Source organism: Melospiza melodia, chromosome 31, assembly GCF_035770615.1.
Source record: "Melospiza melodia melodia isolate bMelMel2 chromosome 31, bMelMel2.pri, whole genome shotgun sequence".
NCBI lineage: Eukaryota > Metazoa > Chordata > Aves > Passeriformes > Passerellidae > Melospiza > Melospiza melodia.
Genome location: NC_086224.1, coordinates 2,013,402 through 2,135,615, shown reverse-complemented (window position 1 = coordinate 2,135,615; position 122,214 = coordinate 2,013,402). Strand labels below are relative to the sequence as shown.

At 44.3% G+C, this 122,214-nt stretch overlaps 2 protein-coding genes across 2 annotated transcripts; one reads left to right on the top strand and one right to left on the bottom strand.

Annotated features, from left to right (window-relative positions):
- Nucleotides 1-639: 639 nt before the first annotated feature.
- On the bottom strand, nt 640-86,229 carry LOC134431188 (R3H domain-containing protein 2-like). The gene is given in 26 exon segments (XM_063179175.1): nt 640-901; nt 2,870-2,977; nt 2,979-3,040; nt 4,541-4,650; nt 6,823-6,848; nt 7,441-7,572; nt 10,035-10,270; nt 14,121-14,178; nt 14,180-14,248; nt 16,345-16,374; nt 16,376-16,591; nt 20,144-20,233; nt 26,008-26,142; nt 27,267-27,289; nt 31,097-31,329; nt 38,821-38,852; nt 44,004-44,099; nt 48,480-48,588; nt 50,580-50,720; nt 52,548-52,607; nt 53,059-53,137; nt 55,039-55,165; nt 55,358-55,444; nt 58,202-58,243; nt 60,116-60,314; nt 85,979-86,229. Coding segments are annotated over 25 exon segments (2,697 nt in total). The 5' UTR covers nt 60,284-60,314; nt 85,979-86,229; the 3' UTR covers nt 640-673.
- An 18,271-nt stretch (nt 86,230-104,500) lies between these two features.
- On the top strand, nt 104,501-111,283 carry LOC134431238 (inhibin beta C chain-like). The gene is made up of 3 exons (XM_063179223.1): nt 104,501-104,822; nt 107,013-107,505; nt 111,030-111,283. The coding sequence occupies exons 1-3, from the start codon at nt 104,501-104,503 to the stop codon at nt 111,271-111,273; spliced, it is 1,059 nt and encodes a 352-aa protein (XP_063035293.1). The 3' UTR covers nt 111,274-111,283.
- Nucleotides 111,284-122,214: the final 10,931 nt, after the last annotated feature.

The following is a 122,214-nucleotide window of genomic DNA, read 5'->3' as shown; positions in this document are numbered from 1 at the left end:
TACTTGTTTTATAAGTTTTTTTTTGACCAATCACACAAAGCAAAAGCACATTGACAGCAGTTCTGCCCAATCACCATGAGCCAACGTGCCTTTGGTTAAAACAATGCTGCTTATTTCCAACACAATACCTGCTTGTGAGCCTTAAAACACAACGCCACAAAGCTCCATTATTAAGCTTTAACTTTCCTGATATCTTGCTAGATAAACTTTCTGCAGCTTAGGGAGTTATTCTAGACAAGCATTAATACACAGACTATATATATATATTTATATATACATATATATTATATACGTAATATATATTTTATAGCTATATGATATCTAGAATATCTGTATATAAATATATATAAATATATATTTATCTGTATATTATATATATGAAATATATATTCTATAATATATATTTATAATATATAGATATAAATATATATAATGCTATATATAATATATTATATATATTATATATATAATATATATACATATAATATATATACTATATATAATGCTATATATATAATATATATTATATATAATATATATATTATATCTATACATATAATATATATATAGAATAATAGAGGATGCCTCCCCTATCATTCATATTTGCCTTTGCTTTTCTACAGTTTAAATACTTTTCCTGCTGACCACTCCCATGGCTGCTGCTTAGCTCTGCTCACAAGTTCTGCTGTCCCTGAGTCCTGCCTTTTGCAGCTCTCCCCAAAACCTCTGAATCTGCAGATTCCCAGAGCTTACCTTGTGCAGGGCCCATGGGCCTGGGGGGAACTGGGTGAGCAACGGGCAGGGGGCTCAGCCCCGGGCACACGCTGCCCAGGTTGGTGACGGGCGACGGCGTCGGCGACTGCGTGGGGGACGTGATGGGGCTGCTCAGCTGGGTGCTGGCCTGGGATGGAGGGGACAGGGTCAGACAGACAGCCCAGGGCTGGGGACAGCTCACACACCCACCCCGGGTCACAACCGACACAAAAAACAACCTCCTTTCTCTCACAATATACCATCCAATCCAATCCAATTCAATCCAATTCAATCCAATCCAATTCAATTCAATCCAATTCAATTCAATCCAATCCAATCCAATCCAATCAATCCAATCCAATCCAATCCAATCCAATCCAATCCAATCCAATTCATTTCAATCCAATCCAATCCAATCCAATCCAATCCAATCCAATCCAATTCAATTCAATCCAATCCAATTCAATCAATTCAATTCAATTCAATTCAATTCAATTCAATTCAATTCAATTCAATTCAATTCAATTCAATTCAATTCAATTCAATAATGTTCCAGATTGGCAAGGCAAGATGTGTTCTATTACCATCTGTATGTCAGCTGTATTTTGTCAGTGGGCAGTTTTTCCTTATCTCTTCCACAATCACTCCTCCCTCAGGAGGGGACATCTGCTGATAACAGCTATTGAATGTCACTGCATGGCTGATAAGAACTACATCTTCCCATTGGGAGATGTGAGCTCATGGGGAGGAGCCAAGCATTCCTACCTGGATACAATCTGAGATTTCAAACATTCCTGCCTGGATACAATCTGAGATTTCAAACATTCCTACCTGGATACAATCTGAGATTTCAACATTCCTGCCTGGATACAATCTGAGATTTCAAACATTCCCTACCCGGATACAATCTGAGATTTCAAACATTCCTACCTGGATACAATCTGAGATTTCAAACATTCCTACATGCCCACCCTGGGTCACAACTGACACAAAATAAAAGCTCCTTTCTCTCACAATACCATTCACCTCCCATGCCAAGGAGATAAATTGAAGCTTATAATAAAAAATCTACATTTCATATACTTTCATTCATCTACATTCACTCACTTTTATTTCTCATTCCCTCTCACAACACAAAAAGACAACAAGAAGGTACCTTTACTTTAAAATCTCACATTAAAATCTCAGATGTTATTGGCCGTTTCAAGGTGCTCTGGGATCCCACACTCCTGAGTCTCTTGAGTTTGCTACTCTCAGCCTAGAACCTTTAAACCTATGTGCCCGTTGAGTTTCCTACTCCCAGCCTAGCAGCTTCTAAGCCTAGGTGCTCTTGAGTTTGCTACTCTCAGCTCAGCAGGTTTAAGCCTGTGTGCTCTTGAGTTTGCTACTCGGCCTAGCAGCTTCTAAACCTCAGTGCTCTTGAGTTTGCTACTCTCAGCCTCGCATCCTTTAAGCCTGGCTGCTCCTGAGTTTGCTACTCTCAGCTTAGCAGCTCTTGAGTTTGCTACTCAGCCTAGCAGCTTCTAAGCCTCTGTGTTCTTGAGTTTGCTACTCTCAGCCTAGAACTTTAAACCTAGGTGCTCTTGAATTTCCTGCTCTCAGCCTAGCACATTCTAAGCTAGGTGCTCTTGAGCTTGCTACTCTCAGCCTAGCAGGTTTAAGCCTGGCTGCTCTTGAGATTGCTAATCTCAGCCTAGCAGCTTCTAAGCTCTTGAGTTTGCGCTCTCAGCCTAAAACCTTTAAACCTAGGTGCTCTTGAGTTTGCTACTCTCAGCCTAGCAGCTTTAAACCTAGGTGCTCTTGAGTTTGCTACTCTCAGCCTAGCAGCTTTTAAACCTAGGTGCTCTTGAGTTGCTGCTCTCAGCCTAAAACCTTTAAACCTAGGTGCTCTTGAGTTTGCTACTCTCAGCCTAGCAGCTTTTAAACCTAGGTGCTCTTGAGTTTGCTACTCTCAGCCTAGAACCTTTAAACCTAGGTGCTCTTGAGTTTGCTACTCTCAGCCTAGAAGCTTTTAAGCCTAGCCTCACCCAGCCCTTCCCCAAAGGCTGAGCTGCCTCCTCCCACTCCCTCCCAGTCCCTCCCAGTCCCTCCCAGTCCCTCCCAGTGCCCCCAGTACCTGAGCAGTGCTGTCGGGGTTGTAGAGGTCTCCAGGCTTCTGCCCCCTCTGCTCCAGGCTGTAGTACTTACAGTGGCTCCACTGCACCACGGGCGGGTTCTGGGGGGCCCTGGGGGCCGTTGGGGACATTCAGCTGCATCACCACCACGCCAGGGGCCTGATGGGGACACCCTGGGGACACACACGTGGCTGTGTGGCCCCAGTTCTGCTGCTGTGGGACACAGAGCGCCTCCCTGTCCCTGTCCCTGTCCCTGTCCCTGTCCCTGTCCCTGCTACTCTCACCCTTCCTTCCCCACAGTCCCACTCTGGGCTCTCTCTCCTCTGCCACTCGTGATTTTTCCATGTTGGAAAAGCCCCACCAGGACCCTCTGGGGATAGCAAAGGTTACACCTGGGAGTGATGGTGTTCAATGCAGGAGAAACGGGAGCCAAGCTGAGGGATGGCAGCTCAGTGAGAGCTCTGAGCATCTCCACAAAACTCCAGGCACAGATCCAGGTCCAAGATCTAGGTCCAGGATCAATCATCCCAGCTCAGATTCTGCACCAGACCCAGACCTCCATCATCCCAGCTCAGATCCAGGTCCAGATCCATCATCCCAGCTCAGATCCTGAAACCAGGCCCAGACCTCCATCATCTCAGCTCAGATCCATGTCTAGATCCATCATCCCAGCTCAAATCCTGCACCAGACCCAAATTTCCATTATCCCAGCCCAGATCCTGCACCAGGCCCAGATCTCCATCACCCCAGCTCAGATCCTGAACCAGGCCCAGATCTCCATCACCTCAGCTCAGATCCAGGCCCAGATTCATCATCCCAGCTCAAATCCTGCACCAGACCCAAATTTCCATTATCCCAGCTCAGATCCTGAACCAGGCCCAGATCTCCATCACCTCAGCTCAGATGCAGGCCCCAGATCCATCAGCCAGCTCAGATCCTGCACCAGGCCCAGACCTCCATCATCCCAGCTCAGATCCAGGTCCAGATCCATCATCCCAGCTCAGATTCTGCACTAGAGCCCAGACCTCCATCATCCCAGCTCAGATCCTGCAGCTCCCCATGCCCAGACCTCCATCATCTCAGCTCAGATCCATGTCTAGATCCATCATCCCAGCTCAGATCCTGCACCAAACCCAAATTTCCATTATCCCCAGCCCAGATCCTGCACCAGGCCCAGATCTCCATCACCCCAGCTCAGATCCTGAACCAGGCCCAGACCTCCATCATCCCAGCTCAGATCCTGCAGCTCCCCATGCCCAGATCTCCATCATCCCAGCTGAGATCCAGGCCCAGATCCATCATCCCAGCTCAGATCCTGCTCCAGTCCACCAGGCCCAGACCTCCATAATCCCAGCTCAGGCTCCTCCAGCCCACCAAGCCCAGAACTCCATCAGCCCAGCTCAGCTCCTGACCCAGCTCCCTCCCAGCAGCTGTGACAGCGAGCAGGACTCCCCAACCTCCCCATCTGCAGTCTTTTCCCCTCTCTCACCACCCCACATTTCCCCAGCTCCCTCCACCCTGTGCCCACCCTGGCAGGGAGATGCCAGCACCCCCCAGTGCCCCACCCCTGACCATTCCCAAGCTGAGCACAGCAGCTTGGCTGTGAAGTGGCACCTCCGGAGCCCAAAGGCTGGTGCCACCTCTGGAGGGGGGGTGCCAGCCTTGCCCAGTGCCCCCCTGGTACTGAATACTGCTGCTGCATCTGGGAGGGCTGCAGGGCGCCGGCGACTGCGGCATCTGGTACTGCTCGGAGCCAGGGGGCTGCAGGAACCCCACGGACGGGCTGGGGAGCACAGAGAGGGGGGTCAGCACTCAGGAGGGGTTTGGGAACCCTGGAAATCCCTCTGGATACCCTGGAGACCCTGCCCAGGGGGCTCAGAGACCTTGGCACAGAGCACAAGACACCCGGGACTGTGATTTAGCCCTTGGAAAAAAATAATTACCGACTTTTATATGAAGGATTACAAGTCAAGAAAGTTTGAGTAGAATGATAGGGAATTTATCACGGGGTGAAAAATGGATTTTTGGGGGTTTTTAGAATGGGGATTCAAGAGGCAAGATGGAGGGAATGTGGGCTTGTCCTGCCTTTCTCCTTCTTCTTGGCCTCCATTTTCTGCTGTGATGGTGGCATTTTGGGATTGGTTTAGAGTAGAGACAAACTGTCTAATATAGGTGATAGGTGTTGGAAAGTAATTGTAAATATGTTATATTTAGAATAGAAGCTCACTGTCTAACACAGGTGATGGGGTATTGGGAAATTATTGTAAATAAAGTACAGGTAGTTTTTAGTATAAAAACTAACAGCACCCCAAGGGCTGGAAACAATCGCCAGCTTTGTGTGAGGAGTTTACAGGCCACAAGAGTTTGAGTAAAATAATAGTGAATTAATCACTGGGTGAAAATGTAGAATTTTGGGGGTTTAGAATGGGGGTTCAGGAGGCAAAATGGAGGAATGTGGGCATGTCCAGCCTTTCTTCTTCTTCTTCTTGGCCTCCATCTTCTGCTGTGATGGTGGCATTTTGGGAGTGGTTTAGAGTAGAAGCTCACTGTCTAATATAGGTGATAGGTGTGGAAAGTAATTATAAATATGTTATATTTAGAATAGAAGCTCACTGTCTAACACAGGTGACTGGGTATTGGGAATTATTGTAAATAAAGTACAGGTAGTTTGTAGTATAAAAAACTAACAGCACCCCAAGGGCTGGAAAACCATTGCCAGCTTTGTGCGAGGAGTTACAGGCCACAAGAGTTTGAGTAAAATAATAGTGAATTAATCACTGGGTGAAAATGGATTTTGGGGTTTTAGAATGGGGGTTCAGGGGGCAAAATGGAGGAATGTGGGCTTGTCCTGTCCTTCTTCTTCTTCTTCTTCTTGGCCTCCATCTTCTGCTGTGATGCTGGCACTTTTGGGATTGGTTTAGAGTAGAAGCTCACTGTCTAACACAGGTGATAGGTATTGGGAAGTAACTGTAAATATTGTACACGTAGTTTTTAGTATAAAAAATTAACACCACCCCAAGGACTGGAAACAATCTCCAGCTGTTTGTGTGTTGCATTTTTACACCAATCCCAGCTTCTCCCAAGGCTGCAGAGCTCAAACCCTGCTGTGCCTGTGGAAGTTTCTCTTTTTCTCATTCCCACACCCAGCTCCCTCTTCTCTGGGATGGGTGGGCACATGGCAGCTTCACCCCCTGGAGCTCAGGAAGGGATCCAGGATGGACAAGCTCAGGGGAGGAGCAGAACTTGCGCACCCACTCACCTCCAGCCACAGGAGAGAACAGAATCACAGAAATCCCAAGATGAAAGAGACCCACAAGGATCCCTGACTCCTGCCCTTGACAGAACACCCCAAACCCCCCAAAACTGTGGGCACAGCTCCCTTTTCACCCCCTGGCAGCTGCCAGAGCTTTACCTGGTGCCATTCTGCTGAGTTGTTTCCTGTATTATAAACCCCTCACCACCTTATCAGGGAATTTTTCTACATTATAAAGCCCTCACCATCTTATCAATGCAGTTCCCTACATTATAAACCCCTCACCACCTTATCAATGAAGTTTCCTACATTATAAACCCCTCACCATCTTATCAATGCAGTTCCCTACATTATAAACCCCTCACCATCTTATCAATGAAGTTTCCTACATTATAAACCCCTCACCATCTTATCAATGCAGTTTCCTACATTATAAACCCCTGACCATTTTATCATACAGTTTCCTACATTACAAACCCTTCACCACCTTATCAAGGCAGTTTCTCACTTATAACTCACTTACAACTCTTACTTACAACTATAGAAACCTAAATTTACGATTTTTCTCCTCATCTCTGCATATTGTATTTTTACATCAATCCCAGCTCTTCCAAGGCTCCTGCCCTTGACAGAACACCCCAAACCCCCCAAAACTGTGGGCACAGCTCCGTGTTCACCCCCTGGCAGCTGCCACAGCTTTACCTGGTGCCATTCTGCTGAGTTGTTTCCTATATTACAAACCCTTCACCACCTTATCAATGCAGTTTCCTACATTATAAACCCCTCACCATTTTATCAATACAGTTTCCCACATTATAAACCCCTCACCATCTTATCAATGCATTTTTCTACATTATAAACCCGTCACCATTTTATCAATACAGTTTCCTACATTATAAACCCCTGACCATTTATCAATACAGTTTCCTACATTATAAACCCCTGACCATTTTAATCAATGCAGTTTCCTACATTATAAACCCCTGACCATTTTATCAATACAGTTTCCTACATTATAAACCCCTGACCATTTTATCAATACAGTTTCCTACATACAAACCCTTCACCACCTTATCAAGGCAGTTTCTCACTTATAACTCACTTACAACTCACTTACAACTCTTACTTACAACTATAGAAACCTAAATTTACGATTTTTCTCCTCAATCTCTGCGTATTGTATTTTTACATCAATCCCAGCTCTTCCCAAGGCTCCTGCCCTTGACAGAACACCCCCAAACCCCCCAAAACCGTGGGCACAGCTCCGTGTTCACCGCCTGGCAGCTGCCAGAGCTTTACCTGGTGCCATCTGCTGGGCACTGGGATGACGCTGTAGTAGATGGGCACCCCTCCAGCCTGGAGCCCGCCCTGCACAGACTGGCTGGCTGGCACCAGCACGGGCTGCTGGAAGGGCTGCTGGACCACGTTCTGGGACTCGCTGGCCATGGGCACCTGGGCAGGGAGGAGAGCAGCAGGTTACAGAAACAGAGCAGGGAAAACGGCCCCAAGACGCCCAGCAGGGTGAGGAGACTCCAGGTGGGTTTTTCTGACAGCCCACAGCAACCTCGCCCTGGCAGAGCCCGTCCCAGAGGTTCTCCCGGCTCCAGATGTGCCCCACAGATGCCCTGTGAGCAAATCCCCACTTTTGGGGGACCCCTTGGGCACATCCTACCCAGCCCTCCTGCCCGAGATGTGCCCCACACATGCCCACATGGAGGTGCCCTCCTCATCCCTGGGAGCAAATCCCCACCCTTGGGCACATCCCTGCCCAGCCAGAGCCCCCTGCCCATCCCTGTGAGCAAATCCCCAACTTTAGGGCATCCCTTGGGCACATCCTGCCCAGCCAGAGCCCCCTCCTCAGCCCCTCCTGCCCCAGATGTGCCCCACAGATCCCCACATGGACGTGCCCTCACCATCCCTATGAGGAACCCCCCAATTTTAGGGGATCCTTGGGCACATCCATCCCTTGGGCACATCCTGCCCAGCCTGAGCCCCCTCCTCAGCCCTCCTGCCCCAGATGTGCCCCACAGATCCCCTCATGGGCTGTGCCCTCACCATCCCTGCGAGCAAATCCCCACTTTTGGGGGACCCCTTGAGGCACATCCATCCCTTGGGCACATCCTGCCCATCTTGAGCCCCCTGTCCAGCCCCCCAGTGCCCACCTGGTACCAAGGCAGTGGTGTGTACTGGACACACCAGCAGGGTGAGGAGACTTCAGGTGGGTTTTTCTTGCACCCCACAGCAACCTCCCCCAGGAACAATCCCTCCCAGAGGTTCTCCCAGCTCCAGATGGCCCTGTGAGCAAATCCCACTTTTGGGGGATCCCTTGGGCACATCCTACCCAGCCCTCCTGCCCGAGATGTGCCCCACACATCCCTACATGGAGGTGCCCTCCTCATCCCTGGCAGCAAATCCCCACCCTTGGGCACATCCTGCCCAGCCAGAGCCCCCTCCTCAGCCCTCCTGCCCCAGATGTGCCCCACAGATCCCCTCATGGATGTGCCCTCCTCATCCCCTATGAGGAAACCCCCAACTTTAGGGGACCCCTTGAGGCACATCCATCCCTTGGGCACATCCTGCCCAGCCAGAGCCCCCTGCCCAGCGCCCCAGTGCCCACCTGGTACCAAGGCAGTGGTGTGTACTGGACACACCAGCACGGTGAGGAGACTTCAGGTGGGTTTTTCTGACAGCCCACAGCCCCCTCCCAGCCCTCCTGCCCGAGATGTGCCCCACACATGCCCACATGGAGGTGCCCTCCTCATCCCTGGCAGCAAATCCCCACCCTTGGGCACATCCTGCCCAGCCAGAGCCCCCTGCCCCCATCCCTGTGAGCAAATCCCCTCCTTTAGGGCATCCCTTGGGCACATCCTGCCCAGCCTGAGCCCCCTCCTCAGCCCTCCTGCCCCAGATGTGCCCCACAGAACTCCCCATGGATGTGCCCTCCTCATCCCTATGAAGAAAACCCCCAACTTTGGGGGATCCTTGGGCACATCCATCCCTTGGGCACATCCTGCCCAGCCGACTGACCCAGATGTGCCCCACAGATGCCCTGTGAGCAAATCCTCACCTTTGGGGCATCCCTTGGGCACATCCTGCCCAGCCTGAGCCCCCTCCCCAGCCCTCCTGCCCCAGATGTGCCCCACAGATCCCCACATGGATGTGCCCTCCTCATCTCTGTGAGCAAATCCCCTCCTTTGGGGCATCCCTTGTGCACATCCTGCCCAGCTCTCCTGCCACAGATGTGCCCCACAGATGCCCTACGAGCAAATCCCCACCTTTAGGGCATCCCTTGGGCACATCCTGGCCAACCAGAGCCCCCTCCTCAGCCCTCCAGCTCCAGATGTGCCCCCACAAATCCCCACATGGACGTGCCCTCCTCATCCCTGGGAGCAAATCCTCACCTTTAGAGGATCCCTTGGGCACATCCTGCCCAGCCCACAACCCCCTCCCCAGCTCTCCTGCCCCAGATGTGCCCCACAGATGCCACACGGACGTGCCCTCCTCATCCCTATGAGGAAACCCCCAACTTTAGGGGATCCTTGGCCACATCCTGCCCAGCCAGAGCCCCCTGCCCAGCAGCCCAGGCTGGGGAGGAGCAGGTGCCCAGCACGGTGAGGAGACTCCAGGTGGGTTTTTCTGACATCCCAGAGCCCCCTCCCAGCCCTCCTGCCCGAGATGTGCCCCACACATGCCCACATGGAGGTGCCCTCCTCATCCCTGTGAGCAAATCCCCACCCTTGGGCACATCCTGCCCAGCCAGAGCCCCCTCCTCAGCCTCCTGCCCGAGATGTGCCCCACAGATGCCCACACGGACGTGTCCTCCTCATCCCTATGAGGAAACCCCCAACTTTGGGGGATCCTTGGCCACATCCTGCCCAGCCAGAGCCCCCCTGCCCAGCCCCCCCGGTGCCCACCTGGTACGAGGGCAGGGCTGTGTACTGCACCATCAGCCCTTGCATCTGGCTGCCCATGCTGCTCCTCTGGGTGCTGAGCAGCCCGGGGGGCTGTGCCTGCTGCACCCCCAGCACGTTCTGCATCTGGCCCCCCAAATTGTTCCTCTGGCTGCCGAGGAGCCCGGGGGGCTGAGGCTGCTGCACCCCCACCACGCCCTGGTAACTCTGCTGCTGGTTGGACATCATGGGCTGTAAACCTGCCACGACAGGGAGGGAACGGGGTCACGTCACAGGGGGACAGGGGAAATGACAACGAATTTGAGGTTTGGGGAATGAATAACCTCAGATTTAAAATTTGGGGAATAAATAACCCCGGATTGGGGAATAAATAACCTCAGATTTAAGATTTAGGGAATAAATAACCCCATATTTAGGAATAAATAACCTCAGATTTAAAATCTTGGGAATAAATAACGCCGGATTTAGGGAATAAATAACCCCATATTTAGGGAATAAATAACCTCAGATTTAAAATTTGGGGAATAAATAACCCTGGATTTGGGAATAAATAACCTCAGATTAAGGGAATAAATAACCTCAGATTTAAAATTTGGGGAATAAATAACCCCGGATTTGGGAATAAATAACCTCAGATTTAAGATTTAGGAATAAATAACCTCAGATTTAAAATTTGGGGAATAAATAACCACAGATTTATGGAATACCAGATTTAGGGAATAAATAACCACAGATTTAGGGAATAAATAACCCCAGCTTTGGGGAATAAGTAACCTCAGATTTAAAATTTGGGGAATAAATAACCCCGGATTTGGGGAATAAATAGCCCCAGATTTGGGGAATAAATAACCACAGATTTAGGGAATAAATAACCTCAGATTTAAAATTTAGGGAATAAATAACCCCAGGTTTAGGGAATAAATAACCCCAGCTTTGGGGAATAAATAACCTCAGATTTAAAATTTGGGGAATAAATAACCTCAGATTTAGGGAAAAAATAACCTCAGATTTAAAATTTAGGGAATAAATAACTCCAAATTTAAGGAATAAATATCCTCAGATTTAAGATTTAGGGAAAAAATAACCTCAGATTTAAAATTTGGGGAATAAATAACCCGGATTTGGGGAATAAATAACCACAGATTTGGGGAATAAATAACCTCAGATTTGGGGAATAAATAACCCCATATTTAGGAATAAATTACCTCAGATTTAAGATTTAAGGAATAAATAACTCCAAATTTAAGGAATAAATAACCTCAGATTTAAGATTTAGGGAATAAATAACCCAGGATTTAGGGAATAAATAACCTCAGATTTGGGGAATAAATAACCTCAGATTTAAAATTTGGGGAATAAATAACCCTGAATTTGGGGAAAAAAATAACCTCAGATTTAAAATTTGGGGAATAAATAACCTCAGATTTGGGGAATAAATAACCTCAGATTTAGGGAATAAATAACCCCAGATTTGGGGAATAAATAACCACAGATTTGGGGAATAAATAAGCTCAGATTTAGTGAATAAATAACCTCAGATTTAAAATTTGGGGAATGAATAACCCCAGATTTAAGATTTAGGGAATAAATAACTCCAAATTTAAGATTAGGGAATAAATAACCTCAGATTTAAAATTTAGGGAATAAATAACCCCAGGTTTAGGGAATAAATAACCCCAGATTTGGGAATAAATAGTCTCAGATTTAAAATTGGGGGAATAAATAACCCCGGATTTGGGGAATAAATAACCACAGATTTAGGGAATAAATAACTCCAGATTTGGGGAATAAATAACTACAGATTTAGGAATAAATAACTCCAGATTTGGGGAATAAATAACCCCAGATTTAGGGAATAAATAACACCAGATTTGGAAAATAAATAACCTCAGATTTAAAATTTGGGGAAAAAATAACCCCGGATTTGGGGAATAAATAACCTCAGATTTAAGATTTAGGGAATAAATAATGAATAAAAAACCTCAGATTTAAAATTTGGGGAATAAATAACCCGCGGCTATTTGGGGAATAAATAACCTCAGATTTAGGGAATAAATAACCTCAGATTTAAATTTAGGCAATAAATAACCCCAAATTCTAGATTTAGGAATAAATAACCTCAGATTTAAAATTTAGGGAATAAATTACCTCAGATTTAAGATTTAGGGAATAAATAACTCTAAATTTAAGGAATAAATAACCTCAGATTTAAGATTTAGGGAATAAATAACCTCCAAATTTAAGGAATAAATTACCTCAGATTTAAGATTTAGGAATAAATAACCCCAGATTTAGGGAATAAAATGACCTCACAATTCAAGATTTAGGAATCAAATCCTGAGTCTGCTGAAGAATGGGGAAAGGGTTTCCCTTGGAGCTGATGTGAACACACCCAAGGGAACTCCTGACTTTATATTCCCCCTTTATATTTCAGTGCCAGAATAGGGTTTTAATGGAGTAACTTTGAGTTGGACACAGGGAAAAAATAACCCCAAATTTACGTTTTAGGGGGAAAATATCCCCAAATTTAAGATTTAGGGACTAAATAACCCCAAGATTTAAGATTTAGGGAAAAAAATAACCCCAAATTTATGTTTTAGGGGGAAAATATCCCCAAATTTAAGATTTAGGGAATTAATAAGCCCAAATTTAAAATTTAGGGAAAAAATAAGCCCAAATTTATGTTTTAGGGGGGAAAACATCCCCAAATTTAAGATTTAGGGAATTAATAACCCCAGATTTAAAATTTAGGGAAAAAATAACCCCAAATTTAAGTTTTAGGGGGAAAATATCCCCAAATTTAAGATTTAGGGAATAAATAACCCAAATTTAAGATTTAGGGAAAAAATAACCCCAAATTTATGTTTTAGGGGGAAAATATCCCCAAATTTAAGATTTAGGGAATTAATAACCCCAGATTTAAAATTTAGGGAAAAATAACCCCAAATTTACCTTTTAGGGGGGAAAATATCCCCAAATTAAAGATTTAGGGACTAAATAACCCCAGATTTAAGATTTAGGGAAAAAATAACCCCAAATTTATGTTTTAGGGGGAAAATATCCCCAAATTTAAGATTTAGGAATAAATAACCCCAAATTTAAGATTTAGGGAAAAAATAACCCCAAATTTACGTTTTAGGGGGAAAATATCCCCAAATTTAAGATTTAGGGACTAAATAACCCCAGATTTAAAATTTAGGGGAAAAATAACCCCAAATTTATGTTTTAGGGGGAAAATATCCCCAAATTTAAGATTTAGGGAAATTTAATAACCCCAGATTTAAGATTTAGGGAAAAAATAACCCCAAATTTACCTTTTAGGGGGAAAATATCCCCAAATTTAAGATTTAGGGAATAAATAACCCCAAATTTAAGATTTAGGGAAAAAATAACCCAAATTTACCTTTTAGGGGGAAAATATCCCCAAATTTAAGATTTAGGGAATAATAACCCCAGATTTAAAATTTAGGGGAAAAATAACCCCAAATTTATGTTTTAGGGGGGGAAAATATCCCCAAATTTAAGATTTAGGGAATTAATAACCCCAGATTAAAATTTAGGGAAAAAATAACCCCAAATTTACCTTTTAGGGGGAAAATATCCCCAAATTTAAGATTTAGGGACTAAATAACCCCAGATTTAAGATTTAGGGAAAAAATAACCCCAAATTTATGTTTTAGGGGAAAATATCCCCAAATTTAAGATTTAGGGAATTAATAACCCCAGATTTAAAATTTAGGGGAAAAATACCCCAAATTTAAGATTTAGGGAATCAAATCCTGCCTTTGCCCTCCCACCTCCTGCTGAAGAGACGGGAGAGCAGGAGCAGATGGAAACACACCCAAGGGAAGCTCCTGGCTCTAAATTCGCTCCAAATTCTAAATTCAGTGGGGTTTAAATCCACCTCACCCCCTCCCCGAGCAAGCTCAGAGGAGAGGGAGGGAAGGACACAACCCCTCTGCAGACAGACCAGACAGACAGACACCCATGAGCACCCAGCACAGGGGAGATCCCTGGGGCAAATAAAACCAGCAGGAATGGGAAAATGAACCCCTTTAACCCTTTTTAAACCCTTTTTTCAGCCCTTACCTGGCTGCTGGGACTGCTGGGGGAGCTGCTGGGGGCGCTGGGAGCTGTAGGCCACTGGGGTGACTGAGGGGTCGGTATTGCTGGCTGGAGTTGGGGTACTGCCCAGGGGGGTAGTAAGAAACCTGAATCTGCAAAAAAAAAATCACCAGCGGTGAGAGCACAGCAGGGATCAGGAGCAAGGAAACTGATTTTTTTAATATGTTTTATGGAAAATATAATTTATATATGTTTTATGGAAAATATATATATATTTTATGAAAAGTCCTTTTGCTATTTTTTTTTCTCTTGAGAAGCTTGAGAGGCCTCAGAAATGAAATGTAAATGTAAATAATGTAAATGATGTGTAAATAATTATTTTTTGGTTTGTTTCTCCTGTGTTTTGCTGCTCTGGAATTGTGGTTGGAGATTTTTTTATTTGGACTTCATGACCAGTCATGGTCAGGCTGTGTCAGGACTCAGGATAGGGGTCAAGAGCTTTTTCATGATCAATTCTTTTGTAGCCTTCTATCTGTATCCTATCTCTATTCTTTAGTGCATTTTTTATAATATAATATAATATAATATAATATAATAATATAATATAATATAATATAATATAATATAATATAATATAATATAATATAATATAATATAATATAATTTAATATAATATAATATAATATAATATAATATATAATATAATATAATAAAATATAATATAACATAACATAACATAATATAATATAATATAATATAATATAACATAATATAACATAATATAATACGATATTTCATATCATATCATATCACATCACATCATATCATATCTCATACCACGCAATGTAATGTAATGTAATATAAAACATAATATCATATAATATCGTATCATATCATATAATATTGTTTTGTATAATGCAATGTAATGTAATATAATGTAATATAATAATAAATTAGCCTTCTAAGAACATGAAGTCAGACCCTCAAACCCCCTCCTCAGCAACCTCAGGCCTGCCAGCTCTGGGGATATCCCAGACATATATATGTCAATATAATATAATATAATATAATATAATATAATATAATATAATATAATATAATATAATATAATATAATATAATATAATATAATATAATATAATATAATACTAATATAATATAATATAATATAATATAATATAATATAATATAATATGATATATAGTATAAATATAATATAGTATATGATAGTATATGATATGATAGAATATGATATGATATGATATGATAGAATATAATATTGTATAATATAATATAATATCATAAAGTATGATATGAGATGAGGTAAGGTAATGTAATGTAATGTAATATAATATCATATCATATCATATTATATCATATTGTATAATAACTTATTGTATAATAGAATATAATATTGTATAACATATTGTATAATAGAATATAATATTGTAATATAAATATCATATAGTATGATATGAGATAATGTAATGTAAAGTAATATAATATCATATCATATACAATATAATACAATGTAATACAATACAATATAGTAGAATTATATCATATAGTACAAATAACATATTGTGTAATAGAATATAATATTGTATAATATAATATCATATAGTATGATATGAGGTAAATGTAATGTAATGTAATGCAATATAATATAATATCATATCATATCATATAATGTAATATATATAATACAATATAATACAATGTAATATAATACAATATAGTAGAATTTTATCATATAGTATAATAACATATTGTATAATAGAATATAATATTGTATAATATAATATATTAGTATGATATGAGGTAATGTAATGTAATGCAATATAATATATCATATCATGTAATATAATATAATACAATATAATACAATGTGATATAATACAATATAGTAGAATTATATCATATAGTATGATGAGATAATGTAATTGTAATGTAATATAATATAATATCATATCATATCATGTAATATAATACAATATAGTAGAATTATATCATATAGTATAATAACATATTGTATAATAGAATATAATATTGTATAATAACATATTGTATAATAGAATATAATATTGTATAATATAATATCATGTAGTATGATATGAGACAATGTAATGTAATGTAACGTGATATAATGTAATATAATGCCATATAATAATAAATCACCCTTCTAAGAGCACGGAGTCAGACCCAGTTCCGCAGGGACCCCTCCCCAGGCCCCCCTCCTGCCCCGTTACCTGCTGAGGGGGCTGGATGTAGCCCTGGGGCCTGCAGCACCGGCTGGCTGGGGGCCGTGTGCCCCGAGGCAGAGTAGCTGGAGGTGGGGATGGGCTGCCCAGGGGGGGCTGCCATGATGAACCCCGGCTGCTGCGGGTGCTGGGACAGCAGCGACGGCTGGAACATCCCCGACGAGGGGTCCGGAGCTTCTGTGGAGCCCTGGCGGCTCAGGCTGATCTGCCCGAAGGGGCTGCTGAGCTCGTCGGCCTGGAGCGGGGTAAGGATGGAGGAAGGTGGGACAAAAGGAGCCAAGAGCAGTGGGACACAGCTCTGCTGGCAATACAGACCCCTTCTCCCAGAGAAGCCCCCCAAAAAGCGCCCCAAAAGCCCCCAAAACATGAGGTACAGAGCAGGACAGGGTGACATGCCAGCTGAGATCAGCAGGGACATGGGACATGCCAGCTGAGCTTGTTGGTCTGGAGTGGGGCAAGGATGGAGGAGGTGGGACAAAAGGAGCAGCAGGACACAGCTTCTCTTCTCCCCCCCCCAAAAGCCCCCCCAAAAGCCCCCCAAACATGAACCACAGACCCAGAGCAGGACAGGGAACACCGGGACATGCCAGCTGAGCTCAGCAGGACAGGGGGGACACGGGACATGCCAGCTGAGCTTGTTGCTTGGAACGGGGCAAGGATGGAGGAGGTGGGACAAAAGGAGCAGCAGGACACAGCTCTGCTGGTAAATACAGACCCCTTCTTTCCAGAGGAGCCCCGCAAAAAGCCCCCCAAACATGAACCACAGACCAGAGCAGGACAGGGGGACACGGGACATGCCAGCTGAGCTCAGCACGACAGGGGGACACGGGACATGCCAGCTGAGCTTGCATTGGTCTGGAGTGGGGCAAGGATGGAGCAGGTGGGACAAAAAGAGCCAAGAGCAGCAGGACACAGCTCTGCTGGTAATACACACCCCCTCTCCCAGACGAGCCCCCCAAAAAGCCCCAGACACAGAGCAGGACAGGGGGACACGGGACATGCCAGCTGAGCTTGTCGGCCTGGAGTGGGGCAAGCAAGGAGGAGATGGGACAAAAGGAGCACTAGGACACAGCTCTGCTGGTAATACAGACCCCTTCTTCCAGAGGAGCCCCGCAAAAAGCACCCAGACACAGAGCAGGAAAGGGGGACATGCCAGCTGAGATCAGCAGGACACGGGACATGCCAGCTGAGCTCGTTGGCCTGGAGTGGGGTAAGGATGGAGGAGGTGGGACAAAAGGAGCAGCAGGAACACAGCTCTGCTGGTAATTCACACCCTTTCTCCCAGAAAAGCCCCCCAAACATGGACCACAGACCCAGAGCAGACAGGGGGACATGGGACATGCCAGCTGAGCTCAGCAGCCCTGGAACGGGGCAAGGATGGAGGAGATGGGACAAAAAGAGCCACGACCAGCAGGACCCAGCTCTGCTGGTTAATGCACACCCCCTTCTCCCAGAGGAGCCCCCACAAAAGCCCTCCAAACACGAGCCACAGACCCAGAGCAGGACAGGGGGACGTGCCAGCTGAGCTCAGCAGATGTTGGGGACACGAGGGGTGACACCAGTCCAGCTGCCACGTCCCATGGGGGACACCATTCCCAAAAGATCCACCTGGAGACCCCACAGGGGCTGGGCTGAGCCCAGGGGGGCTGCCACGGCCCCCAGAGCCCACAGTGAGCACCAGAACTGCTGGGGAGCTCTGGGCTTGGGATTGGGTTTGCTCTTCCCAAAGGCCCACCACTCCCAGCACTGGTGGCCTCAAGCATCTGCTGGGGAGCTCTGGGCTTGGGATTTGCTCTTCCCAGGCTCTTTCCAAGGCCACCACTCCTGCAGTGATGGTCCTGTGGCCTCAGACATCTGCTGGGGAGCTCTGGGCTTAGAACTTGCTCTTTCAATGGTCACAACTCCAGCAGTGATGGTCCCATGGCCTCAGGACATCTGCTGGGGAGCTCTGGGATCTCTGATTTTGCTCTTCCCAGGCTCCTTCCAAGGCCTCTTTTGGGGAGCTCTGGGTTTGATTTGTTCTTCCCAGGCTCTTTCAATGGCCACCACTCCTGCAGTGATGGTCCCACGGCCCTCAGACCGCAGCCAGCACAGGGGAGATCCCTGGAGCAAATAAAAACCTCCAATCTTCTGGGGAGGCTCTGGGATCTCTGATTTTGCTCTTCCCAGGCTCTTTCCAAGGCCACCCACTCCAGCAGCAATGGTCCTGTGGGCCTCAGGCATCTGCTGGGGAGCTCTGGGAGCTCTGAATTTTCACTTCCCAGGCTCTTTCCACCCTTCAATGGTGGTCCCATGGCCTCAGACATCTTCTGGGGACCTCTGGGATCTCTGATTTTGCTCTTCCCAAGGTCACCACTCCAGCAGTGGTGGCCTCAGGACATCTTTTTGGGATCTCTGAGAGCTCTGGATTTTCTCTCCCCAGGCCCTTTCCAACCAGCAGTGGTGGCTTCAAGCACCTGCAAGGTGGCTCTGGGAGCTCTGGGAGCTCTGAATTTGCTCTTCCCAAGCTCTTTCCAAACCCACCACTCCAGCACTGGTGGCCTCAAGTATCTTCTGGGGAGCTCTGGGTTTGGGATTTGCTCTTCCCAAGGCCACCAGTCCAGCAGTGGTGCCTCAGGTGTCTTTCTGGAGCTCTGGATCTCTGATTTTTCTCTTCCCCAGGCTCTTTGCAAGGCATCTGCTGGGAGCTCTGGGCTTGGAATTTTTTCTTCCCAAGTCTTTCCAACCAGCATTGGTGGTCTCAGACATCTTTTTTGGGAGCTCCGGGAGCTCTGAATTTGCTCTTCCCCAGGCTCTTTCCACCCTTCAAATGGTGGTCCCCAAGGCCTCAGGCATTGCTGGGGAGCTCTGGGAGCTCTGAATTTGCACCTCCCAGGATCTTTCCAAACCCACCACTGAAGCAGTGGTGGTTCCATGGCCTCAAGCATCTTCTGGGGAGCTCTGGGCTTGGGATTTGCTCCTTCCGAGGCCACCAACCCAACAGTGGCAGTCCCATGGCCTCAAGCATCTGCTGGGAGCTCTGAATTTTCTCTTCCCAGGCCCTTTCCAACCAGCAGTGATGGCCTCAGGCATCTGCTGGGGAGCTCTGGCCTTGGAATTCGCTCTTTCCAAGGCCACCAACCCAACAGTGACAGTCCTGTGGCCTCAAGCATCTGCTGGGAGCTCTGGGAGATTTGAATTTTCTCTTCCCAAGCCCTTTCCAACCAGCAGTGGAGGTCCCATGGTCTCAGACATCTTTTTGGGAGCTCTGGGAGCTCTGAATTTGCACTTCCCAGGCTCTTTCCACCCCTTCAATGGTTGGTCCCATGGCCTCAGGCATTGCTGGGGAGCTCTGGAGCTCTGAATTTGCACCTCCCAGGATCTTTCCAAGAATACCACTCCAGCAGTGAATGTCCCATGGCCTCAGGCATCTGCTGGGGAGCTCTGGGAGCTCTGAATTTGCACTTCCCAGGCTCTTTCCACCCTTCAATGGTGGTCCCATGGTCTCAGACATCTTTTTGGAAGCTCTAGGAGCTCTGAATTTGCACTTCCCAGGCTCTTCCACCCTTCAATGGTGGTCCCATGGCCTCAGGCATTGCTGGAGAGCTCTGAATTTTCTCTTCCCAGGCTCTTTCCACCCATCACTGGTGGTCCCATGGCCTCAGGGATGCCAGAGCTGGGGACCCCCAGCCCCAGGGGTCGGGTGGGTGTGTTTGGGGACACAGCTGATCAGCACAAGCTCACGCACACCACAAACACAGCACAGAGCACAAGAGACACGGAGCAAGAGAGGAACTGGGCTTTGTACCAGGCTGTACTGCTGGGGTGGAGACACTGGCAGGAGGACTTGGGGGCAGGAGCTTGGAGAGTACGGAACGGGCTGCAACGCCGGCACCGGCTACACCAGCAGAGAGGGGTGGGAGGGAGGAAAATGAGGGAAAAGGGAGGAAAAGGAGAAGGAAAAGGGAAGAACGGGGAGGAGGAGAAGGAAGGAAAAGGAGGAAAACGAGAGAAAGGGGGAGAAGGAAAAGGGAGGAAAGGGGGAGGAAAAGGAAGGAAAAGGGGGAAGAAAATTAGGGGGAAAGGGGAAGGAAAATGACAGAGGAAAAGGGAGGAAAAGAAGGAGGGAAAAGGAAGGAAAAGGAGGAAAAGTAGGGAGGAAAATGAGGAAGGAAAAGGGAGGAAAAGGAAGGGAAAGGGAGGAAAAGGAGAAAGGAAACAGGAGGAATGGGGGAGGAGGAAAAGGAAGGAAAAGGAAGAAGGAAATGGGAGGAAAAGGAAGGAAAAGGACAGAGGAAAAAGGAGTAAAAAGAAGGAAAATGGAGGAAAAGGGAGGAAAAGGAGAAAGGAAAAGGGAAGAATGGGGAGGAGGAGGAGAAGGAAGGATAAGGGAGGAATACGAGGGAAAAGGGGGAAGGAAAAGGGAGGAAAGGGGGGGAGGAAAAGGAAGGAAAAGGGAGGAAAAGGGGGAAGAAAATTAGGGGGAAAGGGGAAGGAAAATGGAGGAAAAGAAGGAGGGAAAATGAGAAGGAGAAGAGGAGGAAAGGTAGGGAGGAAAAATGATGGAAAAGGAAGGTGGAGAAGGGAGGAAAAGGAAGAAGGAAAGGGGAGGAGGAAAATGAAGGGAAGGGAGGAAAAGGTAGGAAGGAAAATGCAGAAAAATGAGGGAAAGGGGATGGAAAAGAGAAGAAAAGGAAGAAAAAACACAGAGGAAAATGGAAGAAAAGAAGGGAGGAAGAGGGAGGAAAAGGAGAAAGGAAAAGGGAAGAACGGGGGAGGAGGAGAAGGAAGGAAAAGGGAGGAAACGAGGGAAAAGGGGGAAGGAAAAGGGAGGAAAGAGGCGGGAGGAAAAGGGGGAAGAAAATTAGGGGGAAAGGGGAAGGAAAATGGAGGAAAAGGAAGGAAAAGGACAGAGGAAAAGGGAGGAAAAGAAGGAGGGAAAAGGAAGGAAAAGGGAGGAAAAGGGAGGAGGAAAATGAGGAAGGAAAAGGGAGGAAAAGGAAGGAAAGGGAGGAAAGGAGAAAGGAAACAGGAGGAATGGGGAGGAGGAAAAGGAAGGAAAAGGAAGAAGGAAATGGGAGGAAAAGGAAGGAAAAGGACAGAGGAAAAAAGGAGGAAAAAGAAGGAAATATGGGAGGAAAAGGGAGGGAAAAGGAGAAAGGAAAAGGGAAGAATGGGGAGGAGGAGGAGAAGGAAGGAAAAGGGAGGAAAACGAGGGAAAAGGGGGAAGGAAAAGGGAGGAAAGGGGGAGGAAAAGGAAGGAAAAGGGAGGAAAAGGGGGAAGAAAATTAGGGGAAAAGGGGAAGGAAATGGAGAAAAGGACAGAGGAAAAAGGACGAAAAGAAGGAGGGAAAAGGAAGAGGAAAAGGGAGGAAAAGTAGGGAGGAAAATGAGGAAGGAAATGGGAGGAAAAGGGGAGGGAAAGGACAGAGGAAAAAGGAGAAAAGGGAGGAAGGAAAGAAAGGGAGAAGGAAAAGGAAGAAGGAGAATTAAGGAAAAGGGAGGAGGAAAAGGAGAAGGAAAGGGGAGGAAAAGAAGGAGGGAAAATGAGGAAGGAGAAGGGAGGAAAGGTAGGGAGGAAAATGATGGAAAAGGAGGGTGGAGAAGGGAGGAAAAGGAAGAAGGAAAGGGGAGGAGGGAAAATGAAGGAAAGGGAGGAAAAGGTAGGAAGGAAAATGCAGGAAAATGAGGGAAAAGGGGGATGGAAAGAGAAGAAAAGGAAGAAAAAACACAGAGGAAAATGGAAGAAAAGAAGGGAGGAAGAGGGAGGAAAAGGAGAAAGGAAAAGGGAAGAACGGGGAGGAGGAGAAGGAAGGAAAAGGGAGGAAAACGAGGGAAAAGGGGGAAGGAAAAGGGAGGAAAGAGGGGGAGGAAAAGGAAGGAAAAGGAGGAAAAGGGGGAAGAAAATTAGGGGAAAAGGGGAAGGAAAATGGAGGAAAAGGAAGGAAAAGGACAGAGGAAAAGGGAGGAAAAGAGGAGGGAAAAGGAAGGAAAAGGGAGGAAAAGTAGGGAGGAAAATGAGGAAAGGAAATGGGAGGGAAAAGGGAAGGGAAAGGGAGGAAAAGGAGAAAGGAAACAGGCGGAATGGGGAGGAGGAAAAGGAAGGAAAAGGAGGAAGGAAATGGGAGGAAAAGGGAAGGAAAAGGACAGAGGAAAAAGGAGGAAAAGGGAGAAAAATGGAGGAAAGGGAGGAAGGAAAGAAAGGGAGAAGGAAAAGGAAGATGGAGAATTAAGGAAAAGGTAGGAGGAAAAAGGAGAAGAAAAGAAGGAGGGAAAATGAGGAAGGAAAAGGGAGGAAAGGTAGGGAGGAAAATGATGGAAAAGGAAGGTGGGAGAAGGGAGGAAAAGGAAGAAGGAAAGGGGAGGAGGAAAATGAGGGAAAGGGAGGAAAAGGTAGGAGGAAAATGAGGGAAAAGAGGGGAGGGAAAGGAAGGGAAAGGGAGGAAAAGGAAGGAAGGAAAAGGCAGGAAAATGAGGGAAAAGGGGGATGGAAAAGAGAAGAAAAGGAAGAAGGAAATGGGAGGGAAAAGGAAGGAAAAACACAGAGGAAATGGAAGAAAAGAAGGGAGGAAGAGGGAGGAAAGGAGAAAGGAAAAGGGAAGAATGGGGAGGAGGAGAAGGGAGGGAAAGGGAGGAAAATGAGGGAAAAGGGGGAAGGAAAAGGGAGAGGAAAGAGGGGGAGGAAAAGGAAGGAAAAGGGAGGAAAAGGGGGAAGAAATTAGGGGGAAAAGGGGAAGGAAAATGGAGGAAAAGGAAGGAAAAGGACAGAGGAAAAGGGAGGAAAAGAAGGAGGGAAAAGGAAGGAAAAGGGAGGAAAAGTAGGGAGGAAAATGAGGAAGGAATAGAAGAAGGAAGTGGGAGGAAAAGGAAGGGAAAGGGAGGAAAAGGAGAAAGGAAAAAGGAGGAATGGGGAGGAGGAAATGGGAGGAAAAGGAAGGAAAAGGACAGAAAAAAAAGGAGGAAAAGGGAGAGGAAAATGGAGGAAAAGGGAGGACAGAAAGAAAGGGAGAAGGAAAAGGAAGAAGGAGAATTAAGGAAAAGGGAGGAGGAAAAAGGAGAAGGAAAAGGGAGGAAAAGAAGGAGGGAAATGAGGAAGGAAAAGGGAGGAAAGGTAGGGAGGAAAATGATGGAAAAGGAGGGTGGAAAAGGGAGGAAAAGAAGAAGGAAAGGGGAGGAGGAAAATGAAGGGGAAAGGGAGGAAAAGGTAGGAGGAAAATGAGGGAAAAGAGGGGAGGGAAAGGAAGGGAAAGGGAGGAAAAGGAAGGAAGGAAAAGGCAGGAAAATGAGGGAAAAGGGGCATGGAAAAGAGAAGAAAAGGAAGAAGGAAATGGGAGGAAAAGGAAGGAAAAACACAGAGGAAAATGGAAGAAAAGAAGGGAGGAAGAGGGAGGAAAAGGAGAAAGGAAAAGGGAAGAATGGGGAGGAGGAGAAGGAAGGAAAAGGGAGGGAAAATGAGGGAAAAGGGGGAAGGCAAAGGGAGGAAAGAGGGGGAGGAAAGAGGAAGGAAAGGGGGAAGAAAATTAGGGGAAAAGGGGAAGGAAAATGGAGGAAAAGGAAGGAAAAGGACAGAGGAAAAGGGAGGAAAAGAAGGAAGGGAAAAGGGGAGGAAAGGAAGGAAGGGAAGGAAGGAAGGAAGAGGAAGGAAGGAAGGAAGGAAGGAAGGAAGGAAGGAAGGAAGGAAGGAAGGAAGGAAGGAAGGAAGGAAGGAAGGAAGGAAGGAAGGAAGGAAGGAAAGGAGGAAGGAAGGGAAGGAAGGAAGGAAGGAAGGAAGGAGGAAGGAAGGAAGGAAGGAAGGAAGGAAGGAAGGAAGGAAGGAAGGAAGGAAGGAAGGAAGGAAGGAAGGATAGAAGGAAGGAAGGAAGGAAGGAAGGAAGGAAGGAAGGAAGGAAGGAGGAAGGAAGGAAGGAAGGAAGGAAGAGGAAGGAAGGAGAGAAAGAAGGAACAACAAGGTTAGTCAAGTCAAGTGAGCCAACTGCAAACACAGAGGGGCTTTGCAGGGGTTGGGGAGCACAGGAACCATTCCAGGCCAGCATCCACCATCCATCCATCCCATCAGGCACAGCCCAGCCATCTCAGGGGTCCCTGCTGCTCCCCACGGTGCTCCTTGGCCATCCCTGCACACTCACCTTCCACGGGGAGCCCTGCTTTGTCACCTGGAGCCCTTCATGGCACTAAAAGCCTTCAGTGGAACCCCCACCCTGTGCTTTGGGCACCCAATGGTCACTGCTGGATGGGGGGAATTGATTTGGTGACACAGAAGGGACATGGGCATGGTGCATTTCAGACCCCCTCAAAAACACTCAAACCGTCTGAAATCAGTTTTTCTAAGACCTAAACCCTTGCATGAGACAGTAAAACCCTAAAATCTCCACCCCATGTTTTGGGCACCAATGGTCAGTGCTGGATGGGGGGGAAGTTGATCCTTTAATGTGACCTCTGGTGACATAGAAGGGACAGGGACATGGGCATGGTGCATTTCCAGACCCTTCAAAACAGCAAAACAGCCTGAAAATCAGTTTTTCCAGGCTCTAAACCCTTGGATGGGACAGTAAAACCCCTAAAATCCCCACCCCATGTTTTGGGCACCAATGGTCAGTGCTGGATGGATGGGGTTTGATGCTTTGATTTGACCTCTGGTGACATAGGAGGGACAGGGACATGGGCATGGTGCATTTCCAGACCCTTCAAAACACTCAAACAACCTGAAATCAGTTTTTCCAGGCCCTAAACCCTTGGATGGGACAGTAAAACCCCTAAAATCTCCACCCTGAGCTTTGGGCACCAATGGTCAGTGCTGGATGGATGGGTTTGATGCTTTGATTTCACCTTTGGATGGACATGGGCATGGTGCATTTCCAGACCCTTCAAAATAGTCAAACAACCTAAAATCAGTTTTTTTCCAGGCCCTAAACCCTTGGATGAGACAGCAGAAGATACAAACTGAAATCTAAATCTCTCCTGCTTGAATTAAAGGCATTTCCTGAGAATTTCTGGATCGCGTTAGGCAAACCAATAAAGGAGGAAATATAAAAGTAGCAGATATATTCTAGTAAAGTTATGAAACACAAGGGATTCCTCTGGCTCTGCTTCCCCAAGAAGCAAATTTCTAGGAACCAAAGAAATTGATTTACAAGATGGGAGGAGGGGGGCAGGAATGAGGCAGAAGATTTAATTTGTTTGAAAAGAATGTTTGCATCATGTATGAGATTTATGAATATGCAACAGGCTGTTGCTTTAAAGGGTTAATCCTTTGTTAGTGCCCAGGAATCATCTGGACTTGTGTAATTCTTTGCTTTTATTGTCCTAACTCTGATTGTCCAAATTCTTATTACTATTTTTATAACTATTTTTATAACTATTAAACTTCTAAAATTTCAACACAAGTGACTGGGGGTTTTTGCACATAGCAACGCTTCATGCCAGCAAAGAAAGCTGAATTACTTTCATTTTCTCTAATTTTTAAATTATTTTTTCAGGGGTTTTTTTTGGCTGAAAATAATTCAAAAATTAGGCAAACTTTGAGTCATGATCTAAATCTCTCCTGCCTGAATTAAAGGCGTTTCCTGAGAATTTCTGGATCGCGTCAGGCAAACCAATAAAGTAAGAAATATAAAACAAGCAGGTATATTGTAGTAAAGTTATGAAAGGCATTTTGTGCCCTGTGGGACTCACCTGGGACATGATGGGGCTGCTGATGGGCGGCTGCTGCTGCTGCTGCTGCTGGGCTGGGGGGAGCCCGGGGGGCTGCGGGGCCGAGCAGGGCAGGAGGGCACGGCTGGCCTGGGATGAGGGCGAGGGGCTGCAGCCCTCGGGGGGCACCCAGCACCCAAACCTGCAACACAGAGAGCACGGGGGGATGGAGCCAGCAGGAAATGCACCCACAGGAGGCATCCGACCTCTGCTCTGATTCAGAATGCTGAACAGCTGCTTTATTAAACTGTATTATATTGGACTAGTGTTATAGAAAGGCTTCAGGGGCACCCAGCAGCAAACCTGGAACAGAGAGCACCGGGGGATGGAGCCAGCAGGAAATGCACCTGTGGCATTCATTTGACTCCATTAATTCAGAATGATGAACAATTGCTATATTATATTATATTATATTATATTATATTATATTATATTATATTATATTATATTATATTATATTATATTATATTATATTATATTATATTATATTATATTATATTATATTATATTATATTATATTATATTATATTATATTATATTATATTATATTATATTATATTATATTATATTATATTATATTATATTGGCTTCAGAGGCACCCAGCACCAAACCTGCAACAGAGAGCACAGAGGGATGGGAGCCAGCAGGAAATGCACCTATGGCATTCATTTGATTCCATTAATTCAGAATGCTGAACAATTGCTTTATTAAACTGTATTTATATTACACGTAATGTGATATTATATAAAGGCTTCAGGGGCACCCAGCACCAAAACCTGCAACAGAGAGAGAGCACAGAGGGCTGGGAGCCAGCAGGAAATGGGAGGGCACCCATAGGATGTATCTGACTCCACTGATTCAGAATGCTGAACAATTGCTTTATTAAACTATATTTTATTGGATTAATACTATATTATATTACACTAATACCATATAATATTAAGGCTTCAGAGGCACCAAACCTGGAGCACAAACAGAGGGCACAGAGGGATGGGAGCCAGCAGGAAATGCATCTATAGCATTCATTTGACTCCATTGATTCAGAATGCTGAAACAATTGCTATATTATATTATATTATATTATATTATATTATATTATATTATATTATATTATAATTATATTATATTATATTATATTATATTATATTATATTATATTATATTATATTATATTATATTATATTATATTATATTATATTATATTATATTATATTATATTATATTATATTATATTATCATGGCTTCAGGGGCACCCAGCACCAAACCTGGAACAGAGAGCACAGGGGGATGGAGCCAGCAGGAAATGTACCTATGGCATTCATTTGATTCCATTAAGTCAGAATGATGAACAATTGCTAATATTATATTATATTATATTATATTATATTATATTATATTATATTATATTATATTATATTATATTATATATATATATTATATTATATTATATTATATTATATTATATTATATTATATTATATTATATTATATTATATTATATTATATTATGTTATCATGGCTTCAGAGGCACCCAGCACCAAACCTGGAACACAGAGAGCACAGAGGGCTGGGGAGCCAGCAGGAATGCACCTATGGCATTCATTTGATTCCATTAAGTCAGAATGATGAACAATTGCTATATTATATTATATTATATTATATTATATTATATTATATTATATTATATTATATTATATTATATTATAATTATATTATATTATATTATATTATATTATATTATATTATATTATATTATATTATATTATATTATATTTATATTATATTATATTATATTATATTATATTATATTATATTATCATGGCTTCAGAGGCACCCAGCACCAAACCTGGAACACAGAGAGCACAGAGGGCTGGGAGCCAGCAGGAAAGGGGAGGGAATGGAAAGGATGCATCTGACTCTGTTCTGATTCAGAATGCTGAACAATTGCTTTATTAAACTATATTATATTGGACTAATTCTATATTATATTCCACTAATACCATATTATAGAAAGGTTTCAGGGCCACCCAGCACCTGGAACAGAACCAGAGGCACAGAGAGGTGTCCTGGATGTGCCTCCCCAAACCCAGGTGCCCTTTGGCAGGAGAAGAGCTCCAGTTCCCCAACCCAAAATCCATCTCCCAGGTGCCCTCTGTCAGCTCAAGATCTCCATTCCCCACCCCGGGTGTCCTTTGGCAGGTCAAGATCTCCATTCCCCATCCTAGGTACACTTTGTCAGGTCAAGATCTCCATCCCCACCCCATTTGCCCTCTGTCAGTTCAACATCTCAACTTCCCACCCCAGGTGCCCTCTGGCAGATGAACATCTCCGTTCTCCTTCCCAGCTGCCCTTTTTCAGTTCAACATCTCCGTTTCCCCCACCCCAGGTGCCCTTTGGCAGATGAAGATCTCCATGAAGATCTCAACCCCAGGTGCCCCTTTTCAGTTCAAGATCTCCATTCCCCACCTCAGGTGCCCTTTGGCAGATGAAGATCTCCATTTCCCACCCCAGGTGGGAATGATGAAGATGAAGATCTCCATTCCCCATCCTAGGTACACTTTGTCAGTCCAAGATCTCCATCCCCACCCCAGGTGCCCTTTTTCAGTTCAAGATCTCCATTCCCCACCCCAGGTGCCCTTTGGTAGATGAAGATCTCCATGAAGATCTCAACCCCAGGTGCCCCCTTTTCAGTTCAAGATCTCCATTCCCCACCTCAGGTGCCCTCTGGCAGATGAAGATCTCAATTTCCCCAACCCAAATTCAGTCTGCCAGGTGTCCTCTGGCAGGTCAAGAGCTCCAGTTCTGAAACCCTAAACCTGTCAGTCCTGACGACAGACTGGAGACCATGGAGACAGTCAGGTGTCCTTTGGCAGGTCAAGATCTCCATTCCCCCCCTCCAGGTGCCCTTTGGCAGATGAAGATCTCCATGAAGATCTCAACCCCTGGTGCCCCTTTTCAGGTCAAGATCTCCATTTCCCACCCCAGGTGGGAATGATGAAGATGAAGATCTCATCTTTTCAGATGAAGATCTCCATTCCCCATCCTAGGTACACTTTGTCAGTCCAAGATCTCCATTCCCCCCTCCAGGTGCCCTTTGGCAGATGATCTCCATGAAGATCTCAACCCCAGGTGCCCCTTTTTCAGGTCCAGATCTCCATTTCCCACCCCAGGTGTCCTCTGGCAGGTCAAGTGCTCCAGTTCCAAAACCCTAAACCTGTCAGTCTTGGTGACAGACTGGAGACCCTGGAGACAATCAGGTGTCCTTCGGCAGGTAGACTGCTCCACTTCCCCCAACCCAAATTCAGTCTGCCAGGTGTCCTCTGGCAGGTAAAGAGCTCCATTTCTCCAACCCCAAAATCTGTCAGTCCCTGGTGACGGACTGCAGACCATGGAGACAGTCAGGTGTCCTTTGGCAGGGTCAAGATCTCCATTCCCCACCCCAGGTGCGCTTTTGCAGCCCTCTTCCCCCCCAGGTGCTCTCTGACAGATGAAGATCTCCATGAAGATCTCCATGAAGATCTCCATGAAGATCCTTCCACCCCAGGTGCCCTTTTTCAGGTCAAGATCTCCATGTTCCCCAGCCCAAAATCAGTCCGCCAGGTGTCCTTTAGGAGAGAAAGAACTCCAGTTTCCCAACCCAAAATCAAGTCTCTCTGGCAGACGTGATCTCCATTACCCATCCTAGGTACCCTTTCTCAGGTCAAGATCTCCATTCCCCACCCCAGGTGCCCTCTGGCAGGGTGAAGATCTCCATTTCCCACCCCAGGTCCCCTATTCCAGTCCAACATCTCCATTCCCCACCCCAGGTGCCCTCTGGCAGATGAAGATCTCCAGGAAGATCTCCATGAAGATCTCTCCATGAAGATCTCCATGAAGATCCCCACCCCAGGTCCCCTTTTCCAGTCCCAACATCTCCATTCCCCACCCCAGGTCCCCTTGGTCAGTTCAAGATCTCCATTCCCACAGCCCAGGTACCCTCTGGCAGATGAAGATCTCCATGAAGCTCTCCATGAAGATCTCCACCCCAGGTGCCCTTTTCCAGTCCAACATCTCCATTCCCCACCCCAGGTGCCCTCTGGCAGTTCAACATCTCAATTTCCCACCCCAGGTGCCCTCTGGCAGATGAAGCTCTCCATGAAGATCTCCATGAAGATCCCCACCCCAGGTTCCTTTCCCAGTCCAACATCCCCATTCCCCACCCCAGGTGCCCTCTGGCAGGTGAAGCTCTCTCCATGAAGATCTCCATGAAGATCCCACCCCATGTCCCCTTTCCCAGTCCAACATCTCCGTTCCCCACCCCAGGTCCCCTTGGTCAGTTCAAGATCTCCATTCCCCCAGCCCAGGTACCCTCTGGCGGGTGAAGCTCTCCATGAAGCTCTCCATGAAGATCTCCACCCAGGCGCCCTTTTCCAGTTCAACATCTCCATTCCCCACCCCAGGTCCCCTTGGTCAGTCCAAAATCTCCATTCCCCACCCCAGGTGCCCTCTGGCAGGTGAAGCTCTCTCCATGAAGATCTCTCCATGAAGATCTCCATGAAGATCTCCACCCCAGGTGCCTCTTTCAGTTCAACATCCCCATTCCACACCCCAGGTCCCCTTTTCCAGTCCAACATCTCCATTCCCCACCCCCAGGTGCCCTCTGGCAGGTGAAGCTCTCTCCATGAAGATCTCCATGAAGATCCCTCCATGAAGATCTCCATGAAGATCCCCACCCCAGGTCCCCTTTTCCAGTCCAACATCTCCCATTCCCCACCCCAGGTGCCCTCTGGGCAGATGAAGCTCTCCACGAAGATCTCCATGAAGATCCCCACCCCAGGTCCCCTTTCCAGTCCAACATCCCCATTCCCCACCCCAGGTGCCCTCTGGCAGGGGTGAAGCTCTCTCCACGAAGATCTCCATGAAGATCTCCACCCCATGTCCCCTTTTCAGTCCAACATCTCCATTCCCCACCCCAGGTGCCCTCTGGCAGATGAAGCTCTCCACGAAGATCTCCATGAAGATCCCACCCCCATGTCCCCTTTCCCAGCCCAACACCCCCATTCCCCATCCCTCTGCCCCAGTTCCCCGCCGTACCTGCCCGCGAGCTGCGGCTGCCGGCGCTGCCCTTGCTGCTGCCCACGCTGTCCCCCCGGGTGAGGATGGAGATGCCACTGAAGCTGCTGGCCTTGGTGACGGGCGGCCTCAGGCTGCGCATGGAGCCGTCCGAGTCCGTGCTGCTCCAGGGCCGCGGCTCCAGGGATTTGATCTCGCTCTCGGTGCTGCTCTGGCGGCTGCCGGGGCTCCTGCCCAGCCCCTCCCGGGCGCCCCTGCACAGAGCAAAGGGTTAAACTCGGCTCCAGAGAGTGGAAAAATTTACACAGTATTGGTGTAAAAATTTGACAATATTGGTGTAAAAATTTAGAGAATATTGGTGTAAAAATTTAGAAAAAAAAAATTTTTGGGGGGTTGTAGTTTGGTTTATTTAGGTTTTTTTAAGGTTTTTTTTGGTGTTGGAAATGCTGTGGTTTAGGTTTGGTTGGGTGGGTTATCGGTGTTTTTTGGGTGTTTATTTGGGAGCCAAACTGGGCTCCAGGGAGTGGAAAAATTTACACAATATTGGTGTAAAACTGTGGTGCAAAAATTTAGGAAAAAAAATTGGTTTTGGGGTCATAGTTTAGTTTATTTCGGTTTTTTATTCAGTTTTTTCGGTGTTGGAAATGCTGTGGTTTCAGTTTGGTTTGGTTTGGTGGGTTATAGGTGTGAGTTGTTGGTGCCTTTTTGGGTGTTTAGTTGGGAGCCAAACTGGGCTCCAGGGAGTGGAAAAATTTACACAATATTGGTGTAAAAATGTGGTGTAAAAATTTAGATTTTTTGGGGGGTTTTAGTTTGGTTTATTTAGTTTATTTATTTAGTTTTTATTCATTTTTTCAGTGTTGGAAATGTTTAGGTTTAAGTTCAGGTTTGGTTTGGTGGATTATAGGTGTGAGATGTTGGTGGTTTTTTGGGTGTTTAGTTGGGAGTCAAAGTGGGCTCCAGGACAAGGACAGTGTGGTGTAAAAATGTTTCATTTATTTAGGTTTTTATTAAGTGTTTTTGGTGTTGGAAATGCTGTGGTTTAGGTTTGGTTGGGTGGGTTATTGGTGTTTTTTGGGTGTTTATTTGGGAGCCAAACTGGGCTCCAGAGAGTGGAAAGATTTACACAATATTGGTGTAAAAATGTGGTGTAAAAATTTAGAAAAAAAAAATTTTGGGGGGGGTTGTAGTTTGGTTTATTTAGGTTTTATTAAGTTATTTTTGGTGTTGGAAATGCTGTGGTTTAGGTTTGGTTGGGTGGGTTATAGGTGGTAGAGCTGCTGCTGCTGCTGCCACCCAGTGGGGTGTAAAAATTTAGAAAAAAAAATTTTTTGGGTTGTAGTTTAGTTTATTTAGGTTTTTATTATTTATTTTTTGGTGTTGGAAATGCGGTGGTTCAGGTTTGGTTGGGTGGGTTATAGGTGTTTTTTGGGTGTTTATTTGGGAGCCAAACTGGGCTCCAGGGAGTGGAAAAATTTACACAATATCGGTGTAAAAATTTGACAATATTGGTGTAAAAATTTAGAGAATTTTGGTGTAAAAATTTAGAAAAAAATTGGTGTAAAAAACGTGGTGTAAAAATTCAGAATTTTTTTTGGAAGGTTGCACTTCAGTTTATTTATTAGTTTTTCATTAGTTTTTTTTGGTGTTGGAAATGTTTAGGTTTAGGCTTAGGTTTGGTTTGGTGGATTATAGGTGTGAGATGTTGGTGGTTTTTTGGGGTTTATATTTAGGTTTTTATTTGTTTTTGGTGTTGGAAATGCTGTGGTTTCGGTTTGGTTGGGTGGGTTATAGGTGTGAGCTGTTGGTGGTTTTTTGGGTGTTTAGTTGGGAGCCAAACTGGGCACCAGAGTGTCAAAATTTAGAAAATATTGGTGTAAAAATGTGGTGTAAAAATTTAGATTTTTTTTTTAATTGTAGTTCAGTTTATTTAATTTTTACTCATTTTTTGGGTGTTGGAAATGCTGTGGTTTAGGTTTGGTTGGGTGGGTTATAGGTGTTTTTTGGGTGTTTATTTGGGAGCCAAACTGGGCTCCAGAGAGTGGAAAAATTTACCCAATATCGGTATAAAAATTTGACAATATTGGTGTAAAAATTTAGAGAATTTTGGTGTAAAAATTTAGAAAAAAATTGGTGTAAAAATTTGACAATATTGGTGTAAAAATTTAGAAAAAAATTGGTGTAAAAAACGTGGTGTAAAAATTCAGAATTTTTTTTGGAAGGTTGCACTTCAGTTTATTTATTAGTTTTTCATTAGTTTTTTTTGGTGTTGGAAATGTTTAGGTTTAGGCTTAGGTTTGGTTTGGTGGATTATAGGTGTGAGATGTTGGTGGTTTTTTGAGGTTTTTATTTAGGTTTTTATTCATTTTTTCAGTGTTGGAAATGTTCAGGTTTAAGTTCAGGTTTGGTTTGGTGGATTATAGGTGTGAGCTGTTGGTGGTTTTTTGGGTGTTTAGTTGGGAGTCAAAGTGGGCTCCAGGACAAGGACAGTGTGGTGTAAAAATGTTTCATTTATTTAGGTTTTTATTAAGTGTTTTTGGTGTTGGAAATGCTGTGGTTCAGGTTTGGTTGGGTGGGTTATTGGTGTTTTTTGGGTGTTTATTTGGGAGCCAAACTGGGCTCCAGGGAGTGGAAAAATTTACACAATATCGGGGTAAAAATTTGACAATATTGGTGTAAAAATTTAGAGAATTTTGGTGTAAAAATTTAGAAAAAAATTGGTGTAAAAATTTAACAATATTGGTGTAAAAATTTAGAAAAAAATTGGTGTAAAAACATGGTGTAAAAATTCAGATTTTTTTTTTGGAAGGTTGCACTTCAGTTTATTTATTTAGTTTTTCATTAGTTTTTTTTGGTGTTGGAAATGTTTAGGTTTAGGCTTAGGTTTGGTTTGGTGGATTATAGGTGTGAGATGTTGGTGGTTTTTTGGGGTTTTTATTTAGGTTTTTATTTGTTTTTGGTGTTGGAAATGCTGTGGTTTCGGTTTGGTTGGGTGGCTTATAGGTGTGAGCTGTTGCTGGTTTTTTGGGTGTTTAGTTGGGAGCCAAACTGGGCACCAGAGTGTCAAAATTTAGAAAATATTGGTGTAAAAATTTAGATTTTTTTTTAATTGTAGTTCAGTTTATTTAATTTTTATTCATTTTTTGGGTGTTGGAAATGCTGTGGTTTACGTTAGCTTTGGCGGGTTATAGGTGATTTTTGGCTGTTTAGTTGGGAGTCAAACTGGGCTCCAGGGAGTGGAAAAATTTACCCAATATTGGTGTAAAAATTTGACAATATTGGTGTAAAAATTTAGAAAAAAACTGGTGTAAAAATGTAGTGTAAAAATTTAGAAAAAAAAATTGGTTTGGGGGTCATAGTTTAGTTTATTTCGTTTTTTTATTCTGTTTTTTTGGTGTTGGAAATGCTGTGGTTTAGGTTTGGTTTGATGGGTTTTAGGTGATTTTTGGGTGTTTATTTGGGAGTCAAACTGGGCTCCAGGGAGTGTCAAAATTTAGAAAATATTGGTGTAAAAATGTGGTGTAAAAATTTAGATTAAAAAAAAAATTTAGTTGCAGTTCAGGAGTAGGAATGTGAAGGAGTGAGTGTAGTGTTTGAAAACAAACTGTGCTTTTCTTTTTTTAAATTTTTTTAATAAGTTTTAAAGGTGCAAAACTTCTTATTTAGTCTAAACAAAATAAGATGATTTCGGATATATATATATATATATATGAATACAAATATTTATATATAATATAAAAAATATAACATCTATCTTTATAAAATATTTCTATTTATACAGATATTTTATATTTTTATAAAAGTATCTATAGATATTTTATAAAAATATCTCTATATATTTTTATAAAGTAGAAAATATTTTTAAAAATAGATAATAAAGTTCAGGAGTAGGAATGTGGAGGAGTGAGTGTAGTGTTTGAAATCAACCTGTGCTTATTTTTCTGTTTTTAAATTTTTTTGAATAAGTTTTAAAGGTGCAAAACTTATTCTTTAGTGTAAACAGAATAAGATTATTTGGGATATATATAAAAATAAATACAAATATTTATATATAATGTAAAAATATAATGTGTATTATGAAATATTTCTATTTATATTGGTATTTTATATTTTATATAAAAAAGATATTTTATATCTTCATAAAATATAAAATATTTTCATAAAATAGATAATATAGTTCAGGAGTAGGAATGTGGAGGAGCGAGTGTAGTGTTTGAAAACAAACTGTGCTTTTCTTTTTTTAAATTTTTTTTAAAAGTTTTAAAGGTGCAAAACTTATTATTTAGTCTAAACAAAATAAGATGATTTGGGATATATATGTGTGAATACAAATATTTATATATAATATAAAAAATATAAAATCTATCTTTATAAAATATTTCTATTTATACAGATATTTTATATTTTTATAAAAGTATCTATAGATATTTTATAAAAATATCTCTATATATTTTATATTTTTATAAAATAGAAAATATTTTTTAAAATAAATAATAAAGTTCAGGAGTAGGAATGTGGAGGAGTGAGTGTAGTGTTTGAAATCAACCTGTGCTTATTTTTCTGTTTTTAAATTTTTTTTGAATAAGTTTTAAAGGTGCAAAACTTATTCTTTAGTGTAAACAGAATAAGATTATTTGGGATATATATAAAAATAAATACAAATATTTATATATAATGTAAAAATATAATATGTATTATGAAATATTTCTATTTATATTGGTATTTTATATTTTTATATAAAAAAGATATTTTATATCTTCATAAAATATAAAATATTTTCATAAAATAGATAATATAGTTCAGGAGTAGGAATGTGGAGGAGCGAGTGTAGTGTTTGAAAACAAACTGTGCTTTTCTTTTTTAAAATTTTTTTAAAAGTTTTAAAGGTGCAAAACTTATTATTTAGTCTAAACAAAATAAGATGATTTGGGATATATATGTGTGAATACAAATATTTATATATAATCTAAAAAATATAAAATCTATCTTTATAAAATATTTCTATTTATACAGATATTTTATATTTTTATAAAAGTATCTATAGATATTTTATTTAAATATCTCTATATATTTTATATTTTTATAAAAGTATCTATAGATATTTTATAAAAATATCTCTATATATTTTTATAAAGTAGAAAATATTTTTAAAAATAGATAATATAGTTTAGGAGTAGGAATGTGGAGGAGTGAGTGTAGGGTTTGAAATCAACCTGTGCTTTTTCTTCTTTTTTTTTGAATAAGTTTTAAAGGTGCAAAACTTATTCTTTAGTGTAAACAGAATAAGATTATTTGAGATTTATATATAAATAAATACAAATATTTATATATAATGTAAAAATATAACATCTATCTTTATAAAATATTTCTATTTCTATAGATATTTTATATCTTGGAAGTCTCTTCCAACCTCATGATTCTGTGATTGTGTGATTGATTCTGTGATTGATTCTGGGATTCTGTGATTGATTCTCTGATTGATTCTGTGATTGATTCTGTGATTGATGCTGTGATTGATTCTGTGATTGATTCTGGGATTCTGTTATTGATTCTGTGATTGATTCTGTGATTGATTCTGGGATTGATTCTGTGATTGATTCTGTGATTGATTCTGTAATTCTGTGATTGATTCTGTGATTCTGTGATTGATTCTCTGATTGATTCTCTGATTGATTCTGGGATTGATTCTGTGATTGATTCTGGGATTGATTCTGGGATTCTGTGATTGATTCTGTAATTCTGTGATTGATTCTGGGATTGATTCTGGGACTGATTCTGTAATTCTGTAATTCTGTGATTGATTCTGGGATTGATTCTGGGATTAATTCTGTGATTGATTCTGGGATTCTGTAATTCTGTGATTGATTCTGTAATTCTGTGATTGATTCTGGGATTGATTCTGGGATTGATTCTGGGATTCTGGGATTGATTCTGTGATTGATTCTGTGATTCTGTAATTCTGTGATTGATTCTGTGATTCTGTAATTCTGTGATTGATTCTGTGATTGATTCTGTAATTCTGTGATTGATTCTGGGATTGATTCTGGGATTGATTCTGGGATTCTGTAATTCTGTGATTGATTCTGTGATTCTGTAATTCTGTGATTGATTCTGTGATTGATGCTGTGATTGATTCTGTAATTCTGGGATTCTGTGATTGATTCTGTGATTGATTCTGTGATTGATTCTGTGATTGATTCTGGGATTCTGTTATTGATTCTGTGATTGATTCTGGGATTGATTCTGGGATTGATTCTGGGATTCTGTGATTGATTCTGTAATTCTGTAATTCTGTGATTGATTCTGGGATTGATTCTGGGACTGATTCTGGGATTGATTCTGGGATTGATTCTGTGATTGATTCTGGGATTGATTCTGGGATTGATTCTGGGATTCTGTGATTGATTCTGTAATTCTGTAATTCTGTGATTGATTCTGGGATTGATTCTGGGATTGATTCTGGGATTGATTCTGGGATTGATTCTGGGATTCTGTGATTGATTCTGGGATTCTGTAATTCTGTGATTGATTCTGTGATTGATTCTGTAATTCTGTGATTGATTCTGTGATTGATTCTGTAATTCTGTGATTGATTCTGTGATTGATTCTGGGATTGATTCTGGGATTCTGTGATTGATTCTGTGATTGATTCTGTGATTCTGTAATTCTGTGATTGATTCTGTGATTGATGCTGTGATTGATTCTGTAATTCTGGGATTCTGTGATTGATTCTGTGATTGATTCTGGGATTCTGTGATTGATTCTGTGATTGATTCTGGGATTCTGTAATTCTGTGATTGATTCTGTGATTGATCCTGTGATCCTGTGATTCTGTAATTCTGTGATTATGTGATTCTGTGATTGATTTTGTGATTCTGTGATTTTGTAATTGATTCTGTGATTCTCTGTGATTCTCTAATTCTGTGATCCTGTGATTGATTCTGTGATTCTGTAATTCCTTGATTCTGTGATTGATTCTGTAATTCTGTGATTTTGTGATTGATCCTGTGATCCTGCCAAAACCCAGCAGGCAGAAAGGCAGGGATGGGGATTTCCTGTCTTTTTGGGGAAAAAGAGGATTGAAAACTGCTGGAATTCCTCCCTGCCATTCCCACCTTCCTTTTTCATTTTAATCAGCCAAAAAAAAAAGGAATAAAAATCGAAAGAAAACTCCACCGGGGGATTCACCATGGCACAAACAAATCACAGGGAAATCCCTGCAAATCTGCCTCTGCCTGTGAGAGCTACAAGAAAAGCATTCTGTGGGGAGTGTGGTGAGGGAAAATCAACATTTTAAATCATGAAAGGGGCATTTTAAATCATGAAATGGCATTTTAAATCATGAAATGGCATTTTAAATCATGAAAGGGGCATTTTAAATCATGAAATGGCATTTTAAATCATGAAAGGGGCATTTTAAATCATGAAAGGGGCATTTAAAATCATGAAATGGCATTTTAAATCATGAAAGGGCATTTTAAATCATGAAATGGCATTTTAAATCATGAAAGGGCATTTTAAATCATGAAAGGGGCATTTTAAATCATGAAATGGCATTTTAAATCATGAAAGGGCATTTTAAATCATGCCAGGGCATTTTAAATCATGAAAGGGCATTTTAAATCATGAAAGGGGCATTTAAAATCATGAAAGGGCATTTTAAATCATGAAAGGGGCATTTTAAATCATGAAATGGCATTTTAAATCATGAAATGGCATTTAAACCATGCCAGGGCAGCACTCACCTGCTGTCTGTGAGGAATCCATTCTGGCCAGACTGGGAGCAGGAACGTGCAGATGGGGAGGAAAGAAAAAAGAGACTTAAAAAAAACCCTGAAAAAAATAAATTAATGAATTCCAGAGGGTGGGGATGGCACGCAGAGGGTGCTGAGGGTGGTGCTGAGCCCCCTGCACAGCAGATCCCTGGGGAGCTCCATCCAGAACCTTTCCTGATCCCTGAGATCTCCCAGCTCCTCCTGGGAAGGACGAATTCCTTCTAGGAATGGTCAAATTTCATCTGGGAGTGCCCAAACTCCTCCTGGGAATATCAAATTCCACGTAGTAAGGCCTAAATTCCTCCTGGGAATGGCCAAATTCCACCCAGGAATGCCCAAATCCCTCCTGGGAATGCCCAAATCCCTCCTGGAAATGCTCAATTCCACCTGGGAATATAAAATTCCTCCTGGCAATGTTAATTTCCACCTAGGAATGCCCAAATCCCTCATGGGAAGGCCCAAATCCCTCATGGGAAGGCCCAAATTCCACATAGGAAGGCCCAAATTCTTCCTGAAAATGCCCAAATTCCTCTTGGGAAGGCCCCAATTTCTTCTGTGAATACCAAATTTCTCCTTGGAAATGCCCAAACTCCTCCTGGGAATGCTCAATTCCACCTGGGAATATCAAATTCCACCTGGGAATATTAAATTCCACCTAGGAAGGCCCAAATCCCTCCTAGGAAGGACTAAATTCCTCTTGGGAATGCCCAAATTCCTCCTTGGAAGAATTAAATTCCTCCTGGGAATGCCCAATTTCCTCCTGGGAATATCAAATTCCTCCTGGGAATGTCCAAACTTCTCCTGGAAATGCTCAAATCCCTCCTGGGAATGCCCAAATTTCTTCTGTCAATACCAAATTGCTCCTGAGGAGGACTAAATTCCTCCTGGGAATGCCCAAATCCTCCTTGGAAGTATTAAATTCCTCCTGGGAATATCAAATTCCACCAAGGAAGGCCCAAATTCCTCTTGGGAATGCCCAAATTCCTCCTGTGAAGGCCTAAACTCCTCCTTGGAAGTATTAAATTCCTCCTGGGAATGCCCAACTCATCCTGGGAATGCCCAAATCCCTCCTGGGAATGCCCAAATCCCTCCTGAGAATGCCCAAATTCCACCAAGGAAGGCCCAAATCCCTCATGGGAGTGCCCAAATTCCACATAGGAAGGCCCAAATTCTTCCTGAAAATGCCCAAATTCCTCTTGGGAAGGCCCAAATTCCTCCTGTGAAGGCCTAAATTCCACCAAGGAAGTATTAAATTCCTCCTGGGAATGCCCAACTCATCCTGGGAATGCTCAAATCCCTCCTGGGAAGGCCAAAATCCCTCATGGGAGTGCCCAAATTCCTCCTTGGAAATGCCCAAACTCCTCCTGGGAATGCCCAAATTTCCTCCTGGGAATATCAAATTCCACCTAGGAATTCCCAAATTCCTCCTGGGAAGGCCAAAATCCCTCCTGAGAATGCCCAAATTCCTCCTGGGAATATCAAATTCCACCAAGGAAGGCCCAAAACCCTCATGGGAATGCCCAAATTCCACCTAGGAATGCCCAAATTCCTACTTGAAATGCCCAAATTCTTCCTAGGAATGCCCAGATTCCTTCAGAGAATGCCCAATTCCTCCTGGGAAGGACTAAAATCCTCATGGGAATGCCCAGTTTCCTCCTGGGAATATCAAATTCCACCAAGGAAGGCCCAAATTCCTCCTGGAAACGCCCAAATTCCTCCTGGAAAGGCCCAAGTTCCTCCTGTGAAGGCCTAAATTCCTCCTTGGAAGTATTAAATTCCTCCTGGGAATGCCCAAATTCCCCCCAAGGAAAGCCTAAATTCCTCCTGGGAATGCCCAACTCATCCTGGGAATGCTCAAATCCCTCCTGGGAAGGCCAAAATCCCTCCTGAGAATGCCCAAATTCCTCCTGGGAATATCAAATTCCACCAAGGAATGCCCAAATCCCTCATGGGAATGCCCAAATCCCTCATGGGAATGCCCAAATTCCACATAGGAAGGCCCAAATTCTTCCTGAAAATGCCCAAATTCCTCTTGGGAAGGCCCAAGTTCCTCCTAGGAATGCCCAGCTCCTCCTGGGAATATCAAATTCCACCTAGGAAGGCCTAAATTTCTCCTTGGAAATGCCCAAACTCCTCCTGGGAATGCCCAATTTCCTCCTGGGAATATCAAATTCCACCTAGGAATGCCCAAATTCCTACTTGAAATGCCCAAATTCTTCCTAGGAATGCCCAGATTCCTTCAGAGAATGCCCAATTCCTCCTGGGAATGCCCAAATTCCACCTAATAAGGCCTAAACTCTTTCTGGGAATATCCAAATCCTCCCTGGAAGTATTCAATTCCTCCTGGAAATGCCCAATTCCACCAAGGAAGGCCCAAATTCCTCCTTGGAAATGCCCAAACTCCTCCTGGGAATGCCCAAATTCCTCCTGGGAATATCAAATTCCTCCTGGGAATGCCCAAATTCCTCCTGGAAACGCCCAAATTCCTCCTCGAAAGGCCCAAGTTCCTCCTGTGAAGGCCTAAATTCCTCCTGGGAATGCCCAAATTCCCCCCAGGAAAGCCTAAATTCCTCCTGGGAATGCCCAACTCATCCTGGGAATGCTCAAATCCCTCCTGGGAAGGCCAAAATCCCTCCTGAGAATGCCCAAATTCCTCCTGGGAATATCAAATTCCACCAAGGAAGGCCCAAATCCCTCATGGGAATGCCCAAATTCCACATAGGAAGGCCCAAATTCTTCCTGAAAATGCCCAAATTCCTCTTGGGAAGGCCCAAATTCCTCCTGTGAAGGCCTAAATTCCACCAAGGAAGTATTAAATTCCTCCTGGGAATGCCCAACTCATCCTGGGAATGCTCAAATCCCTCCTGGGAAGGCCAAAATCCCTCATGGGAGTGCCCAAATTCCTCCTTGGAAATGCCCAAACTCCTCCTGGGAATGCCCAAATTTCCTCCTGGGAATATCAAATTCCACCTAGGAATTCCCAAATTCCTCCTGGGAAGGCCAAAATCCCTCCTGAGAATGCCCAAATTCCTCCTGGGAATATCAAATTCCACCAAGGACGGCCCAAAACCCTCATGGGAATGCCCAAATTCGTACTTGAAATGCCCAAATTCTTCCTAGGAATGCCCAGATTCCTTCAGAGAATGCCCAATTCCTTCTGGGAAGGACTAAAATCCTCATGGCAATGCCCAGTTTCCTCCTGGGAATATCAAATTCCACCAAGGAAGGCCCAAATTCCTCCTGGAAACGCCCAAATTCCTCCTGGAAAGGCCCAAGTTCCTCCTGTGAAGGCCTAAATTCCTCCTTGAAAGTATTAAATTCCTCCTGGGAATGCCCAAATTCCCCCAAGGAAAGCCTAAATTCCTCCTGGGAATGCCCAACTCATCCTGGGAATGCTCAAATCCCTCCTGGGAAGGCCAAAATCCCTCCTGAGAATGCCCAGTTTCCTCCTGGGAATATCAAATTCCACCAAGGAAGGCCCAAATCCCTCATGCGAAGGCCCAAATCCCTCATGGGAATGCCCAAATTCCACATAGGAAGGCCCAAATTCTTCCTGAAAATGCCCAAATTCCTCTTGGGAAGGCCCAAGTTCCTCCTAGGAATGCCCAATTTCCTCCTGGGAATATCAAATTCCACCTAGTAAGGCCTAAATTTCTCCTTGGAAATGCCCAAACTCCTCCTGGGAATGCCCAATTTCCTCCTGGGAATATCAAATTCCACCTAGGAATGCCCAAATTCCTACTTGAAATGCCCAAATTCTTCCTAGGAATGCCCAGATTCCTTCAGAGAATGCCCAATTCCTCCTGGGAATGCCCAAATTCCACCTAATAAGGCCTAAACTCTTTCTGGGAATACCCAAATCCTCCCTGGAAGTATTAAATTCCTCCTGGAAATGCCCAATTCCACCAAGGAAGGCCCAAATTCCTCCTTGGAAATGCCCAAACTCCTCCTGGGAATGCCCAAATTTCCTCCTGGGAATATCAAATTCCTCCTGGGAATGCCCAAATTCCTCCTGGAAACGCCCAAATTCCTCCTCGAAAGGCCCAAGTTCCTCCTGTGAAGGCCTAAATTCCTCCTGGGAATGCCCAAATTCCCCCCAGGAAAGCCTAAATTCCTCCTGGGAATGCCCAACTCATCCTGGGAATGCTCAAATCCCTCCTGGGAAGGCCAAAATCCCTCCTGAGAATGCCCAAATTCCTCCTGGGAATATCAAATTCCACCAAGGAAGGCCCAAATCCCTCATGGGAATGCCCAAATTCCACCTACGAATGCCCAAATTCCTACTTGAAATGCCCAAATTCTTCCTAGGAATGCCCAAATTCCTTCAGAGAATGCCCAATTCCTCCTGGGAAGGACTAAAATCCTCATGGGAATGCCCAGTTTCCTCCTGGGAATATCAAATTCCACCAAGGAAGGCCCAAATTCCTCCTGGAAAGGCCCAAGTTCCTCCTGTGAAGGCCTAAATTCCTCCTTGGAAGTATTAAATTCCTCCTGGGAATGCCCAAATTCCCCCAAGGAAAGCCTAAATTCCTCCTGGGAATGCCCAACTCATCCTGGGAATGCTCAAATCCCTCCTGGGAAGGCCAAAATCCCTCCTGAGAATGCCCAAATTCCTCCTGGGAATATCAAATTCCACCAAGGAAGGCCCAAATTCCTCCTGGGAAGGCCCAAATTCCACATAGGAAGGCCCAAATTCTTCCTGAAAATGCCCAAATTCCTCCTGGGAATGCCCAAATTCCACCCAGGAAAGCCTAAATTCCTCCTGGGAATATCAAATTCCACCAAGGAATACCCAAATTCCTCCTGAGAATGCCCAATTTCCTCCTGGGAATGCCCAAATTCCCCCTAGGAATGCCCAAATTCCCTGAAATTTTATGGAAGGAGCAGACTGGAGGCTGCAGCTCCTCCAGCCCAGAACCTCAAGCCACCTTTGCTGGCAGCTGGAATCCACTGGGACACCCCCAAAATTCTGAAAAATCAGTAAAAAAAAATAAAAAAAAATGCAACAACATCCTGGAATGTTGGAGTATTCAAGGGGGAACCTTGCAGCCCAAAGCTCCAGGAGGGTCCTGGGACTAATAATAATAATAATAAAAATAATAATAATGAATTTGGTGAATAATTAATGAATTTGGGGGACAATCCAAACTCACCTCTCGTGCAAAGATCCTCTCCCTGACGCGCTGATATTCCTCCTCCCGCTCCTCGATGGATTTGCTCCTTCTCCCATCCTGCAAGGGGAGTCTGATCTGAAGGGACAAACACAGCTCAGGGGTCAGCAGGAGCAGCCAGCTGCTGGGAATTTTGGGTGGGAATTGTGGATTTTTTGGTGGATTCGGTGATTTTCTGCACCTGGACCTGCCCTGGAGACACCTGAGTGTGGGGATGAAGCTGCCAGAGGTGTCAGGGTGGATATTCCTGGAGATTCCCAAATAGAAACCTGAGCTCTGCATGAGGCAGAAATCAGGAATATCACCCTGGTTCCATGGGGAAAATAGCAGGAATATTCAGAGGGAAAATCAGGAATATCACCCTGGTTTCATGGGGAAAATCAGGAATATTCAGAGGGAAAATCAGGAATATCACCCTGGTGTCACAGGGAAAAAATCAGGAATATCACCCTGGTTTCAGTCAGGAATATCACCCTGGTTTCATGGGGAAAATCAGGAATATCACCCTGGAAAATCAGGAATATCACCCTGGTTCCATGGGGAAAATATCAGGAATATCACCCTGGTTCCATGGGGAAAATATCAGGAATATCACCTTGGAAAATCAGGAATATCACCCTGGTTCCGTGGGGAAATTATCAGGAATATCACCCTGGAAAATCAGGAATATCACCCTGGTTTCAGTCAGGAATATCACCCTGGTTTCATGGGGAAAATATCAGGAATATCACCTTGGAAAATCAGGAATATCACCCTGGTTCCATGGGGAAAATATCAGGAATATCACCCTGGTTCCATGGGGAAAATCAGGAATATCACCCTGGAAAATCAGGAATATCACCCTGGTATCAGTCAGGAATATCACCCTGGTTTCATGGGGAAAATATCAGGAATATCACCTTGGAAAATCAGGAATATCACCCTGGTTCCATGGGGAAAATATCAGGAATATCACCCTGGTTTCATGGGGAAAATCAGGAATATCACCCTGGAAAATCAGGAATATCAACCTGGTTTGAGGGGGAAAATCAGGAATATCACCCAGCTGCTGCGAATTTTGGGTGGGAATTGTGGATTTTTGGTGGATTCGGTGATTTTCTGCACCTGGACCTGCCTTGGAGACACCTGAGGAGTGTGGGGATGAAGCTGCCAGAGGTGTCAGGGTGGATATTCCTGGAGATTCCCAAATAGAAACCTGAGCTCTGCATGAGGCAGAAATCAGGAATATCACCCTGGTTCCATGGGGAAAATATCAGGAATATTCAGAGGGAAAATCAGGAATGTCGCCCTGGTGTCACAGGGAAAATATCAGGAATATCACCCTGGTTTCAGTCAGGAATATCACCCTGGTTTCATGGGGAAAATCAGGAATATCACCCTGGAAAATCAGGAATATCAACCTGGTTTGAGGGGGAAAATCAAGAATATCACCCAGCTGCTGGGAATTTTGGGTGGGAATTGTGGATTTTTTGGTGGATTCGGTGATTTTCTGCACCTGGACCTGCCCTGGAGACACCTGAGTGTGGGGATGAAGCTGCCAGAGGTGTCAGGGTGGATATTCCTGGAGATTCCCAAATAGAAACCTGAGCTCTGCATGAGGCAGAAATCAGGAATATCACCCTGGTTCCATGGGGAAAATATCAGGAATATTCAGAGGGAAAATCAGGAATATCGCCCTGGTGTCACAGGGAAAATATCAGGAATATCACCCTGGTTCCATGGGGAAAATATCAGGAATATCACCCTGGTTTCATGGGGGAAATCAGGAAAATTCAGAGGGAAAATCAGGAATATCACCCTGGTTCCAAGGGGAAAATCAGGAATATCACCCTGGTTTCAGTCAGGAATATCACCCTGGTTCCATGGGGAAAATCAGGAATATCACGCTGGAAAATCAGGAATATCACCCTGGTTCCATGGGGAAGATCAGGAATATCACCCTGGAAAATCAGGAATATCACCCTGGTTTCAGTCAGGAATATCACCCTGGTTCCATGGGGAAAATATCAGGAATATCACCCTGGAAAATCAGGAATATCACCCTGGTTCCATGGGGAAGATCAGGAATATCACCCTGGAAAATCAGGAATATCACCCTGGTTTCATAAGGAAAATATCAGGAATATCACCCTGGTTCCATGGGGAAAATATCAGGAATATCACCCTGGAAAATCAGGAATATCACCCTGGTTTCATGGGGAAAATCAGGAAAATTCAGAGGGAAAATCAGGAATATCACCCTGGTTCCATGGGAAAATATCAGGAATATCACCTTGGAAAATCAGGAATATCACCCTGGTTTCAGTCAGGAATATCACCCTGGTTCCATGGGGAAGATCAGGAATATCACCCTGGAAAATCAGGAATATCACCCTGCTTCCATGGGGAAAATCAGGAATATCACCCTGGAAAATCAGGAATATCACCCTGGTTCCATGGGGAAAATATCAGGAATATTCAGAGGGAAAATCAGGAATGTCGCCCTGGTGTCACAGGGAAAATATCAGGAATATCACCCTGGTTTCAGTCAGGAATATCACCCTGGTTTCATGGGGAAAATCAGGAATATCACCCTGGAAAATCAGGAATATCAACCTGGTTTGAGGGGGAAAATCAAGAATATCACCCAGCTGCTGGGAATTTTGGGTGGGAATTGTGGATTTTTTGGTGGATTCGGTGATTTTCTGCACCTGGACCTGCCCTGGAGACACCTGAGTGTGGGGATGAAGCTGCCAGAGGTGTCAGGGTGGATATTCCTGGAGATTCCCAAATAGAAACCTGAGCTCTGCATGAGGCAGAAATCAGGAATATCACCCTGGTTCCATGGGGAAAATATCAGGAATATTCAGAGGGAAAATCAGGAATATCACCCTGGTTTCATGGGGAAAATCAGGAATATTCAGAGGGAAAATCAGGAATATCACCCTGGTTCCATGGGGAAAATCAGGAATATTCAGAGGGAAAATCAGGAATATCACCCTGGTGTCACAGGGAAAATATCAGGAATATCACCCTGGAAAATCAGGAATATCACCCTGGTTCCATGGGGAAAATATCAGGAATATCACCCTGGAAAATCAGGAATATCACCCTGGTTCCATTGGGAAAATATCAGGAATATCACCCTGGTTCCATGGGGAAAATATCAGGAATATCACCCTGGAACATCAGGAATATCACCCTGGTTTCATGGGGAAAATCAGGAAAATTCAGAGGGAAAATCAGGAATATCACCCTGGTTCCAAGGGGAAAATATCAGAAATATCACCCTGGTTTCAGTCAGGAATATCGCCCTGGTTCCATGGGGAAAATCAGGAATATCACGCTGGAAAATCAGGAATATCACCCTGGTTCCATGGGGAAAATATCAGGAATATCACCCTGGCTCCATGGGGAAAATATCAGGAATATCACCCTGGAAAATCAGGAATATCACCCTGGTTCCATGGGGAAGATCAGGAATATCACCCTGGAAAATCAGGAATATCACCCTGGTTCCATGGGGAAAATATCAGGAATATCACCTTGGAAAATCAGGAATATCACCCTGGTTCCGTGGGGAAATTATCAGGAATATCACCCTGGAAAATCAGGAATATCACCCTGGTTTCAGTCAGGAATATCACCCTGGTTTCATGGGGAAAATCAGGAATATTCAGAGGGAAAATCAGGAATATCACCCTGGTTCCGTGGGGAAAATATCAGGAATATCACCCTGGAAAATCAGGAATATCACTTTGGTTTCAGAAAATCAGGAATATTCAGAGGGAAAATAAGGAATATCACCCTGGTGTCACAGGGAAAATATCAGGAATATCACCCTGGTTCCATGGGAAAAATCAGGAATATCACCCTGGTTTCATGGGGAAAATCAGGAATATCAACCTGGTTTCATGGGGAAAATATCAGGAATATCACCCTGGTTCCGTGGGGAAATTATCAGGAATATCACCCTGGAAAATCAGGAATATCACCCTGGTTTCAGTCAGGAATATCACCCTGGTTTCAGAAAATCAGGAATATTCAGAGGGAAAATCAGGAATATCCCCCTGGTTTCAGGGGGAACTCTCAGGGAAACCAAGACCTGGATGAGCTTTAAGGTCTATTCCAACCCCAATTATTCCATGATTTTATCAAGGTGAGACCCCTGGGGGAGGGCATGGCTTGCTCCAAGAGCAGAAAGCACCAGGAATATTCCCAGGAATATTCCCAAAGAAACCTTGGGAAAAGGCTCCACTTTAAAACCTGGCCTGTCCTCTGGCTGATTGTGGGGAATGGGGAAGCACAGCCACAGCAATTCTTCATCCATTTTTTAATAATATTTGGAAAAAAATCTTTCACAAAATTCAGATGTGGCTGATTTGGGGCCTCTGTGAAATGAAACCCAGGAGGATTTGGGGGAGTTTTTTCCTGTTTTGTGATTTTGCCAAGGCTGCAGTGCCCCCCTGCCCTCCTCACCTGGTTGTCATCCCGATCCATGCTGGTGTCGTCCCTTTTCAGGATGAACCTCTGAGGGAATTCTGCGTTCTTCTCATCCTTGATGTGCTCAGAGAATCTCTGCTCAGGGCTGCAAGGAAACCAACCCTTGTCAGGAGGGGGAAAACAGCCCCAGGATGATTTTTGGGTGGAATTTCAGCTCCTGTTCCTACTCCAGGAGTTGTGGAGAGGCAGGGAGAGATAGAAGGAAAAGATTTTTCCTTCCCTATTGCCTTCATTCCATGATTTTGGTTCTTCTAGAGAGGGATCTTCAGCTCTCATGAGGCAAAAAAATAATGGAAATGTGGTGTGGAAATCATCCTGCTGCAGAGCATTGCTGGGCTGTGGGGAAGGGAGAGGAAAAAGGGGGAAGGGAAAAGGGGAAGAGGAAGGGGAAGAAGAAAGAGAAGAAGAAGGGGAAGAGAAGGGAAAGGGACAGGACAAAGGGAAAAGGGGAAGGGGAAGAAGGGAAAAAGGAAGAAGAAGGGGAAGAGAAGGGGAAGGGGAAGGGGAAGAAGAAGAAGGGAAAGGGAAAAAAGGAAAGAGGAAGTAGAAAGAGAAGGGGAAGGGAAAGGAAAAGGATAAAGAGGAAGGGGAATAGAAGGGGAATAGAAGGGAAAAAGAGAAAGGAAAGGGGGAAAGGGAGGAATGGAAAGGGAAAAGGGAAAGGGAAAAAGGAAGAAGAAGGGGAAAAGGGAAAGGAAAAAGGGAAAAGGGGAAAGGGAAGGGAAAAAGAAAGAAGAAGGGGAAGAGAAGGGGGAAGGGAAAAGGGAAAGAGGAAGGGGAAGAAGAAAGAGAAGAAGAAGGGGAAGAGAAGGGAAAAGGGACAGGACAAAGGGAAAAGGGGAAGGGGAAGAAGGGAAAAAGGGAAAGGGAAAAAGGAAGAAGAAGGGGAAGAGAAGGGGAAAGGGGAAAGGGAAAGAGGAAGGGGAAGAAGAAGAAGGGAAAGGGAAAAAAGGAAAGAGGAAGTAGAAAGAGAAGGGGAAGGGAAAGGAAAAGGATAAAGAGGAAGGGGAAAAAGAAGGGGAATAGAAGGGGAAAAGAGAAAGGAAAGGGGGAAGGGGAAGAATGGAAAGGGAAAAGGGAAAGGGAAAAAGGAAGAAGAAGGGGAAAAGGGAAAGGAAAAAGGGAAAGGGAAAGGAAAAAGGGAAAAGGGGAAAGGGAAGGGAAAAAGGAAGAAGAAGGGGAAGAGAAGGGGAAAGGGGAAGGGAAAAGGGGAAGAGGAAGGGGAAGAAGAAAGAGAAGAAGAAGGGGAAGAGAAGGGAAAAGGGACAGGACAAAGGGAAAAGGGAAAAAGAAGGGGAAGAAGGGGAAAATGGAAAAAGGGAAAAAGGGAAAAAGGAAGAAGAAGGGGAAAGAGAAGGGGAAAAGGCAAAGGGGGAAGGAAAGAGGGAAAGGGAAAAAAGGAAAGGGAAAGGGGAAGGAAAAAGGGGAAGGAAAAGGAGAAAGGGAAAAGGGGAAGAAGGGAAAGGGAAGGGAAAAAGGAAGAAGAAGGGGGAGAGAAGGGGAAAGGGGAAGGGAAAAAAGGGAAAGGAAAAGGGGAAAGGAAAAGGGGAATGGGAAGAAGAAGGGGGAAAAGAAGGGGATGAGAAGGGGAAGGGAAAGAGAAAGGGAAAAGGGAAGGGAAAAGGGAAAAAAGGAAAGGGGAAGGAAAATGATAAAGGGGAAGGGGAAGGAAAAAGGGAAAGGAAAAGGAGAAAAGGAAAGGGGAAGGGGAAGAAGGGGAAGGGAAAAGAGAAAGGAAAGGGAAAAAGGAAGAAGAAGGGGAAGAGAAGGGGGAAGGGGAAAAGGGAAAGGAAAAGGGGAAAGGGAAAAAAGGGAAAGGGGAATGGGAAGAAGAAAGGGGAAAAGAAGGGGAAGAGAAGGGGAAAGGGGAAGGGGAAAAGGGGAAGGAAAAGGGAATGGAAAAGGGGAAGGGGAGGAGAAGGGGAAGGGGAAAGGGGAAGGGAAAGGGGAAAACAGGAGAAAGAAAGGGAGAAAGGGAAAGGAAAAAATGAATGGGAAATGGGAAGAAGAAGGGGAAGAAGAGGGGCAAAGGGGAAGGGGAAAGATGAAGGGGAAGAAGAAGGGGAAGGGCCTTACATCCGTGTGTTACTGGTCTTGTTGATGATCACGGCCTTCCCAGTCTGGTCCACGTTGTGATCCATCCCGAAGTAGGCGGCCACGCGGTGCAGCAGCATGCGGTGGTACGAGGTCATCTGGGGGAACTTCTTGAACTGATTGCTGGGGACAGGGACAGGGGACAGTCAGTTCCACCCCTGCCACGTCAGTGTGCACAGCAGAACATCCCCACCCCGCTCCCCTGGCAGCCCAAATTGCTAATTTTCAAATTCCCAAATTCCTCAATCTCCACTCCAAACTTCCTTTGCTGGGCACAAGGACAGGGACAGGGACAGGGGACAGTCAGTTCCACCCCTGCCATGTCAGGATGCACAGAAGAACATCCCCATCTTGCTCCCCTGGCAGCCCAAATTGCTAATTTTCAAATTCCCAAACTTCCTTTGCTGGGCACAGGGACAGGGGACAGTCAGATCCGCCCCTGCCATGTCAGGATGCACAGGAGAACATCCCCACCCTGCTCCCCTGGCACCCCAAATTGCCAATTTTCAAATTCCCAAATCTCTGTTGGGAATGCACAGGAGAACATCCCCAACCCTGCTCCCCTGGCAGCCCAAATTGCCAATTTTCAAATTCCCAAATTCCCAAATCTCCCTTGGGAATGCACAGGAGAACATCCCCACCCTGCCCCCCTGGCAGCCCAAATTGCCAATTTTCAAATTCCCAAATGCCTCAATCTCCGCTCCAAACTTCCTTTGCTGGGCACAAGGACAGGGACAGGGACAGGGACAGGGGACAGTCAGTTCCACCCCTGCCATGTCAGGGTGCACAGGAGAACATCCCCACCCTGCTCCCCTGGCAGCCCAAATTGCCAATTTTCAAATTCCCAAATTCCCAAATCTCCGTTGGGAATGCACAGGAGAACATCCCCACCCTGCTCCCCTGGCAGCCCAAATTGCCAATTTTCAAATTCCCAAATCTCCATTGGGAATGCACAGGAGAACATCCCCACCCCGCTCCCCTGGCAGCCCAAATTGCCAATTTTCAAATTCCCAAATTCCCAAATCTGTGTTGGGAATGCACAGCAGAACATCCCCACCCTGCTCCCCTGGCAGCCCAAATTGCCAATTTTCAAATTCCCAAATCTCCATTGGGAATGCACAGGAGAACATCCCCACTGTGTTCCCCTGGCAGCCCAAACTGCCAATTTTCAAATTCCCAAATTCCTCAATCTCCGCTCCAAACTTCCTTTGCTGGGCACAAGGACAGGGACAGGGACAGAGACAGGGGACAGTCAGTTCCACCCCTGCCATGTCAGGATGCACAGGAGAACATCCCACCCCTGCTCCCCTGGCAGCCCAAATTGCCAATTTTCAAATTCCCAAATTCCCAAATCTCCCTTGGGAATGCACAGGAGAACATCCCCACTGTGCTCCCCTGGCAGCCCAAATTGCCAATTTTCAAATTCCCAAATTCCCAAATCTCCCTTGGGAATGCACAGGAGAACATCCTCACCCTGCTCCCCTGGCAGCCCAAATTGCTAATTTTGCTAAAATTGTTAAAAATTCCCAGACTTCCTTTGCTGGGCACAAGGACAGGGGACAGTCAGTTCCACCCCTGCCACGTCAGGGTGCACAGGAGAACATCCCCACCCTGCTCCCCTGGCAGCCCAAATTGCCAATTTTCAAATTCCCAAATTCCTAAATGTCGATTCCAAACTTCCTTTGCTGGGCACAAGGACAGGGACAGGGGACAGTCAGTTCCACCCCTGCCATGTCAGGGTGCACAGGAGAACATCCCCACTGTGTTCCCCTGGCAGCCCAAATTGCCAATTTTCAAATTTTCAAATTCCCAAATCTCCATTGGGAATGCACAGGAGAACATCCCCACCCTGCTCCCCTGGCAGCCCAAATTGCCAATTTTCAAATTCCCAAATTCCTAAATGTCGATTCCAAACTTCCTCTGCTGGGCACAACCCCGAGGGTCACTCACTTGTTGTCACTGATGAACTCCAGGATCTCCTGTTCCAACTTGAGCAGCATCATTCTGTCCCTGCCAGGATAAAAAGAAAGATTAAAAATTCACTTCAGGGACAGGGAACTGCCTCCCCTGCTGCCAGCCCTGTCCTGCAGAAGAAAAATCCACAGGAGGAAGTGATGGCTGATTTTACACAGAAATGAGCTAAAAAACTTCTTGTTTTTCAAATATATCAAATTAAACACCAGATTTTTTTTGTTTTGCTAGTAATTCTTGGCTTTGGAAAGCCTGAATCTCTGCTGGAAGCTCCAGCTTTGCCATTCCCTTTCCTCAATCCCACTGATTATTCCCTTCACAGGCTGGCACTTGAAAACCATTTATAGAAAAGGTTTTAAAGCAATTAAAATGATTTCTTTGCATTCAAACAAATTATTTGTCCTTCCCTCTCCACACCACACGCAATTCCACATTTGGAATTAAAGAGGATATAAAATTACAGGGAGTTGTTTTATTGACCATGACCTACCTTGGGTTTTTTTTCAGTGTATTTACTAAAAATTCATGCAAATCTATTCCAGTGGAGTCTGTATATTCCTGGCTGGAATCTGAAAAAAAAAAAATATAACAATGGCAGGAAAAAAAATTAATAAATTTATTTTATTGGGAGAGCACAGAGGGAAGGAAAAAAAGGGGGGAAAAGGAAGAAAGGGGGGAAGGAAAAAATGGGGGAAAAGGAAAAAGGGGGAAAAGGAAAAAATGGGGGAAAAGGAAAAAAGGGGGGAAGGGAAAAAAGGGGGAAAGGGAAAAAGGGGGGAGAAAAGAAAAAAAGGGGGAGAAAAGAAAAAAGGGGGGAGAAAAGAAAAAAGGGGGGAAAGGGAAAAAAGGGGGGAAGGAAAAAAGGGGGAAAAGGAAAAAAGGGAAAAGGAAAAAAGGGGGGAAAGGAAAAAATGGGGGAAAAGGGAAAAAGGGGAAAGAAAAAAGGGAGGAAAAGGAAAAAAAAAGGAAAAGGAAAAAAACAGGGAAAGGAAAAAAGGGGAAAATGAAAAAAGGGGGAAAAGCAAAAAAAGGGGGAAGGAAAAAAGGGGGAAAAGGAAAAAAAGGGAATGGAAGAAAGGGGGGAAAGGAAAAAAGGGGAAAAGGAAAAAAGGGAAAAGGAAAAAAAGGGGGAAAAGGAAAAAAAGGGGAAAAGGAAAACAACAGGGAAAGGAAAAAAGGGGAAAAAGAAAAAAGGGGAAAAGGAAAAAAGGGGGAAAAGCAAAAAAAGGGGGAAGGAAAAAAGGGGGAAAAGCAAAAAAAGGAATGGGAAAAAAGGGGGAAAAGGAAAAAAGGGGAAAAGGAAAAAAAGGGGAAAGGAAAAAACAGGGAAAGGAAAAAAGGGGAAAAGAAAAAAGGGGGAAAAGGAAAAAAAGGGGTGGGAAAATGGGGAAAAAGGAAAAAAGGGAAAAGGAAAAAAAGGGGGAAAGAAAAAAAGGGGGGAAAGGAAAAAGGGGAAAGAAAAAAAAAGGGGAAAAAGAAAAAAAGGGAAAAGGAAAAAAAGGGGAAGGGAAAAAGGGGGAGAAAATCAAAAAAGGGGGAAGGGGAAAAAGGGGGAAAGGAAAAAGGGGGAAAAGGAAAAAAAGGGGAAAAGGAAAAAAGGGAGGGAAAGGAAAAAATGGGGGAAAAGGGAAAAAGGGGAAAGAAAAAAGGGAGGAAAAAGAAAAAAGGGAGGAAAAGGAAAAAAACAGGCAAAGGAAAAAAGGGGAAAAGGAAAAAAGGGGAAAAGGAAAAAAGGGGCAAAAGCAAAAAAAGGGGGAAGGAAAAAAGGGGGAAAAGGAAAAAAAGGAATGGGAAAAAGGGGGGAAAAGGAAAAAAGGGGAAAAGGAAAAAGGGGGAAAAGGAAAAAGGGAAAAGGAAAAAAAAGGGGGAAAAGGAAAGAAAGGGGAAAAGGAAAAAAACAGGGAAAGGAAAAAAGGGGAAAAGGAAAAAAGGGGGAAAGGAAAAAAGGGGGAAAGGAAAAAAGGGGGAAAGGAAAAAAGGGGGAAAAGCAAAAAAAGGAATGGGAAAAAAGGGGAAAAGGAAAAAAAGGGGAAAGGAAAAAACAGGGAAAGGAAAAAAGGGGAAAAGGAAAAAAAGGGGAAGAGGAAAAAAGGGGGGTGGTAAAATGGCGAAAAAGGAAAAAAGGGAAAAGGAAAAAAGGGGAAAAGAAAAAAGGGAAGAGCGTGGGTGAACCTGCAGAAGAGAAGAATCCAGGCAAACCCTGGAGCCCTCTCCAGTGCCTCATTTTTTACACTAACAAACACTTTACCTATTAAATAAACAATTTTTTCCCACTTTTCCCCCTCCAAAAAAAATATTTTCTCCACACCCATTTTAAAAAACCCACTTAAATTTCCTTTGCTTAAAAAAAAAAAAAAAAAAAAAAAAAAACAAAAAAACTTTTAAATTTTTTTCTCCCAAAATCACCAAAAACCCAAACCCGCCCAACCACCTGCCCAACTTCCAGAAGGTTCCAAGAGCAGCACCTGACCTCGAGAGAGCATCCTCCTTGGTGTTTTCTCTTTATTTTTCTCTTTTTCTTCTTTTTCCACCCCATCTTTTGTGGATTTTTCCTCTTCCTTGTCAGAGGGGCAGCTCACGTGCAGCTGGATGATGTCCTGAAAGTGGGAAAAAAAATAAAAAAAAAAAGGAGTTTCAGACATTTCCTGAGCAGAAAAGCAGCCCAGGAAGGTCTCAAAAAGCTCTTGGAGGAATTTTTTGGCTCCTCAAGGCACACAAGAGCAAGAGCTGGATAATTTCTGATTTTTTTGGGCTTTCAAATTCCCAGATTTGTCTTGTTTTAGGCGTACCTGAGACTCCAGCAGCCCATCCACGAAGGGGCCTGAGGATTCCTCACACACAGCCAAGCTCCTGACCAGTTTCAGCTTTGAGTTAGACTGAAAAAGGTAAAAAAAAAATAAATTTTAAAAAAGGGGAATGGTTAAAACACCTCAGGTAAAACTCATACTTGATGCAGCTGCATTCCCGTGGCACCTGTGCAGCCATTCCCAATTAAATCCCAATTAAATCCCAATTAATCTGCCCAATAAGAGGAATATTTCCCCTGAATATACAGATATAAAATTATAAAATTATTTAGAATTATTTAGAATATATATTATTTAGAATATATATTATTATTATTTAGAATTATTTAGAATATATACATTCTAAAATTATTTAGAATATATAAAATTATTTAGAATCCCTGAATAATCAGTTATTTTATTCCTTCAGCCTTTAAAGCATAAAATTCCCAATTAACCTGCCCAATATTCCCCTCAATATACAGATACAGAATGATTTAGAATCCCTGAATAAATCAGTTATTTTATTCCTTTTATTTACTGAAGCATAAAATTCCCAATTAAGTGCCCAATAAGAGGAATATTCCCCTCAATATACAGATATAAAATTATTGGGAATCCCTGAATAATCAGTTATTTTAATAAGAGGAATATTCCCCTCAATATACAGATATAAAATTATTTGCAATCCATGAATAATAAGTTATCTTATTCCTTTTATTTATTAAAGCATAAAATTCCCAATTAAACTCCCCAATAAGAGGAATATTCCCCTCAATATTCAGACACAGAATGATTTAGAATCCCTGAATAATCAGCTATTTTATTCCTTTTATTAATTGAAGCATAAAATTCCCAATTAATCGCCCAATAAGTGGAATATTCCCCTCAATACACAGATATAAAATTATTGGGAATCCCTGAATAATCAGTTATTTTAATAAGAGGAATATTCCCCTCAATATACAGATATAGAATGACTTGGGATCCCAGTTTTTTTATTCCTTTTATTTATTGAAGCATAAAATTCCCAATTAATCTGCCCAATAAGAGGAATATTCCCCTCAATATACAGATACAAAATTATTTAGAATCCCTGAATAATCAGTTATTTTAATAAAGGAATATTCCCCTCAATATACAGATATAGAATGATTTAGAATCCCTGAATAATCACTTATTTTATTCCTTTTATTAACTGAAGCACAAAATTCCCAATTAACCTGCCCAGTAAGAGGAATAGTCCCCTCAATACACAAATATAAAATTATTTGGAATCCCTGAATAATCAGTTATTTTAATAAGAGGAATATTCCCCTCAATATACAGATACAGAATGATTTAGAATCCCTGAATAATCAGCTATTTTATTCCTTTTATTAATTGAAGCATAAAATTCCCAATTAATCTGCGCAATAAGTGGAATATTCCCCTCAATATACAGATATGAAATTATTGGGAATCCCTGAATAATCAGTTATTTTTATAAGAGGAATATTCCCCTCAATACACAAATATAAAATTATTTGGAATCCCTGAATAATCAGTTATTTTAATAAGAGGAATATTCCCCTCAATATACAGATATAGAATGACTTGGAATCCCTGAATAATCATTTATTTTTATTATCTGAAGCATGAAATTCCCAATTAATCTGCCCAATAAGAGAAATATTCCTCTCAATATGCAGATATAGAATGACTTGGGATCCCAGTTTTTTTATTCCTTTTTTTATTGAAGCATAAAATTCCCAATTAATCTGCCCAATAAGAGGAATATTCCCCTCAATATTCAGACACAGAATGATTTAGAATCCCTGAATAATCAGCTATTTTATTCCTTTTATTAATTGAAGCATAAAATTCCCAATTAATCGCCCAATAAGTGGAATATTCCCCTCAATACACAGATATAAAATTATTGGGAATCCCTGAATAATCAGGCATTTTAATAAGAGGAATATTCCTCTCAATATGCAGATATAGAATGACTTGGGATCCCATTTTTTTTATTCCTTTTATTTATTGAAGCATAAAATTCCCAAATAATCTGCCCAATAAGAGGAATATTCCCCTCAATATTCAGATACAGAATGATTTAGAATCCCTGAATAATCACTTATTTTATTCCTTTTATGAACTGAAGCATAAAATTCCCAATTAAGTGCCCAATAAGAGGAATATTCCCCTCAATATACAGATATAGAATGACTTGGGATCCCAGTTTTTTTATTCCTTTTATTTATTGAAGCATAAAATTCCCATTTAAGTGCCCAATAAGAGGAATATTCCCCTCAATACACAGATATAAAATTATTGGGAATCCCTGAATAATCAGTTATTTTAATAAGAGGAATATTCCCCTCAATACACAAATATAAAATTATTTGGAATCCCTGAATAATCAGTTATTTTAATAAAGGAATATTCCCCTCAATATACAGATATAGAATGACTTGGAATCCCTGAATAATCATTTACTTTTATTGTCTGAAGCATGAAATTCCCAATTAATCTGCCCAATAACAGAAATATTCCTCTCAATATGCAGATACAGAATGACTTGGGATCCCAATTTTTTAATTCTTTTTATTTACTGAAGCATAAAATTCCCAATTAAGTGCCCAATAAGTGGAATGTTCCCCTCAACACACAGATATAAAATTATTGGGAATCCCTGAATAATCAGTTATTTTAATAAAGGAATATTCCCCTCAATATACAGATATAGAATGCTTTAGAATCCCTGAATAATCAGTTATTTTTTTACTTTTATTAACTGAAGCACAAAATTCCCAATTAACCTGCCCAGTAAGAGGAACGCCGGGGTGGCAGCAGAGCTCCTACCTTGGCTCTTTTCCTGGCGTGGCCGTGACTCGACGTTCGCTTCTGTGGAGAGAGGAAAAGGCAAAAACTCAATCTGGGAATTCCCTGCCCTTGCTGGGAATTCCCTGACACAAGAAGGGATCAGGACAGAGATGGGGCTGGGGCTGGAGCTGGCTCACAAGTGTTTGAGGAGGAGTCCTGGCCTGCAGGACAAAGTGTGTTTTATTTGTCACAGGTAGGGCAGTTGAAGTTTTCTTCATCTCTTCCGCAAATGCTCCCTCCAGGAGATATCTCCTGTTAATTGGCCATTAATTATTAATTATCTTCTGTTACTGGGCCATTAATTAGTAATTATCTACTGCTCATGGGCCAGTGAGTGTCACTGCATGGCTGATAAAATTCCATCATCCCACTGGGAGATGTGAGCCCAGAGGGAGGAGCCAAACATTCCTGCCTGGATACAATCTGAGATTTCAAACATTCCTGCCTGGATAGAATCTGAGATTCCAAACATTCCTACCTGGATACAATCTGAGATTTCAAACATTCCTACCTGGATATAATCTGAGATTTCAAACATTCCTACCTGGATACAATCTGAGATTTCAAACATTCCTACCTGGATACAATCTGAGATTCCAAACATTCCTACCTGGATACAATCTGAGATTTCAAACATTCCTGCCTGGATAGAATCTGACATTCCAAACATTCCTACCCGGACACAATCTGAGATTCCAAACATTCCTACCCAGATACAATCTGAGATTCCAAACATTCCTACCTGGATAGAATCTGAGATTTCAAACATTCCTGCCTGGATACAATCTGAGATTTCAAACATTCCTGCCTGGATACAATCTGAGATTTCAAACATTCCTGCCTGGATACAATCTGAGATTTCAAACATTCCTGCCTGGATACAATCTGAGATTTCAAACATTCCTGCCTGGCAGGGCAGTGGAATAATTGAATTATTATTTTGAAATATTATATTGAAATATAAATATTATATTGAAACACAACATTGAAATTGAAATATAATACTGAAATTGAAATATTGTATTAAAATATAATATTAAAGTATAATATTGAAATTGAAACATTATATTGAAATATTATATTGAAATAATATATTGAAATATTATATTGAAATTGAAATATAATACTGAAATTGAAATATTATATTGAAATAATATATTGAAATTGAAATAATATATTGAAATTGAAATATAATACTGGAATTGAAATATTTCAACCCCTCTGGCCAGGAGAGCCTGAGTGAGGAGGAAGGGATCAGCCTGCCCAGCCTGGGGTCACTGAGGGGCTCTGGATGCTTTGGGAAGGGATGGGAAGCTGCAGGTGAGGCCCAGGTGAGGGACAGGTGAGGGACAGGTGAGGGACAGGTGAGGGACAGGTGAGGCCCAGGTGAGGGACAGGTGAGGCTGCAGGTGAGGCCCAGGTGAGGGACAGGTGAGGGACAGGTGAGGGACAGGTGAGGCCCAGGTGAGGCCCAGGTGAGGCCCAGGTGAGGGACAGGTGAGGGACAGGTGAGGCTGCAGGTGAGGCCCAGGTGAGGGACAGGTGAGGGACAGGTGAGGCCCAGGTGAGGGACAGGTGAGGCCCAGGTGAGGGACAGGTGAGGGACAGGTGAGGCCCAGGTGAGGGACAGGTGAGGGACAGGTGAGGGACAGGTGAGGGACAGGTGAGGCTGCAGGTGAGGGACAGGTGAGGCCCAGGTGAGGGACAGGTGAGGCCCAGGTGAGGCCCAGGTGAGGGACAGGTGAGGCCCAGGTGAGGGACAGGTGAGGCCCAGGTGAGGCTGCAGGTGAGGCCCAGGTGAGGGACAGGTGAGGCCCAGGTGAGGGACAGGTGAGGCCCAGGTGAGGGACAGGTGAGGGACAGGTGAGGCCCAGCTCCCCTGCCCACGCTCACCTGAGACTCCTGGCGCACGCCGACCTCCTCGCCCCCATCCTTCTCCACCTCCTCCTTGCTGGGTGAGCGGGACACGAATTTGGTTTTGTTCACAGATTCCTCCACCACCTTCTTTTCCGATTCCTTCATAATTTCCAGGGACTCCTGTGCCGTGTTGCTGTTGGACATCTTCAGAGCCCTGCGACGCAGCGACGGGCACCTGCAGGGACAGGGGACAGCTCGGCGACAGCCCGGGGACAGCCCGGGGACAGCTCAGGACAGCCCAGGACAGCTCGGGGACACAGGACAGCTCGGGGACAGCTCGGGGACAGCTCAAGGACACAGGACAGCTCGGGGACAGCTTGGGGACAGCCCAAGGACAGCTCAGGGACAGCTCAGGGACAGCTCGGGGACAGCTCGGGGACAGCTTGGGGACAGCCCAAGGACAGCTCAGGGACAGCTCAGGGACAGCTCAGGGACAGCTCGGGGACAGCTCAGGACAGCTCAGGGACAGCCCAAGGACAGCTCAGGGATAGCTCAAGACAGCCCAGGGACACAGGACAGCTCAGGGACAGCTCAGGGACAGCTCAGGACAGCCCAAGGACAGCTCAGGGACAGCTCAGGGACACAGGACAGCTCTGGGACAGCTCAGGGACAGCCCGGGGACAGCTCAGGACAGCTCGGGGACAGCCCAGGGACACGGGACAGCCCGGGGACAGCTCAGGGACAGCTCGGGGACAGCTCAGGACAGCTTGGGGACAGCTCGGGGACAGCCCAGGGACACGGGACAGCCCGGGGACAGCTCAGGGACAGCTCGGGGACAGCTCGGGGACAGCTCAGGACAGCTCAGGGACAGCTCAGGGACAGCTTAGGACAGCTCGGGGACAGCTCAGGGACAGCTTGGGGACAGCTCAGGACAGTTTGGGGACAGCTCAGGACAGCTCAGGGACAGCACAAGGACAGCTCAGGACAGCTCAGGGACAGCTCGGGGACAGCTCGGGGACAGCTCAGGGACACAGGACAGCTCTGGGACAGCTCAGGACAGCTCGGGGGCTTTGCTCTGCCCAAAACCCTCCCAGAGCCAGGCTGGAATTTCCTTGGAGCCAACCCAAGATCCCAAATCAAACCCTCAGAGTGCGACGGACAAAAACTCCCCAATGGTTTAAAATTAGAGATAGGATGGTTATGGTGGGATTGTTCCCAAAACCACACTGCAATTCACAGGTGATCACAGAGTCCTTGTATCTCTACAAGTATTGAATACCCAAAATACAAATTGATAACTTTGGTACATCCCACTCCCAATATGGATATTGATCTGGTACCAATATCCAAAAATTCCCTAACAGGTTAAAATTAGAAAGTGGATGTTTATTGTGGGATAATTCCCAAACACACACTGCAATTTACAGGTGATTACAGAGTCCTTTTATCTATACAAGTATGGAATACCCAAAATACAAACTGATAACTTTGGTACATCCCATTCCCAATATGGATATTGATCACTGGATTTTGATATCCAAAATCTATGGATTTATGGATTTTGATATCCATAGATATCAATTCAACACAAGTATTGAATACCCAAAATACAAATACACATTGATAATTTTGGTAATTCAAATTCCCAATATGGATATTGATCTGGTACCAATATCCAAAAACTCTCTGACTGTTTAGAGTTAGAAAGTGGATGTTTATTGTGGGATAATTCCCAAACACACACTGCAATTTACAGGTGATTACAAATCTATATCTATATCTTTTCTATATCTATATAATATATAATCTATATCTTTTATCTATACAAGTATTGAATACCCAAAATACAAATTGATAACTTTGGTACATCCCACTCTCAATATGGATATTGATCACTGGATTTTGATATCCAAAATCTATGGATTTTGATATCCATAGATATCAATTCAATACAAGTATTGAATACCCAAAATACAAATACACATTGATAATTTTGGTAAATCAAATTCCCAATATGGATATTGATCTGGTACCAATATCCAAAAAATCTCTAACTGTTTAGAGATAGAAAGTGGATGTTTATTGTGGGATAACTCCCAAATACACACTGCAATTTACAGGTGATTAAAAATCTATATCTATATAATATATAATCTATATCTTTTATCTATCCAAGTATTGAATACCCAAAATACAAAATATATATTGATAACTTTGGTGCATCCCGTTCCCAATATGGATATTGATCACTGGATTTTGATATCCAGAGATATCAATTCAATACAAGTATTGAATACCCAAAATACAAATACATATTGATTAACTTTGGTACATCCCATTCCCAATATGGATATTGATCTGGTACCAATATCCAAAAACTCTCTGACTGTTTAGAGTTAGAAAGTGGATGTTTACTGTGGGATAACTCCCAAATACACACTGCAATTTACAGGTGATTAAAAATCTATATCTATATCTTTTCTATATCTATATAATATATAATCTATATCTTTTATCTATACAAGTATTGAATACCCAAAATACAAACTGATAACTTTGGTACATCCCATTCCCAATATGGATATTGATCACTGGATTTTGATATCCAAAACCTATGGATTTTGATATCCATAGATATCAATTCAATACAAGTATTGAATACCCAAAATACAAATACATATTGATAATTTTGGTAAATCAAATTCCCAATATGGATATTGATCTGGTACCAATATCCAAAACCTCTCTAACAGTTTAGTTAGAAAGTGAATGCTTTTTGCGGGATAATTCCCAAAAACGCCCTGCAATTTACAGGTGATGACAAATCTATATCTATATCTATATCTATATTTTTTCTATATCTATATAATATATAATCTATATCTTTTATCTATACAAGTATTGAATACCCAAAACACAAAATATATTGATAACTTTGGTACATCCCGTTCCCAATATGGATATTGATCTGGTACCAATATCCAAAAACTCTCTAACAGTTTAGTTAGAAAGTGGATGTTTATTGTGGGATAGCTCCCAAATACAGACTGCAATTTACAGGTGATTAAAAATCTATATCTATATAATATATAATCTATATCTTTTATCTATCCAAGTATTGAATACCCCAAATACAAAATATATATTGAAAACTTTGGTGCATCCCATTCTCAACACGGATATTGATTTATGGATTTTGATATCGTGAGATATCAATTCAATACAAGTATTGAATACCCAAAATACAAATACACATTGATAATTTTGGTAAATCAAATTCCCAATATGGATATTGATCTGGTACCAATATCCAAAAACTCTCTGACTGTTTAGAGTTAGAAAGTGGATGTTTACTGTGGGATAACTCCCAAATACACACTGCAATTTACAGGTGATTACAAATCTATATCTATATCTTTTCTATATCTATATAATATATAATCTATATCTTTTGTCTATCCAAGTATTGAATACCCAAAATACAAAATATATTGATAACTTTGGTGCATCCCGTTCCCAATATGGATATTGATCTATGGCTTTTGATATCCAGAGATATCAATTCAATACAAGTATTGAATACCCAAAATACAAATACATATTGATTAACTTTGGTACATCCCATTCCCAATATGGATATTGATCACTGGATTCTGATATCCAAAATCTATGGATTTTGATAAGCATAGATATCAATTCAATACAAGTATTGAATACCCAAAATACAAAATATATTGATAACTTTGGTACATCCCATTCCGAATATGGATATTGATCTAGAACCAATATCCAAAAACACTCTAACATTTTAAAGTTAGAAAGTGGATGTTTATTGTGGGACAACTCCCAAATAACTTTGGTCCATCCCATTCCCTGTTTCCCATGGTAATTAGCCCAAAAGCCATTAGGCATGCACGGTTTGTTCCTTGAAATGGGGTCCCTTTCACGGGGAGGGGACCCAAAATGAGGAAGTAAATGAAGTCTTCCTCCCTCTGACCTTTCTACCTTTTCAATGCAAATGTGACAAATGAACCTTTGGTAGAACTCCCATTCCTCATCTTCAATTTGTTTCAGAGCAGAGGAGCCCTACAACTGTCTTATGTTCCTAAAAACAACTGTCTTACGTTCCTAAAAACAATTGTCTTATCTCCCTAAAAACAATTGTCTTATGTTCCTAAAAACAATTGTCTTATCTTCCTAAAAGCCATTTATCAGTTTCTATATTCTTCATTATAAACCCAGTTAACCAAATATCGTGCTGACAAGCGATCAATTATTAGTTAACTACTAACTTCATCAAGGCCTACCCATTTATTTTAATTAACTCCAATAAAGCTTATCTCTAACTGAAATCTTAAATCCTTTAAAATCTCTGAATTCCTTCAAGTTTATGTCTCAAAATCAAACATGCCCAGCCTGGGTGCAGCCCCAGCTCGAGGGCTGGAGCTCAGTGGTTCTCACCAAGGATTTTGGAGGTAAAACCAAAATTTGGTTCTCACCAGGATTTTTGGAGGTAAATCTGGTGGTTCTCACCAGGATTTTTGGAGGACAAAGTCCCTGAGGCAGAACAGAGGTGCTGAGGCAGGTGAGGGATGGAGACAGAGACACTGAGGGCAGTTCTAAACCAGCAAACATCACACAGGTGAAATAAATTCCACCAAGCACAGCTGTGCTCTGCCCCAGGGCCAAACCAGCACCAAAAAATCTGAATTTCCCCAAATCCCAGCCCAGTTCTTCTTGTAATCACTCAAATCTTGAGTGAGAAAATAGCCTTGAGCTCCAAACAGGCTCTGTGTGATAAGACAACCCTGATATCTCCTTCTGGGCAGGACAAGTGGGACTCAAATTGCACATTAAGATAAAAATCCCTGATAAAGTTGCATTTAATTTGATTAGCAAGAAGCTGGCAGCCCCTGGAAGCACCTCTGAGTTAGAATGGAGCCCAAACCAGCAAACATCACACAGGTGAAATAAATTCCACCAAGCACAGCTGTGCTCTGCCCCAGGGCCAAACCAACACCAAAAAAAATCTGAACTTCCCCAAATCCCAGCCCAGTTCTTCTTGTAATCACTCAAATCTTTTGTCATCACTCAAATCTTTTGTGATCACTCAAATCTTTTGTAATCACTCACATCTTGAGTGAGAAAACAGCCTTGAGCTCCAAACAGGCTCTGTGTGATAAGACAACCCTGATATCTCCTTCTGGGCAGGACAAGTGGGACTCAAATTGCACATTAAGACAAAAATCCCTGATAAAGTTGCATTTAAAGTTCCCAACCCAAACCAGTGCAGGATTTCACGATTCTGAGTCTAAACAAGGATTAACCCAGCTCCACGTGGCTGTGGAGGGATGTGGCACCAGCAAACACCTCTGCAAAAGACAAATTTCCAAAAAATAAAAGGGGAGATGTCCTGGTTTGAATTTTTTAGGAGCCTAAAATCAGAGCAAGGCTCAAACAAAACCCCTCGTGGCAGAAAACATCTGTTGAAAAACTGATTTTTAATTCCTTTGAATTAAAAATGTGGCTGAAACAGAGTCAGAACTCGCAGACATTTATCAACCCCTGCCTCTGATATTCCTGGAGAATTCCCCTTTAATTTGTGGCGCTGCTGAACACAAAAATGTGCATTTGACATTTATGAAGTTGCAGGAATTGGTTCCAGGCAGAGAAAGCAGGAAAATGCAGTGAGCTGCCTCCATTCCATGGATTCTTACAGGGAATTTTAATAAATGTGTTAAAGACATGGAGGGGAGGAGGGAAAATGCCAGATCCAGAGGGGAAAATGGGACAGGAGTGATACAGGGAGGGAAATATCCCAGAAAATTCATGGGGAAAAAGGAAATATCCCTGAAAATTCATAGGGAAATGGAAATATCCCAGAAAATTCATAGGGAAAAGGTGCAGGGAGGGAAATATCCCATAAAATTCATGGGGAAAAGGAAATATCCCAGAAAATTCATGGGGAAAATGGAAATATCCCAGAAAATTCATAGGGAAATGGAAATATCCCAGAAAATTCATGGGGAAATGGAAATATCCCAGAAAATTCATAGGGATAAGGTGCAGGGAGGGAAATATCCCAGAAAATTAATGGGGAAAAGGAAATATCCCAGAAAATCCACATAAAAAAGTTGCAGGGAGGGAAAATATCCCAGAAAAATCATGGGGAGGCAGAAATTTTCCAGAAAATTCATGGGGAAAAGGAAATATCCCATAAAATTCATAGGGAAAAGGTGCAGGGAGGGAAATATCCCAGAAAATTAATGGGGAAAAGGAAATATCCCTAAAAATTCATTGGGAAATGGAAATATCCCAGAAAATTAATGGGGAAAAGGTGCAAGGAGGGAAAATATCCCAGAAAATTCATGGGGAAAAGGAAATATCCCAGAAAATTCATAGGGAGGCAGAAATTTTCCAGAAAATTCATTGGGAAATGGAAATATCCCTGAAAATTCATAGGGAAAGGAAATATCCCATAAAATTCATGGGGGAAAGGTGCAAGGAGGGAAAATATCCCTGAAAATTCATGAGGAAAAGGAAATATCCCAGAAAATTCATAGGGATAAGGTGCAGGGAGGGAAATATTCAGGAAAATTCATGGGGGAAAAATATCCCAGAAAATTCATGGGGAAATGGAAATATCCCAGAAAATTCATGGGGAAAAGGTGCAGGGAGGGAAATATCCCAGAAAATTCATGGGGAAAAGAAAATATCCCAGAAAATTCATAGGGATAAGGTGCAGGGAGGGAAATATGCAGGAAAAATTCATGGGAAAAATGAAATATCGCAGAAAATTCAAGGGATAAAGGTGCAAGGGAGAGAAATACCCCAGAAAATTCCCCTCATGAGGGAATCCCACACTGCTCCAACAGGAATTAGGTCAGGAAGGGAAAAGGGAACACTCTGCCTGATTTGTGGGATGATTTTTTGCAGGGGGTGAAGGTGGCAAACTCTGCCTCCTCCCACCCCAAAATATTCCAAACTGCTCCAGGCTCGGGGTGTAAATATTCCAAGAGGATCTGGAGCAGATTTTGGGGAAGGGAAGGGAAGGGAAGGGAAGGGAAGGGAAGGGAAGGGAAGGGAAGGGAAGGGAAGGGAAGGGAAGGGAAGGGAAGGGAAGGGAAGGGAAGGGAAGGGAAGGGAAGGGAAGGGAAGGGAAGGGAGGAGGCAGCACCGGATCTGCACACATGGCACTGAAATAAATCCGTACAGCTCATTCCCTTTTGCACCACCCACCCTCCAACAAGTTTTTCCCCCCAAGCCAAACACCTCAGCCAAATTTAAGAATGATAACAGGATTTTTTTCCTGTCGCGCTGGCAACGTAACTCCAGCATCACGCCGATCAGATTTCCCAGAAAAGACAAACTCAGAGGCACAAAAATGACATTTATCAGCTGCCCCCTCCTGTTCCAGCTCCCATCCCCAGCAGGCAGCCTCTGGGACGTGCAGAAATCAGGGGAAATTTTTTGTTTTCCAGAGGAGGATTCCTTGCAGGATGAATGAATCAGCCCCAGCTCCCTGGGGCAGCCGTGGGATGCAGTGAGGGGGTGGCAGACACAGAGTGACGGTGACAGACGGGCTTTGGTGGAGAAATTTCAAGTTCAGAGCACTCAGGGAGGGTGGGCGGGACTGAGCTGGGCTTTGGCAGAGAGAGGAAAAAAAAAAAATGACCCAGATGCAGCAAAAAATGTGTGTCAGGAATAAAAAAAATGAGTAAAGGTGGAAGGGAGGAATGGGAGGATGCAGACTGGAAAATGGCAGCAGGGACTGAGGAAAATGGGAATATTTTCTGGGATATTTCCTGCCCTAAAAGGGTCAGGGAGTCAGGGCACATTGAAATCCTCCTCCTCCTCACTGCAGAAATGAGCGTGGAATTCCACCTCTGCTGCCTTTTTGCCACCTGCACTTTGCAGCTGCGAGCTCCCGCTTGGGGAGGGAATTAAAGCAAGGAAAGTTCTGAATTTCCAGCTCAGATGGATCTGGCAGCAGATCTGGGGAAAGGCAGGAAGCTCCTGCTAAATAAACTCCTGTTCCTGGCCTGGTTTCTCAGGGAACAGAGCAAAAAATGAGGGTGGCAAAGGAGACACATGGCTGCTGCAGCTGCCCACACACGGAGCTGGGGATGGAGGGGGCTGAAAATGGGGATTGAGGGCTCTGAGGGGGGATGGAGGGGTCAGAAATGGGGATTGAGGGGTCTGAGGTGGGGATTGAGGGGTCAGAAATGGGGATTGAGGGCTCTGAGGGGGGATGGAGGGGTCAGAAATGGGGATTGAGGGCTCTGAGGGGGTCTGAGGTGGGGATGGAGGGGGGATTGAGGGGTCAGAAATGGGGATTGAGGGGTTTGAGGGGGTCTGAGGTGGGGATTGAGGGGCCTGAGGGGATATGGAGGGGCCTGAGAGGGGGATGGAGGGGTCAGAAATGGGGATTGAGGGGTTTGAGGTGGGGATTGAGGGGTCTGAAAAGGGGATTGAGGGGTCTAAGGGGATATGGAGGGGTCTAAAATGGGGATTGAGGGGTTTGAGGGAGGATGGAGGGGTCTGAGGGGGGCATTGAGGGGTCTGAGGGGGTCTGAGGGGAGATGGAGGGGTTTGAGGTGGGGATTGAGAGGTTTGAGAAGGGATGGAGGGGTCAAAAATGGGGATGGAGGGGTCTGAAATGGGGATTGAGGGGTCTGAGGAGAGATGGAGGGGTTTGAGGTGGGGATTGAGAGGTTTGAGAAGGGATGGAGGGATCAAAAATGGGGATTGTGGGGTCTGAGGTGGGATTGAGGGGTTTGAGGTGGGGATTGAGGGGTTTAAGGGGATATGGAGGGGTCTGAGAGGGGATTGAGTGGTCAGAAATGGGAATTGAGGGGTTTGAGGTGGGGATTGGGGTCAGAAATGGGAATTGAGGGGTTTGAGGTGGGGATTGAGGGGTCAGAAATGGGGATTGAGGGGTCTGAGGGGAGATGGAGGGGTTTGAGGTGGGGATTGAGAGGTTTGAGAAGGGATGGAGGGGTCAAAAATGGGGATGGAGGGGTCTGAAATGGGGATTGAGGGGTTTGACGTGGGGATTGAGGGGTCTGAGGTGGGGATTGAGGGGTTTGAGGGAGGATGGAGGGGTCTGAGGGGGGCATTAGGGGGTCAGAAATGGGAATTGAGGGGACTGAGGGGGTCTGAGGGGAGATGGAGGGGGATTGAGGGGTCAGAAATGGGGATTGAGGGGTTTGCGGTGGGGATTGAGGGGTCTGAAAAGGGGATTGAGGGGTTTAAGGGGATATGGAGGGGTCTAAAATGGGGATTGAGGGGTCTGAGGGAGGATGGAGGGGGGATTGAGGGGTTAGAAATGGGGATTGAGGGGTCTGAGGGGAGATGGAGGGGTTTGAGGGGGTCTGAGATGGGGATTGAGGGGCCTGAGGGGATATGGAGGGGCCTGAGAGGGGGATGGAGGGGTCAGAAATGGGGATTGAGGGGTTTGAGGGGATATGGAGGGGTCTAAAATGGGGATTGAGGGGTTTGAGGGAGGATGGAGGGGTCTGAGGGGGGCATTGAGGGGTCTGAGGGGGTCTGAGGGGAGATGGAGGGGTTTGAGGTGGGGATTGAGAGGTTTGAGAAGGGCTGGAGGGATCAAAAATGGGGATTGTGGGGTCTGAGGTGGGATTGAGGGGTTTGAGGTGGGGATTGAGGGGTTTAAGGGGATATGGAGGGGTCTGAGAGGGGATTGAGTGGTCAGAAATGGGAATTGAGGGGTTTGAGGTGGGGATTGAGGGGTCAGAAATGGGGATTGAGGGGTTTGAGGTGGGGATTGAGGAGTCAGAAATGGGGATTGAGGGGTCTGAGGGGAGGTGGAGGGGTTTGAGGTGGGGATAGAGGGGTCAGAAATGGGGATTGAGGGGTCTGAGGGGAGATGGAGGGGTTTGAGGTGGGGATTGAGAGGTTTGAGAAGGGCTGGAGGGGTCAAAAATGGGGATGGAGGGGTCTGAAAAGGGGATTGAGGGGTTTGACGTGGGGATTGAGGGGTCTGAGGTGGGGATTGAGGGGTTTGAGGGAGGATGGAGGGGTCTGAGGGGGGCATTAGGGGGTCAGAAATGGGAATTGAGGGGACTGAGGGGGTCTGAGGGGAGATGGAGGGGGGATTGAGGGGTCTGAAATGGGGATTGAGGTGGGGATTGAGGGGTCTGAAAAGGGGATTGAGGGGTTAAAGGGGATATGGAGGGGTCTGAGGGGGGGATTGAGGGGTCAGAAATGGGGATTGAGGGGTCCGAAAAGGGAATTGAGGGGTTTGAGGTGGGGATTGTGGGGATTTAGAAGGGCTGGAGGGGTCAAAAATGGGGAGGGAGGGGTCTGAAATGGGGATTGAGGGGTTTGAGGTGGGGATTGAGGGGTCTGAAATGGGGATTGAGGGGTTTGAGGGGATATGGAGGGGTCTGAGGGGGGCATTGAGGGGTCTGAGGGGGGATGGAGGGGTCAGAAATGGGGATTGAGGGGTCTGAGGGGAGATGGAGGGGTTTGAGGTGGCGATTGAGAGGTTTGAGAAGGGCTGGAGGGGTCAAAAATGGACATCGAGGGATCTGAAATGGAGATTGAGTGGTCTGAAAAGGGAATTGAGGGGTTTGAGGTGGGGATTGAGGGGTCTGAAAAGGGGATTGAGGGGTCTGAGGGGGTCTGAGGGGAGATGGAGGGGATTGAGGTGGGGATTGAGGGGTTTGAGGGGATATGGAGGGGTCTGAGGGGGGCATTGAGGGGTCTGAGTGGGGATGGAGGGGTCAGAAATGGGGATTGAGGGGTTTGAGGTGGGGATGGAGGGGTTTGAGAAGGGCTGGAGGGGTCAAAAATGGGGATGAAGGGGTCTGAAATGGGGATTGTGGGGTCTGAGGTGGGATGGAGAGGCTTGAGGTGGGGATTGAGGGGTTTGAGAGGATATGGAGGGGTCAGAAATGGGAATTGAGGGGTTTGAGGTGGGGATTGAGAGGTTTGAGGTGGGGATTGAGGGGTTTGAGGGGATATGGAGGGGTCAGAAATGGGGATTGAGGGGTCTGAGGTGGGGATTGAGGGCAATAACGAAAACTCACAACTCTTTCCAGAGTCACGTTTCAGTCTCCATTTTATAACACTGCATTATATTCAGTATTATATCATTTTATAGCACTATATTATTTTAGAATACTGTATTATATTCAAGAATACTACACTCAACTATTCTAAAGAATACAACTCACACCAGAAACCAAATGAAACAATCCCCAAACCCACTCCAAAGCAGCAAAAAAGAGGAGCAGCAAATGAGGTAATTATTGTTTTCATTTTTCATTTGTTTTCAATTTTTTCTTTATTTTTTTCGATTTTTTTTTTTTCCCCAATAATTTTCCTTTTCCTCTGAGGCTCCTCATCCCCCCAGGAGAACAATCCCCAAACCCATTCCAAAGCAGCAAAACAGAGGAGCAGTAAATGAGGTAATTACTGTTTTCATTTTTCATTTGCTTTCTTTTTTTTTTTTCATTTTTTTTCAATTGTTTTCATTTTTCATTTTTTTTCAGTTTTTTTTTCTTTTTTTTTTTTTTTTTTCAGTTATTTTCATTTTCCTCTGAGGCTCCTCAGCTCCCCATGAGAACAATCTCCAAACAAATTCCAAAGCAGCAAAACAGAGGAGAAGCAATCAGATAATTATTGCTTTCATTTTTCATTTGTTTTCAGGGGTTTTTTTTTCATTTTTTTCAATTTTTTTTCTTTTTTTTTTTCAATAATTTTCATTTTCCTCTGAGGCTCCTCATCCCCCCAGGAGAACAATCTCCAAACACATTCCAAAGCAGCAAAACACAGGAGAAGCAAATGAGATAATGACTGCTTTCATTTTTCATTTGTTTTCAATTTTTTAAAAATTTTTTTTCAATTGTTTTCATTTTTCATTTTTTCAGGGTTTTTTTTCTTTTTTTTTTTTCAGTTATTTTCATTTTCCTCTGAGGCTCCTCATCCCCCCAGGAGAACAATCTCCAAACACATTCCAAAGCAGCAAAACACAGGAGAAGCAATCAGATAATTATTGTTTTCTTTTGTTTTCAATTTTTTTTTTTCCATTTGTTTTCAATAATTTCCATTTTCCTCTGAGGCTCCTCATCCCCCCCAGGAGAACAATCCTGGCCAGGGGATTTTCAGACACTGCCACAGTGACACCCTCACCATCCTCGCTGCCCTCACCCAAGCCCAGTCCATCCCATAATTTCCCCAGTTTGCCCAGTTTGGGGGCAGCACCACCCAGCACCCATCGCCTCCCATCCCCCCCGCCGGGTAACAGTGACGCTCCGGCCAGCAATTCCCTGATTGGCTGCCCGGCAGCCAATGGGAGGCCGAGCTCCATAGCAACGGAGCGGTGTTGCCAGGGGCAACGGGGCGGGGGTGACTCAGGGAGAGGGAAATGGGGGCGGGGCGGGGGCGGGGCTGGAATGAGGGAGGGGGGCTCCAGGCTGCTCCGAAAATTCAATTTATTGTATGGAAAATGTAATTTATTGTATAGGAAACGGGATTTATTGTATACAATAACTTATTGTAACAAAATGCAATTTATTGTATGGAAAATGTAATTTATTGTCTAGGAAACTGGATTTATTGTATACAATAACTTATTGTATGCAAAATGCAATTTATTGTATGGAAAATGTAATTTATTGTCTAGGAAATGGGATTTATTGTATACAATAACTTATTGTATGCAAAATGCAATTTATTGTATGGAAAATTCAGGTTATTGTATAGGAAACGGGATTTATTGTATACAATAACTTATTGTAACAAAATGCAATTTATTGTACGGAAAATGTAATTTATTGTATAGGAAACGGGATTTATTGTATACAATAACTTATTGTGTGCAAAATGCAGTTTATTGCATACAAAATGCAATTTATTGTATGGAAAATTCAGCTTATTGTATAGGAAATGGGATTTATTGTATACAATAACTTATTGTGTGCAAAATGCAATTTATTGTATGGAAAATGTAATTTATTGTCTAGGAAATGGGATTTATTGTATACAATAACTTATTGTAACAAAATGCAATTTATTGTATGGAAAATTCAGTTCATTGTATAGGAAATGGGATTTATTGTATACAATAACTTATTGTATGCAAAATGCAATTTATTGTATGGGAAATTCAGTTTATTGTATAGGAAATGGGATTTATTGTATACAATAACTTATTGTATGCCAAATGCAATTTATTGTATGGAAAATGTAATTTATTGTCTAGGAAATGGGATTTATTGTATACAATAACTTATTGTGTGCAAAATGCAATTTATTGCATACAAAATGCAATTTATTGTATGGAAAATTCAGTTTATGGTATAGGAAATGGGATTTATTGCATACAATAACTTATGGTATGCCAAATGCAATTTATTGTATGGAAAATTTCGTTTATTGTATAGGAAATGCAGTTTGTTGTATACAATAACTTATTGTATCCAAAATGCAGTTTATTGCATACAAAATGCAATTTATTGTATGGGAAATTCAGTTTATTGTCTAGGAAATGGGATTTATTGTATACAATAACTTATTGTATGCAAAATGCAATTTATTGTATGGGAAATTCAGTTTATTGTATAGAAAATGCAGTTTGTTGTATACAATAACTTATTGCATAGGAAATGCAGTTTATTGTATACGAAATGTCATTTATTATACAATAATTGACTGTATAGAAAATGCAACTTGTTGCATAAAATAATTTACTGTATACAAAATGCCATTTATTGTATCCAAAATGCCATTTATTGTATCCAAAATGTCATTTATTGTACCCAAAGTGCAGTTGATTGTATACAAACTGCAATCTGTTGTATACAATAACTTATTGTATAAGAAAAGCCATTTATTGCACACAAAATGCAGTTTATTGCATACAAACTGCAGTCTATTGTATACACGGAGTCAAGTTTCTCATCCAGGGAATTCCACAGCAAGTGTAATAAATTAAAAATTAGTGTGATAAAAATGTCCTGAAACGGCTCCACCAGGTAAAAAACCTTTAGAGCTCCTTGCCCTCCCAGCTCCCACCAGGACAAACAACCCAAAAACCCCAAAAATCCCAAAATTCATCAACCTCAAAGCCACCTCTCCTGAATTCTCTCATTATTATCCACAACAGAAGGAATTAATTCATTAATTCCTCACAGCTCCTTTAATTTCATTTCAGGCTCAGCAAGAACCTCCTCACCCCTCATTTCCCAAAATCTGGAGGAGGAAAAACCCAAATTCAACAGGAAAATAAATAAAAAACACAGCAAGATTCTGCCCTACTGTCTGTATCATTTCTCTGTTTCTTTTAGCATTGCATTTTTAATATCATATCTATCAGAAAATAATAAATCAACTTTCTGAAATAAGGAGTCGAGATTCTCATCCAGGGAATTCCACAGCAAGTGTAATAAATTAAAAATTAGTGTGATAAAAATGTCCTGAAATGGCTCCATCAGGTAAAAAACCCCAAAAATCCCAAAAATCCCAAAATTCATCAACCTCAAAGCCACCTCTCCTGAATCCTCTCCTCATTATCCACAACAGAAGGAATTAATTCATTAATTCCTCACAGCTCCTTTAATTTCATTTCAGGCTCAGCAAGAACCTCCTCACCCCTCATTTCCCAAAATCTGGAGGAGGAAAAACCCAAATTCAACAGGAAAATAAATAAAAAACACAGCAAGATTCTGCCCTACTGTCTGTATCATTTCTCTGTTTCTTTTAGCATTGCATTTTTAATATCATATCTATCAGAAAATAATGAATCAACTTTCTGAAATAAGGAGTCGAGATTCTCATCCAGGGAATTCCACAGCAAGTGTAATAAATTAAAAATTAGTGTGATAAAAATGTCCTGAAATCAGGTAAAAAACCTTTAGATCTCCTTCCCCTCCCAGCTGGCACCAGGAGAAACAACCAAAAATCCCAAAAATCCCAAAATTCATCAACCTCAAAGCCACCTCTCCTGAATTCTCTCCTCATTATAAACAACAGAAAAAATTATTTCATTCCTTCCTCCCTCCCTCACAGCCCCTTTAATTTCATTTCAGGCTCAGCAAGAACCTCCTCACCCCTCATTTCCCAAAATCTGGAGGAGGAAAAACCCAAATTCAACAGGAAAAAAACCCGAAAAAACAGCAAAAAATAATTTCCCCCAAGAGGCTGGAGGTGCCTGCAGTGCCTGTGCTGAGTCACTGCTTGAAATCCTCATTTCCACCCCCTCATGACATCAAAATCTGAAATAATGATGCAGATGGAAGGGTTGGACTCCAATAAAAAGAATTAAAAACTTTTTATGAACATGCAGAGAGGAAATGCAGCTGAGTCCAAGGGAATGCTGGGGAATCAGGAGGTTTCCTTGTGGAAAACAGCTCAAAGTAAATATAATTTAATGGGGAATTAAAATATTCTGGTGTTTTGTTACCTCCCTCCATTGAGATTAAAGTCAAGAGAGCTGAAAAATGGTTCTCACTTTATTCCAAAAGTGTGGCCTGGGCTGCCAAAATAATTTCCATGTGATATCCAGGAATCACATAGAGGCAGATAAAAGTTTTATGCTTATATTTTATATAAATAATTTTATAGAAATATTTTCTATTTTCTAGAAATACTTTCTATTTTATAGAAATTTTATATCTTATACAAATATTTTTATAATTTATACAAATATTTTTATATTTTATATAAATAATTTTATCGCAATATTTTCCATTTTCTAGAAATATTTTTCTATTTTATAAAAATATTTTTTATTTTATACAAATATTTTCCTATTTTATAGAAAAAATTTTATATTTTATAGAAGTATTTTTACATTGTATAGCAGTAATTTTATATTTCATAGGAACATTTTTATGGGATTAAACAGTTTTAAACAGGCCTAAGGAACACTTCCCTAAGAAAAATGGGATTAAATTGTTTTAATTTCAAGTTTTCCAAGTTTAGAACTCCCAGCAGCAAGGGCCACTCTCAGTCCTGCTGCTGAACAAAAAATAAAATTTTTGATTTGATGTTGAAAAGAAAGAAATGGTGATCCTGCTGCTCCCTCTTTCCTTTTATTTTTGGGAGGTGCTTTAAAACCTTCTCACCCTTCCTTTCCAAAATCTCTGTGAGGAAAAAATCCCAAATTCAACAGCAAAAAATCCAACCCCAAAAGAGACAAAAAGTGAAGGATGATCCCAGACACTGAGAGAAAAGAATCAACTGCACAAACAGGCCAGGAATTAAACAGGCCTGAGGACAAATTCCCTGAGAAAAATGGGATTAAACTGTTTTAAACAGGCCTGAGGAACACTTCCCTAAGAAAAGTGGGATTAAACAGTTTTAAACAGGCCTAAGGAACCCTTCCCTGAGGAAAATGGGATTAAACAGTTTTAAATACTAAGGAACCCTTCCCTAAAAAAATGGGATTAAACTGTTTTAATTTCAAGTTTTCCAAGCTTAGAACTCCCAGCAGCAAGGGTCACTCTCAGTCCTGAAGCTGAAAAAAATGTGAAATTATTGATTTGATGTTGAAAAAAAAAGGATCCTGCTGCTCCTTTTTCCTTTCATTCTTTTTCCTTCCATTTTTGGGAGATGCTTTAGGCTGAGCAATAACATTCTCACCCTTCCTTTCAGAAATTTCTGAGAGGAAAAAATCCTAAATTCAACAGCAAAAAATCCAACCCCAAAAGAGTCAAAAAGTGCAGGATGATCCCAGACACGGAGAGAAAGGAACCAAGTGCACAAACAGGCCAGGAATCAAACAGGCCTGAAGAACATTTCCCTGAGAAAAATGGGATTAAACTGTTTTAAACAGGCCTGAGGACAAATTCCCTGAGAAAAATGGGATTTCTGCAGTTTTAAACAGGCCTGAGGAACCCTTCCCTAAGAAAAATGGCATTAAACGATTTTAATTTCAAGTTTTCCAAGCTTAGAACTCCCAGCAGCAAGGGTCACTCTCAATCCTGCAGCTGAAAAAAAAGTGAAATTATTGATTGGATGTTGAAAAAAAAAGGATCCTGCTGCTCCTTTTTCCTTTCATTTTTGGGAGGTGCTTTAAAACCTTCTCACCCTTCCTTTCCAAAATCTCTGTGAGGAAAAAATCCTAAATTCAACAGCAAAAAATCCAACCCCAAAAAGAGCCAAAAAGTGCAGGACGATCAATGCCCCAGCCCTGGAGAATAAAGGAAAGGCTCCCAGTGCAGCACCAGAGCTTTGTGGACAGATCCTGTGCGGAATTTCTGGCACAGAGGGGGAGGAATTCAGGCTGAGAATTCCCTGTCAGAGCTCCCAGCTCCATTTCACAGCATTTCCCACGTCCTCAGCCCGAGCTATTCCTGTCTCCATCATCCCCAGAGCGGGGAAACGCTGCCCTGACGTCAAAGCAGTTTCCCAGCAACGATGAATGAGCGAGGGCTGTCCACCACAGGGGTTTCCTGAAAAGCCACGGATTTATCCACCTGCTTCCCACGGGGTCGGGATGCTAAAGGGCCTGTCTGAAACTGCTTAATCCCATTTTTCTGAGGGAAGTGTTCCTCAGGCCTGTTTAAAACTGTTTAATCCCATTTTTCTTAGGGAAGTGTTCCTCAGGCCTGTTTAAAACTGTTTAATCCCATTTTTCTTAGGGAAGTGTTCCTCAGGCCTGTCTAAAACTGTTTAATCCCATTTTTCTTAGGGAAGTGTTCCTGAGACCTGTTTAAAACTGTTTAATCCCATTTTTCTTAGGGAAGGGTTCCTTAGACCTGTTTAAAACTGCAGAAATCCCTCCACTGATTTTTTAGAGAAACTCGAGCAGAATTCCTTCTACCTGCAGCAGAGGTACCAACCAGGACAACCAAGCAGGAGAACATGGAAAACCAACCAGGAGAACATGGAAAACTAACAAGGAAAACCAAGCAGGAAAACATGGAAAACCAATCAGGGAAACAGGGAAAATCAACTAGGAGAACATGGAAAACCAACCAGGAAAACAAGGAAGACCAACCTGGAAAACCAACCAGAAAAAATGGGAAACCAAGAAGGAAAACATGGAAAACCAAGGAGGAAAATAGAACTGCTGTCCTGACGTCAAAGCAGTTTCCCAGCAACGATGAATGAGCGAGGGCTGTCCACCACAGGGGTTTCCTGAAAAGCCACGGATTTATCCACCTGCTTCCCTCGGGGCCGGGATGCTAAAGGGCCTGTCTGAAACTGCTTAATTCCATTTTTCTTAGGGAAGTGTTCCTCAGGCCTGTGTAAAACAGTTTAATCCCATTTTTCTGAGGGAAGTGTTCCTCAGGCCTGTGTAAAACAGTTTAATCCCATTTTTCTTAGGGAAGTGTTCCTCAGGCCTGTTTAAAACTGTTTAATCCCATTTTTCTTATGGAAGAGTTCCTGAGGCCCGTTTAAAACTGTTTAATCCCATTTTTCTTAGGGAAGAATTCCTGAGACCTGTTTAAAACTGCAGAAATCCAATTTTTCTTAGGGAAGAATTCCTGAGACCTGTTTAAAACTGTTTAATCTCGTTTTTCTTAGGGAAGTGTTCCTTAGGCCTGTTTAAAACTGCAGAAATCCCATTTTTCTTAGGGAAGTGTTCCTTAGGCCTGATTAAAACAGTTTAATCCCATTTTTCTTAGGGAAGTGTTCCTCAGGCCTGTCTGAAACTGTTTAATCCCATTTTTCTTAGGGAAGTGTTCCTCAGGCCTGTTTAAAACTGTTTAATCCCATTTTTTCTTAGGGAAGTGTTCCTCAGGCCAGATTAAAACTGTTTAATCCCATTTTTCTTATGGAAGAGTTCCTGAGGCCTGTCTAAAACAGTTTAATCCCATTTTTCTTAGGGAACTGTTCCTCAGGCCTGTTTAAAACAGTTTAAACCCATTTTTCTTAGGGAAGTGTTCCTGAGGCCTGTTTAAAACAGTTTAATCCCATTTTTCTTAGAGAAGTGTTCCTCAGGCCTGTTTAAAACTGTTTAATCCCATTTTTCTTAGGGAAGGGTTCCTCAGGCCTGTTTAAAACTGCAGAAATCCCTCCACTGATTTTTTAGAGAAACTCGAGCAGAATTCCTTCTACCTCCAGCAGAGGTACCAACCAGGAGAACATGGAAAACCAACCAGGAAAACCAAGCAGGAGAACATGGAAAACCAACCAGGAAAACCAAGCAGGAGAACATGGAAAACCAACCAGGAGAACATGGAAAACTAACAAGGAAAACCAAGCAGGAAAACATGGAAAACCAATCAGGGTAACAAGGAAAATCAACTAGGAGAACATGGAAAACCAACCAGGAAAACAAGGAAGACCAACCTGGAAAACCAACCAGAAAAACATGGGAAACCAAGAAGGAAAACATGGAAAACCAAGCAGGAAAATAGAACTGCTGTCCTGACGTCAAAGCAGTTTCCCAGCAACGATGAATGAGCGAGGGCTGTCCACCACAGGGGTTTCCTGAAAAGCCGGGGATTTATCCACCTGCTTCCCACGGGGCCGGGATGCTAAAGGGCCTGTCTGAAACTGCTTAATCCCATTTTTCTGAGGGAAGTGTTCCTCAGGCCTGTGTAAAACTGTTTAATCCCATTTTTCTAAGGGAAGTGTTCCTCAGGCCTGTTTAAAACTGTTTAATCCCATTTTTCTTATGGAAGAGTTCCTGAGGCCTGTTTAAAACTGTTTAATCCCATTTTTCTTAGGGAAGAATTCCTGAGACCTGTTTAAAACTGCAGAAATCCCATTTTTCTTAGGGAAGTGTTCCTCAGGCCTGTTTAAAACTGTTTAATCCCATTTTTTCTTAGGGAAGTGTTCCTCAGGCCAGATTAAAACTGTTTAATCCCATTTTTCTTATGGAAGAGTTCCTGAGGCCTGTCTAAAACAGTTTAATCCCATTTTTCTTAGGGAACTGTTCCTCAGGCCTGTTTAAAACAGTTTAAACCCATTTTTCTTAGGGAAGTGTTCCTGAGGCCTGTTTAAAACAGTTTAATCCCATTTTTCTTAGAGAAGTGTTCCTCAGGCCTGTTTAAAACTGTTTAATCCCATTTTTCTTAGGGAAGGGTTCCTCAGGCCTGTTTAAAACTGCAGAAATCCCTCCACTGATTTTTTAGAGAAACTCGAGCAGAATTCCTTCTACCTCCAGCAGAGGTACCAACCAGGAGAACATGGAAAACCAACCAGGAAAACCAAGCAGGAGAACATGGAAAACCAACCAGGAAAACCAAGCAGGAGAACATGGAAAACCAACCAGGAGAACATGGAAAACTAACAAGGAAAACCAAGCAGGAAAACATGGAAAACCAATCAGGGTAACAAGGAAAATCAACTAGGAGAACATGGAAAACCAACCAGGAAAACAAGGAAGACCAACCTGGAAAACCAACCAGAAAAACATGGGAAACCAAGAAGGAAAACATGGAAAACCAAGCAGGAAAATAGAACTGCTGTCCTGACGTCAAAGCAGTTTCCCAGCAACGATGAATGAGCGAGGGCTGTCCACCACAGGGGTTTCCTGAAAAGCCGGGGATTTATCCACCTGCTTCCCACGGGGCCGGGATGCTAAAGGGCCTGTCTGAAACTGCTTAATCCCATTTTTCTGAGGGAAGTGTTCCTCAGGCCTGTGTAAAACTGTTTAATCCCATTTTTCTAAGGGAAGTGTTCCTCAGGCCTGTTTAAAACTGTTTAATCCCATTTTTCTTATGGAAGAGTTCCTGAGGCCTGTTTAAAACTGTTTAATCCCATTTTTCTTAGGGAAGAATTCCTGAGACCTGTTTAAAACTGCAGAAATCCCATTTTTCTTAGGGAAGGGTTCCTCAGGCCAGATTAAAACTGCAGAAATCCCATTTTTCTCAGGGAAGGGTTCCTCAGGCCTGTTTAAAACTACAGAAATCCCATTTTTCTTAGGGAAGGGTTCCTCAGGCCTGTTTAAAACTGTTTAATCCCATTTTTCTTAGGGAAGTGTTCCTGAGGCCTGTTTAAAACAGTTTAATCCCATTTTTCTTAGGGAAGTGTTCCTGAGGCCTGTTTAAAACAGTTTAATCCCATTTTTCTTAGGGAAGAGTCCCTCAGGCCTGTTTAAAACTGCAGAAATCCCATTTTTCTTACGAAACTGTTCCTCAGGCCTGTCTAAAACTGTTTAATCCCATTTTTCTTAGGGAAGTGTTCCTCAGGCCTGTCTAAAACTGTTTAATCCCATTTTTCTTAGGGAAGTGTTCCTTAGGCCTGTTTAAAACTGCAGAAATCCCTCCACTGATTTTTTAGAGAAACTCGAGCAGAATTCCTTCTACCTCCAGCAGAGGTACCAAGCAGAAGAACATGGAAAACCAACCAGGAAAACCAAGCAGGAGAACATGGAAAACCAACCAGGAGAACATGGAAAACTAACAAGGAAAACCAAGCAGGAAAACATGGAAAACCAATCAGGGTAACAAGGAAAATCAACCAGGTGAACATGGAAAACCAACCAGGAAAACAAGGAAAACCAACCTGGAAAACCAACCAGAAAAACATGGGAAACCAAGAAGGAAAACATGGAAAACCAAGCAGGAAAATAGAACTGCTGCCCTGACGTCAAAGCAGTTTCCCAGCAACGATGAATGAACGAGGGCTGTCCACCACAGGGGTTTCCTGAAAAGCCACGGATTTATCCACCTGCTTCCCACGGGGCCGGGATGCTGAAGGGCCTGTCTGAAACTGCTTAATCCCATTTTTCTGAGGGAAGTGTTCCTCAGGCCCGTTTAAAACAGTTTAATCCCATTTTTCTTAGGGAAGGGTTCCTCAGGCCTGTTTAAAACTGTTTAACCCCATTTTTCTTAGGGAAGAATTCCTGAGACCTGTTTAAAACTGTTTAATCCCGTTTTTCTTAGGGAAGTGTTCCTTAGGCCTGTCTAAAACTGCAGAAATCCCATTTTTCTTAGGGAAGTGTTCCTGAGGCCTGATTAAAACAGTTTAATCCCATTTTTCTTAGGGAAATGTTCCTCAGGCCTGATTAAAACTGCAGAAATCCCATTTCTCTAAGGGAAAAGTTCCTCAGGCCTGTTTAAAACTGTTTAATCCCATTTTTCTTAGAGAAGTGTTCCTCAGGCCTGTCTAAAACTGTTTAATCCCATTTTTCTTAGGGAAGTGTTCCTTAGACCTGTTTAAAACTGCAGAAATCCCATTTTTCTTAGGGAAGTGTTCCTCAGGCCTGATTAAAACTGCAGAAATCCCATTTTTTTAAGGGAACTGTTCCTCAGGCCTGTTTAAAACAGTTTAATCCCATTTTTCTTAGGGAAGGGTTCCTCAGGCCTGATTAAAACTGCAGAAATCCCATTTTTCTTAGGGAAGGGTTCCTCAGGCCTGTTTAAAACTGTTTAACCCCATTTTTCTTAGGGAAGAATTCCTGAGACCTGTTTAAAACAGTTTAATCCCATTTTTCTGAGGGAAGTGTTCCTCAGGCCTGATTAAAACAGTTTAATCCCATTTTTCTCAGGGAAGTGTTCCTGAGACCTGTTTAAAACAGTTTAATTCCATTTTTCTTAGGGAAGGGTTCCTGAGGCCTGTTTAAAACTGCAGAAATCCCATTTTTCTTAGGCAAGGGTTCCTCAGGCCTGATTAAAACTGCAGAAATCCCATTTTTCTCAGGGAAGGGTTCCTCAGGCCTGTTTAAAACTGTTTAATCCCATTTTTCTTAGGGAAGTGTTCCTGAGACCTGTTTAAAACTGTTTAATCCCATTTTTCTAAGGGAAGTGTTCCTCAGGCCTGTCTAAAACTGTTTAACCCCATTTTTCTTAGGGAAGAATTCCTGAGACCTGTTTAAAACTGTTTAATCCCGTTTTTCTTAGGGAAGTGTTCCTTAGGCCTGTTTAAAACTGCAGAAATCCCATTTTTCTTAGAGAAGTGTTCCTGAGGCCTGTTTAAAACTGTTTAATCCCACTTTTCTTAGGGAAGGGTTCCTCAGGCCTGATTAAAACTGCAGAAATCCCATTTCTCTAAGGGAACTGTTCCTCAGGCCTGTTTAAAACTGCAGAAATCCCATTTTTCTTAGAGAAGTGTTCCTGAGGCCTGTTTAAAACTGTTTAATCCCATTTTTCTTAGGGAAGTGTTCCTCAGGCCTGTTTAAAACTGCAGAAATCCCTCCACTGGTTTTTTAGAGAAACTTGAGCAGAATTCCTTCTACCTGCAGCAGAGGTACCAAGCAGGACAACCAACCAGGGAAACACGGAAAACCAAGCAGAAAAGCATGGAAAACCAACCAGGAAAAAATGGAAAACCAACCAGGAAAATCAACCAGGACAGCATGGAAAACTAACCAGGAAAACCAACCAGGAAAACTAACCAGGAGAACATGGAAAACTAACCAGGAAAATGTGGAAAACAAGGAAAACCAAGCAGGAGAACATGGAAAACTAACCAGGAAAACAAGGAAAATTAACCAGGAAAACCAACCAGGAAAGCCTGGGAAACCAGCCAGGAAAAAAATGGAAAACCAAGCAGGAAAACCAAGCAGGAAGACATGGAAAGCTAACCAGGAGAACATGGAAAACCAACTAGGAAAAAATGGAAAATCAACCAGGAAAACATGGAAAACTAACCAGGAAAACCAATCAGGGAAACAAGGAAAATCAACGAGGAGAACATGGAAAACTAACAAGGAAAACAAAGAAAGACAACCTGGAAAACCAACCAGGAAAAAATGGAAAATCAACGAGGAGAACATGGGAAACCAACCAGGAAAACTAACCAGGAAAACCAACCAGGAGAACATGGAAAACCAAGCAGGGAAACCTGGAAAACTAACCAGGAAAACCTGGAAAATCAAGCAGGAAAACGAAGCAGGAAAACCAAGCATGAAAACAAGGAAAACCAAGCACGGAAACTTGGAAAACTAACCAGGAAAATCAACCAGGAAAACATGGAAAACTAACCAGGAAAACCAAGCAGGAAAAAATGGAAATCCAAGCAGGAAAAAATGGAAAACCAAGCAGGAAAAAATGGAAAACCAAGCAGGAAAACGTGGAAAACTCTCCTCCTGCTGGCACCTGCTCCTGTGCCCAGCCTGTGCCAGGCAGGAGCAGCAGCACTGAAAATCTGGATGAGGGAACAAGGAATTCCCTGCCCTTGCCCAGCTGGCAAACACAAAGTTTGTCCAGCAGCTCCCAGAAAAGCTCCAGAGGAGAAAAGGAAAAGGCAGGAAGGTTATGGGGATCCCTCCTCCTGCTTTTCCCCACACTCATCCCATGGCAGACTCTGGGTGTTCTCCAGGTGAGACCCAGAAATGGATTAAACAGAGAAAAAAAAAAAAAAAAAGGGAAAATAATGATTTAAAGAAAAAAAATAATTTTATTTGTTGGCTGCCAGCAGTAGTTGGGATGGAGTGTGAGGAGCAGGCAGAGAGATCCTGAGACCCCAAAGTGCAATAACCACACCTCAATCCTAAAAAAATCCAGCTCCCAGCACTAAATCTGGGATGAGGAGAGCAGAACAACTTCTAGGCTAAACTGCATGATGGACATTCCACTAAACTCAGCTCAGTGAGGGGTTTAAATTCATTTAAATTCATTTAAAAATGGGGTTAATGTATCAATGAACACGAGCACCATCCTACAGAACACCAAATTGCATAAGCCACCCCAAAAACGTCACAGGGCACGGTGCCAAGCTGGTAACCAACATTCCCCCATCAAATGAAAAGCTCCAAAGAAATAAATCCACTAAAAAATAACCCAGAAAAGGACCTGGGAAGGTTCTGTCTCTGCAGAACCTGCAAGCTGCAGAAGTTGGGATGGAGTGTGAGGAGCAGGCAGAGAGATCCTGGGATCCCAAAGTACAACAACCACACCTCAATCCTAAAAAAATCCAGCTCCCAGCACTAAATCTGGGATGAGGAGAGCAGAACAACTTCTAGGCTAAACTGCATGATGGAGTGAGGGGAGTCAGTGAGGGGTTTAAATTAATTTACATTCACTTAAAAATGAGGTTAATGGATCAGTGAACACAAGCACCATCCTACAGAACACCAAATTGCATAAGCCACCCCAAAAACGTCACAGGGCATGATGCCAAGCTGGTAACCAACATTCCCCATCAATTAAAAACCTCCAAACACATAAATCCACTAAAAATTAACCCAGAAAGGAGCAGGGAAGGTTCTGTCTCTGCAGAACGAGGGAAAATACCCAGGAGCAAGCTGCAGAAGTTGGGATGGAGTGTGAGGAGCAGGCAGAGAGATCCTGAGACCCCAAAGTGCAATAACCACACCTCAATCCTAAAAAAATCCAGCTCCCAGCACTAAATCTGGGATGAGGAGAGCAGAACTTCTTCTTGGCAAAACTGCATGATGGACATTCCACTAAACTCAGCTCAGTGAGGGGTTTAAATTCATTTAAAAATGGGGTTAATGTATCAGTGAACACAAGCACCATCCTACAGAACACCAAATTGCATAAGCCACCCCAAAAACGTCACAGGGCACGACGCCAAGCCAAGTAACCAACATTCCCCATCAACTAACCAGATCCAAACACATAAATCCACTAAAAATTAAGCCAGGAAAGGAGCAGGGAAGGTTCTGTCTGTGCAGAAGGAGGGGAAGTACCCAGCTGCAGACGTCGGAGCACAAGGAGATTCCATGATGCTGTCAGGGGAACTCCTTAATGACACGGCAGAGCACAGGGGATTCCCTCTCTCCCTCTCTCCGGAGGTGAATCCCCGGCAGAATCACAAAAGGAACAAGAGCAGAGCTCATCTCACCCTCCCAAACCCCCTCAGAGCCACGTTTTTATTTAGTCCAGCTCCATTTTAAATTAACAGCAGCAGAAATCCTGGCGTTTACCAAGGGGAGAGCCACACTGAAATATTCACACACATTCACGCCGCGTTTTGCGCCAGGGAAAAGAGGGAAAAGAAAAGTCTGACCAATTTTTTTTTTTTTTCTCTCAAACAATTAAAACCTCATTCTAAAAATAAACTCACCCTGGTGGTTCTGCACTCTGAGCACGTCAGCTGTTTGCTGATTTCAGCGGAGACTCCATGGCCACGAGCAGTTCAAGAGGAATTCTGCCAGGATAATCCGGCTCCCGGGGAACCCCCGCCAGCTCTCCCGAATAAAAAATACCCAAAAAAACCCCCCAAAAACCTGATTTCTGCTGCTGCTGGGGGCTCTGACAAGCAGCTCAGCAGCTCCTAGAGATGTCAGCACAGCTCTGCCAATAGCCACATCCACACAGCCCCCTCCTGCTCTCCTGCAAATCTTCAATGGAGCTGCTGCCTCCGCGCAGCCGGAGCCGCGTTAAAGACGCAGCATCCGTCCCCCAGCAGCCCTGGAGAAACACGGGGAGGATCTGGGGGTCCTGAGGGGTGCTCAGAGCTCCTACAGCCAGGTCAGAGTGTTCAGGAGATCTGTGTGCTGCAGGGCTGTGGGCTCAGGTGGGCCCAGGTGGGACATGAGGGCTTGAAAGGGGAGGAAGGTGAAAGAAAGGATCTGAAAATGTAACCGTGGAATGGTTTGGGTCCACCTCATTCCACCCCCTTGCTGTATTTAAGAGTATCAGAGTATTTAAGAGATTTGTGTACTCAGAGGTGCTGAAGGACAGCTGGGGCTGTGGCTCAGGTGTGCCCAGGTGGGACATGAGGGCTTGAAAGGGAGGAAGGTGAAGAAAGGATCTGAAAATGGAACCGTGGAATGGTTTGGGTCCACCTCATTCCACCCCCTTGCTGTATTTAAGATATAAAACTATCAGAGATATATCAGAGAGATAATACTATGAGTATTTAAGAGATTTGTGTGCTGGAGGGCTGGGCTCAGGTATGCCCAGGTGGGACATGAGGGCTGGAAAGGGGAGGAAGGTGAAGAAAGGATCTGAAAATGGTAGCATATTTAATATGTCATAAATCTATTACAGTATATTTAATATATCATAGACTCTATGATAGTGTATTTAATATATTATAGTCTGACTCTGTGATGGACTATCATATATTAAATATACAGTCATAGAGTCAAACTATCTTATATTAAATATATACTATCATATATTAAATATACTGACTCTATGATAGTGTATTTAATATATGATAGTATATATTTAATATATGATAGTCTGACTCGACGGTAGCATATTTAATATATCATAAATCTATTACAGTATATTTAATATATCATAGACTCTATTATAGTGTATTTAATATATTATAGTCTGACTCTGTGATGGACTATCATATATTAAATATACAGTCATAGAGTCAGACTATCTTATATTAAATATATACTATCATATATTAAATATACTGACTCTATGATAGTGTATTTAATATATGATAGTATATATTTAATATATGATAGTCTGACTCGACGGTAGCATATTTAATATATCATAAATCTATTACAGTATATTTAATATATCATAGACTCTATTATAGTGTATTTAATATATTATAGTCTGACTCTGTGATGGACTATCATATATTAAATATACAGTCATAGAGTCAAACTATCTTATATTAAATATATACTATCATATATTAAATATACTGACTCTATGATAGTGTATTTAATATATGATAGTATATATTTAATATATGATAGTCTGACTCGACGGTAGCATATTTAATATATCATAAATCTATTACAGTATATTTAATATATCATAGACTCTATGATAGTGTATTTAATATATTATAGTCTGACTCTGTGATGGACTATCATATATTAAATATACAGTCATAGAGTCAGACTATCTTATATTAAATATATACTATCATATATTAAATACACTATCATAGTCAGTATATTTAATATATGATAGTCTGACTCTATGATAGCATATTTAATATATCATAAACTCTATGACAGTATATTTAATATATGATAATCTAGCTCTATAATAGTGTATTTAATACATGATTGACTCTATGGCAGTATATTTAATATATCATAGTCTGACTCAATGAATGTATATTTAATACATCAGATAGTATATATTTAATATATGATAATCTGACTCTATGAATGTATATTTAATATATCAGATAGTATATATTTAATATATGATAGTCTGACTCCATGACAGTATATTTAATATATGATAATCTGGCTCTATGATAGTGTATTTAATATATGATTTACTCTATGGCAGTATATTTAATATATGACAGCCTGACTTTATGACAGTATATTTAATACATGATTGACTCTATGGCAGTATATTTAATATATCATAGACTCTATGACAGTATATTTAATATATCACAGACTCTATGACAGTATATTTAATATATGATTGACTCTATGATAGTATATTTAATATATAATAGTCTGACTCAATGAATGTATATTTAATACATCAGATAGTATATATTTAATATATGATAATCTGACTCTATGAATGTATATTTAATATATCAGATAGTATATATTTAATATATGATAGTCTGACTCCATGACAGTATATTCAATATATGACAGTCTGACTTTATGACAGTATATTTAATACATGATTGACGCTATGGCAGTATATTTAATATATCACAGACTCTGTGACAGTATATTTAATATACGATTGACTCAATGACAGCATATTTAATACATGATTGACTCTATGGCAGTATATTTAATATATCATAGACTCTATGACAGTATATTTAATATATCATAGACTCTATGACGGTATATTTAATATATCACAGACTCTGTGACAGTATATTTAATATACGATTGACTCTATGACAGTATATTTAATATATAATAGTCTGGCTCAATGAATGTATATTTAACATACCAGATAGTGTATTTAATATGTGATAGTCTGACTCTATGGCAGTATATTCAATACACCACAGACTCTCTGACGGTACATTTAATCTGTGCTGGTCTCTGAGCCCCGGCAGGCTCCGGAGCCACCCAGGGCAGCCAGAGCAATGTCCCGGGTGTCCCCACAGCTCTGCCACCCGTGAACCCGCAGCGCCAATGGCTCGGGACAGCCGCGCGGGCAGGGCGGGCTCCGCTCAGCCCCAGCCCCGATGAATGAATGAATAATTCAGCAGCAGGAATGCCGCAGTACAGAGCGAGCCCGGCGAGGATCAAACACAAACCCGGAGCTGCTCCATGGGATGGAGGAGAGGGGCAGCACACAAACCCGGAGCTGCTCCGTGGGATGAGGGAGGGAGGAGAGGGGCAGCACATAAACCCGGAGCTGCTCCATGCGATGAGGGGAGGGAGAAGGGGGGAGAACGTAAATCCGGAGCTGCTCCGTGGGCAGAAGGAGGAGAGGGGCAGCACATAAACCCGGAGCTGCTCCGTGGGATGGAGGAGAGGGGGCAGCACACAAACCTGGAGCTGCTCCATGGGATGAGGGGAGGGAGCAGAGGGGCAGCACACAAACCCGGAGCTGGGATGGGATGGAGGGAGGGAGGAGAGGGGCAGCACATAAACCCGGAGCTGGGATGGGATGGAGGAGAGGGGCAGCGCACAAACCCGGAGCTGCTCCATGGGATGGAGGGGGCAGCACACAAACCCGGAGCTGCTCCATGGGATGAGGGGAGAGAGAAGGGGGGAGAACGTAAATCCGGAGCTGCTCCATGGGCAGAGGGAGGAGAGGGGGCAGCACACAAACCCGGAGCCGGGATGGGATGGAGGAGAAGGGGCAGCACGGTGGGGGCAGCCCGGGGGGTCCCAGCTGCACCCCCAGCCCAGCCCACCCCTCTGCAATGGGATTTCACCCATTTTGCTCAGGCAGCAGCGCAGCTCCGGGCTGGGTCCTGGTGCCCTTTTCCCTCTGGATCAGTCCCAGAAAAGGAAAAGCAGCCCCAGAGGAGGGGCTGGAGGTGGTGAGACCCCAAATTCAGCACCCAGGTATTTCCATTCAGCACCCACAACACCACAGCTGTCCCAGTATCCTACCCCAAATTCTAGCTCAATATAGATAAATATTAAATATATTTGTAAATATAATATATAAATAAATAAAATAAAAGTATATACAAATATATAAATAAAATATATAATATATAAATATATTAATGTATAAACAACATATATGTATATATAAATATATACATATACAAATATATAAATTAAATATCTAAATATATAAATAGATTCTAAAAATCAAAATATATAAATAATATAAATATAAATTATATAGAATATATAAATATATTTATATATAAATATATATATAAATATATAAAAAATAAAATAAATATATAAATATTAAAATAGAAAAATATATAGAATATATATAAATATATTAAAATTAAAATGTAAATATTAAAAATGAAATACTGAAATAATAGCTATGCCTATATTTATAAAATATTGATATATAAATAAAATGGAAATTAATATTGAAATATAAAAATAGCATAAATATTAAATTTATTTAATAAATGTATTAAATATGGAAATATAAACTCGTAAAATATAAATATAAACATTTAAAATTAGAAAATTTATATAAATATATTAAATGTATGTAAATATAATAATAAATATATAAAATAAAAACTAAATTATGAAAATTAAATAAATATATAGAATACACAGAATATATATTTTATATATATATATATATAAGTAGGAAACTGTTCAGGATTCCATCTCCCTTCCTGCATCCTAAAGAAAACCCCAAACCAACCCAAGTTTGTGCCACCCTAAAATACCCAACCCTGCATTTTCCTGCTGCGAATTCCAACTCAGAAAACACGTGGGAAGTTCATTCTCCTTCTACCTACACCAACCACTCCCTTAATTATTAATTATTAATAATTAATTATTAATTAGCCTCAGGCAGAGGCGCAGCCCCTTTATCCCAGTTTGCCACTGAAGGAAAAAATGGAATTTCCAGGTTTTTTGCAGGAAGATTTTGGCAGATGGTTGAGTTCTCCCAGCTTCAAAAATAGCTCAGAAAATCAGATTTTTCCCTCCTTCCTCGTGAGCAACAATTCTGGTTTCCCAGGGACTTGGGAGAGGGGAAATTGCCATTAATGAGAAAATACAGAGTGAGTTTTAATAAAGAAAAATAAAATTTAAAACCTATTAACTCCAGACTTAAAGGTTTTACAGAATTATTTTTGGGTTTTCTCAGCAAATATTAAAATAAATCCTGGATTCCCTGAGAGAGGAAATTGCCATTAATGAGAAAATACAGAGTGAGTTTGTATAAAGAGAAATAAAATTGTATAGAAAATACACAGCAAGTTTTAATAAGGAAAAATAAAATTAAAAATCTACAAACTCTGGATTTAGAGGTTTTCCATAAATATTTTTGGGTTTTCCCAAAAACATGAAATTAAATCCTGGTTTCCAAGGGACTTGTGAGAGGGGAAATTGCCATTAATTAGAAAATACAGAGTGAGTTTTAATAAAGAAAAATAAAATTGAAAATCCATTAACTCCAGACTTAGAGGTTTTACAGAATTATTTTTGAATTTTCCCAAAAAACATTAAAATAAATCCTGGTTTCCCAAGGATTTATGAGAGAGGAAAGTGCCACTAATGAGATGAGCTTTAAGGTCCCTCCCAAACCAAAACTGGGATTTTTTGGAATCCTGGGATTCCAAAAAAGGAGAACAAATCCTGCCATAAATTTCGTGTCTGAAACCAAGCTGGGGGAGAAAAAAACCCCCAAATTTTGCCATTTTTGGGTCAAATCCCAACAGGATTGGGCTCAAAGCTCCTGGTCCTTTGAACAAAATCCCATTTCCTCAAGGAATTTCCTGCCTAAGAAAGGTCAATTTTAGGATAACACCTTCCCAAACAAAGTGAATTTTGTGTCTAAACTCAGCTCAGGAAGAATTAATTCCTGAAAGAAAAAAAATGTCAAAGCAAGAGCAAAAAAATTGAAAAAAAATCATTAAAAAAAAAAAAAAAAAAAAAAAAAAAAAAAAAAAAAAACAAAACAAATTTAAAGGAGTTGCTGTGCTGAGTGGGATGGGCCTGCCCACACTCAATGAAACCCAAAATTGTGAATTTTTCTGGGAAAAAGGAGCAGCAGTGACTCAGCCTGCAGCACACGCAGCTCCTGCTCCTGTTCCTGCGGAATTGGGGTTCCTGTGGGATTGGGGTCCTGTTCCTGTGGGATTTGGGGCTCCTGTGGGATTGGGGCTCCTGTTCCTGTGGGATTGGGGCTCCTGTGGGATTTGGGGCTCCTGTTCCTGTGGGATTTGGGCTCCCGTGGGATTGGGGCTCCTGTTCCTGTGGGATTGGGGCCCCTGTGGGATTTGGGGCTCCTGTTCCTGTGGGATTGGGGGCCTGTTCCTCTGGGACTGGGGCTCCTGTTCCTGTGGGATTGGGGCTCCTGTGGGATCGGGGCTCCTGTGGGATTTGGGGCTCCTGTTCCTGTGGGATTGGGGCTCCTGTTCCTGTGGGATTGGGGCTCCTGTTCCTGTGGGATTTGGGGCTCCTGTTCCTGTGGGATTTGGACCCCTGTGGGATTGGGGCTCCTGTGGGACTGGGGCTCCTGTTCCTGTGGGATTTGGGGCTCCTGTTCCCGTGGGATTGGGGCTCCTGTGGGATTTGGGCCCCGGCTCCTGTGGGATTGGGGCTCCTGTTCCTGTGGGATTGGGGCTCCTGTGGGATTTGGAGCTCCTGCTCCTGTGGGATTTGGGGCTCCTGTGGGATTTGGGGCTCCTGTGGGATTTGGGCCCCAGCTCCTGTGGGATTGGGGCTCCTGTGGGATTGGGGCTCCTGTGGGATTTGGGACTCCTGTGGGATTTGGGGCTCCTGTTCCTGTGGGATTTGGGGCTCCTGTTCCTGTGGGATTTGGGGCTCCTGTTCCTGTGGGATTGGGGCTCCGGCTCCTGTGGGATTTGGGGCTCCTGTTCCTGTGGGATTTGGGGCTCCTGTTCCTGTGGGATTTGGGGCTCCTGTTCCTGTGGGATTGGGGCTCCTGTGGGATTTGGGGCTCCTGTGGGATTTGGGGCTCCTGTTCCTGCGGGATTGGGGCTCCTGTTCCTGTGGGATTTGGGGCTCCTGTTCCTGTGGGATTGGGGCTCCTGTTCCTGTGGGATTGGGGCTCCTGTGGGATTTGGGGCTCCTGTGGGATTGGGGCCCCTGTGGGATTGGGGCTCCTGTTCCTGTGGGATTAGGGCTCCTGTTCCTGTGGGATTGGGGCTCCTGTTCCTGTGGGATTGGGGCTCCTGTTCCTGTGGGATTTGGGGCTCCTGTTCCTGTGGGATTTGGACCCCTGTGGGATTGGGGCTCCTGTGGGACTGGGGCTCCTGTTCCTGTGGGATTTGGGGCTCCTGTTCCCGTGGGATTGGGGCTCCTGTGGGATTTGGGCCCCGGCTCCTGTGGGATTGGGGCTCCTGTTCCTGTGGGATTGGGGCTCCTGTTCCTGTGGGATTTGGAGCTCCTGTTCCTGTGGGATTTGGGGCTCCTGTTCCTGTGGGATTTGCGGCTCCTGCTCCTGTGGGATTCGGGCTCCTGTGGGATTGGGGCTCCTGTTCCTGTGGGATTGGGGCTCCTGTGGGATTTGGGGCTCCTGTGGGATTTGGGGCTCCTGTGGAATTGGGGCTCCTGTTCCTGTGGGATTGGGGCTCCTGTGGGATTTGGGGCTCCTGTTCCTGTGGGATTGGGGCTCCTGTGGGATTTGTGGCTCCTGTTCCTGCGGGATTGGGGCTCCTGTTCCTGTGGGATTTGGGGCTCCTGTTCCTGTGGGATTGGGGCTCCTGTTCCTGTGGGATTGGGGCTCCTGTGGGATTTGGGGCTCCTGTTCCTGTGGGATTTGGGGCTCCTGTGGGATTTGGGGCTCCTGTGGGATTTGGGGCTCCTGTTCCTGTGGGATTTGGGGCTCCTGTGGGATTTGGGGCTCCTGTGGGATTTGGGGCTCCTGTTCCTGTGGGATTGGGGCTCCTGTTCCTGTGGGATTGGGGCTCCTGTGGGATTTGGGGCTCCTGCTCCTGTGGGATTTGGGGCTCCTGTTCCTGTGGGATTTGGGGCTCCTGTGGGATTTGGGGCTCCTGTTCCTGTGGGATTGGGGCTCCTGTGGGATTTGGGGCTCCTGTTCCTGTGGGATTGGAGTTCCTGTGGGATTGGGGCCCCTGCTCCTGCGGGATTGGGGCTCCTGTGGGATTTGGGGCTCCTGTTCCTGTGGGATTGGGGCTCCTGTTCCTGCGGGATTTGGGGCTCCTGTGGGATTGGGGTCCTGTTCCTGTGGGATTGGGGCTCCTGTGGGATTGGGGCTCCTGTTCCTGTGGGATTGGGGCTCCTGTTCCTGTGGGATTGGGGCTCCTGTTCCTGCGGGATTTGGGGTCCTGTGGGATTGGGGCTCCTGCTCCTACAGAATTTGGGGCTCCTGTGGGATTGGGGCTCCTGTTCCTGTGGGATTGGGGCTCCTGTGGGATTTGGACCCCTGTGGGATTGGGGCTCCTGTTCCTGTGGGATTTGGGGCTCCTGTTCCCGTGGGATTGGGGCTCCTGTGGGATTTGGGCCCCGGCTCCTGTGGGATTGGGGCTCCTGTTCCTGTGGGATTGGGGCCCCTGTGGGATTGGGGCCCCTGTTCCTGTGGGATTTGGGGCTCCTACAGAATTTGGGGCTCCTGCAGAATTTGGGGCTCCTGTTCCTGTGGGATTGGGCCCCTGTGGGATTGGGGCTCCTGCTTCTTCCCCTTCCCCATTTCCTTTCCCCTTCCCCTTCTTCCCCTTTTTCATTTTCCTTCCTCATCCCCTTTCCCTTTTTCCTGCCCCATCCCAGACAGAAGCTCTGGTGGGTGGTGAGGAATTAAATTGTTCAGGAAGAAGCACCAAGGATTTTGGTGATGTTTCTTCTCAGCAGAAGCTGAAGCACAAATTTCTACCAGCACATTTCAAACAGTCCCAAGGATGTTTTAATTAACACTTTAATTACCACGTTAATTACCAGGGGACAACTCTGACCCTCAGCCCAAACTCCTGCAGGTGCCAAAATCAGAATTCCTGCAAGGATTTCCAGGATTTAAACCAAAATAAAACCTCAAATTTCCACCAGCACATATCAAACAGACCCAGGGATTCTTTAATTAACACTTTAATTACCACGTTAATTACCAGGGGACAACTCTGACCCTCAGCCCAAATTTTGCAGGTACCAAAATCAGAATTCCTGTGAGGATTTACAGGATTTAAACCCAAAAAACCCCCAAAAAACTCACACAAATTTCTACCAGCACATTTCAAATTGACCCAAGGATGCTTTAATTAACACTTTAATTAACACTTTAATTAACACTTTAATTAACATCAGTTCCTGCCAGGGACAGAAACAACCCTGACCCTCAGCCCAAATTATGCAGGTACCAAAACCAGAATTCCTGTGAGGATTTACAGGATTTAAACCCCAAAAAAATCTAAAAAACTCTCACAAATTTCTACCAGCACATTTCAAACAGTCCAAATAATGCTTTAATTACCACTTTAATTACCACTTTAATTACCAGGGGACAACTCTGACCCTCAGCCCAAACTCCTGCAGGTGCCAAAATCAGAATTCCTGCAAGGATTTCAAGGATTTAAACCAAAATAAAACCTCAAATTTCCACCAGCACATATCAAACAGACCCAGGGATTCTTTAATTAACACTTTAATTACCACGTTAATTACCAGGGGACAACCCTGACCCTCAGCCCAAATTTTGCAGGTGCCAAAATCAGAATTCCTAGAAGGATTTCCAGGATTTAACCCCAAAAAAACCCCAAAAAATGCTCAAAAACTTCTACCAGCACATTTCAAATGGACCCAATGATGCTTTAATTAACACTTTAATTAACACTTTAATTACCCTCAGTTCCTGCCAGGGAGAGAAACAACCCTGACCCTCAGCCTAAATTATGCAGGTGACAAAATCAGAATTCCTGTGAGGATTTACAGGATTTAAACCCAAAAAAAAATCTAAAAAACTCATACAAATTTCTACCAGCACATTTCAAATGGACCCAAGGATGCTTTAATTAACACTTTAATTAACACTTTAATTACCATCAGTTCCTGCCAGGGACAGAAACAACTCTGACCCTCAGCCCAAACTCCTGCAGGTGCCAAAATCAGAATTCCTGGGAGGACTTCAAGGATTTAAACCCCAAAAAAAATCCAAAAAATCTGCACAAACTTCCACCAGCACATTTCAAACAGTCCCAAGGATGCTTTAATTAACACTTTAATTAACACTTTAATTACCAGGGACAACTCTGACCCTCAGCCCAAACTCCTGCAGGTATCAAAATCAGAATTCCTGTGAGGATTTCAAGGATTTAAACCCGAAAAAAAAAATCTAAAAAACTCACACAAACTTTCACCAGCACATTTCAAATGGACCCAGGGATGCTTTAATTAGCACTTTAATTAACACTTAAATTACCATCAGTTCCTGCCAGGGACAGAAACAACCCTGACCCTCAGCCCAAATTATGCAGGTGCCAAAATCAGAATTCGTGTGAGGATCTACAGGATTTAAACCCCCCAAAAAAATCTAAAAAACTCATACAAATTTCTACCAGCACATTTCAAACAGACCTGAAGATGCTTTAATTAACACTTCAATTACCACTTTAATTACCAGGGACAACTCTGACCCTCAGCCCAAATTTTGCAGGTACCAAAAGCAGAATCCCTGGGAGGATTTAAAAGTTTTAAACCCAAAAAAAAAAACCAAAAAAAAATCACATTTTAATGGATCACATCAGCACAGACCCCTCCAAAGCAGCACTTCCCAGCTGCTGCGAGATCCCAGGTTGGGAATAATTCCCTGTAAAAGGGAAAATATCGCCAGGAAAAGGGGAAATATCTCTGGGGAAAAGGGAATTACATCCAGGAAAAGGGGAATCACCTCATGAAAAGGGGAAACACATCCAGAAAAGGGGAATCACCTCATGAAAAGGGGAAACACGTCCGGGAAAAGGGAATTACATCCAGGAAAAGGGGAATCACATTTGGGAAAAGGGGAAACATATTCAGGAAAAGGGGAATCACCTCATGAAAAGGGGAAACATCTCTGGGAAAAGGGAATTGCATCCAGGAAAAGGGGAATCGCCTCATGGAAAAGGGGAATCACATCCAGGAAAAGGGGAAACACATCCAGGAAAAGGGGAATCGCCTCATGGAAATGGGAAACACACCCAGGAAAAGGGGAATCACCTCATGGAAAAGGGGAAACATCTCTGGGAAAAAGGGAATTACATCCAGGAAAAGGGGAATCGCCTCATGGAAAAGGGGAATCACATCCAGGAAAAGGGGAAACATCTCTGGGAAAAGGGGAATCACCTCATGGAAAAGAGGAATCACCTCATGGAAAAAAAAGGGGAATCGCCTCATGGAAAAAAAAGGGGAAACAAATCCAGGAAAAGGGGAATCACATTTGGAAAAGGGGAATCACATTTGGAAAAGGGGAAACATATTCGGGAAAAGGGGAAACATATTCGGGAAAAGGGGAATCGCCTCATGGAAAAGGGGAAACACATTTGGGAAAAGGGGAATCACACCCAGGAAAAGGAGAATCACATCCAGGAAAATGGGAAACATCTCCAGGAAAGGGGAAATCACATTCAGGAAAAGGGGAAATGTCTCTGGGAATAGGGGAATCACATCCAGGAAAAGGGGAAACATCTACAGGAAAAGGGGAATCACATCCAGAAAAAGGAGAAACACATGCAGGAAAGAGGAAATATCCCCAAGAAAAGGAGAAACACATTCAGGAAAAGGGGTCACCCAGGAAAAGGGGAATCACATTTGGGAAAAGAGGAAACACCTCCGGGAAAAATGGAAACATCTCCAGGAAAAGGGAAATCACATCCAGGAAAAGGGGAAACGCATTCAGGGAAAGGGGGAAACATCTACAGGAAAGGGGGAATCACCTCATGGAAATGGGGGAAACAACTCCAGGAGAAGGAAAATCACATTCAGGGAAAGGGGAAACAACTCCAGGAAAGGGGAAATCACATTCAGGAAAAGGGGAAATGTCTCTGGGAATAGGGGAATCACATCCAGGAAAGGGGAATCACACCCAGGAAAAGGGGAATCACACCCAGGAAAAGGGGAATCACACCCAGGAAAAGGGGAATCACACCCAGGAAAAGGGGAATCACACCCAGGAAAAGGGGAATCACACCCAGGAAAGGGGAAATATCTCCAGGAAAAGGAGAAACACATTCAGGAAAAGGGGAAACACATTTGAGAAAAAGGGAATCGCCTCATGGAAAAGGGGAAACACACCCAGGAAAAGGGGAAACACATTGAGGAAAAAGGGAATCACATTTGGGAAAAGGGGAAACATATTCAGGAAAAGGGGAAACGCTTCTGGGAAAAGGGGAATCACATTGAGGAAAAGGGGAAATGTCTCAGGGAAAAGGGGAAACACCTCCAGGAAAAGGGGGAAAACATTCAGAAAAAGGGGAATTGCCTCATGGAAAAGGGGAAACACACCCAGGAAAAGGGGAATCACATCCAGGAAAAGGGGAATCACCTCATGAAAAGGGGAAACATGTCGGGGAAAAAGGGAATTACATCCAGGAAAAGGGGAATCGCCTCATGGAAAAGGGGAAACACCTCTGGGAAAAGGGGAATCACATTTGGGAAAAAGGGGAATCGCCTCATGGAAAAGGGGAAACAAATCCAGGAAAAGGGGAATCACATTCAGGAAAATGGGAAACATTTCCAGGAAAGGGGAAATCACATTCAGGAAAAGGAGAAATGTCTCTGGGAATGGGGGAATCACATCCAGAAAAAGGGGAAATGCATTCAGGAAAAGGGGCAAACATCTACAGGAAAAGAGGAATCACCTCATGGAAATGGGGGAAACAACTCCGGGAGAAGGAAAATCACATTTAGGAAAAGGGGAAACAACTCCAGGATAAAGGGGAAACATCTCCAGGAAAGAAAAAGGGGAAACATCTCCAGGAAAAGGGAAATCACATTCAGGAAAAGGGGAAATGTCTCTGGGAATAGGGGAATCACATCCAGGAAAAGGGGAATCACATCCAGGAAAAGAGGAAACTTCTTCAGGAAAAGGGGAATCACATCCAGAAAAAAGGAGAAACACATGCAGGAAAGGGGAAATATCTCCAGGAAAAGGGGAAACACATTCAGGAAAAGGGGAATCACACCCGGGAAAAGGGGAATCACATTGAGGAAAAAGGGAATCACATTTGGGAAAAGAGGAAACACCTCCAGGAAAAATGGAAACATCTCCAGGAAAAGGGAAATCACATCCAGGAAATTTGAGGTTTTCTTTTGGTTTAAATCACCTCCAGGAAAAGGGGAATCACATCCAGGAAAAGGGGAAACACATTTGGGAAAAGAGGAAACGCATTCAGGAAAGGGGGAATCACCTCATGGAAATGGGAAACAACTCCAGGAGAAGGAAAATCACATTCAGGAAAAGGGGAAACACCTCCAGGAAAAGGGGAAACATCTCCAGGAAAGGAAAACGGGAAACATCTCCAGGAAAAGGGAAATCACATCCAGGAAAAGGGGAAATGCATTCGGGAAAAGGGGAAACATCTACAGGAAAAGGGAAATTGCATCCAGGAAATTTGAGGCTTTCTTTTGGTTTAAATCACCTCCAGGAAAAGGGGAAATGCATTCAGGAAAAGGGGAAACATCTCCAGGAAAAGGGGAATCGCCTCATGGAAATGGGGAAACAACTCCAGGAGAAGGACAATCACATTCAGGGAAAGGGGAAACAACTCCAGGAAAAGGGGAATCACATCCAGGAAAAGGGGAAATGCATTTGGGAAAAGGGGAAACAACTCCAGGAAAAGGGGAATCCCACCCAGGAAAGCATCTCAGAGCAACCACGCCGTCCCCGAGGACGCCACAGCACCGCCCCTGCCCCCGGTACCGGCGGCTCTCGGGCTCCACGTGCTCCGCTCACGGGCCCGGGGCGGCGGCTCCGGGAGAGCCCCCGGGAACCGCCGGGAGCGAGCGGAGACAGCGGCGGGAGCGGCGGAGAGCGGGGCACCGAGACGGGCACGGCGGGAACCGGGTACCGAGAGAGGAGACCGGGAACCGGACCCGGAGAGCGGCGGGACAGGAACCGGGGCTGGACCCCGAGACGGGCACGGCGGGAACCGGGGCCGGACGGGAACCGGGAACAGAGAGAGGAGACCGGGAACCGGAGCCGGAGAGAGGCAGGGAAGGAACCGGAGCCGGAGATGGGACGGAGCCGGACCCCGAGAGCACCGGGACGGGAACCGGAGCCCGAGAGGGGAGACTGGGAACCGGAGCCGGAGCCCGAGAAGGGCCGGACGGAGCCCGCACCGAGAGACCCCGAGAGGGGCAGGAACCATCCCCGGGAACCATTCCCGGGCCGGGAACCCCGTCCAGGAACCATCCCGGAACCATCCCCGGAGCAGCCCCGGGAGCCATCCCCGAACCGAAAACCATCCCCGGGCCGGGAACCTTCCCCGGGCACCATCCCCGGAGCAGCCCCGGGCCGAGAACACCCCCCCCCCACCACCACCACCACGTGCCCCGCTGCCCCGCGATCGCCCCCGGTGCCCCCAGCCCCCGCTCCCCCCCCGCCCCCGCCGCACTTACCGGGGACCGGGCCGCGCCGCGCCGGGCCCTGCGCCGCGGGGCCGCCGCCGCCACCCCGGGCCGGGCCGGGGCTGGGCCAGCCCTGCGGGGTGGGGCGGGATGGGGATGGGGAGGGGGGGGAGGGGAGGGGTGAGCGGAACGGGGAAAAACGGGAAAGAAACGGGAAAAAAAAAAAAAGGGAAAGAGGAGGCGGCCCCTCCCCCGCGGCGTGCGCGCTGCGTCAACGCGCCGTGCGCGCTGCGTCATCATCGTGCGCCCGCTGCGCCCGCGTTGCTGTGGCAACCGGAGGGACGCTACGCGGGAGGGGCGGGGGGCGCCCCCTGGCGGCGCGGAGGGAGCGGGGGCGCCTTTTATGGAAAGGGGCGGGGCTGTGGGCGGGGTCATCGCCAGGCTCCGCCCATCGCGTGTGGCTCCGCCCCCTCGCGGGTCCCGCATGGGCCGGGGTCCTCCGAGCGCGGGGGTCCCGAATTCCCCAGGGATCCCAAATTCCCCAGGGCTCTCACATGTGCCCAGTGACCCCAAATTTCCGTCCCCTGGGATCCCAAATTTTCCAGGGGTCCCACATGTTCCCGGGGGTCCCAAATTCCCCAGGGGTCTCCACAGCCCCCAGGATCCTCCGTCCCAGTGACCCCAAATTCTCCGGGGGTCTCACATGTGCCCAGTGACCCCAAATTTCAGTCCCCTGGGATCCCAGATTTTCCAGGGGTCCCACATCTCCCCGGGGGTCCCAAATTCCCCAGGGATCCCACAGCCCCCAGGATCCTCCGTCCCAGTGACCCCAAATTCTCCGGGGGTCCCAAAATTCCCCCAGGGGTCCCACGTTTCTCCGGGGGTCCCACATCCCTCCGGATCCTCCGTCCCCCGAAATTCCAAATTCCCCAGGGAAATTCCCACATGTCCCCAAGGCTCCCGCTTCTCTCCAATGATCCCGAATTCCGCCGGGATCCCACATTTCCCCGAGGATCTCGCATCACCAGGAATGCCAGAGCCCCTAGGACCCTCCGTCCCCAGGATCCCGAATTCCCCAGGGGTCCCAAACTTTCCAGGGATCCCGCATTTCCCCGGGGGGGTCCCACATCCCCAGGACCCCAAATTCCCCGGGGATTCTCCATCCCCGGGAACCCCACATCTCTGGACACCCCTCATCCCCCAGGGAACCCCGATCCACCTGGGATTCCCTTCCTCTGAGGATCCCCCATTGGTGGGGATCTCCCATCTCCGCCTCCAACCACCCCTCGACCCCCCCAAAATCCCCTTCTCTGGGGTTCCCCGATCTCCAGAGATCCCCAAAGACCCCTTGACCCCCCAAAATCCCCCTTCCCTGACCTCCAGAGATCCCCCTACCCTCAGGGACTCCCCCATTGGTGGGGATCTCCCATTTTCAGATTTCTCCACCTCCAACCACCCCTCGACCCCCCCAAATCCCCTTCTCTGGGGATCCTCAATCTCCAGAGATCCTCCTAACCTCGGAGACCCTCCATTGATGGGGATCTCCCATCTCAAACAAACCCTCGACCCCCCCAAATCCCCTTCTCTGGGGATCCCCGACCTCCACAGATCCCCCATTGGTGGGGATCTCCCATTTTCAGGTATTTCCACCTCCAATGAACCCCTCGACCCCCAAATCCCCCTTCTCTGGGGATCCCCGATCTCCAGAGATCCCCAAAGACCCCTCGACCCCCCCAAAATCCCCTTCCCTGACCTCCAGGGATCCTCCCACCCTCGGGGATCTCCCACTGGTCGGCATTTCCCATCTCCAGAGATCCCCAAAGACCCCTCGACCCCCCAAAATCACCTTCTCTGGGGATCCCCGATCTCCAGAGATCCCCAAAGACCCCTTGACGCCCCAAAATCCCCCTTCCCCGACCACCAGAGATCCCCCTACCCTCAGGGACTCCCCCATTGGTGGGGATCTCCCATTTTCAGATTCCTCCACCTCCAACCACCCCTCGACCCCCCAAAATCCCCTTCCCTGACCTCCAGGGATCCTCCCACCCTCGGGGATCTCCCACTGGTCGGCATTTCCCATCTCCAGAGATCCCCAAAGAGCCCTCGACCCCCCAAAATCCCCTTCTCTGGGGATCCCCGACCTCCAGAGATTCCCCATTGGTGGAGATCTCCCATTTTCAGGTATTTCCACCTCCAACCACCCCTCGACCCCCCAAAATCCCCTTCTCTGGGGATCCTCAATCTCCAGAGATCCTCCTAACCTCGGGGACCCTCCATTGATGGGGATCTCCCATCTCAAACAAACCCTCGACCCCCCAAAATCCCCTTCTCTGGGGATCCCCGACCTCCAGAGATCCCCCATTGGTGAGGATCTCCCATTTTCAGGTATTTCCACCTCCAACCACCCCCTGACGCCCCAAAATCCCCTTCCCTGACCTCCAGAGATTTCTCCACCCTCGGGGATCCCCCATTGGTGGGGATCTCCCATTTTCAGATTTCTCCACCTCCAACGAACCCCTCGACCCCCCAAAATCCCCTTCCCTGACCTCCAGGGATCCTCCCACCCTCGGGGATCTCCCGCTGGTCGGCATTTCCCAACTCCAGAGATCCCCAAAGACCCCTCGACCCCCCAAAATCCCCTTCTCTGGGGATCCCCGACCTCCAGAGATTCCCCATTGGTGGGGATCTCCCATTTTCAGGTATTTCCACCTCCAACCACCCCTCGACCCCCCCAAATCCCCTTCTCTGGGGATCCCCGATCTCCAGAGATCCCCAAAGACCCCTTGACCCCCCAAAATCCCCCTTCCCCGACCCACCAGAGATCCCCCTAACCCTCAGGGACTCCCCCATTGGTGGGGATCTCCCATTTTCAGGTATTTCCACCTCCAACCACCCCTTGACGCCCCAAAATCCCTCTTCCCCGACCTCCAGAGATTTCTCCACTCTCGGGGATCCCCCATTGGTGGGGATCTCCCATTTTCAGATTTCTCCACCTCCAACGAACCCCTCGACCCCCCCTAAAATCCCCTTCCCTGACCTCCAGGGATCCTCCCACCCTCGGGGACCCCCCAACTCCGCGTCCCTCCAGGATCCTCCCGGTGTCCCTGGGAGTCCTCACCGCCTCTCTGCCGGTGCACCGGGCCGGGATGGCACCGAGGTGACACCGGGGTGTCCCCTCCGAGCAGCCCCAGCCCCACCGGCCCCGCTCCACCTTAACGGCAGCGGCGGCCTCCGCTGTGCCCGGGCGGCTCCGGCGGAGCTCGGGGGGCGTTGATCCCGCCCGGGATCGGCCAGTGTTTGCGGCCACGTCAGGAGAACGAGCCCGGTGCTCCCGGCTCGGCCCCGCTCCTCTCCGTGCTCCCGTTCCGCCGCTCGGACGCTGCCGGGAGTCGCTCCCGTTGTCACCTCCCGCCGCCGGGGATGTCGCCGGCCGTGGTTCTCCTCCTGCTGAGCCTCCCGCGGGTGGCCGGTGCCAAGGGCGGCTGGTGCCCGGTCTGCGGGGTGGCCTCGCTGGCCCCCGGGGCTCAGCGGGACGCGCTCCTGGCTCTGGCCAAGCAGAGCATCCTGGCCAAGCTCCGGTTACCGGGCAGGCCCAGCGCGCCGCGGCCGCCGTCCCGGGGCTCGCTGCTCACCGCGCTCCGTGCCGTGCTGCGGGACGGGGCTGCCACCCCCGGGGTGCCCCGCGATGCCACCCCCGGGGTGCTCCGGGATGGATCTGACACCCCCGGGATGGTCCGGGATGGATCCGGCACCCCCGGGATGGTCCGGGATGGATCCGGCACCCCCGGGATGGTCCGGGACGGGGCTGCAACCCCCGGGATGATCCGGGATGACACCCCCGGGATGATCCGGGATGACAGCCCCAGAGTGCTCCGGGATGGTGGATCTGACACCCCCGGGATGCCCCGCGATGCCACACCCGGGATGGTCCGGGATGCCAGCCCTATGGATGCCCCGGGATGGATCCGGCACCCCCGGGATGCCCCGGGATGGAGCCCGCCAGCCCCAGGATGCTCCGGGACGGGGATGCCAGCCCCAGGATGATCCGCGATGCCACCCCCGAGACGATCCGGGATGGATCCGCCAGCCTCGGGATGATCCAGGATGCCACCCCCGGGATGCCCCGGGATGGATCCGGCACCCCCGGGATGATCCGGGATGTCACCGACACCCTCGAGATGATCCGGGATGTCACCGACACCCCCGGGATGCCCCGGGATGGATCCGGCACCCCCGGGATGATCCGGGATGTCACCGACACCCTCGGGATGCCCCGGGATGGATCCGGCACCCCCGGGACGCCCCGGGACGGCGGCGGGACGGCGCTGCAGGAGTACGAGCTGCTGAGCTTTGCTGAGCCCGGTGAGGGCGGATCCTGCGGGTTTGGGGCCCCGAGGGGAGGGAAGGAGGGAAGGAGGGAAGGAGGGAGGTGCGAGGCAGGGCCGGGATGCGGGGACGCCGCTGCTGGAAGCGGGGACCCCTCCCGAAGCTGCCCGGATGGGAGGGTGGCACATGCGCTGCTCCGTCGTGTCACCTGTTGGCCACTTGGGCTGAAGCCTCCCCCTTGAGCTGGAGGTGAAGGGGTGGCATGGCCACGTTTCCCTAAAATGGGATTTTTTTTTAGCCTCAATTTTCTGTCGGCTCATTGCGAGTGGATGGAGCTGCACAGCTCGCTGTGCCTCCACATCCCGCCCGGAGCAGTGGGTGCCTCATTTCACTCCAGAATCTGCTGCTTCTGCAAGGAGAAAACTCCCCAAAACACACTCAGGGCTCCTGAAAAGGAAAATAAATATCACCACTGGGAAAAAAGTATTCAATTTCTCACAGACAGCTTTCCTTGGAGACCCCATCTCACAGCGCATCCCAAACTGTCACAGACACATTTTCTGTAAAATCCCTTTGCCAGGATTTTTCTCCTGAGAAGTTGAGAGGCCTCAGAAATGAAATATAAACAATATTATGAAATATATAAAATATAAACAAAAATATAAATAATGATTACCTGCTGCTGTGGAATGCAACAGGCGCGCCTGTGATTGGTCTCGCGTGGTTGTTTTTAATTAATGGCCAATCACAGTCAGCTGTGTCAGACTCTGTCACCAGTTTTTATTCTGATTCTTGTCTGGCCTTCTGATGGCTCCTTTCTCTTTCCTTAGTATAGTTTTAATATATCATTTTCTTATAATATAATATGACATTATATGATGATATGATATGATATGATATATGATGTTATATGATATGATAAATAAATTATAATGTAATGTAATATGTATAATATAATACAATATGATTGATATGATATGATATATGTATTACATTACATTACATTATATTATATTATATTACATTATATTACATTACATTATATTATATTATATTACATTACATTATATTACATTATATTATATTATATTACATTATATAATATTACATTATATTACATTATATTATATTACATTATATTACATTACATTATATTACATTATATTACATTACATTATATTACATTATATTATATTACATTACATTACATTATATTACATTATATTATATTATATTATATTACATTACATTATATTACATTATATTACATTATATTACATTACATTATATTACATTATATTATATTACATTATATTACATTATATTATATTATATTACATTACATTATATTACATTATATTATATTATATTACATTATATTATATTACATTATATTACATTATATTATATTATATTATATTACATTATATTATATTACATTATATTACATTATATTATATTATATTACATTATATTACATTACGTTATATTACATTATATTATATTACATTACATTACATTATATTACATTATATTATATTATATTATATTACATTACATTATATTACATTATATTACATTATATTACATTACATTATATTACATTATATTATATTACATTATATTACATTATATTATATTATATTACATTACATTATATTACATTATATTATATTATATTACATTATATTATATTACATTATATTACATTATATTATATTATATTATATTACATTATATTATATTACATTATATTACATTATATTATATTACATTATATTACATTACATTATATTACATTATATTATATTACATTGCATTACATTATATTACATTATATTATATTATATTATATTATATTATATTATATTATATTATATTATATTATATTATATTATATTATATTATATTATATTATATTATATTATATTATATTATATTATATTATATTATATTATATTATATTATATTATATTATATTATATTATATTATATTATATTATATTATATTATATTATATTATGTTATATAGTATTATATAGTATTATGTTATGTTATGTTATATAGTATTATATAGTATTATATCGTATTATATCATATCAGCCTTCTGAGACCTTGGAGTCAATTCTCATCTCCCACCTCACCTTGGGGTCCCTCACAACACCACAACAGGGCTGGCTCGGGATTTCCCTTCACTCTTGACCCCGCTCTTTCTCCTCTGCGCAGGACCCTCCACATCCCGCAGCGTCCACCTCCATTTCCGCTTCTCCCCGGAGGTGTCCCGGAGCACCGAGGTCCAGCAGGCCACGCTGTACCTGTTCTGGCCATCCCCCGGGACCCACCGTGTCACCATCCGCCTCCTCCAGCCGGACCCAGCCGCTCCCAACCTGACCGTGACCGGCGAGACCCGGCTGCAGGTGCGGAGACGCGGCTGGACCGCGTTGGATATCGGAGCAGCCGTGCAGAACCTCTTCACGCAGGACACCCCGCGGCTCACCGTGCACCTGGAGCTGCCGGAGGGCTGGGGATCCCCTCTGCCATCCCGCCACGGCGATTCCCACCGGCCCTTCGTGGTGGCCAAAGCCCGTTCCAGGGCTGCCCACCGCGTCCGGCGGCGCGGCGTCGACTGCGGCGCGGAGCCGCGGATGTGCTGCCGCCGCGAGTTCTTCGTGGATTTCAAGGAGATCGGCTGGGAGGATTGGATCATCCAGCCCGAGGGGTAGGTGTTGCGGAGGTTATCAAAATTTCACAACTTTTGTGAAGTTTTGTGGAGATAAAACTCCACAGTTTTTTGTGGAAGTTGTAAAACCGGTGTGTTTATGACAGCGCTGGATGCATGTGGGAATCATTCTTTTAAAATTACGCTCGTACTTCTGGGGACTTCAGGTCCCTTTTTATCCTTCTCAAATACATGTGCACACAATTTCACAATAGGTTGTGAAAGGGACAAGATGGGCACCACGATGCTGGTACCTGTGTTTTGTGGAGTCAAACAAAAATCCAAAATTTTGGTGAAAGTTGTAAAGTTGGTGTGTTTATGACAGCGCTGGACGCGTGTGGGAATCATTCTTTTAAAATTACACGTGTTCTTCTGGGGACTTCAGGTCCTTTTTTATCCCCTTCTCAAATGCATGGTACCTGTGTTTTGCGGAGATAATCAAAATTCCACATCTTTTTTGTGAAGTTTTGCGGAGATAAACAAAACTCCACAACTTTTGTGAAAGTTGTAAAGCCGGTATATTTATTACAGCGCTGGACGCATGTGGGAATCGTTCTTTTAAAATGACATACGCACCTCTGGGGACTTCAGGTCCCTTTTTATCTCCTCCTCAAATACATGGTACCTGTGTTTTGCAGAGTCAACAAAACTCCACAACTTTTGTGAAGTTTTGCGGAGATAAACAAAACTCCACAACTTTTTTGTGAAAGTTGTAAAGCCGGTATGTTTATTACAGCATGTGGGAATCATTCTTTTAAAATGACACGTGTACTTCTGGGGACTTCAGGTCCCTTTTTATCCCCTCCTCAAATACATGGGACCTGTGTTTTGCGGAGTCAACAAAACTCCACAACTTTTGTGAAAGTTGTAAAGCCGGTATATTTATTACAGCGCTGGACGCATGTGGGAATCATTCTTTTAAAATTACACGTGTTCTTCTGGGGACTTCAGGTCCCTTTTTATCTTCTTCTCAAATACATGGGACCTGTTTTGCAGAGTCAACAAAACTCCACAACTTTTGTGAAAGTTGTAAAGCCGGTATATTTATTACAGCGCTGGACGCATGTGGGAATCGTTCTTTTAAAATGACATACGCACCTCTGGGGACTTCAGGTCCCTTTTTATCTCCTCCTCAAATGCATGGTACCTGTGGTTTGTGGAGTCAAACAAAATTCCACAACTTTTGTGAAGTTTTGCGGAGATTAACAAAACTCCACAACTTTTTTGTGAAAGTTGTAAAGCCAGTATGTTTATTACAGCATGTGGGAATCATTCTTTTAAAATGACAAGTGTACTTCTGGGGACTTCAGGTCCCTTTTTATCCCCTCCTCAAATACATGGGACCTGTGTTTTGCGGAGTCAACAAAACTCCACAACTTTTGTGAAAGATGTAAAGCCAGTATGTTCATTACAGCCTGTGGGAATAATTCTTTTAAAATTACAATCGTACTTCTGGGGACTTCAGATCCCTTTTTATCCTTCTCAAATACATGTGCACACAATTTCACAATAGGTTGTGAAAGGGACAAGAGTGTTTTGTGGAGTCAAACAAAACTCCACAATTTTGGTGAAAGTTGTAAAGTCGGTGTGTTTATGACAGCGCTGGACACGTGTGGGAATCGTTCCTTTAAAATGACATGTGTACCTCTGGGGACTTCAGGTTCCTTTTTATCCCCATCTCAAATACGTATGCACACAATTTCACAATAGGTTCATACATGTTCATTTTTACGAATTTTGCGTGACATTTGCTGCTAGTTTTTCTTCATCAGAAAGAATTCTTTCACAAAAGTTGCCTGCGACAGCCGTGGACAGCGCGCCAGGGGAGTGAGGTTGGGTATGTTCCCTTTGATGGTCATGGGAGCCACCTCAATCTCCGTGGGTGTGTGTGTGCAGTGTCCCCGATAACAAAGTTCTCACTGTCCAATCTTGTCCGATCTTTTGTCACGTTCTGTGAGTCCTCTGGTAGGCCCACTCCAATGACCGTCCACTGAGCAGACCTGAAAACAAAAGCTTTGGTGGCCACAAGCTTGGAAGGCTTGTGAGGCTGAGACAGAGTAGAAATTCTCCAGAGCAGAAATCCATTTTGATTTGGGCGAAATGTGCATCTTTAAGTCTGTGTAGCCCGACTGCAAGGCCTAGGCTCAAGGGAAACTGAGTAGAAATTCTCCAGAGCAGAAATCCATTTTGATTTGGGTGAAATGTGCATCTTTAAGTCTGTGTAGCCCGACTGCAAGGCCTAGGCTCAAGGGAAACTGAATAGAAATTCTCCAGAGCAGAAATCCATTTTGATTTGGGTGAAATGTGCATCTTTAAGTCTGTGTAGCCCGACTGCAAGGCCTAGGCTCAAGGGAAACTGAGTAGAAATTCTCCAGAGCAGAAATCCATTTTGATTTGGGTGAAATGTGCATCTTTATGTCTGTGTAGCCTGACTGCAAGGCCTAGGCTCAAGGGAAACTGAGTAGAAATTCTCCAGAGCAGAAATCCATTTTGATTTGGGTGAAATGTGCATCTTTAAGTCTGTGTAGCCCGACTGCAAGGCCTAGGCTCAAGGGAAACTGAGTAGAAATTCTCCAGAGCAGAAATCCATTTTGATTTGGGTGAAATGTGCATCTTTAAGTCTGTGTAGCCTGACTGCAAGGCCTAGGCTCTGGGGAAACTGCTTCAATGAAGGACAGAGATAAGGGGGGGAGACAGAGGGTGACAGAGAGAGACAGAGACTGCTGTGGAAGCAGGTCAGCCTGGCCTAGGAATTCTTTCTGATAAAGAAGAACTCGCAGCAAATGTCACGCAAAATTCATAAAAATGAATATGTGAGAACCTATTGTGAAACTGTGTGCATACGTATTTGAGAGGGGGATAAGAAGGGACCTGAAGTTCCCAGAGGCACACACGCCTTTTAAGGAGAGCAATCTCCGCATGCGTCCGGCGCTGTAATAATAAACATACATGTTTTATTTTCCAGCATCAGTCCCATTACGTGGTTATGACAATGGGAAGATGCCACCAGCTCACATTCCAGGCAGCACACAAAGAACTTAATGTTACAACTCACTTTATAAGTTTTTTTGACCAATCACACAAAGCAAAAGCACATTGACAGCAGTTCTATCCAATCACCATAAGCACAGGTACCTTTGGTTAAAACAATGCTGCTTATTTCCAATACAATACCTGCTTGTGAGCCTTAAAACACAACGCACAGAGCTCCATTATTAAGCTTTAACTTTCCTAATATCTTGCTAGATAAACTTTTCTGTAGCTTAGAGAGCGTTAATACACAGGCCATTGTTCTATTTGCCTTTGCTTTTCTACAGTTTAAATAATTTTTCTGCTGACTTATCTCATGGCTGCTGCAGAGCTCTGCTGTCTCTGAGGCCCGCATCTTGCAGCTTTCCCAAAACCCCTCAAATTTTGTAGATTCCCAGCTACGTTTTCTAACCACAGAGACTCAACTCAAAAAACGTACATTTCGCTTAAATCAAAACGATTTAAAACAATGTAAAATTTCTCCTGTGCCTCAGGTACCACATGAATTACTGCTCGGGGCTGTGCCCGCTGCACATGGCCGGCGTCCCCGGCCTGGCCGCCTCCTTCCACACGGCCGTGCTGAACCGCGTCAAGGCGGCGAGCGCGGCGGCGGCCGTGGATTCCTGCTGCGTGCCCACGCGGCGCCGCCCGCTCTCGCTGCTCTACTACGACCGCGACGGAAACATCGTCAAGACCGACATCCCCGACATGATCGTGGATGCTTGTGGCTGCACCTGAGCGGGGATGGAGAGGGATGGGATGGGATGGGATGGGGTGGGATGGGATGGGATGGGATGGGATGGGATGGGATGGGGTGGGATGGGATGGGATGGGATGGGGTGGGATGGGATGGGATGGGATGGGATGGGATGGGATGGGATGGGATGGGGTGGGATGGGATGGGATGGGATGGGGTGGGATGGGATGGGATGGGATGGGATGGGATGGGGTGGGATGGGATGGGGTGGGATGGGATGGGATGGGATGGGATGGGATGGGATGGGATGGGATGGGATGGGGTGGGATGGATGGGATGGGATGGGATGGGTGGGATGGGATGGGATGGGATGGGATGGGATGGGATGGGATGGATGGGATGGGATGGGATGGAATGGGATGGGATGGGATGGGATGGGGGTGCGCCTTCCTGGCCCCTCCCGGCTGGACGGACTGGCAGACTGAGGGGCTGAGGGACTGACAGACTGAGGGGCTGAGGGACTGACGGACTGAGGGGCTGAACAGATGGACAGAACTGAGGGACTGATGGACTGACGGACTAACGGGCTGACGGACTGAATGACTGATGGATTTATGGACTGACGGACTTCTCCTGATAGACTGAGGGACTGATGGACTTCTCCTGACACACTGGCGGACTGAGGGACTGAGGGAGTGATGGACTTCTTCTGGATGCTGCAGAACCCGTATCAGGACAGTCCCCCTGTCTGTCTGCTCCATCAGTCCCTCCCAGTGCTGCTGGGACTGGTGAGGACACAGGGCAGGGCTCACCCCACGGTCCCACCCGGGTGACAGGAGGCTGAGGAGGGAGAGAAAAGGGAAATCAACCCCGGGGGAGGAATTGTCCCCCTCTCCAGGCACCCCAGTGTTCAACAGAGACTCCCAGTGGTGTGTGCACGTGTGTGCCCCGTCATTCCCTGGCACATCCTCAGTGCTCCTGGCATGGGACAGACCCGGGATGGCGCAGGACAGACCCAGGATGGCACAGGACAGACCCAGGGTGGCACAGGACAGACCTGGGATGGCACAGGACAGACCCAGGATGGCACAGGACAGACCAGGATGGCACAGGACAGACCCAGGATGGCACAGGACAGCCCTGGGATGGCACAGGACAGACCCAGGATGGCACAGGACAGACCCAGGGTGGCACAGGACGGATCTGGGATGGCATGGGACAGACTCGGGATGGCACAGACAGACCCAGGATGGCACAGGACAGACTCGGGATGGCACAGGACTGACCCAGGATGGCACAGACAGGCCCGGGATGGCACAGGACAGATCTGGGATGGCACAGGACTGACCCAGGATGGCACAGGACAGACCCAGGATGGCACAGGACAGATCTGGGATGGCACGGGACTGACTCGGGATGGCACAGACAGACCCAGGATGGCACAGGACTGACCCGGGATAGCACAGACAGGCCCGGGATGGCGCAGGACAGACTCGGGATGGCACAGGACTGACCCAGGATGGCACAGACAGGCCCGGGATGGCACAGGACAGATCTGGGATGGCACAGGACTGACCCAGGATGGCACAGGACAGACCCAGGATGGCACAGGACAGATCTGGGATGGCACGGGACTGACTCGGGATGGCACGGGACAGACTCGGGATGGCACAGACAGACCCAGGATGGCACAGGGCAGACTTGGGATGGTACAGACAGACCCAGGATGACATGGGACAGACCCAGGGTGGCACAGGACAGACCCAGGATGACATGGGACAGACCCAGGATGGCACAGGACAGATTCGGGATGGCACAGACAGACCCAGAATGGCACAGGACATACTCGGGATGGCACAGACAGACCCAGTCTGTGGGGCTGGACTCTTCCAAAGCCCCCCCTCCCCGCCCTCTGCCCCTCAGCTGCCTTTCCCAGGGGGTGCAGAACCCCAAATTCATCCCAGCCACATCCAGGGACCCCCCCTGGACACAGGGGCTCTGTCACAGCCACGTCTTATGGAAAATCCTTTCATTAGGATTTGTGTCCCAGACATATCTTCTGAAAAATTCCTTTCCTTGGGATTTTTTATCCTGAGAAGCTGAGAGGCCTCAGGAACAAAATGGAAACAATGGTTATCTGCTGCTGTGGAATGCAAAAGGTGCATCTGTGATTGGCCTCATGTGGTTGTTTTTAATTAATGGCCAATCACAGTCAGCTGGCTCAGATTCTCTGGTCAGTCACAGGATTTTATTATCATTCCATTTTTTCCTTTCCTTGCCAGGCTTCTGATGAAATAATTTCTTCTATTCTTTTAGTATAGTTTTAATATCATATATATAATAAAATAATAAAACAGCCTGCTGAAACTGATGAAATCCTTTCTTCTATTCTTTTAGTATAGATATAATATAATATAATATAATATAATATAATATAATATAATATAATATAATATAATATAATATAATATAATATAATATAATATAATATAATATAATATAATATAATATAATATAATATAATATAATATAATATAATATAATATAATATAATACAATATAACATAACATCATATAATATAATATAATATAACATAATATAATATAATATAATATAATATAATATAATATAATATAATATAATATAATATAATATAATATAATATAATATAATATAATATAATATAATATAATATAATATAATATAATATAATATAATATAATATAATATAATATAATATAATACAATACAACATAACATCACATCATATCATATCATATCATATCATATCATATCATATCATATCATATATATCATAAAATAATAAAACAACATTCTGAAACTGATGAAATCCTTTCTTCTTTTAGTATAGATATCATATCATATCATATATCATATCATATATATCATAAAATAATAAAATAACATTTTGAAACTGATGAAATCCTTTCTTCTATTCTTTTAGTATAGATATAATATAACATAACATCATATCATATCATATCATATCATATCATATCATATCATATCATATCATATCATATCATATCATATCATATCATATCATATATATCATAAAATAATAAAACAACATTCTGAAACTGATGAAATCCTTTCTTCTATTCTTTTAGTATAGATATAATATCATATCATATCATATCATATCATATCATATCATATCATATCATATCATATCATATCATATCTATCATATCATATCTATCATATTATATATATCATAAAATAATAAAATAACATTTTGAAACTGATGAAATCCTTTCTTCTATTCTTTTAGTATAGATATAATATAATATAATATAATATAATATAATATAATATAATATAATATAATATAATATAATATAATATAATATAACATAACATAACATAACATAACATCACATCACATCACATCACATCACATCACATCACATCACATCATATCATATCATATCATATCATATCATATATCATATCATATCATATATATCATAAAATAATAAAACAACATTCTGAAACTGATGAAATCCTTTCTTCCATTCTTTTAGTACAGTTTTAATATAATGTAATATATATAATAAAATAATAAACCAAGCCTTCTGACACTTGGAGTCAACATTCTCATCTCTTCCCTCATGCTGTGACACCGCCACAGTGGTCGGTGATCCCCACCAGGAAAGGGCAATTCCCTTGCTGGGACCAAATCCCCCATCCCACCAAAACCACCTGAATTTGGCCATCCCTGCCCCAAATCAGGGCAGAACTGAGAAATCCATTTTTTCCTTTCGGAGCGGACGGATTTAGGGGCAGCCTCAGCCCCCAGAGCATCCCCTGGGCCCATCCCTGGCCCCGTGCCCCTCGCCAGCGTGGTGACACCAAAGTGGGACATGGGACACTTTGTCAGGGCCGTGAGAGCAGGGGACAAAGGGCGGCTCTGACACTTCTGCCCCGTTACGTAACCGGGTTCGGGTTTCTCCACCGCTCCCCACCTGTCCCCCGTGTGCCAGGACTGGCAAAAAAGGGGAGATCTCGGGGTTCAGCTGCTCTGAGTGACCCCAAGATGTGTCAGAAAATCTCTTTTCCCAGCCTGGTGGTCGAAGAAGGAGGCAGAATTCTTCTATTCTCATTCTCAGGGTTATTTCTTGTTTCTTATCTATAAACTTCTTTCTTTTGTCCAGCTGAGGTCCGCTCAGCGGGACAGACAGAGGCACTCTGCCTGCCCCCAGGGGGGTGTTGTCTTTTTATACTAAAAACTACATGTACAACATTTACAATTACTTTCCAATGCCTATCACCTATGTTAGACAGTGAGCTTCTACTCTAAACCAATCCCAAAGTGGCACCATCACAGCAGAAAATGGAGGCCAAGAAGGAGAAGGAGAAAGGCTGGAGAGGCCCAGATTCCTCCACCTTGTCCCCATAACCCCCATTCTAAAACCCCAAAATTCCACATTTTCACCCTGTGACAAATTCACTATCATTTTACTCAAACTCTTGAGACTTGTAACTCTTCACACAAAGCTGGTGATTGTTTCCAGCCCTTGGAGTGCTGTTAGTTTTTTATAATATGAACTACGTGTACAATATTTACAATTACTTCCCAATACCTATCACCTGTGTTAGACAGTGAGCTTCTGTTCTAAACCAACCCAAAAGTGGCACCATCACAGCAGAAGATGGAGGCCAAGAAGAAGAAGAAGAAAGGCTGGACATGCCCACATTCCTCCATCTTGCCTCCTGAACCCCCATTCTAAAAACCCCAAAAATTCCACATTTTCACCCCGTGATTAATTCACTATCATTCTACTCAAACTCTTGTGGCTTGTAACTCCTCACACAAAGCTGGCAATTGTTTTCAGCCCTTGGGGTGGTGTTAGTTTTTTGTACTAAAAACTACCTGTACTTTATTTACCATAATTTTCCAATACTCATCACCTGTGTCAGACAGTGAGTTTCTACTCTAAACCAACCCAAAAGTGCCACCACCACTGCAGAAGATGGAGGCCAAGAAGAAGGAGGAGAAAGGCTGGACATGCCCAAATTCCTCCATCTTGTCCCCATAACCTCCATACCAGAAATCCTAAAAATCTACATTTTTCACTTTTTATACTACAAGCTACGTATAACATATTAATTCCCTTAACTTAATTCCCAATACCTATCACCTGTGTCAGACAGTGAGCTTCTACTCTAAACCAATCCCAAAGTGCCAAAATCCCTGCAGAAAATGGAGACCAAGAAGGAGGAGAAAGGCTGGACATGCCCAGTTCCCTCCATCTTGCCTCCTGAACCCCCATTCTAAAAACCCCAAAAATTCTACATTTTCACCCCGTGATTAATTCACTGTCATTCTACTCAAACTCTTGTGGTTTGTAACTCCTCACACAAAGCTGGCAATTGTTTTCAGCCCTTGGGGTGGTGTTAGTTTTTTGTACTAAGAAATACCTGTACTTTATTTACCATAATTTTCCAATACTCATCACCTGTGTCAGACAGTGAGTTTCTACTCTAAACCAACCCAAAAGTGCCACCACCACTGCAGAAGATGGAGGCCAAGAAGAAGGAGGAGAAAGGCTGGACATGCCCAAATTCCTCCATCTTGTCCCCATAACCTCCATACCAGAAATCCTAAAAATCTACGTTTTCACTTTTTACACTACAAGCTACGTATAACATATTTAATTCTCTTAACTTAATTCCCAATACCTATCACCTATGTTAGACAGTGAGCTTCTACTCTAAACCAATCCCAAAGTGCCAAAATCCCTGCAGAAAATGGAGACCAAGAAGGAGGAGAAAGGCTGGACACGCCCAGTTCCCTCCATCTTGCCTCCTGAACCCCCATTCTAAAAACCCCAAAAATTCCACATTTTCACCCCGTGATTAATTCACTATCATTCTACTCAAACTCTTGTGGCTTGTAACTCCTCACACAAAGCTGGCAATTGTTTTCAGCCCTTGGGGTGGTGTTAGTTTTTTGTACTAAAAACTACCTGTACTTTATTTACCATAATTTTCCAATACTCATCACCTGTGTCAGACAGTGAGTTTCTACTCTAAACCAACCCAAAAGTGCCACCACCACTGCAGAAGATGGAGGCCAAGAAGAAGGAGGAGAAAGGCTGGACATGCCCAAATTCCTCCATCTTGTCCCCATAACCTCCATACCAGAAATCCTAAAAATCTACGTTTTCACTTTTTACACTACAAGCTACGTATAACATATTTAATTCTCTTAACTTAATTCTCAATACCTATCACCTATGTTAGACAGTGAGCTTCAACTCTAAACCAATCCCAAAGTGCCAAAATCCCTGCAGAAAATGGAGACCAAGAAGGAGGAGAAAGGCTGGACACGCCCAGATTCCTCCATCTTGCCTCCTGAACCCCCATTCTAAAAACCCCCAAAAATTCCATTTTTTTCACCAGGTGGGGAGAGGCTCAGAAGAGTGAGGAGATGCTCTGGGACCTTCTCCCCATCCAGCTTCACATCCTGTCCCTGCTCCAGGAGCAGCGAGGCACCAGCCACGAGCAGCCCTGCTGGAGCAGGGTCATCCTGGAGGACTGGTGACACTGGAGAAGGGATAGAAGAGATGGAAGGGACACAAACGTGTGGCAGTTTGTCACACATCCTCCAGCAGCCCACCTGGAGCAGGGATGGGTCATTCTGGAGGGCTGGTGACACTGGAGAAAGGACGGAAGGGACACAAGCAGTTTGTCACACATCCTCCACCTGCCATGCTGGAGCAGGGGTGGGTTGTCCTGGAGGGCTGGAGAAGGGATGGAGGTGATGGAAGGGACACAAACGTGTGGCAGTTTGTCACACATCCTCCCAGAAGCCCTGGCTGGAGCAGGGATGGGCTGTCCTGGAGGACTGGTGACACTGGGGAAGGGATAGAAGAGAGGGAAGGGACACAAACGTGTGGCAGTTTGTCACACACCCTCCCAGGTGGAGCAGGTATGGTTTGTCCTGGAGGGCTGCTGACACTGGAGCAGGGATGGAAGGGCCACAGGTGTGTGACAGTTTGTCACAGATCCTCCCACCTGCTGTGCTGGAGCAGGGATGGGTTTTCCTGGAGGGCTGGTGACACTGGAGAAGGGATGGAAGGGCCACAAACCTGTGGCAGTTTGTCACACATCCTCCCAGCTGGAGCAGGGATGGGTTGTCCTGGAGGATTGGTGACACTGGAGAAGGGATGGAAGGGACACAAACGTGTGACAGTTTGTCACACATCCTCCCAGCTGGAGCAGGGATGGAAGGGATGGAAGGGCCACAAATTTGACAGCTTGTCACACAACCTCCCAGCAGCTCACCTGGAGCAGGAATGGGTTGTCCTGGAGATCTGGAGAAGGGATGGAAAGGATGGAAGGGATGGAAGGGCCACAAACCTGTGGCAGTTTGTCACACATCCTCCCCCTGCCATGCTGGAGCAGGGATGGGTTGTCCTGGAGGATTGGTGACACTGGAGAAGGAATGGAAGGGATGGAAGGGACACGAACATGAGGCAGATTGTCCCACACCCTCCCAGCTGGAGCAGGGTCCCCCATCTCCCAGATCCCGGTGTCCCCAGGGAAGGGAGGAAGGCTCAGGGATCGATCCCGTCTGGGACCCAAGGCCGCTTGCGCAAACCCGGGGAGGTTTGGTGTTTGTTTTATCCCTTCCTTTTCCAACTCCTCGTTTCGCTGTCTATATTTATTGAACAAACAGCTGCCCTGGAGCCAGCGCCAAGCTCCCTGGGCTGCAGCAGCTGTGGGGACACGGGGAAGGGACAGCAGAGCCCTGGGCTGCTCCTGTGGCCCTGCAGGCCCCTCAGCTCCAGCAGCACAACCCTGAGATGTTTTTTCATTTTTCCACTCCCAAGGAAAGAGGCACCCTCACCCTAATCTTAACCCGAATCCTTCCTCACCCTAATCTTAACCCTAATCCTTCCTCACCCTAATCTTGACCCTAATCCTTCCTCACCCTAATCTTAACCCTAATCCTTCTTCACCCTAACCCTAACCCTAATCATAACCCTAATCCTTCTTCACCCTAATCTTAACCCGAATCCTTCCTCACCCTAATCTTAACCCTAATCCTTCCTCACCCTAATCTTAACTCTAATCCTTCTTCACCCTAATTTTAGCCCTAATCCTTCTTCACCCTAATCTTAACCCAAATCCTTCCTCACCCTAATCTTGACCCTAATCCTTCCTCACTCTAATCTTAACCCTAATCCTTCCTCACCCTAATCTTAACCCTAATCCTTCTTCACCCTAATTTTAACCCTAATCCTTCCTCACCCTAATCTTAACCCTAATCCTTCTTCACCCTAATTTTAACCCTAATCCTTCTTCACTCTAATCTTAACCCTAATCCTTCCTCACCCAAATCTTAACCCTAATCCTCCTCACCCTAATCTTAACCCTAATCCTTCCTCACCCTAATCTTAACCCTAACCCTAACCCTAATCTTAACCCTAATCGTTCCTCACCCCAGCGCAGCTCAGCAGTTCCAAAGTGGCCCTTCCCACGGAGGATGAGGAGGGTGCAGCCAGGGCAGAGTGATCCTTCCTCCCTGCCACGACTCCCTGCTCTGCTGGTGTCCCCTGATTTCTCAGGAGGCTTTGGAAGGGGTGGGAGATTGTCCTGCTGGGACCAGTCAGGCCAGTGGGGAGCCCACCCTGCAGCCCCCAGCAATGCCTTGGGGACATGGAATGAATGCAGATGTGACGCAGGTGGGGACAGACACCCTTGGTCTCCACTCCTGGAGGGAAGAATGATCCTTCCTCCTTGCCATGTGATCCTTCACGAGGAATGACCCTTCCTCCCTCCCTTGTCCTGCTGGGACCAGTCAGGCCAGTGGGGAGCCCACCCTGCAGCCCCCAGCAACGCCTTGGGGACATGGAATCAGTCCAGATGTCAGGTGGGGGTGTCCGGATGACACAGATGGGGACATGGCATCCATGGAATCAATCCAGACGTGACAGGGACAGACACGATGTCCCCTTGGTCTCCACTCCAGGAGGGCAGAGTGACCCTTCCTCCCTGCTCTGCTCAGGAGGGTTTGGAAGGGTTGGTTGAGGCCCAGGGCTGAGATTTTGCCCTGTTGGGACCGGTCAGGCCAGCGGGGAGCCCACCCTGCAGCCCCCAGCACAGCCACGGGGATGTGACACCCATGGAATCGCTCCAGATGTGGCGGAGGTGGGGACATGTGGGATCTCAGCACCTCAGGATGGAGGTGCAGAGTGGCCGAGACCACCCTTGGGGGGCTCGGGAGTCCTGGAACGTTGGCAGAAGTGTCTGGTGGCTGGACTTTGATCCTACACCTGTATGAGGATGGGAGGATTTCACTGGGTGCATGGTGAAGGGATAAGTTAATTAGAGTGTAAAACACAGGGTTCAGGATTTCTGTACAGGGGGGTCTAAAGAAGTAAGATGGAGGAATTGGGGCCTGTCCTGTTCTTCTTCTTCTTCTTCTTGGCCTCCATCTTCTGTGGTGATGGTGGCACTCTGGGATTGGTTATTACTAGAAGTGCACCGGTTAATAAGGGTAGAAAGTATTGGGGAAAAATGATAAATATTGTATATGTAACTTCGGGTATAAAGATAAGTGACCGCCCCGGGGGCTCGCAGTGTGCTCATGGCTGGCTGCTGTGCAGACCTCTGTTGGGCTGAAAGAAAATCTTTTAGATAAACAATTAATAAACACCGAGACCGAGACAAGATCAGAAGTCTCTCCTCGTCCTTTGAAGCGCCGGGCTGTCCAAAGCCACCCTGGGCCTTTCCAGGCCACCTAAACAGCCGAGAAACCGAGCAAGTGGCATCCCTGAGCTATCTCCGGTCATAAATCAGTCGGGCAGAAACTTACGGGGACAGACACGCCGTCCCCTTGGTGCCCACCCCAGGAGGGGACAGAGGCTCTGCAAGCAGAACCAACAGCTTTTGGTTGGTCCAAGGTCCGAGCCGGCTGTGCCAAGTGTCCCCTGGGCTCCCGGGAGGGGTGGGAATTTCTACCAGTGCCTTCCCTTGCCTTGAGGGGAGTTAATGTTTAATTCCCGGTGCCGTGGCCCGTTCCCAGGCTGCCCCACCGCCCTGGCACCGCCGCTCTTCCCCGGGAAGGGGAAACGGCCTCGGGCTGGCTCAGGACGGGTTTGGGTGGGACATCAAGGAAAATCTCGCCGTGGAAAGGGTGGCCAAGCCTGCCATGGGCTGCCCAGGGCGGTGGTGGAGTCGCCGCCCTTGGAAATGTTCAAAAATATCTGGGGATGGGATTCAGGGGGGGCCTTGGCCGTGCTGGGTGATGGTTGGGCTCAGTGATGCAGGGTTTTCTGATTTATTCCATAATTCCACAGTTAATTCCATTATTCCACGATTAATTCCATGACTCCATGATTAATTACATGATTAATTCCACGATTCCATGATTAATTCCATTATTAATTCCATGATTAACTCCATGACTCCATGATTAATTCAATTATTAATTCCATGATTAATCCCATGATTAATTCCATTATTAATTTCAATATTAATTCTATGATTAATTCTATTATTAATACCATGATTCCATTATTAATTCCATGATTAATTCCATTATTAATTCCATGATTAATTCTATTATTAATACCATGATTCCATGATTAATCCCATTATTAATTCCATTATTAATTCCATGATTAATTCTATTATTAATACCATGATTCCATTATTAATTCCATGATTAATTCCATTATTAATTCCATGATTAATTCTATTATTAATTCCATGATTCCATGATTAATCCCATTATTAATTCCATTATTAATTACATTATTAATTCCACGATTCCATGATTAGTCCCACGACTCCATTATTAATTTCATTATTAATTCCATTATGAACTCCATGATTCCATGACTCCATGATTAATTCCACGATTACATTATCAATTCCATGATTAATACCATGATTAATACCATGATTAATCCCATTGTTAATTCCATGATTAATCCCATGATTC

Bases quoted from the DNA above. Each gene is read 5' to 3' on its own strand.
- LOC134431238 (XM_063179223.1), top strand. From the start codon at position 104,501: ATGATCCGCGATGCCACCCCCGAGACGATCCGGGATGGATCCGCCAGC. The intron at 104,823-107,012 runs GTGAGGGCGGAT...TCCTCTGCGCAG, and splicing joins GCTGAGCTTTGCTGAGCCCG to GACCCTCCACATCCCGCAGC. The intron at 107,506-111,029 runs GTAGGTGTTGCG...CCTGTGCCTCAG, and splicing joins TGGATCATCCAGCCCGAGGG to GTACCACATGAATTACTGCT.